We start from the raw sequence: 137,285 nt of genomic DNA, 5'->3' as shown, positions 1-137,285 counted from the left end.
ATTAAGGAATACAAATTTTAGATTCCTTTATAAAAACGTCCATTTATGTTTCATTTGTAAAGACATCCGTAAATTAAAATTCATCAATTGATGTTTAACCCTTAAGTGGATTATGGGGGCCGCTGCGGCCCTCCGCAAGTTTAAAATAATAATTTTTTAATATATATCAATGTAATTATTTGAAAATTTATGTAATCCTCCATTAGTTCATTGTTGTTTAAATGTTTTAAAGGAAAGTTAATTCCCATTTACCAATTTGATAAGAATCAACATTAAGTAAAATAATTTAGTTTAAATTGAGAGTCCAATTAAGGGTCAAACATTATGTTTCAATTGAAGTCTAGTTTTAGATTGAATCTAAAAATTTTATTTGCCCAACTCTGGTACCACTTAAATGCTCATAAACAGTTATAGCAATTCGCAAACCAGGGTATTTTTCATATTCGATATCTTACATATCTTGTATCTACTCGTACAAAATTAAATATTAAAATTGTTATATTAATTTCTGAAATATATTCCGGCTGTAGTCAAGTTCTGATACTTTATACAGTAAAGTATGCTATAAAGACTCATCTCAAAGAATTGCACGAGGAATTAAAGCATATGTTTTAAATTGTAACCCTTTGCACGCTACAGTTTTGTGGCCATTGTGTTCAAATTTTAAACGTCTTTAAAAGTACTCCTGTGTTTTATAAAATAATTGGTCCAATAATTATTTTGCAAAAAAAATTGAAGCAGACGGTTTTGTAGTAGAATGAACTACTTCAATACAAGATTGCATAGTGTTTCTATGCATATGCTGATAGTAAGTAAAAAAGAATAGTCTATGTGGCATGTTAATTAGAAGAAAAAGTCTTTTCTAAGATTTTTTTAAATAATGAATTAAATTACACACAATAGTGCAAAGAGTTATGGCAATCGAATATCTATATTTTTAATATGTAAAAGTCTTTAACAATTATATTTTGCATAATTATTTCTTTATAAAATATATTAACAAGGCTACAATTTCCTCTGCCATTCAAGTGATATGAAATCCTATGTCAATCACAGAGCTGTGCATAGAAACGTAAAAGTTTGTACAGTGTTTCTGATGTGCAAACGTCTTCCACATTTAACTACAATTCCAAGACTCCAAACAAAGTTCCAGATTGGTAAATTTCAGACCTAAATTACCATCGTAACAATCTTTCCTCGAGGAAACAAAAATTACCGACATTGGTAAATAGATAATGGAGACCAGTCGGCGAAAGAGATGAGGATAAACTGAAAAGATGGCGGATAAGGGTTGATCTGGCGAGCCTAACATCTTGGTGCATTCGATTAACGATCGATCTTGATTCCTTTCGATTCCCCGGCCACTTTTCCAATAATTGCCGCAAAAAAACCGTGATTCGTGTCGACGGGAAGGGAATTAGTACGTGGAACAGCCTGTTTGGCCCTGGAATGGTACGTCACGAAAAAGCGTGTCGGCCAAGACGGTTTTCTCTCTCTCTCTCTCTCTCTCTCTCTCTCTCTCTCTCTCTCTCAGGCCCTCGTTACTTCAAAATACGTAATTATGCATGGGAAGAGACGGGCTGTATCAAACGGAGGAGCTCTGTAACGAGCATGTAACTCGTGTTTAATCTTCGATGAGTTCACGATGCAGTCAATGAGCTAATTACGCGACGGGCCAACCGAACGCTATTCGCGCCGCGTATATTCATAATGGCGGCTGGCCAGGCACTGCCTCTGCAAGTCGACGCAAAACGTTTTCTTTCGTATCGCGGTAGAAATAAATGAATCTGCCGTGATTAGCCTTTTTCGCAAACGATACAACTTCCGTTTCGAGTATAAGCACGAATTCCTCTGACGCACGCAACCACCAGGCCTGCAGTTAAATATTAATTACGCGAAACTAGCGATGGGACCTGGCGCAATTTCCAACCGTATCGATAGAATAGTATCGGTGACGTCGTTCGTCGATTGGATAAAGTCTAAATACACGTTGCTAATGATCGAGAAATTATTTATTTAGTCGAACGGGATAGCTTGCAACACTCTTTTACTTTACGTCGACTGAGAGTCTTTTCTTGTTCCTGGATTTTACAACCATGTAAAAGCATTTCATAATAATTTGTATTTTAATTCGGAATAAATTTTCCTATTTTTCTAACAAATTTCAACTCAAACGTTTGCATCTTGGGTGTCTTTTACTTCTGATATTATGATAAAAAATCGTATTTAGTTCCTATTTGTAATCTCCTCAAACGTTGACAAACTCGGTATTTTATTTCACCATTAATATGTTTTGGAGCTCGAAAGAATAACAGATCATTTTTTAAATTTTACATTCGTCTCCTGCCTATTTTATGTCTCTTAAACATTTCCACATAACGTCCAACGGTCTCAAATTGGAAGAAGGAGCTATAATCCCATTTAACGATAATTTTCCTTAGGTATTTTATATTCAGTGTGGCTTAGAATCACCACCATCATTGTTCACGTCTATCAAACATTTCCACACAAAGCCCAACGGTCACAAATTGCAAGAAGGGACTATAATCCCATTTTACAGTAGTTTTCCTTAGTTTTTTCAACCCATTTTGCAAAGATCGAATAAAAAATAACCGAATGAAGCGAATTTTGGAGAAAAATGCCACCTTTCAGTGTCTTTCGAGATTGTATCAAAGTGAGTCTAGGCGTCGTCGGTTTTAGCTGGACATTTATGTTTTATAGCTCGTTTCAGACGATCCAATCGATGACAACGCTTATCCGAATTGATCGTTTAATTGGTTGGCAACGATTCGTGAAATATGATCACCTTGCAATCTCACCAAACGCACACAACCTACACGTTTTAATGGATGCAAGCCAGCTTTTAGAGTTGCTTGACCGGGTTCATTCGCTCGTTTCCAAGTCCACCTCCGCTGAATATTGTTGACTGGTTCCATTTTTCATCACTGTTAATTAGACGATCCAAAAATGGATCTCTATTCGAACGGCTGAACAAAAAATTGCAACCTCATGCTCGATCCAGTTTATCCGTTTTGATCGTACACGCTCTGGTACTCGACAATCGAGCTTGGAATTATGGCCAAGATTCTTTAGTATGGCCGTGGAAATTTTTACGATACTCTCAACAATCTTTTCAGGCGACTATCAAACATTATATTATATTTGTGAACTGTTTCCAATACATTTCTCGTTGGATCGTCCATCATTTTCAATAAATATTTAACCTTCACGAGGCAGTCCAAACTAATCAATTTTACTTTGCAACGACAGCTATGATCGTTACTTTTTTAACAATTTTTAATATATATATACTTTTAATACTGTTGCCACATTAAGGACGTATCAAGACTTACGTAATCATCTAAAGACCCATCGAATCAAGCGATTTCATACCTATCAAGACGTACAATTGTATCTATAATCGATCATATCAAGTCTGAGATGTGTTTACAATTCGTAGAAGTAAACCAAGCATTAATGTTTGTTCAAATCAACTTTCTATTCGTTGCTAGCGAATTTTATTCAAATTATTATCTGGATAAATATATATTCAATGTTACTTTAATAATGTCAAACTATGATACTAGATCAGTTATTCGAAGTCTCGATGATACTGGGTGTCTAAATCTTATCAATGCTACAAGAAATTTCAACAAGTAAGATAAGTATAAAAGTAGTTGGCTATATTCAACCCAAGTTTCTATCGATTAATTATTAATTTTATCACGGATACTTTGTACAACTTTTTCTGGAAAATTATAACAAATTTTCAAAGATGTCAAATTTTTTTAAATGTAAATTTTATTCGAACGATGTGTATGTGAAATTTAATTTGGAATTGTTTATTGTTCCAATTCATTTGACACTTCAATAATTAGTCGTTGTTTAGTCATTAATGGGTTAAATATGTCTTTCCATTTTTATGGAATGTTCCTTAATATCTTACAAGACCAAAATTTGTCAAAATTTTTTTCCAAAACAACTACTATTTAACTTATCAAAAAAAGGTAAAAAATTAATTCTCAAGATTAGATGTTAAAAAAAGCAAATCTAGATAGAACTCTTGAGTTTTGACGAAACTATAAAAGTAAGTTGTATGACTAAAAATAAAGTTACAGTCTTGCGAACAATTTGAGAGGTTTGTTCTGGCAATGAACGTATAAAAAAAAAACTAAAAGAATTAATTCACAAGATTAGATGTTAAAAAAGGCAAATCTAGATAGAACTCTTGAGTTTTAACGAGACTATAAAAATAATTTCTATCACTAGAAACAAAGTTACAGTTTTGTGGACAATTAAAGTGATTTGGTGTGGCAGTGAACGTGTTAAGAGTTAACGAGTAGGTCGTTGAATTGGTCTCATCGCTAGTATAAACAACTGCCAGGTTATCGCGATAGTTTTCCCCGTTTCTAGCGTTATCCTCGTCGGTTCTGCCGTCCCCAAAATGATTTCTTCCCGTCGACACCCAGCGCGATCGTCCCTTCTGGCGACAAGGAACACCTTGTACATTATTCGACGAAAACCTGTCCTAATTAGCGCGGCGAGCGTTTCACGAGTAAGAGAAACAACGATAGTATTTTATCGCGGAGCAACGAGAAACGAGACAATACGTGACGAAGGGGTTGAAGCACACGGGTTGATGAGACTAATTCGACTAACAGCCACGGAGGGCTCCGTAGATAATAGCACCGACGATCGACGAAATTAGCCTTTTGCACTCGTACAATTTTTATTTAATCCTACGTGGCGGGAATGTTAACAGAAATTTCTAAAAGAAATAGCTCCTCGTCACTCATACGATAGAACTCCATTTACAGAAACGAAACTGTATTACATTGCATGAATGTAACTCCAGAAATTATTAAAAGAAATAGTTCCTCATCACTTATACGATGGAGCTCTATTTATAGGAACGACATTTTATATTTCACTCCTATATGATCTAATTCGCTCATCCGAATATGAGGATCATTCGAACGAGAAATCAATATGTAAATTCAGTGAACTCCTATTTTACAAAGAAATCCAGTTATTGGAACTGTTTGCTCCCAATAAATGGAGTTTCACTATTCAGAAATCGATGCTCCAAACAGATAATTAGAGGGGATATTCATTTGTAAATTCTACGGTGCCATATCTGGAAAGTGGACGTCCCTTTTGTCTCTCGCGAAAATTCATAAACGCTCCAGATTTAAATTTCGTGTAATTATTTTTAATCGACATCGCCATAATTGTAACTCCGGCCAATGGAGTGCAAAGGGTTAAAAAAAACGACGGTTAGAATAGAAGAAACGCGCGTTACGGATAAATGTTCTTCTCCTTTTTTCGAATTAAATTAATTAGCTGAATTTTGGCGACGATGTCCGGAAGTCGAATCGCGAGGACGTTCCTTTTAGGGTAGAGACGAAGAGTTCAAACGTTAAGTTCGAAATACGTGGAATACTTGCTGCGCATAGGCAAATTCGAAATTGAATTTTCCTAGAAAAAAGAAATTCCACGAACTCGATTTTAGACTGTTTACACGAGCCAGCAAGTATTTTCGATCCACGAGCCAGCAAATGAAAATCTCGAACGGAGAAACTATTGATAAATTCGTACGGTTCTTGTGGAAAGATCCAAAGTATTAAATTACTGAGAAGAGTATTACGCTGTTAGAGATATTTACTCGTAAAAATTAACGTTAAGGATAAATTGTAATTTGACTGTCAAAAAAAAAAAATTTGTAACACTATAAATAAGATTGATCGATAGACTTTTACGAAGATAATAGTTACTTATGCGCGAACGATGTGTTCATTTGTCGTAAGTCGAATCGAATATCGTCTGGCCCGTTAAAAATATTGCCAAGCGTTGCGTTTAGATTTTAAATTGAATTATTGCGTTCGACCGTTTCGGACCTGATTGGCGATTCTGAATAATTTATATTAGAGGTCTGTAATATTCGTTATGTTGCTGTTAAATCTAGGCAAAGTTTATTTTGAATAAGGTTTATTCAATTTTTTTTTATTAACTACACAAAGAGACTACTGGAAAAATTTTAGGATATTTCATTATTTTATAACAAGATTTCCTAATGTTAAAATCCAGGTCCGAATTTTCGAACGCCTAAAAATCTCGATCGAAAATTATTTATTGTTTACATTTGAGATTACAAAGGATTAGTGGTAATTAAAGATATGTTTAGGTAGAAACCTCGCAGCTTCGATAAACAAGAGGAGAAAGATATGGTATTTTCATAGATGAATCGAATATTTAGCGACGAAATGTATTGCGATTAATGTTCATCGTCTGGAGCCTCGCTCACTGATCTAGTTTACATTTTATACTTTCACAGAACGCCACGGATTTGTAAAGTATAGTAGGGGAACAGTCGTAAACGTCTCCCAAGAGGTTCTATCACGCGTCTCCTTGAATCTCGGATTAAGATTCTCGCGATATAAGAGGGAAAATGTCCGCCACGAATGATCTTTGACCTCGCTATGAATCTTTGTAGGAACGAACCTATTAATCTAGTAGTATATTTATTAAAGACTTATTTATTGTAAACAGTTGACTCCGTGTACATATGTCTACGATCATTAATTGTCAATCATGCGCATCGATCATGTGTTCTTCGTATGTTGTGTCTGTCCTTCGGGCGGTGCGGATTCGTCAAAAATAATCGGCGTACGATAAAGCAGTAGTCGAAAAAAAAGATAAAAGAGAAGCGTGGACAACGATAAAGGCGCGAAGCATCGAAGAAATTTGTAAATCGCGACCAACGAGAAAAACAGGATTACAATGACAGAAACTCGTTTAGCCGTACCAATTACGATGTCTCGAAGTACTGATGTAATTTAATGTTTAAATTGTAAAACTAATAATAATGCTGAAAAGTGACCAGTTAAATTATGATTATGATGTGGTAAAACAGTTCGTTTTTCTTTATTAACCCTCAACCGACAGAATAACAACTGGAATTAAACGCTACAGTAATTGCGTTTTAATATTTAACACTAAACCTACCGGCACTTCATGTATATCCATTCCTACCATGACTGGTCAAATGATCATCAATGGTCTTTCTTTTTATCTTTTACGAAGCAACGTACTTCCGATTCTTGCATATGTATAGAAAGTTGTGTTTTGATGTTTATTCATAAGATATCCTTCTGTTTTATGTTAAAAAATTTTTTACTTTTCATCGGATAGAAGATAAAACGCCCTTGAAAACGAATTTTGTTCCAAGTCGATACCGTAGTTAGATCCAGAGAAAACAACTATTTAAGAAAAAGTGCTGGCTAGTAATTACGCAAACATCCTGTATTTAAATTAATTTTCAATTAAATAAACGATTTATAGTCCAGTTTTACCGTGCACTAGTCGTACGATCAGTAGGAATTGCTGAAACTCCTTTGGGCATGCAACGTCAAAGTAAATTTCAAAATAAACATAGAAGATAGCAAAAATTACAGTAGGTGATATGATCGTTAGGTAGAGGATGAAATGCCCTTTAAAACGAGCGTTCGAACAATTCGATAGCATGATTAGTTCCGGAGATATAGTGATTTTAGTTTCAGGTCGATGCGATAGCTAGCTCGCGAGATAGAAGGGTCCGAAGCGTTTGTTTACGTTTCGTTGTTTACGTCGCGAGTTCATTGCTCCGCGCGCGCGTAAAAAGAGAGAAGCCCGACGCGACGCGCAAATTAAAAAAATTACCATTTATATAAATTACGATATCTCCAAAACGGAAAGTCGGATCGACAAAAACCAAAACCAAAAACCATTTTAAAGAGGAGGCTTTGCCGCTTCTAACAACGCTTCGATAATTAATAAAACACTAATAGTTTTGGAACTGCACGCGTCTAAACTTTTAGTATTTTTAATACGCATTGTTATAGACTGTTCTAAGACAGTGGAAACTGTAGATTTACTCCTTTCGTCTTTGCTATACATAATATGTATTTTCTATTTACATCGGAAGCTAACCAGAATTCGGTATCAAATTTTGTCCAGTTTTTTACAAATACATATAAATCGTTCAACCGGTCGTGGTAGGCAAGACAGACTATATATTTTTCTCAGAAAACAAACAATAAGAATAGAAGTAAATATTGTGAAATTCATTGCACGTATACTATAAGAAAAGTCGTGAAGTTAAATGGCGCTAAAATAATATTGTGTGTTAGAAATTCTAACCGAAATTTTAAAAATCGCGGTAAGTTTAGTATTAAACGCGTCTGCAATTACGTTAACCCGGATCAAATTTAATAAAATTGTTTCTTTCGTTTCTCATATCATGATTAAATAGAATTGAAGAAGTGAATGATGTATCAACGTACAGATCAGAAAAGATAAACATAATTTGGAAATACATACGTTAATCCTTAAATTCGTATAGGAATAAAATTGTGACTTTCTTTTTCACTGTTTCGATTAAAACAAAATCGAGGCACTGAGAAAAAGATTTGCGTAATTTAAATATTTTTTCTAATATAACAACTATATAAAATCTGCTCCAAAAGAGACGACAAAAATTAAGAAAATTTTAAAGTACAACCAAATCAAATTCTTTCAACAAACTTACATTTTTCACTACACAACTCACAAAACACCGACAGAAAATTGTTTAAATTTCAAAAAGAAATGTAAAAATTTTTAAAAATTTAAAAAGAAGAATAATCGAATGATTATAATAAAATTCTACCACTCTTTTCTTCCGTTTATTTAACCTCTGATATCTATCCAAACTATACTACTGAAAAATATGCAGTCTATTGTACAAAATAATAGAGAATACAAATATAAAAATGTAAAGTTCACAGTTGAAACACAGTCGAAAGCCTAAGGAGAAATATTTGTACGATATAATAAGTAGTAGTTCTTGAAAACAAATAAAAAAAATATAGTAAAAATGCATAAAATATAAATATAAATTCTCGTAAAATTATACTTCTCTTCCGTTATTTTTTCGTCGAAACAGACTCGAAGAATTAGGAGTAAGATTTTTGTAACGTATTTAGGCATTTAGTGGGGAATGAAAATTAGTCTGAAAATAGATATTCCACGTTTATCAGCGACGAGGCATTTTTCCCAAGCGTTACACCGTGGTTATGCAACCAAATAATAGTCGCTGGCAAACTCTGCTATTCCTTCCGCCGGAACTGAAATTGGACCGCTTTGCTCGCGACGAACAAAGCCACTTAAATTCCCATTTCCAGCTGATAGCATACATTTCGGTTACCCTAAAACATGCACGAGAAAATTTCTTATCCGGATAAACGCGTCGAGCAACGAATGAAAAGTAAAACAAAATTTTAATCGGTTAAAATTAGAATTACAAATACTAAACTGAAATTATATTTCGCATCGAACGAATAGAAGCTCTTGGTACGAACGTCGAGATTAATTGGCTCTATGATTATTACTTGCTATCTATTACTTGAATGTGTACAGTTTACCTCCGCTTTGAACCACGGGGACGTGAAGGGGATAAAAGACTTCCGTGATCCCACTTCCGCGTACGCGGGAACAGTTAATTTGTGGTCTTGATACGCTTCAATTAACCCCGCAAGCGGGACATAATTTTCTGTTACAAATTTGATCTAATTCGTTCTTTTGAAACTACTCGGAAACTTCCGTCTCGCTGTTCCCATTTCGTTCGACTTCGTTTCACTTTTTACTTTCGACTCTCCCTTCGAAAAATTTTAATGGATGATTCTAGAGGCCAAAATAAAACGAAAATCAAGAATATCAATTTCTTGACTGAGGCTTTGTTAAAAAGTTATTAAAAAATTTCAAATCATTCACGGAAAAATTACAATCATTTTTGGTGTATAGACATAACCCTGAATTCCTACTCACTTTCGAGTAAAAAATTTAAGAAGGTATGAAATTTTTCGACAAAATTAAAAAATTTTAAATCGTTCTAAAAAAATTATTTTTGGTTGCAGGGGTAAATTACAATCATTTTTGGTGAATAGACATACCCCCGAAGTCCTATGTACTTTCGACAACAAAATTCTTTACCGAAAATATACTGTGTGGCCGGAAATGTTTGTATAACTTTTTAACGAAGCCTCAATCAACAAATTAGTATCCTTGATTTTCGTCTTATTTTGGCTTCTAGAATCTCCCATTAAATTTTTTTCACAGTGGTAACCGAACATCCTGTATAGGACAAACAAAATGTCCCCGAGTGCCAAAATTACCATTATTTGTGCAACAAATCGCACAGCAACAGCCTATAAACGTCAGGAAAGTTCTCCTCGAGTACCGAAATCATTTGGAATTGATAGAATTCCAAAAATCATCAATATCCATCGACTTTCCATTCCGTTGTCCTGCTGCAGTTAGAAGATCGAGCATTCTGACGCAAGCAAGAACGTCGATATTTTTGGAGGAGTCTCGGAGCCGCCATGATTTGTAATAAAGTATGCGTGTTTTTGGCGAATGAGACAACAGTTCGTCGGGACTAGAGATAAAAAGACAATTCTTGTAACAAGACCAGAGATTGATAGAATTTTATTTTTATTTATTTGCTATATCATACGTTTCAATAAAAGCATTTTTAGCTGCAGACCTCTCATCACACACCTGTCTAAAATTTCCGTGAAATTTCTGTACACTATATTTGTATCTTCTACCTTTAACTGTGTGCAATAAAGGCATGATGGTAATAATAATAATAACAGTAATAATACTTTATAAGCACAAGAATAATTGAATTTACTCCAGTAGTATAGCTTTTAATTTGTTTCGGTCCTTTAAAAATTTCAACGATTCTTAAATACAATTTTTTGAAACACGGATTTCTTTTTCACGCTATTTCTACTCCTGTTTCACGCATACCTATAGCGATCAAAACTTTTCGTTGTAAACGACTATGAAGATAAATTTTACAAAATTAAAAAATTTCAAGTTAAAATTTTAAAAGATGTTTTTCGAAAGCTTTTGGTAAAAATAGAAAACTGTATTCTACATATTTTGACGCAATCTTTTGTTGGATAGCGCCTATGACAGGTAACAGATTTAAAAATATATATAATACTTCTACAGTTGTTAAGCTTCGATGATTAATTTATTAATAGTAAAAAGCAAGGATTGAACGAAACTGTTAAAATTTTCAATTAATTGTAATATTAAGAATTTACAAAAAAACAGTTAGAAAATGAAACGTTTCTTCAAAACAGTTTTAAATAAATGCGATTATTCACATATTTAATAACGTGTCCAATACCAACTATTATGTATTGATTATAGCTTGGCATCGCTCGAACATACTTTCCACGAGATTTTTAGCTTGAGAGATCAGAAAAAATCAGGATACCTGGTAAGTTAGACATATTAATTGTTTGTGTGCAATAGAGCATACATCGATGTTGCGGATCGTTATTCTCTCCAAGCACCCAATCTATACATTCATGGCCAAACCACTTTTCTGTGGAGGGCAACAGGCCTCTCTCATATAATTGAATTATGCGTGGCGTATTAAAAATGCCAGTAAACCCAAGTGTCGTGGTTGCGGGAATTGAAACAACCCCAAACATGAAATTTTATTGGGTGCTTAACCCTCAGACAACTACACTCGATCTATAAACACCAGCTTCATTATTTCGTTACTACATATTAATTTTAATGTTTCTTTTATTAATCGTACTATATTGTACTACTTTCTAATACCTGATTAGAAAGATTTAATAATTTTGAAAGTAAAAAGTGTATATAAATTGAGGTATAAGTAAATCAATTTTATTTTGCATCTCCACACGAATTTGGAACTGTTAGTAATTTTTAAAAATAATAAAAACTATTAAAAATATTAAATCGGATGTTAAAAAATAATACAATATAACACGATTAATAAAATAAAAAACAAACAAAAATTCCACGCGTTATGGGATTCGAACATGGGACAAAATATTACTAGTCTTTTTACTGGAATAAACCTGAATAAACGATTTTCTCAAACTTTACATTTATTTTTTTCATAACTAACACGTGAATTTACAAGCTTGTAAAAAAATATCATTAAAATCGGTGAGGATTAAATGTGACATTCTCTTTATAAAATTCGGTCAATAATCATATCGGTGACATCAATTACTCCCTTTTTAATAATAAAATTGATTAATAAGCGATTTTTTCAAACTTTACATTTATTTCTTTCATAACTAACAAGTAAATCTACAAGCTTGTGAAATATCATTAAAATCGTTGAGGATTAAATGTGACATTTCCTTTATAAAATTCGATTAATAATCGTATCGGTAACACCAATTACTCTCTTTACACGTTCAAGTAACCGCAAATAGACCGACCGAGGCGCAAATGCAATTAGAAACCTATTAAACCGTTGATTTACGATGGTCTAATATTAAAGAGCGAGCCTCGTGACAGAGCTAACGCGAGAAGCAAATTCATGAACATATCGTTAAACGGGAAAAAAAGTAAATTGAGAGGAAAGAGAGTGTGAGAGAGAGAGAGAGAGAGAGAGAGAAACAAGAGGACAAGACGCGGACAAGCGCTCGATCGGGGTAAACTATAAACGAAAACGTACAAATAGAGGCTGGTAATGACCGAGTGACGCAAAAAGCAACGGGCAGCTTAAAGATATGAAAAACCACGGGGATAAAAAGCTAAAATCGTTGATGCACCGGCGCGACCAACTTCACATCCGTCGTCCCTAAATGCATCAATGTTCTTCGTAGCGTTGCGATGAAGATATAAAACATAATTATGATTAGCGTCCGATCCTTTCATGGCAATGCCAATTTCGTTACAATGTTACCGAGTTCTGTTAACATCGCGAATTATAGGCAACAAATGTTGCTGGAATCCGCGATTTTTAACGGGTTTACGAGTCAGAATCGTACATTACCCATACGAAATACAGTGACTGTCACTTAAAAACGTACACCTAGCGGTTCAGCCGACATTTTGTCAATAAAACATGAAAATTTTACTAAATTATTGAAATTCGTATAGAGGCATATGTATACCTTCTTTTGTACACATCTAATGTTGGTTTGTCTCTTTCAAAAAGAGAAAGTTTTCTTTCATTTACAAAAACCATCGACGTGCGTGTTGCGTTTCATTTTTCAAGACACAAATCAGGAGGGTGCAGCCGTGACCCTTTCTTGGCTTATAATAGAATCGATTGGGTCTGTGGATATGTGACGAATTTTTCGTCACTGACCTTTCTTCATTCTGGCAGTTTATTCCGAACTGAACAAACATGCCCTTCCAAGTGTTTCAAATAATGACAAAGTTCAGTTTAAAAAGTATTTGAACGGTATGTTTTATTTTTATTCCACAACCTATTTCCAATATCTAATGATGAATAAAAGTGTAAAGACAAATTTTGTCCCCGACTGTACCTATTAAATCGAGGGAGGAGAAAATACAGCAGTGCAGCCATTATATCTGGCGAGAAAATTCGTTGCTTGAAAAGTTATCGATCGTCGGAGCCGAACCAGCAAGTGTGTTCCTGATCGTCGACGAAATCGAGTCATCCCGACTCCCGAGGGATAATCGTTTGCGCTCGGTTCTCGCGGCTAATTTGCGTCCGTGCGTGAGGCGGATCACCCTGTGGCTTTGCAATCCAATCACGTCATTAACAAGCGGACTAAATGACCAGACGGTGTCATTACTGTCAATATCGTTTTATCGTATTTTCTAAAATTCATCGGCACGGTATCGAGAGTGGCGTTATCAGGATTATTGGTGTCATCGTGACGGTCATTAAGGTGATCCTCCTCCTCCTTGGACGTGCACCTTCCTCCGCGATCGTCGCATCGAAGATGCAGAAGGATAGAAGCCGCCGGTTGACGCGATCGCACGCTCAGTTTCGAGATCGTCCGCTAGCCAGATCGGCTTCAATTATTCAAATAAGCGTAGATGAGAGAGTCGATAGCCTTGGCGGATGCCCGACTGGTAGCTGCCGTCTCGAGGAAGCACCGGTGCCGCGGGTGCAACCCATAATTCGTAGACGATCTTTCTTCGAGCCGCCTCGGATGCGCGGAGACAGGACTCGGTTACCAGCAGCTGCGGTACGGACTCAAATGAATTTTTCTCGGCCAAACCGGGCGACGGATAAGCAGCCCGGCCAGTCTTAACGACGCCGGGTTCCCCGCAAGAATGGGCTGTCTCAACAAAGTGTCGAGAGAATAATTACGTTCCTGCGTAAACGTGGATTAACGAGACGATTGTTCTGCGCAACCGCTTGGCGCAGACCGTGGTGGGGCTTCCCCGATTGACGTCGAGCCCTCTAAAGAATGTTCATCACGCTCCCAAGCGGCCCGCGGAGGTAATGACAAGTTTCTTTTTCCCCTCTCGGTTTCCAGCCGGGAGTCGTACGTGCGACAAGTCCGTCTCTTTTTTTATCTTCTACGAGCTACGAAGAATGCACGGGCGCAACCAACAACTCGGGGAATCCAGAGGTGTTTTATTCTTTTAGGATATCGGGTTGCGTGAGTGAGATAAACGGATGCTTCCAATTAGTAATCGACAGTTTACAAACTTTTTACGCGGCACGATGCATATTTTAATTTACACGCGACTCCTGGACAGCTCGTGCGATGATTATTCAACCTTATAACCGGGGGAGTTGCGCTTACCGAATGTATTATGACGAGTAAACTCGTCGTGTCCACAGTAAATACGAAAAGACACAATTTGCATTTTAAACGGTTATTAAACAGTAGGGATCTTGATACGTTGTACGCCGGGATCTCTTTACGTTGTAATGTTAAATTAAAGTATTTTTGAGGAATCAAACTATCACGTTACATGGAAGATACCTGTGTTTAATACGTTATTTAAAATGCAATATTTCGTTCAATATTAATACATTCTTATAAACTTTTTGGACAAATTATCTTTAATCATCCTAAATAGCAAACTGCTTTTTGTTCGAAACGTGTTCAGTAAATGGTTTAAAATTATTTGGAAAACCTTATTTTCTATATTTTTTTCAGAATGGAGTTAATTTACCTCGAAAAATTACTTATAAATAGGGGTAAGATATATCTGATTCTCGCGAGTGAACAATTTATCAATAAATCGCTGCAAATTACAAATGCGTGACTTGAATTTGCAATTTCACTCAGATGACCGAGGCTATGGCTATTATAAAATTATTATAAATTCTTCCCAACTACGCGTGATATATTACTCCATCACCGTTTGCGTATAAATAACATTCGTGTAACTAATATTAATTACAGACATTAATTACCACCGTTTTACGCGAAGCGTGTTAAGAGACTACATTATTATTATTATTATAGTCGATGAAATAAAACAACTGCCGCGGTAGAAGTGGAAAATTAAAATCGTTTATAAATTCGCTATACCTGGCGCATACGTTGCTCTTTCAGAATCGTGTTCAATGTCTTTTTATGAAGTAAGATCTAAATATGGGAGCTATATTTTATCAAGAACTTGTTAGAGTAAAGCCAAGGAATGTAAAAACCCACGAAAAATTTATTAAAATTCTATTTAAAGGATTATCGAATGTACCTCTTTGTACATTTGTTGCAAGCAGTATAGTATGCGTTAACAAATTTTAAAACGCACAATACATCATACACTATCAATAAAAAAAATACATAGTAAGCATAGTTTCTTATATATTTTATCTATAAACCGTATTGAAATATATATTAAATTTGAATATTCTGACAAATGATAATATAATTCTATCCATATTACACCCCATTACACATTCTATCCATATTAATAATTTGACTAAATGATTGTTTTATACGTTTCGTAAAACGTTAAAATATTGTATGCCTTGTTTAGCGATGAAATCAGATGAAGAAACTATTCTGTGAGCATTTTGAACAACATGTAACAAAGAAAATATAAAAACTAAACAAAAAGGATTTGATGAAAATGTATATTTGTTGAACAACAAATAATTATGAACTATAACTCAAGCAGAAAAGTAGCCAACAATGGATTCTTTTTCAAACAATTCTAAAGAAGTTTAGATCGAAATGTTGTAACCTATGATGGGTTACATAGCAGATTTCGAAATGCAAGAAAATACAAACGAACATAGAGGAACAAACGATCTTGAAATAGATTTACGAGCCAGTTTCGTTCCATTGTGTGTATCCATGACGCGAGAGCAACAATAAACGAACTTCATCGTTCACGCACGAAGTTGCTAACTCAATCGATGAGGTTTAGCCGAGGCCAGTCGTACTGAAGTTAGAATTCACTATCGGCAGAATAATTACGAGTCGCACCGTGTATTTTCAGTTGGAAATAGTAAGGAGAGATTTATCTGTGCAGGATTGCGCTGGCCGGTTGTTCAAGCAGCAGGGTGCATTTATAAATAATACAACCACGAAGAAGAAAGCAGGTAGTCCCGGTTAATAAACGTCAAACCGTAGTTACTGGGGTAACCGGTAGCAAGAGTGTTACCCCAGTGCGTACATTAGCCCGCATAATTTTAGCACTTGCACCGCTTGAACGGAACTCTTTCAGCGTTGCGTCACAACATATCGTGGGTGAAGATGGCACCGTTTCGTTACATAACGCCCTTCGAACCGAGTCTTTGCTTTATGCGCAATCCTATTTTCATCGTACAAATTTCAAGCCGCACCGCGACGACTGTTTCCCTCCATGCGCCTTACTATTTTTGATAGAGACGATCATTGAACTATCCTCCGCGATTCAACGCGCCACGGTTCCATGGGCAAACGAGCATGCTTATTTCCAATCCGTGCAACTATGCATTCACGACTCGAGGCGAAAGTTTCGAAACTAAAAACGACAAACAGAAACTTCAAAGTTTGATCATCGACAAAATGTATGTGTTGAAATTATTGATGGTTCTTAATCTGGGATCCAAGAAAGTCGTAGATAGATTTTTTGGGATCTTAGATAAACAAGGCTGACTTAGGCTAAACTCGATGATCTTAGAATTAAACATTTGCTATAATTGAAGATTAACTCAAAAGTCATGGAAGATTCTGATGTACCTACAAAATACTTTCAATTGATTTTAAAGAATGTTATTCTGAAGACGTATCCATGACAAAAAAAGTTAAGAACCTCTAGTGTCACTCTGAAGTCGTATACCCATTATCTACGTTTTTTATTTAACCTGTCAATTTGGTATGGACTATAAAGAACCAGTAAACGACACTATTTTAAAATCTTGATTCACCATAGAATCAAGGACCTAAAAGTTATTTTATTGCAGCAGAACTTGCATGTTTCTGCACACCACGTGCACTTCTATCGTGTTACTTCGTAACCACAACGATTGATTCAACAATGTCATAAACTTACGAAGGGGCACGCGATGTTAATGATCCTAACAAATCTGAAACTTGTAAACTCAGTTTCTCTACAACCATCTGAATAGTACACAGGAAGGCCCATAGTCGTACACATATTTGTCTATTTCGCCGTGCGATCGAATAATTTATTATCTGCTATTTTAAAAGTGTTTTTTCTAGACTTTACGGTTTTCACTGCGAGTGACTGTACCTGTACACGCAGTAAAAAAATACAAAATTACAGAATTTTGTATTGAAATTCGAATAAAGTGAATATAAAAAGACGAGCATGTATTTTTAAATAAATGAAAATATTAATGAGACTTTTGACATTGCATCGACTTAATAATTTTTTCAAAATCGGAATTATATGAAAAAATGAATAATTTGATGGTATGATGATTGTATCATCTACATGACAAAACGACTATTGTACCGGTTACAATAGTTAAATACTATAAAAACCAAAAAACATACCGCCACCAACTAATTGAACAAGCCTCGCATATATGGTCAAATCGATAGCAAGGCAACGTAATTATTCATGCAATGCTTTATTAGTATCTGTAATGCTCTATTTAATAGCTATACACAAGATAGATGTCTTTACATATTACTCGTACTTATATTAATATTAATGATATGTTTATTGTTTTAGTCTCTGGCTATCGTCCACCTAGCTGCCCATTAACAACAACTTCAGACGCTTTAAAGACTCTCTGCACGATGCCTCTTATTACGTGGGTGGTTTAATATTTATGAGCGATTAAAGTCGATTATGACAATATTCATAATCTTCAAATTCAATATTAAACGATTACTGTCTTTTATTCAATTGATTTCCGAAGAAACTCGAGTTACTGATACAAGGTGGTCCAGCAGAAAATCGTATTTATACTTTAAAGATCAATATAGTAACATATGATAATAATATATCACATCAAAAAATACTTAAAGAGTATACATTTGAAAAATTACATGTAATTAAATCATACGTTAATATCCTCACTATCGAATAAGATTTAATTTGAGAAAACCCGATGTAAAATATGAGCAGTAACCTGATTCTGTTAAAAACAAATAATCTGAAAATGTAATGTTGCAATTATATGTTTCTTCTAAAAAAGGAATCAATTCCTCCACAAGATAACTAGAACCGCCATTAACTGACTTGCATGATTCTACTATCTGTTAAAATGTGAGTTCTTCCTGTGGGAAAATATGAAAAGGATCAGAGTACTTTTAAAAATATTAAAACATTACTATGTGCAAACGATACTCTAATTACTACGAACAGCGTATCATCTAATTTATCGAGCACCATAGAACGTATCGCGTAGAAGGAACTTGCCGGCAGCATCGCGACGCATGCGCAACGATAATAGCGTGTGTGTTAAACATGGCGACCGTAGCAAGGTTTTCACGGCAAGCATCTTCGTTCTCCCGTCAATTTCGCGGTGTCACCCGTTTTTACAGCTCGTGGCGCGGTGACAGTGATGTGAAAAAATGGCGAACCAGTGTTGGATACATCGCCGCGGCTTCTATAGCACTTCTTGTCGGATACTCAAGACCTAACGTGGTGCACGCCTTAAAATCTCGAAAGGTAAATACAGATTTTTGTTTCTCTGTCTCGCTGCATCTGTCGTATAATTAATATACGCCTACTTGTCTGTTAAAGACAGATCGACATATGCAAGGTTAAACAGCAACACTGTCTTGATTTTAGATAAAGGTTATGATCAGTGTGTTTTTGTACATCATATTGTAAATTTATTACTGTTTTCTAATTGCTTTTAATCAATTTGAATGCATCTTGATTAGACAACCATGTTATGAATATGTCTTTTTATCAGATGAAACGTTTTACAATGGGACATTTGTAAGACATGACTATGGATTATAGGTTAGGATTCTAGTTTTTTAGAAAGTTCGATGTAAACAAGGTCAAATGACACATAGTTTGAACGAAACGGGAATTACTTACACGAATAAGGATGTAATGGTTGTTCCAAAATCATTTGTGAATGATTCTCAGCCTGAATACTGCAATTTTTATTATTAACAAACCCATTGCGTCGGAAATGAACTTCATACCTGATTTTCTTGTGAAATTCGGGATCCGTTTCAAGTTTTTGTGATATACAATCACTGAATCGATTGGTTGCGCATCAAATGATCATTTGGCTTGAGTTCTTGGGTCAGTACGATCTTTTAAGCACGTGTACCAAGATACTTTCGCAGAATTCGTTTCATCGTCGATCGAAAAAAACCCAGTTGCTGAGAACGTCGCGAAATTGATAAATTTCGATCCATCCGACACTCTCACAACATAATAGTAATAAATAATAAAAACAAGTACGTACATTATAATGTAAATGGATATTCTAACACTTTCTTTGCCAATGTAAATCGAAAACGTAATTTTAATTTAGCGAAAATTCCTCGAAACAAGGATTCTAATTTATTGAATCGTGTAACGTTTTAATTATTAATATTACCAGTTCAAACGAGTTTGATTTACGTCGTGTTTGGGTTCATTTTAATTGAAGCTTAGCATAGCTATCGGTACTATTTTTAAAAATTAAGAAAAGTAACGATATCTCTTTAAAGTGCTGGGTCTACATCTATCTCGCTTCCTCTCTGTTCGAGTCCACTTCTGTAAAAAATACATTGTATATTGCCAAGGATATCAAATTGATGAAATTCAACTGTGTTTTACAGTATGTAGAAGGGAAAAATTCGTGCAACAAAGGATTAAACGCTATCAAGTGAACGTCAGTTCGAATTATAATTCTCTCTAAGGAGTGTGGTCCTAAATCTTGCGAAATGCGATACACTCCCTAATACCAAACCACGATTCTCCCAACACCGACTTGCTTCACGCCCCACGGGAATCGCACGCCGTTAACGCGAACGTTTAACACGTCCCGTGACGTGTTCTCGCGTGGATACGGGTCGTCTGCGACTCTAGCACAAGTGCAGGATCCTCCCGATCCTCTCTCAGACGACCACAAATCACACGGAGCCAGCATCTGCAGCCACGCTACGGAACTGGCAGCCGTTATCGCATTCGAGATTCGACCGCATCGTTTATCCTCAATCCTCGTCGTGGTCGTTTCACCATTGCGATACAACGATCGAAGGATACGCTATCCGGAGATAACGTCGAACATGGCTCCAGGGATACGGAAAAACAACACGCGAATCGAATCATCCGACCGAATGATAATAGGACACTAGAGCAGCTCATCGCGGTACCGTTAGCGGCTTACTCTGTTTACTAGACATATTTACATATGGAGTCCTTCGGGGACTGGCCGAGTTATTCAAACGTAAGCGACATCTACTGGCTGAACGAAATTAACCTGTAATACACTATTACGTTGGCGTATATGAAACGTTGAATATTGTCTATCGAAGAAGATTCAGGTAAAAATTATTATGGGACTTGATGTTGCACAAACTAAAATTCCGCCGGTACTGATATTTTTTTCTAAAACGTGGGTAGGATTTCGGGGGTAGGTCTATTCACCAAAAATTATTGTAATTGACCCCCGCAACCGAAAATAATTTTTCCAAAAAATTTCACACCTTCTCGAATTTTTTTCTCGAAAATGGATAGGATTTCGGGATACGTCTATTCACCAAAAATGCTTGTAATTTACCCTTGTAAGTAAATATAATTTTTTTTAGTATGATGTGAAATTTTTTAATTTCGTCTAAAAATTTCAGTACCTACTCGAATTTTTTTCTCGAAAATGGGTAGGATTTCAGGGGTATGTGTATTCACCAAAAATGATTGTAATTGAGCCTCGTAACCAAAAATAATTTTTTCAGAATGATTTGAAATTTTTTAATAAAGCCTTAGTCAAGAAATTGATATTCTTGATTTTCGTCTTATTTTGAATAGAATTCCCATTAAAATTTTACCCAGGGATGGCCGAACACCCTGTATATGTATAGGAATAGGTGGACGGTCAAGTACTTGTGAGAGACCGTATCCCTCTGCTGGCGAGTACGGGAGGTGTCACCAGAAAACTATTTTAAATTCGCAGTCATTAGCTCAGATGCATTTAACACTGTTGAAACTAAGTATGAAGCGAAGAATCTTGTTGTTGGATGTATCTTCGCAACACGGTGTTCTTGCTCATACTTGCATCTAAAAAGAAACTTTTTAATACCACACGCTCTAATCACATAATTATCTCAGAATTCTTAGAAATCGATCTTTTTTCGAGATCTTTGTAATCCTTATTTACCTCATTTTTGCAGAAACGAAAAAAAGGCTGATTATTAACTTTTGTATATTATTGATAAATACCTGTTGAAAAGGATCGCTCATGTTATCGGAAGAAATACTTCCAAAAATGTGTGGACAAATGTTCTATACGCACGATGGAAGTTAATTACGTAGCTATTTGATTAATCAGACCCCGGTCCTTTAGATTTCTCTATTCAGAGGTATCTCAAGCAGATTGTTTATCAGAAACCAGTTACTAATTAACAAGATCTCTGTGGCTGCTTTGTAAGAGATTGTTGAATGATCCAGAGTACGCCAAGAACGTGTTCTACAATCAGAAAGACAACTTGGGGCATAGCATTTAAAGTTACAAGCATTATTCAATCTGAACATTCCATTTTTATAAAATTAAACATGCATTGGCTTTATGAAAATGTCTTATACATATTTAGTAGTGGGTTTCTTAAAAGCTAAAAGAAGTCTATTCCTACATGTTCTATTTTAAGCCAGTATGTAACACTTGACCACATAGGAAAGTTGGAAAAAATAAAAGTTAAACAAACTTGTTGCTGCTGTTAACTTGTCTATCTTCATGGTTGGTCGATGTTTATTGCCAATGTGACGGTCTAATGTAGAAATGCAATAATTTGACACGGTATCTTAAACTTGCATGACAAGCGAATATGATGTTAAGGCTCTTAAACTTAAACTTGTTCTACAAGTGGATAAAATGTGAAGAGTAATCTACGCGATGAGACCAGCTAATTACTCTGAAGCATTACATAGGGAATGGCTAAAGGTAGTATCGATACGTGATGTTTTAGCGGCCAGATTTGTAATAACGCTGGTTTTAAATTAAAAATAATAGTTGAAAGGAAGGCTTAAACGAAGTTTAGAGGATGATTTTACGAGAATATTGAAAACGCTAAAAATAATTAAGGAACGATCTGGTTACAGGTTATAAACTTCGAAGTATCAAGATAATGCATCCGATATGCAGAATTTATGAGAAAAGCGACGCCCAATGAATATCACCCCTCTTAACATATTAAGTAGCAAATTGTTGGTCGCGGGCACTACTAGGATGGGTGACCGCTTGGGAAAATATTGGGATTTTTATACCGTTTGTATTATTTTTACCTCTTTAGCTGCTCTATACTTGAGCATTACTTGCTCGTTAATACTATAAAAAAAATCCGTAATATGTATTAATTAGATTTCTAATTTAAGTACATTCTACTAAGATTAGATTTAACATGAACATTACGTGATCAGATTATTTAAACATATCAAAATATCGTCGTTTAAATCGCAATTATCAATAAACATTACTTACTAAAATATTATGTCCGTTTCTAGCTAAAACTGGTGTACCATTTTAAGCAACTCTATAATAGTAATTAATACATAGTTTTATCTCTGAAAATCTAGAAACACGTGAAGTACAGTAGCCGTAGAACCGGTCCTTATCACCGAAGAAAATGTTATTCTATTCGAATACAACCGAGTAAATGTAACTGCTAAAATAGTAAATTTGGTATAACTAGTATTATCTAAATGATTCGGTAACTTCATTTAAAACGTTGCTCCACTAATGACGTAAACTACTGTAGAAATAGACCAGATGTTGGAAGTAGAAGCTGTGCCAGATCGAATCGAACGAATGAACGTCGTAGACACGCTATCTACCAGTTCTTTGTTGAACAAGTGTAACATCTGATACCAGAGAACAGTCATAAATAGAGACACGAACCCTATAAAGTGAAATTCCGCGAGATTCGCACGGGAATGCAGGACCGTAGATGTCGTGTAATTGGAACCCGTTTATCAGATAAACCATTACAATCCGATGTAATGGATAACCTAGTGTTTGCTTGCTAAGGCAAACCTGACTTTCTCGCAAGTTCGCGTCGCCGTAATCTCTCAATTCTGTTATCTACCCAATTTCGTGACTGATATCACTCTTCAAATTAACCCTTTTGCCAATTATATTCAAATTTTAATTCGGTCTAATACGAACTCGTAAAATTAAAAAATTCTTCCTTTTTTAATATCCCACCATAATGAAAAATATTTCAACTTTTTTCTCTAATTTAAACAATTTTTTTTATGCCCAATGTTTATATCGTTAACTTCTTTACGGTCCTTGTTAATATCTTTTTTATTTAAAATATTTTCACCTCTGTAATAATTTTGTAAAAATTCTGTAGTAAATTCATTATATAAATTTGCTTGTTCAAGACCGACAACTATAGTTTTGTTACTCGACCACCATTGCATTTGATTTATATTTTCTTAACGAACGAACTCGTGAAATGGATTTTGTATCAATAACAATAATTACCATTAGTGACTTGTGAAACAGGGATTAAGCCTGAAGAGCCTTCGAAACGCATCTTTGTGATCGATCAAACAGGCTTAACTCTTCGTGAAACTAATGCTTAGAGAACCCGACTGACTTTATGTACCTATAAATCTAACTTCATTAGTTTACTAACCGTGAACCATTAACCCGCGAACTTTTTTACGAGACATCGGGTACTGATCGAAGATTTCTTTTAGATCCTTTTACACTGACGCTTCTACAAAATTAATCGTATATCAAATTGCCCTTCGGCCGATACTTGGGATAGCGCAATAAGTTACGGTAATACAGACTAATTTTACAGACTGTGCTTGATTGTAACTCCTCTAATCGTAAGTAAAGTTGGAAGAAATGATCAAAAAAGGGTATACCGATTTATACTTTTGCTAATTTCTTTGAATATATTTGGCTTGAAACGATTGCCACTTAAGTATGCAAACACGTAAAGTGTTTACTAGAATATTTATTATTGAGAATTGTTAGAAATGAGTAAACAAGTTTATATTTACGCGGTAAGTGTTTGTATTTGGCGCGTATCCCGTTAGTACCAAAAACGGCCACTGAGAATTCTCCAGTAACAAGATGTGTAGTTTTTAAATTATCATCTCACTTATCACCAGTTACACAAAAATGAAACAACTAGAATAAATTGTGCGTTACATTTCTTGTTCTCTCTAACCACGTGTATATGAATTTATTTCTGTATAATCACTTATTCATATCCATCAAAAATCATAAATAGTTAACAAAGTTTTGTTTAAATTCGAGTCTATAAATAAATGACCATTGTGTTGAAACTGCTTTATTTTAATAAAGATCGAAAGGGCGCTTTAAACTTTTGAGCAGGAGTATACATTTTCACGTTGGTAAAAAAGAACTGATATCGATAATCGTATGTTCGAGGTATCGATTTCCTCTATAAATTAGGTAATCGATATTCCAGAGAAATTGTTTCCCAAAGGAAGAAAAAGTAACGTCTCTCGAGGCTAAACGCATAAAATTCGGCAATCAAATTTTCATACCCAAATATCCCTATGCAAATACCACCGCATAGAAGGTACTTTTTCGATGTAGGCCTGTTATCTGATTTCAATTCCTTGCCGCAATCTCGACGCCACCGTGCTCCGTAATCACTAGCGATGGAATCAAGCATATCGCAAGCAACGTCGAAACTAAAACAAATAATTGAAACTGGATTAGAAGAACAAACTTGCAAGGAAATCATCAGAAGTGAATTACGTCGATTTTAATGAAATTTGGCAGGATAATAGATTTAAATCTAGAATAAACATAACTGAAATTTTAGCCGCAGATGATCGGCCAATTTTGAGAAAAATAGATATACACATTTGAAAAAACCTTACCTGTATTTAATAAGTTGTTACAATTTATAAGTTTAGTTCTCTTTTGTTTTATTAAATTCTATCTTTTTCTAGTGTTTGATAAGCGTACATTTATTTAAATTTGCCATTGCAATATGCTATTTATGTACTATCCTTAACACATGTACATACAAGTTTTGTTATAAAGTTCTATCAAGTATTAAACTAGTCTTTATCTTTTACAATCCTTTTAAAAGTATATTCAATCCTAATAAATTGAAGCTCCACTTGAATCAGCTTAAATCGTAACAATTGTTAATAATAAGTAGACTGCAAATCCTTTTGCAGATTCATATTTTTATTAATTGAATTAATGAAATGGGACTTTTGTCTCAACACCTAAATATAATAATTCGTATCTTTAAGTATTTCTTATATTTTTGCATGTTAAGTGCATTTTGTAGTTTTTTTAGAATTAAAATTTTCTATAAATGCATAAACATCTGCAGTCTAGTAATAAGACAATCTCTTGTCAAAGTATGAATAAATAAACTTAAACAATTTGTAATAAATGTATAAGTTTTAGTAGTTTACAAGTTTAGTAGTTGCTTTCGTAGAAGCAGAAAGAATTATTTATTCTTGTTTTTTTTTTCAAAATTCACTCTGCCAAATTTCATTAAAATCCCCTTATGAGAAATACAAAAAATAGTAAAATATTAAATTGTATAAAGAGAGAAAAATAATTGGAAGGAAGCGTTCCAAAGTGCAGTATACAATAACAGAATTTAGAGCAACCGATAATAATGACGATAAGACACGTAATGACACGTAAAGTAATTATTGGAAGGACAAGTGATAAAAAAAAACTGGTCTGAGAAGTTTCATAAATTAACGTTTGCTTCATAAAAATTGATCGATATTCGAAACTCGATCCCATCGCTGGTAATCATTATTGTATAATACGAACTACGCGTATTAGCGTACCGATAGTACGGCAGGTGTTTTGGGGTGGTTTTCATGTGATCAATTACCTTTAATTTACACAAACTCACGTAAACATTTCACCGTGCTTCCGACGTATAGATAATTATTGCCTATTTCGATGGACTGCAGAAAAGGAACACGGCAAAATTTACGTATAATCGAGCGTTTTCCAAAAATTGGCGTGCCTGGGTATACGCTGTGATTTCGTTGCGCAAACGAGGGTGAGAACAGCCATACAAATTGCACCGGAACAAGGGAACCGCCGTTACTTTACTTTTTATTTGTTACAATTCAAAAATAAAAGATCCACCGGCCCGATTGATTCGGATAGCAATTTTTAACCGATTAGATACAGAGACTGTCAACCTCTATGCAAGTTCAAAAAATCTATTTTCTTTACTCTTGTTTTACTATGTAGTTTCCCCAGAATAACATTAAAACATATAAAACACTTCTGGATCCTCAATCTTGTTAATAACAAAGAGTCGAAGCAAATAATGAAAGATTCCAATTAAAAAAATTTTTTTGTGTGCTCTAAATATGTCTCTTTATACTACAACGAATTTTAGGCCAGCATCGACGATAATTTTCTCAAGAAAAATTCATACGGATCGCTTACTTTTAGGCTCGTTACTCGAGAATCCACCCTTAAGTCCAGCTCCGTGCTCCGAATCGAATAATTGCACTTCGTCGCTTTAAGCACCGGCTATATTTTAAACCTACAACAAACCAGTTGCATTTTTACTGTTGAAATAAACCAGTTACGTATTTGCACTTCGAGTCGATGGCAGTTACGCTTTAACGCGAACCGAACATTCATACGATATAAACAGAAACGATTTATTACGCATGCTGGGATCATCTCAAGAAATTCGATAGATAAATATAATCTTTTCGGTGGCTTTTTACTATTTTCCAAAGGGTTTACGTTCATTTTCTTTCGTAAGTTTAAATTTCGAAATAGTTTATTGTATGTTCGTGGCTACCAGACCCAGGATTCATCGAGTTGACGTTTTGTTCTTTCAGTTCCTTCATCTTCAGGGCAAAAGCGGTTCCTCTGTTATCTGAAATTTACAATATCTTCGTTATTTTATGATATTTCTAAGGACGGAGTTTCAAGATTACCGACTTTACGAATATGGAAGAGAAAAGGTGACAATCCAGGATGTACTCTTAACTATCGACATTAACTAAGCCCTGACGGGAGGAAGCAAGAACCACTGTTTAGAGTGTAGGGCACGCAACATACTTAGAGAGCCCGTTCTGACGGGGGAACAAAATAATGGGAGTAAAGAACAAAATGAAAATCGTGTACGCGTAACTAGAAGGCTCGTTAAAAGTCACCCGCGGGACAGGTCTGGCGTACCGTGTCCTTAAAACATCGAACTTCTATCGACGATCGGTCCCAGATACGATCGTCTCTCGCAGTTATCAATTTAAGGGGCGATTTCCATTAGGAACAGAAAAAAATCATTTTTTTCTCTAAGTTAAATTTACTCAAAGTATTTTTAAAAATATATCCTATGTATTTCAAGCCACTAATTTAATTGTTAACGCATTCAAACGTGTCATCGTAATAAAAAAGCAAAGAAACTATTATAAGGAAAAGTTATGCTGAGAATCCAAAGGATTAAAAAAATGTACTCTTGCTCAGAGGACAAAGTAAGTGGACAGATAGTGAAAGTAGTTGTCAATTAATTAAAATGGATTATTTTATAAAAAATTGAAATAAATATTTTTATTTTTATTTTTGTGTTGTTACCTCTATTAATTTTCAAGACATTCAAAGAGTCTTCCACTTCTAAATATGACCATCTTCTGCACATAAAAAAAAATACGTGTCTAATATTTTGCAATGCTCCATCAGTATACGAAGTTTGATCAAAATCGAAGTGGGTCACTTGTATTTATTTTACAATAGTCCCTCAATAATGTTCGCTACTTTTTCCCTCGATACTGTTCGCCGAAGTCATCCCCACCAATTCTTAGAACTGTTGCGACGCCATCTTTCCTATAACTAACAATTAAAATGAATCATCGAAAGAACAAAAATAACATTTTTAAATTTTCCAATGTATAACTGTGAAATGATTTTAATCACATTGTTCAGCTTTCGCCAATGAAAATGATACCAAACAAGGCTCTCACAGATAATAATTAGAAAAGGAATGCAAAATAAATGATATACTTTTTATGATAGTAATACAAATAAAGTGAGAAATACATACCAATAAAACTAACAGAAGACGTACTATCATGCAATTATAAAAAAATTATTCTATACAAAAGATGCATAACATTATTTTTGATAATGAAATCTATTAAAACCTTAAAAGAAACTTAAAAGTACAGGAAATAAAAGGGGGAATTGAAATGAAAAAATTAAAGAAATAATGTAGATAACAGAATAGAATCAAGGAAAGAGTTAAGAGGTATAACGTTATTAAAAAATAAGTCTTCCTATTTTAAACTTGAGATACAATAAGAAAGTCATATAATTTCTAAAAAAAGAACTACATACTTTGATTTCGGAATGATTTTAGAACCTATAGTATAAACAAACGTTGAATATTTTTCTCTGTTTCACTCAATCTTGATGTTTCTCACTTTCTCCTGTAACAGATACGATCGACAATTTTCAAAATAGTATATATTAAGACGAGTCATAAGTAACTTCCGATGCAGCTAAGTAGAATCTATTGTTCGTATCTACAACGACAACAAATTTTTGTTTTCACTATATGGACGAGGCTTCGGTTAGTCTTTTGTCAACTGTTTTGTGTGATACACGTTACGTTAAACTGTTTTTTTTAACCTTGGAAATGGAGAGTCAAAAAGTACATATTCGTCATATAATGCTTTGGGAATTTAAACAAGGCAATAGTGCTAAGATGACAGCTGAAAAAATATGCAGTGTATATGGTGAAGGTCTAATAACTGATCGGGCAGTTAGAAATTGGTTTATAAAATTCCGTTCCTGGAGATACGACCTTAAAAGACGAACCGAGGGCGGAACGTCCTTCCGACTTTGACGACAACCTTTTAAACGCAATATTGGAGCAAAATCCACGTCAATCAACAAGAGGTATAGCAGAAAGGTTGAATACATCACAAACAAAACTGTTAACCGCCACCTGGAGAAATTAAGGAAAGGTAACAAGTTAAGAGTATGGGTAACTCTTGTGGTCAATCGCCACAAGTCTGCTTTCACGGGTAAAAATTGAGCTTTTTTTAAACAGGATTGTAACAGACGATGAAAAATGGGTTACCTATGACAATATAATCCGCAAAAGACAGTAGCTTGATCAACCACCCCTACCAGATCCGAAAGCAAACATCCATTTTATTGTGTGTATGGTGTGATTGTCAAGGAATAATTCACCACGAGTTGTTGAAGTCAAATTTAACGATTACTGCGGATGAATACGTTCAGCAGTTGCAAAGAGTGCAAGAGAAACTCCATGAAAAGCGTCCTGCACTCGTCAATCGCAAAAACGTTATTCTTTTACACGACAATGCGCGATCACATACAGCAAGAGTGACTCAAGAAAAAATTCTTCAGCTTGGATGGTCTGTTTTACCAAATCCACCTTACTCTCCGGATCTTGCCCCGACAGACGACCACCACCTTTTCTGTTCCTTACAAAACTTTTTGAATGAAAAAACCTTCAATTCTGAAGAGCAAGTTAGGCAGGCTGTCGAAAACTTCTTCCAGTCCAAACCAACCACAATTTACAAGGCAGAAATTGATAAACTGCCAGGAAGATGGGAGAAGGTTATAGATAATAGTGGTGAATACATAATAAATTAATATAATTTTGTTATTTAATGACAGCAAAATAAATGTCTAATAAAAAAACGGAAGTTATTTATGACTCGACCTAATAGTACACCTCCCTCGATAACGTTCGTGTCGCGGAACCGATCCAGCGAACGTTAGAGAGGGATCACTATATTCCGTTATCCTTTCGAATACCATCATTTGTTTTTGCATTTTTCAGAACATATTATAAGAAGAAATCCATTATTTTTCACTTAGATAGCTGTAGTGATATACAAAATTTGAATGGGAGAATCTAGAGGCCAAAATAAGGCGACAATTAAGAATAGCAATTTGTTGATTGAGGCTTCGTTAGAACGTTATTAACGTTTAAAGTTCTATACCGACCGGCAAATTTTTTGGCGGAATTACAAAATTTCAAATCGTTCTGGAAAAATTATTTTCGGTTGCCGGGGTCATTTACAATCATTTTTGGCGAAGAGACATACCCCCGAAATCTCACGCACTTTCGAGAAAAAAATTCGTGTAGGCGGACAAATTTTATTAATAATTTTTGAGAATAATTTTTTTAATAACTTTTTAACAATGTCTCAATCAACAAATTGGTATTCTTGATTTTCGTCTTATTTTGGCCTCTAGAATCTCCCATTAAAATTTTTCCCAAGGGTGGCCGAACACTCTGTACATCTCGTAAAGTATTGACCAAACAAATTGAGACTTGTTGTCGTTGGAAAAGTGGCATTCCGTACTAAAAAAAATTCTTTTACAGTTTTTTGGTTGGTCAATTCAGCTATTAGTTACATGATGTAAAAATGAAAGTTAACAAAGAGAAAATTCAATGTATTTTGTTGAAAAATATCAGGTCCTCTTACATAGGAACTGATTGAATAACTATATATAGACTATATGTAAGTGTTAAATACAACCACTTTAATTATTCTTTAGGTATACTTAGTTGAATATAAATAATTGCAATAATTGCGATACCGACCATGCGGCTCGAAAAAAACGACTCGACTCGACTCGACTCGACTCCAACAAAAGCCACGGGAATCCCCGCACGATCTTTCAACCTTATTGTTGGAGATGTGAACATTTTGTAATTCGCGCGCGTCTTTGGAGATAAAAACAAAGTATGATCGTCGTTTGTTGAGTGAATAAAAGAAAACGAAGAAGCCGTATGTTGTTCCGTTCTTTTAATAAAGAAAAGCCCATAACTCTAACACTTATTATAGGTGTCGCCATTTGGCCGCGTGCTTATTGCTGCGAGATTATGAACGACTCAACATATTTTACAATTTTGCTTTGATGAAGGCGAAAATGCAAGCTAGAAGGCTGAAATTGTGAATGGTGTTTATGGTCCCGATACTGTCACAGCCAATGTCGAAAATGTCGATAAAATCATGAACATGATCGAAGTAGACCGACTTGTTAGCAGTCGTTGCAGTGCTCAGGAGCTAAAGATCGACCAAAAAACAATTTAAAACCACTTGCATAAAGCTGGATTCAAAAAGAAGCTTGATGTTTGAGTGCCACACGAATTTCTATCCGCGAAGCCTTAGCCAAACGAAACGAAATCGAATGGCAACAGATTTATAAAACAAAACGGTACATGTTTCACCCAAGTTGGACAATCGGAACCATGTTAAATAAAGTCTTGAAAAAAACGTGAAAATAATGGATTTCTTTTTCCCCAACCTAATATAATGCTTCGTCGAAGCAGTTCTAGAACCCGGTGTGAACGACTCCAGCGAACGATATCGAGGGGAAGAGCAGCGAACGTTAGCGAGGGCCTATCGTAGTTTGGCAACGCGTTAACCGAAAAAGAAAAAGATTCCGTAGAAAATGGTTCCGGGGCGCGCGGAGGTTCGTCGCGTGCTTCTTTATTGAAAACTATAACAACCGACTTAGGAGATTGGCGGAGAGGTCAGGCGGGGTGGCGAGGGGCCGTGCGGTTCGAGCGCTTACGGTTGCAGATGAAACGGGCCTTAATCACCGTAGTGGTGCACGGAGATATCGAAAGGAAAAAGAAAGAAGAGGCCGAGGCCGTTGAGAGAAAAAGAACTCTGATGCCTCCGCACTTAGCATAATGTTCACCGCGCCTGTCATTACCCTGGACCGCTAACATGCCAACCTAACACCACACACGCACACAGATACGCCCCCTTTGGACACGGAATCCCAGCAGACACGCGAGGATGTGCCAACAGACGTTAGTTAACTCGGCATCACGCAGCTACGAAGGTACGAACGAACTTGCCCGGAATATTGATCGAAGGAGCGTGATCCTGCTTAAATTAACACCGTCTTATTCTACCCAGGACCCGTCAGCGTAATCATCGCCGAAGAAGACGGGAAGACGGGAAGACATTATCCGGGAAAATGCAATAAACGAGTCGCGTTGGTGAAAAATTGGGGTAATGACGGTGGTAGTAGCCGATGTGTGCATAGCTGATTCGGTGTTATCACGGCTCGAGTCGATTTCGTTTAACGAAAGACGTTGTTAGTTTATACCTGGGTACGAAGACTGGCTCGTTAGGGCAGGAACTATGTTACAGAAATGTTTCGCAAATAACAGTGTGCTTTGGCTATGTGTTTGCTTTTAGTAAGTTGATGGGATTAATTCACGCAGGTTCTGGTACTCCGGCGCTGGTGTGCGTTAGGATGGGGTTGCAAATGCACGAGCCGGTTATAGCTTATTATTGCTTGTTGCTTTCGCGCTACGGAGTTTAATTTTCAAACAGACAGTGATATAAACTGGAGTTTCGGGTTAACGATTATTTATGTATCATTCACTAGTGAACCATAATTAACTCTTACGGGGAGGGTGGAATATTAGATTCCAAACACAACGATACGTATAAATCTCGTCCCTGAGTGTCCTCGTTTTTTTCGCAGGTCCCTTATTTTTAATACAATTCCTTCATATTGTGGCTATTTATCATTACTCCCATTCAGTCTACGTCACTTTACTAAATTTATTCTCGTAATACTGTTTTATTAAATCTGATTACGAGTTCATCAATCTTTTCATGAAATTTGCAAACTTCTTTTATATTTTTTATAAAAACTCCTCGGTTTGCAAAAATTATGATGTTAAAATACATATTTCGTCTGATTTTAAACAGGGATCGCCTATCTTCGTTGTTTATGGTCGTATGGAAAATCTCCTCAGGGTAAAGTTGCACTATTTCAAGAGGTCTGTGTGACCATAGAAGAAATTTCTTCTCAAGATCAGTTTCTCGTAAAAAATCGTTGGCGTAAAGATAGTCCTTCATTATAAGTAAATAAACATCACAAGTCAAGTATTTCGTGTTGCGTATAATTTACTTGTATAATGTCGCTACGCTTGCGTCTATAATTTCCCTAACTATATAGATAACCAAACATCCTAATTATCGAACAAGTATACATATACGTAAATACAGGGTATAGGCTTAACAAGGGCGACTCTCTTCACCAGCTCATTGGTACCACAAAAACAATGAACTAAAATAATTTTTTTAGAACGATTTGAAATTTTCTAATTTAATTTTTTAATAACTTTTTAACGAAGCCTCAATCAACAAATTAGTATCCATGATTTTCGTCTTATTTTGGCCTCTAGAATCTCTCATTAAAATTTTTACCAGCGGTGGTAGAATACCCTGTATAAAACTAACCAGACTTCCTCGTAAACGATAAAAACGTAGTTCAAAAATGAGAAAGGAGAAATGCATTAGAAACCCCTTAAAAAGATGCGAAGTAATTAGAAATTAAAAATTAACTTTCTTATTTTAAACTTGAGCTGGAATCATGTAATTTCGAGAAGAAAAAATTATGCATTTTGACTTCTGAATGATTCTAAAATCTGTGGTATAAACAAATCTCAGTATTTCTTTCGTCTGCAATGCGATTGAGCTAATCAGAGATAACAACAATGGTGGAACTCCCTCTCTAACGTCCGCGTTGCGTAAATCTAGCGAATGTTACAGAGGGATCGCTGTATTTCCACCCCTACGGCTACCCCGCTCCAGTAGCAAGCGTTACAATGCATAATTTCGTGAGCTATACCTTTTAATATTCAAAAATATAAGAAATACTTCAAGATACTAAATTATAATATCTAGGGGTTGAAACAACCCTCTACAAAGCTCCCATTTCCTTAATTCTATTAATAAAAATATGAATTTGCATAAAGATTCATAATCTAATAATAAGACAACAGAGATGTAATTTATTACATAGAAATTAAAAATAAACCTACGTTACTATGTAGATTGTACGAGTAATAGTTTTTTGTTCAAAAAAATTTTAATTTATGGCTTTGTATAGTAAACAGCTATTTTTTCCACACATCACTCCATGTAAATAATTCTAAACTTAACTGGCGCAGATAAAATCTTAAAAACTATACGTTCGATTGCTTTGAAATTTTTACGCGTTGTTCCACATGCTAATAGTTCTCGCTCGTACCAAAATAAAATTGTTATAATGAGTTTATCATATTTTTTTTAATAAAAAGTTGTGAAAGAAACGACGAAATTTTGCAATTTTCAATTCAAGCTTTCCCCATTTTTCCAATGTTCAACATAAATTAATTATTTAGCTACGTGCGATAACAGGAAACCTACCGAATAAAAATCTTTTTGATTTTGTCAACCTTGAGTGCTGCAATCACCTACGCCACATGTCACTTAAACACATGTTTACTAGCTTTAGATGTAACACTTAGTTAAAAAAAATTAATAAAGATGGTTAAATTTTGCAACGTACACATAAGTCGGCCCCCTTAAATCAAGGGACAAAGAATTTCGTCTATCTGTCCGGTGTTTGGAGGTTCAATTTCCACGAGTACGAGGGGCCTCACGGTGGTCCCTGGGGCTCGAATTCACCCGGTAGCAATTTGTACAAAGGCACCGGCACCTTCGGTGCTCTTTCGACTCTCTAACGAGAAGATTAGACCTAACGGCGTTTGGTATCCCATAAATCGTCGGGCGCCGCGCATTAACTACGGAAAGAAACGAAGCGATTTATGGTCGTACCACGGCGTAAATTCGTTCTCGCGGAAATATCTTTCCCCCACGAGACGGCCGGCTCTGTCACTGATGTATTTCTGAATGAGGAATCGTGAGATCGTGTCCTGGATACGGCGGAACGAAGGTGATTTCGTAAGAGCCTTCGGTCGTACCGACTGCCATCGTTTTCCCATCGTTGACCTTGACCAGAGTTTAACACGCTTCACAGTGTGCCCAGCAATGGACAAAAGTTAAAAAACTAAAGTCCATGTTTTATAAATTCTTATATCCCAAAATGTTAATAAAGGAACGTAGATTTTAACACTATCCATAACTTTTACTGAATTTACCAATTTGTTGTGGATTTGCTTTGGATTTTTTTCGGAATTAAGTATCCCATCTCTTTATATCTCGTTTAGAGAAACGAAGAAATTGAGTTCAAGTAACAATAGCTTCTTCAATAATTGAGTAGATATTTGGAAGAATATTTGCTAAAATTCTATTTTGAGGTATTTGAATTTGAAACTTTTCTTTGTTTGTACCGCTGGGATGTCGATAACAAATCTGTACAGTTGATATTGTAAAAACATTGTTCTTAATATAAAACCATAGACAAGGTATACGTGTAGACCTTACACCTTATGGATATTCGTAGCCCAATCTAACTGCCATACCGACCTGGAAATTCGAATGTGACTTTAGCGTCCTTTTCTCATGCATGGAAGTCAATTGAGAAACTATTCACTGAATTAGTATTGATGGACAGACAGGTGTAGTGTGTGCGTAAATACATATGAGTTCACTATGGGAGGGATTGAAAAAGGCAATCCAGGCCCCTCCACTTACACACACTAATGCATAGCCACATTGTATATGAGTTCTGACGCTTCGTATAGCTTTAGAGATTCGAGGAAGAATAATTAATTCTAATGGACTCCCAGAATAGTGAATGTATTTCATTCAAATTTATTTATGAAATAGAACTCATGCATACCTACGAAAAGTATTAAACAACATTTCTGTAGAGCGTCAAATAAATGTATTAAAAATCAAAATCAAAATTTTAAGAAAAATCGACACGACAGGTGGAGAAATTACTCGGCGAAATTAAAAAATTCCAAATCGTTTTAAAAAAATTATTTTTGATTGTGGGAGTCAATTACGATCATTTATAGTGAATTGACATACCCCAGAAATTCTACAGACTTTCAAAAAAAAATTCATTACCGAAAATATAATATGTGGCCAGAAATGTTGCTCTGAAATTTCATGCGTTAATTTAAAACATCATAACTTCTGAACGGATTGGAGGATTCTAATGTTTCAAAAGGCAAACAACGCGTATTTTAGTAAAGAATATTTAGGAATTCTAAGAATGCTCGAAAAGCTGTTCCTTAACCCCATAAAACGGGAAAAACTCCATAAAAATGGTCCAATTTTTTTCATTTGATACCTACAAAAAAGTATTAGACATTTCCGTACAGCGTCAAACAAATTTATTAAAAATCAAAAACGAATTTTTAAGAAAAATCGACAGGGGGTAGGTGCAGAAAATTGGAGAAATTAAACATTTCAAATCATTCTGAAAAAATTATTTTTGGTTACGGAGGTCAATTACAATTATTTTTTGTAAAAACACATACCCCCGGAATCCTATGATGGCAGAAAATTCTGTTTATAGTATATTATAAATGTATGAAGAAATATTAAAGATAAATGCGACATTTTTTAATTATACTATGTGGGGTACTATCGTTACAGTACAGAAGAATTTCATAATATTTGCTACGTGATTAATGACTGCATAGGGAGCTACCGGTAATAAAATTAATAATTAGTTTTTAAATAATATCGATTGGCCAAGTCTCACTAAGCGGAGATTACTGTGTATGGAAACTTGCCCTAATCATGTACAGGGTGTTCGGCCACCCCTGGGAAAAATTTGAATCAGAGATTCTAAAGGCCAAAATAAGACAAAAATCAAGAATACCAATTTGTTGATTGGAGCTTCGTTAAAAAGTTATTAACAAAACTATTGTTAAAAATTATTAATAAAATTTGTCTACCTACACGAATTTTTTTCTCGAAAGTACTTAGGATTTCGCGGATATGTCTATTCACCAAAAATGATTGTAATTGACCACCACAACCAAAAATAACTTTTTAGAAATTTGAAATGTTTTAATTTTGTCGAAAAATTTCTCCAATTACTGAATTTTTTTCTCGAAACTGCGTAGAATTTCGTGGGTATGCCTGTTCACCAAAAATGATTGTAACTGTCCCCCGCAAATGAAAATAATTTTTTTAGAACGATCTGAAATTTTTTTTTTGTCAAAACATTTCAGCATCCCCTGTCGATTTTTCCTAAAAATTCGTTTTTGATTTTTAGTAATTTTGTTTGACGACCTACAGAAAAGTTGTCTAATACTTTTTTGTAAGCATCCATGAGCTCTACTTCAAAAATCAATTTCAAGAAAATCCATTGACTATTGTAGGAGTTATGGTTGCTTGAAAATTGGACCATTTTCATGGGGGTTTTCTCACCTGAGGGGTTCAAAATTTTTGAAATTTCTACATATTCTTTATGAAAATACGTGTTTTAACGATTCGCATGACGGGGAAGCATTTCTGGCCAGAAATTATATTTTCGGAAAAGAATTTTTATCTCGAAACTACGTAGGATTTCGGGGGTATGTCTATTCACTCAAAATGATTGTAATTGATTCCTGCAGCCAAAAATATTTTTTCCAGAACGATTTGAAATTTTTTTTTTTCGTCGAAAAATTTTCCGGTCGGTATGAAACTTTAAACGTTAATAACTTTTTAACAAAGCCTCAATCAATAAATTGGTGTTCTTGATTTTCGTTTTATTTTGGCCTCTAGAATCTCCCATTCATATTTTTCCTAGAGGTGATCGAACACCCTGTATGTATATTATAGCCGCCTTCTCTTTATACAGAATTTTAAAATGTTTTGCCTCCGCCCTTTTAACATGTGTTTGCTAAGCAATTAAGATTCGATCGTTTTCAGAAGAACCTGCTTGGAAGAAGAAATCCGTAAGAGAACTTAAGGTCTAACACTGACACCATATACATATTTCTCATTAAATAATTAGAAACGTGCACGTACGAACTCTGCTCGCATAAATGCTAATTGCTTCTATCTTAACGAGTACACGTATTAAATTTAATCGTTTTTGTATAAACGAGCGCGATCGTAATCCTAATTTACGCTTTTCTTACTAAAATTTAGTACACTTCGTAAATACGCATATACTGTTTAACAAAATTTTCGAAATCGTCAAAAACGATATTCTAAATCATATCGAAACTTTTATAACATTTCTTTTAATTACTTTTAACGCTTAAATAGTTATTTATTAGATACTGCAGTGTTAGTTTCTTTTTTCTTGCAAACTACTAAAAATATTAAATAGAATTTTCACTCTGAAGGCACTCTCGTGTCTTGGATTTATTTTAATAAGTTCCGTGCTTGGAACGTCGAAACAAGTTGTTGGAAAAATTAAGTAACGTTTCGTTTAGGTTTAAGACTCTCAGCAAACGTTACTTTAGACGCAACTGTGGCCATTTTGAAAGACATTAATATGCCACTAGTGACTCTGAGGCAAGGTTGTTGCGTCTAAGGCAAGGTTTGCTGTTTTAACGAGTACGTCTGCAGAACCTAGACGAGACGCCATTTTATTTTTCTAACTATTTGTTTCCACGTTCCAAACTAAAAACTCATCGACGCCAAGACACAACAAGAACGAGCTACGAAAAGTGAGGTTGTCCGCCATTTTAGTTTTAGATCTCTGAGGTCTCCCCTTCTCTTTTTTTAAAGGTCCGTTTATACATATACGTGCGTGTCCGAATCGAAACCCGAGCAGTAAATGTACCATATACAACCGGACAACGTCCGTGATGTGATCGAAAAAGTGAATTAGTTTGAAATCAGACATTGTAGTGGATACAGCAAAAATGCCGTTTTCAATTGAGCATTTGACTTTAATGGCAATACTTCTCGACGAAGAAGAAGAAAATAATGTAAAACAACGAAGGAAGAAAAGACGTTTTAGCGTACATTCCTTATGGCGAAACCGTGAAACAAAAGGGGAATTTAATATTTATGAGCAATTAGTAGATCACGAAGAAAAATTTCACCAATATTTTAGGATGACAGAGCATACATTTAATGTTATGCTTGATAAAATTAAACAACAGATATCCAAACAGTATACAAATTGGAAAAGACCTATTTCTGCAAGAGAGCGACTGGCTATTTGTTTACGGTAAGTACAGTTGAGCAGTTTTTTTTCAATAAACTGTATTTTTATAATATGGATTCATCATATATGTATATTTATTTTGCAAAAATTAAAATTTTGTATAATTTGAAACATTTTTTAAAAACGGCGGGCTGAATGTATTATTATGTTCTGTAAGTGGTACATATGGTGTAGGAGTTGATGATGAATAAGCAGATGCAGTTAGATACGATGTATTTTCGTGTTCCAGTTCTTGAAATTCCAGTTCCTGAACTATTGAAAATATTCTACTTCTCGCAACATGTTGAATGTAGCGAGACAAATTTGTCAGTACTGGAGCTATTCCCGATAAGAATATTATCGCTTTTTCTTTACTTAGAATGTACTCCATCAACTTTGAAGCAGCTGTCTCCTTTTCCACATTCGTATTTGTTGGTGGTTCACGTATTTTCTTTCTTTTCACTTGATTTGACGCTGATGGTGTATTTTCATTTGTTTCAATATGTGTACTTTCAACATCAACCTCTACATTTTCAGAAGAATTTTCATTCTCATTGCTGATCTCAGGAGCAGAATTAATATTAGATATGGTCTCTCTTTCTATTAAATCAGTTTGGCATTTTTTAAACTGATCTCTAATGTTTTGCCATCTGGTTTACACAATGAATCTAAAACGTAAAAGTAATTTTTTTTAACAGCCTAATATTTATTTTTGTAGGTATTTAGTAACGGTATTCAGCTATCATGTAGGAATAGCAGCAGTGCACCAGATAGTCAAAGAAACGTGCAGGGCAATAGTAAATGAATTAACTAATGAAGTAATGTCTGTTCCAGATATTAACACGTGGAAAAATATAACAGAACAATTTTGGAATCGATGTACATTCCCGAACTGTGTAGGAGCGTTAGATGGAAAGCACGTTATAATTCAAGCTCCACCAAAGAGTGGTTCGAATTATTTTAATTATAAGAAGACATTTTCGATTGTACTTTTGGCCATAGTTGATGCAAATTACAATTTTATTATGATCGATATCGGCTCTTATGGAAAAAACAGTGATGGTGGAATTTTATTACATTCAAATTTTAGGAAAGCTCTCGCTAACGGAACATTGCAGTTGCTCCCAGATCAAATATTGTCTAATTCAACACAACTAGCACCGTGTGTTATTGTAGGTGACGAGGCTGGTTGTCAAGCAGAGAATCCGGCCAACAGAAATTTTAATTTTAGATTATCTTTAGCACGACGAATTGTCGAAAATACATTTGGCATGTTAGTGCAAAAATTTAGAATTTATAATAGAAGAATACAGGTAATTCCTGAAAATGTTGATTATATTATAATGGCGACCTGTATTCTTCATAATTTCATTCATAAGTACGATGGTTTTGCAACTTCTATTGAAGAAACATCGACTACGATATCTGCATTTCAAAATTTAGTGTTTCAAGGAGGAAATGCAGCTCGCGATGCTTTTAATACTAGAGAGCTATTTAAGAATTATTATCTATCACCAGCTGATGCTTATAATGTAACAGATTAAGATAAATTTTATTTGTCATTCTTATACTGAAAATAATGTTACTGTAACTTTATATGGTAATCTGGTTGTTCTAGTATTTCTCCTATTTCCTTCCACATTCTTGCTTCAAATTTCGTATCCATATATTTTTCGTGAGATAAATCATATAACATACTGTATTTCTTTACACATTCTATGAGTTTCTCGTCATCCATTTTTAGGTTTGTCAGTGGCTTGTTTGCTATGGTAACGGGCGGAACACGTCTAAACTCATTTATACAAAACCGAGCGATTTCCATGGCCTTCCGTGATCAGACCGTGAAGCAAAAAATATCGGAGATCATCAATTGCTGACGTTACCCGTCTGAGTCCCGGTCGGTAACAAACACGGCATCGACGATGTATAAACTGTTTCATGTGGAACTACGGAACCGTTTCGTGTCCGGGAATTGGCCGGAACACGGACCGGACACGACACGGATGTGTATAAACGGACCTTAATTCTGTTATCGCGTACGACTTTAATTATTTAATTAATTTCATCGATGAACCACGAGCACGATATAAACGCAGCAAAGAATTTTACAAACTTCGCGAAGTTAAACGCGCGATTATTAATTTCAAGCGTTTGCGAACAGTGGCGTAATTGACCTCTCTTAAGCTAGCAGGACCAAAGCAGCAGAATTACATCGGACTTAGTGGAATATTTAGTACTTATTTTGTACTAATTTGTACCACAAATAATAATTTTGTACCTCCTGCCGTTTTCAAAATAATCGTGGCGCTGCTAGCTTAATATTAAGCTGGCAGGACCAAAAGTTAAAATTAATAAAAATGAATAAATCAAAGTGGATACATTTATTGCTGACAAACTATTGTAGACAAATAAAGTGAAAAAATTAAAGAAAACCGCAGAGTTTTTATGGCTATATGTCTTTATACCTGCCACGAAAAAAGGTTTCGTTGTTGCAAACTAATAAATGACGGGTGAAGGTCTTATCACTAAATAAAAAATAAGAAAAGTACACAATATGTACAGAGAAAAATTTATAACAGGCCTAAACAATATTAAAGAAAAGAATATTCGCGCTAATCTGTAACCGAAGTTCGTCGGAACTCTTGCGCTGTTCAATTGTTACGTTGTTCAACCGTTCTTTTTGGTACAGATCGACGGAGTTCGATCTTTAGTCTTCATCAGAATTCATTCCGAGTTAGCAGTGAAATACATTTGTATCATGGTTCCAATACGTGGTAGACCGGGAAAAGTTAATCCCAAAAAAATAAACGAAACAATATTGAAATATAAGGATATCATAAAAAACGATACTAATATTGTTTCAAAAACACATGATGTGTGGCGTGTTATCGCGCAAGATCTTGAACATAAAGTGACTACAAACAATTTATATGTATTCACCATGTGCAATCGGTACAATGTTACGGATATTATTTTTAATAAAGTGTGCAATGAGGGAAATGTTTCCATATTTGAAAGTGTAACGAGTGACACAAATTGGAAAGAAAGTTCTATAAATATTTCATCGGATAAAGACCCTATGGAGAATTTTTATGTCATTTCCATTTTGAGAGAGGAATTTATAAACCTCTTGACGGAAAAAGTATATAAACGTAGAATAAATAATAGAAGAAAGACATATTATCGCTTGCGCAAAGTTTTACAACCTGGCAATTGGCAAGTCTTAATAACAAATAAATTTTGGGAGGCCACGCACTTAAAATGTGGATTTCAATTTACCAGGTACAAAATTTATTTTTGATAGTACAAATTAGTACAAATTCAGCACTAAATGTATCCGCTTTGATTTATTCATTTTCATTAATTTTAACATTTTCACCATCTAGTTTAACGTAAAACTCGCATCGTTCCGATTTCCTTGACAACGGTACCAGGTACAAAATTTCTTTTGATGGTACAAATTAGTACAAATTCAGCACTAAATGTAGCCGCTTTGATTTATTCATTTTCATTAATTTTAACTTTTGGTCCTGCCAGCATAACGTTAAACTCGCATCGTTCCGATTTCCTTGACAACGGTAAGAGGTACAAAATTTCTTTTGGTGGTACAAATTAGTACAAATTCAGCACTAAATGTATCCACTTTGATTTATTCATTTTCATTAATTTTAACTTTTGGTCCTGCCAGCTTAATATTAAGCTAGCAGCGCCACGATTTTGTTGAAAACGGCAGGAGATACAAAATTATTATTTGTGGTACAAATTAGTACAAAATAAGTACTAAATATTCCACTAGGTCCGTGGTGATTCTGCTGCTTTGGTCCTGCTAGCTTAAGAGAGGTGCGTAATTGATGACAGCAATTTTATTTCTACAATTTCACGCTTAATAGTGATACTTTAAGGAAAAAAAAAAAAAAAATACTAGCCTTCCTGTTCTCGTATCTACACGATACTGTAAGTCAGTGGTGAGTTAATCTTGATCAGTAACAGGAAACAGCTGTTACAAGTGCAAACCATTGTGAAAACGATTTATCGCGAAAAAAGAAAAGTTTGATTTACGGTCGGAAGGAGATTCGCGAAAGACTCCGTATCCGATTACGGGTGGCGCTTATGGAAATACGTCGAACAATAAGACCACGACAGATCCTTAAGGTGATTTTGCACGCCTATACGTTTTTGTACGCGCCACTCGAGCCAAGGTGAATGGGCTTTCGTGCAATGGATTGATACGGATAATGATGATTGTATGATGTAATAACATTGTTGATACGAACGATAATTCTGTGCTCTTGCTCCAATTTAAACCGGCCACTAAACCGACGTGTCACGAATAAAGAATCCGAATCCCTGCTTCAGCTAAAGCTGATGGATGCGTTATGTTCGTTTAACAGTGGCCCTCTTATCGCTGACAATGATTGAACGCAATTTTCGTTGGTCGATTTTACCTCTATTTCGATACGTTACTATTTGATAGATTTATAAGATGGAGTTGTACCACAATTATTTGCAATTACTTAATTTGTTGCTATCAATCTTCAATTTTTTTTTTAATAGATTAAAGGGACAGCAATTGAAGTTTTGGAGCTATAGAAATATTCAAAATTTGTTATAACCCACTATTACAGAGGAAAATGTTAAAGAAAAAAGAAAACTAGAAGTTATTTTTATAAGATTAATAGAATTATTTTTTAAAATAAAAATACAACTTTATTTTCAATATCACATAAAAATTGCAAAGGGTATAGCCGAATAAGGGGGTCAAATGTGCCCCCAAACCGAATGGAACGAGCCACGGGTCATGCGACAGCAAAAAAAAAAAAACCCTGTGTGCAAATTTTTAACTTGAAATCTCGACCGTGGGGGTAGTAATGGGGTGAAAACGAAAATCATGTTTTTGTACAATTTCTCTTGACCTATTGAGTAAAAAAATGTAAAAAAATTCAGAGACATTTCGGGTACCGGGGCACATACTTTGGGAGATTTTCAGATTTTTTTATTGAAGAACCAGGTAGTGAAAAATAAAAAACAGCAAAAAAATGCCGAAAAATGCCGATTACGTATTGAAGGAGGCCCGGAACTACTTTTATACTTTTACAGTAAACAGGTATTACTATTACTATTATTCTCAATTTTTTCAGATTTTTCATTTTGGTGCGCCGCAGTGAAAAAAAGTAAAAACCGAGTTTTTCCACATTTTCTGCGTGTTAGAGTAACTTACACGTTGAATTTTTATGCATCCTTCAATATATAAGTGTTTTGTAGACTTTTTAATGTTTCTACACTAAGCAGAATTACATAACAATTGAAACAAATAAAATAAAGCCAACCGTTGAGCGCAATATATCCTAGAAAATCAACGATATTTTCAACGACGTCGATGGCGCAGCGTTAGAGTGTCCGACTGCTGAACCGCTGGAAGTTTTTTTACTGTAGGTTCGAGTCTCTCTTCTGGACTTAGTATTATGCATAAAAATTCAACGTGTAAGTTACTCTAACACGCAGAAAATGAGGAAAAACTCGGTTTTTATTTTTTTTCACTGCGGCGCACCAAAATGAAAAATCTGAAAAAAATTGAGAATAATAGTAATAGTAATACCTGTTTACTGTAAAAGTATAAAAGTAGTTCCGAGCCTCCTTCAATACGTAATCGGCATTTTTCGGCATTTTTTGCTGTTTTTTATTTTTCACTACCTGGTTCTTCAATCAAAAAATCTGAAAATCTCCCAAAGTATGTGCCCCGGTACCCGAAATGTCTCTGAATTTTTTTACATTTTTTTACTCAATAGGTCAAGAGAAATTGTACAAAAACATGATTTTCGTTTTTACCCCATTACTACCCCCACGGTCGAAATTTCAAGTTAAAAATTTGCACACAGGGTTTTTTTTTTTGCTATCGAATGACCCGTGGCTCGTTCCATTCGGTTTGGGGGCACATTTGACCCCCTTATTCGGCTATACCCTTTCAGAGACAAGTAATGTAGGTTGGAGGGTAAAAATTGTTCAATTAAACAGGTGCAAGTAAATTGCAGAGGGCAAAATTTCTTCCCGAGGCTTTCAACGTCCACCGTGTCGCATTATTTAAGCATTCGCGCTCCATTCCCCGGGCATAACGGAAAGAAACAGGGAACTGTGTGGTCGAGTATATGACAATAACTCATAATCAATTCTTCTGAAACGTAGCCCTCGGGCGCGGGAGTCGCGCGTTCCAGCAATTTCGCGTCCCCAGAATGAACGATTCAATCTGCACCGGTGAGATCGCAAATTCATGTCGTTACATGACTCTTGTGTACATATATTTAAGGGCTTAACTACGGCTTACGTCGCGAAATACGCGAAACGTGTATCGCATCGGTGTAGGTGAGCGGGTAAGTAAGTGGGAGGAGAGTAATCGAGCACAAAGTGGGCGTTACAGGCTCCCACGAAGGAAGTTAACAAAAGAGCCTCACCCATCGAAAAATTCGACAATTTTTCATAGTCGCGTTCCTCCTGTGCATCGGTAGTTTCTTAACCTTTCGTTGCTCTCATCAACCAATCGACTCGTCAAGGAACATTCTATGGCTCGATCAACCAAATAAACAGATTTTTTATCAAATAATCTATGTATCGTACAAATAAGTAATCAAGTTTTATAACAATAGCTACTGTTTTGATTAATCTCCATTGATACTTTTCACTACCTGTCCCCAACAAAATATATCGAATTCTATTTATTTAATTTATTCTGATAACAAAGTAGATAAAATGCCACTTTCCACTGTTTTACAATACCATAAATAAAAAGCTTCGCTTTTTAACACCACTACATCCTCCATTTTGATCGACTCCATTTTAGTCAATCAAAATGGAAGATACAGTGGTATTTTTATGAAACGTACCTTTATTTATTAAATTAAGTCTTGCACCACTGCATCCTCCATTAATCAAAATTCCTAGACATAGAAAAAATTAAAATATTTAATAATATTGACCTAAAAACAATATTAAATATTTTACTTTTTCAGTGCTTAGGAATAATACGAAAACATTGGGAACTGGAAACGACATCTTTATTTGCACTTGTTCAACAGGTGTTTATGAATAAAAGATATATTTCAAGTTGATGTACTGTTTACTTTTTGTTTTCTCTTTTCTTGTATTCCCAAAACAACAGATATAGAAAGTGTAGCTGTAAGCTATCTGCATTCGAAATATATCAACCGAGTATCGTAGATTGAAAGATTGCAATGGTTGTAGAAAGTTGCTTCTGCAACGTATCTGTTTGCGTGAAATCAATTATATTTTGGGTCTGCTCTATGGAACGAATAGTGCCGGTGAAATATCATCAAAGAACACTATTCTAACGCTTGGTTTTATTGTTATGAAATGCTATGTATTATAAAAAGTTACGATCAAAAGATATATGTAAAAAGACACACTGTATATTTCTAACTTTGTTGTGCAGCGCGACGATGAGACACAAAAGGCAGTAAAGCTAACGAGGAGAGAAAGAAGGTTTATAAAATTTGCATCGGTGGAATACGATGGGCAGCTTTACATGACGCCCCAGGACTTCCTTGACAGTGTTGTTGAACCCGAACCCAGACGTAAGTATTAAATAAATTTGCACCGAGTGCGATAAACACTGTCAGCTTACGATAATAACTCGCTTTGTCTTGACAACGAATACCCTCGTAATTTGTGGCAACATATATTAATGAATCGCATTACCGTGCAACATCGAAAAGCTCGCGTGAGACGCTCGAAGGATAAATCATAATTCATGATCCCTGTCTTATCGATAACGTTGCAATTCTAGCAAAGTAGAAAATCTTTCTCTTTCAATTGGCATTTCGTAATAAATAATCGTTCTCTAATATTCTGATGACATTCTATTTCGATGCATCGGTCGCATCGTTCCGCGTACAAAATAAATGTTTTAAATAAACTGGTTCGTGGAACTATTTTTCGGCCCTTTGACGCGCACCCCGTGCAAACTGACATTGACGACGCAGTGAAATCACGGTGTCCCTTGATGAACCCCGGTGCCTAAATAACGTAAACAACTATAAATTTCGGTGATATTTTAGCTAGACTGAAGAGACGCGTGTTAGCTGACAAGGAGCTGGAAGTGATGAGAAATAGCGTTCCTTCGTTGCGTCAAGGAAGTCCGCATATGTTCAGAAATCTTCGGGATAAAGGTGAGCGATCGAGAAATACACGCCCCGAGCTTCTGACTTCCAAACGCTTGAAAGAAATCTTAACGACGTACGGTATACATACAAAGCTGCTACTTTTAAACTAAAAACACTCTTAAAATACGAACGTTCCCCTCTGCGTAACGAAACGACAACGACCATAACCGAATCCATTTTAGCTTTTTATACAATTTTTCAAATGGCATCAAATTTAAAAAATAATTATAACTCACGTAATATAAAAGAAAATATATTTGCAGTTTTTAAATGGATTTTGCTAAATAAGAAGAACTATTTTCGTTCAGAAAAAATTATTTTCATAGTTTGCAACATTCGAATACAGTAAAAAGTCCAACTAAATCTACGATTAAACTTTTTTTTTATACAGTTTTTCTCGCCAACTTTTGTTATTTATTATAGCTTCAAATATTATCAAATGGTATTAGAATTCGTATAAGCAGCTTTGATTGCTTAAAAAGATTTGATTTGGTTGCATTTTGTTCGCGTTTCGGACATAGCAATTAATTCCATCGCCCCTGTGATGATCAAAATAATAGGGTTCCGTTGTTAACGAGTCGCGGGCCCCTTCCTGGCTTTTTGCGCGTTCGCCGCACGTTTGTCGCGCTAATGGAAATGCAAATAATCGCGCGCGAAGCCAGTTTCACACTTCCCTCTAATAAACGAGCACCACCGTCCTCTCCGTATCCCACTTTCTCTTTTTCTTCCGTGCACGTGAGCCCGCGAACCAGAATTTCACGGTCGAATATACGAGCCTAACTTGATCCACTCAGCTTTGAGAACATTCGTTACGATTATAGAACGCTCGCGTAAAGCACCGTTGGGCCGCGTACGAAACAAGCCTCTTGTTACAAATATCGATTCTTCTGCTATACGTACATCATAACTATACGAAATACTTCCTTATTGCGCATGTACCAAGTGTTGTACTGTTAAAGTCGGACAAATTTTATTCCCGAATGACGAATGAACATTGTAGATTCGTTCGCAAATAAGCTTTTGCCCGTAACACCGATCGTCTAAATTATGATTTAAAAATTGATACATTACGGTAGTGATTCTTCAAATGATTCTTAACACCATGCGTGATTCGTAAGTTGAACACTTCTGTATCTCCTAAGTAGGGATTACACATTTACCGACGTTTTTATCTATCGGTAAGTCGATAAAAGTGTCGATCAAAACTCTTTGCCGATAATTTACCGACATTTTTTAAGATATAGAAAATATAAAAATAAATATAGAAAACAAAAACAGAAATATACAGGGTGATCGGCCACAACTGGGAAAAATTTTAATGGGAGATTATCGAGAATATCAATTTGTTGATTGAGGCTTCGTTAAAAAGTTATTATAAAATTTCAAATCATTCACGAAAAAATTATTTTCGGTTGCGGGGCTCAATTACAATCATGAATAGGCATACCCCCCAAAATTCGAGTAGGTGCAGAAATTTTTTGGCGAAATTAAAAAATTTCAAATCGTTCTAAAAAAAAACTATTTTTAGTTATAGGCATCAATTACAATCATTTTTGGTGAATAAACATACCCCTGAAATCCTATGTACTTTCGAGAAAAAAATTCTTTACCGAAAATATACTGTGTAGCCGGAAATGTTTCTCTAACTTTTTAACGAAGTCTCAATCAACAAATTAGTATCCTTGATTTTCGTCTTATTTTGGCCTCTAGAATGTCCCATTCAAATTTTTCCCAGGGGTGACCGAACACCCTGTATATTAAAAATAGTTATTGATACAATCGCGCGCGAAAATTTAAATATCCAGTTGTACGGAATAAATGAATGAACCGTTGCGAATGAAGATTTCTTAAAAATGTTAATTGTTTACAATATGAACTTCGAAGGAAATTCTCATAAGCGTCGCACAATATAGAGAAGCAAATTAAGAAACTTTACGAATGAAATTCAAGGGACTCGAAATGCGTACTTACAGTGTAATGGTACGAGTCATAAAATTTAATGAATGAAATTTCTCGTATAAATTCTCCACCTACGATTCGGCTTTCAATGGGATTCTCATACATCTATACGATATAACGTAGCAAAATAAGACGTATAATTCTGTGAATGAAACCTTTGCACAAAATGAGATTAAATTACCGTAAAATTTTTAAATATTTTAACCACGGTTGCAACGATTGAATGTTTGCTGAGAAACTTGCAAATTTATGTTTTACATTTCTCAACAGATTGAAAACTATTAAAATTCAACAACAAATGTAATTGATTAACAGTTAATTCTCTTTAATTTGCTGTGTTATAAATGGAATAACATTACTAGTGTTTTAGATACTTTGTCGCTCCAAATATGGCGCATTTCCTCTATGTAACAATAAGTTAATATTGTTGAATAATATCGATTAAAATATTGTATAAGCTACGAAAAGTCGCCTCGAATATTTCTAATGTTCGCCAACCTTGCCCGCCATATAACTTCATCTGTGGGGTTTAAATAAAAAATGATCGTCCAACGGAGAGAAATATGTACATCGACGGCGGAGCTTTCACGGCGCAGTTTCCTTCCATCCCCGGTCGCTTTCTTCGTGTTTCCGCTTCGTAAACTTTCTTCGCGCCCAATGCCGTGAAAGCGTTTTATAGAGTGGTTATAGTGCAATAAAATCGATTTTATGTCTGCTACAAAGCTGAAGCACGCGGAAGGGTGTGTTCCGTGAATGAAAATTTAGGTAACGCGACGATCATTCACTGGACGCCGTTAAGACTCCAAGTTATTAGGCGTTTCTTGAGCCGCGAGAAAAAGGGGATGCCCGACAGAAATGCCTAGGACGCTATGAGGCGTATCTAATGTCCCATTCGTGACTACTTTCTAGGCGTCTTCCGTTGTAACTTGTTACGGTTAGATACGAGTTAACGTGATTATCGGGAAAATTAGTGGGGAACTTTGTCACGATGTCGTCGTAAACAAAACAGGGGTGCCCCCTACGAAACGACATATCATTTTCATACAAATGGATCTAATGTCCTTAGGGGGGTTTCCTACTCGAGAATCCTACAGAACAGGCATCTATTTCTCAATTTATTACAGTGTGATTCACAACCAAAATCGTACACCACGTATCAGAAAATTTTACTAACTTGACGATTTATTAAACGTGTGAAATATCTCACAAAATATTGATTTTTTAAACACAATGTCCTAATGATTTTTTACGCGGTATTATCCGAGGAATCGATTTGAGTAAATAAAAATATGCAATTCGATTAAAAAAAAATATGCAACTGCATTTTTTTGGTGCATCGTTGCAGTTATGAACAAAATAAAGTAAAATTTTATTTTTTATATCAAATAATATTTTTATTTTTTATTTTTTTTTTAAGTTAGTTTAAGATTAATATTTTTAATAATTATTTATTGAGGAATAGGAGAAATACGAACTTTGAAAAATAGATACTATTATACCATTTAACCTTTCCCTCTACAGTTTGTTTCTATCTGTTATCCAATGTTAAAAAATTCAAACAGAATTATTATTTAAATTGAATTATTGTTTACACTGTGAATTTCTAAAGACCAGTATAACGCTTCGTTAGTTTTGTATAGACAGTATGAAACGTACACAGATAAATTAATTGTTTGGCAGTTGACAATCAGAAGCAGATGAAGTTTGAAATATTTAAAATAATGAAAAAAATGTTTCATAAACAACACTCTTGAATAATATGAAACACTTTTTTCTTTCATAAAATGTATAATATACATATTATAATGATTTTATCAGTAACAATAATCTTTTTTCTTTTCTCATTATTTTTAGGAATTGTTTCCTATACGGAGTATTTGTTTCTTTTGTCCATTCTAATCAGTAAGTATTCGCTATTTTCGTAAATTCGACCGACAATATGTGTTCGGTCACTCCTGGGAAAAATTTTAATGGGTGATTCGAACGGCCAAAATAAGACGAAAATCAAGAATATCAATTTCTATACAAAGGGTTCGCTAAAAAGTTATTAAAAAATTAAATTAAAAGATTTTAAATCATTCTGAAAAAATTATTTTTGGTTCCAGGTGACAATTACAATAATTTTTGGTGATTAGACCTACCCCCGAAATTCTACCCACTTCCTAGGAAAAAATTCAGTACGGACGGAACTTTAAACGTTAATAACTTTTTAACGAAGCCTCCATCAACAAATTCGTATTCTTGATTTTCGTCCTATTTTGACCTCTAGAATCTCCTATTAAAATTTCCCCCAGGGATGGCCGAACACCCTGTATATCTGCACAAACATGATTACTGCACGATTCAAAATAACGAGAAATTTGATTTCAGAACCTAAAACAGGTTTTCATATCGCGTTTAACATGTTCGACACTGATGGAAACGAACGTGTGGACAAAACTGAATTTCTTGTGGTAAGACAACTGTTCTTTTACATTTTTGCACGTATGAATACAATTTTCCTTTTTTTTTTATACACATTCCAATTCTGCATGTACATTGTTGGAATGCAAAAACATAATTCGACGTTTCCAAAATATTTATTTTAAGACACAAGTTCGATAGCGATATCGACATTAAAAATCACATAATCGATAGAATCACGATACCGGATGCAAATATTTATTCCGATCACGCTTCTCTGGTAATTTGAATAGCGATACCAAACGTAGAAATTAAACCGAACTTTTATTTCACTAAACAGAATTGCACCATCGATTATAAAATTTATTCTGATCACGCTTCTTAAATAAGTTAAGTTAATTTGCTGCACCGACTGCAATTACATTGCGCGCACGGAATACATTATCGGCTTTTAATGGATAAATATAAGTCACATGCATGAGCAATAATTTATCCCTTTGAGGTTTTACAGTGATTTTAATTTATGCAACAAACACAGTATATTTTAAAACAATTACATTAAGTAGAATGCCACTTATAGTATCAAGAAGAAATAAGAAAATGATTTCGTTGCTTCTATTTCTGTTTATAAAAATTAAGGAAAAATAATACAATGGCTTAATCCTTTGCACTCCTTAATTTTTTTGTTATATCTTCCAACAATTACTTAATTAATTTACAAAATACATTTAAAAAAGGATGTCTCAATAAAATATATTGCAAGAGTGCAAAGTGCATAACAAATATATTTTTTATTTAAATTATTTTAGAAATTGCATTGTATAATGTCTAGCTCAATTTTAGAGTTGGTGTTAGAAATATGATGTCGAGCCACACTCGACACAGGAGTGGTAAGGATTAAAGAATGTGATAATTTGCAAGTTTATTTCGATCTACGATTTTCTTAATTAGCAACGAATATTAACACCTTGTTGTGCAATGACAAATCTAACTTGTAACTTATTTAAGTCTCATATGAAAGTCATTGAATGCTTTCTTCTGCGATACAAAAAAGATGAAAAGACTGATTGCTTAAATCTATTAATCCCCAAAGGGTTGAAACAATGTTTGTAATCTTCTAATCAGGAAGTTATAGGCTTCCAGTTTTGGAACTCCCAGACATTAGGACGCAGAACTACAATCAGCATTTGTATTTTGCTTTTCTAGTTTCCAGTTATGGTTAAATGCAAGGGAAAGTTGAGTAAAACAAGAAACTGATAAGAGAACCCTCGTAACCGATACACGACAATTTTTATAAAACTTTACAGAAATGTTTATTAGACATACCTAAGAACTTAACCGCAATTATTTCCTACACATTTTCACTTTTGGGGCGAAATTGGCCATTTTATCCGAGTAACCTCTTTTATTTAAGCAATTGTAAATCGTGAATGACAGCAGATATGTTAGGGTAATGGGTCTATTCCAAATGAACACTCGAATTCACGAACATTTAGTATTGTATTTACAGACGGTAATATACATTAGTTTGTAATTATACTACAACACGACGCGTGTAAATACATTTTATACATTGCACATGGTTTCGAGACGCGCATCGTACGGACAACGTAGGAAGAAACGCGTAATTGGTTCGCACGTAACCAATAGAAACACAGCACCAAAACCGCGAGTTTTAAACTCTATGTAACAAAATGATAAATAATGTAAATTAAAGTTATACCCTTTTCGCAGCCAAATTGTGCGATAAACTTTAAAAAGGACTTTATAAATACGTTGCTATCAGTGCACGAAAATATTCGTACTGACAGTTACAAACACTTGGTGAAGAAATTATTAGACTCTAGTTTGTAGTAATTTCTAATTGTAATAAACCGTATTATTCTTCAAAACTACTAACAAAATTTGTCGAAATCGTCAACTATGATGAAATATAAAAAAGCAAGAAATTAATTAAATTACATTACTTTTAGGTAAGGTAGACGAGTGTAAAAAATTGATTTTTCCATGCTAGCCAAATTCGTCGAATTATTGTGTTCTGTTAATATACTTTATTTTGTTCTATTTTATTTTTTTTTATGAAAGCACAGATAACAGAGATTTTAGGAAAATGACATTTGTCGATGTTCTGTCACCAGAAAGGGAGAAAAGAAATCGTGTGACACGAAACGCCGAAGGTCGTTCGACGTAACGCAGTAGGGTTTTCCAATTTGCACGAATACGTTTGTAATTTTCACAGATTCGAGAACTGCTCGGCGGCAACATGAAGAAGCGGAATCTCGACGACGAAACGAAACGTCTAGTGAGTTTTAGCATATTCGTGAAAATGTGAGTCGAGTTCGAGCGTAGCCTCGATTATTGCCGCGTGATTCATTCTACTCGCTTGCTGCCGTAATCAGCCCATGACGGCTGTGCCTTTGACTACTAACGAACTTGCTTGACAGTGTGATCAATTCACACTTTCCTCGACGTCTAATATATTCTTCTAAATAAACCATTCTTGAAGATTAACGTCCCTTTACTTTTAAATATATAAAATCGAACGTCCAAACGCAATACTAATGTTTCCAATTAACGAACCGTACTATCAGATTTCGAAATAACAAACAACAAACCTATCCTTTCAAATTATTATCAAGCTTGTTTAATTTTACTTTATTCGGACGCTAGTATCAATGTAACTTTTTTCTAATTTTTAAACTTTCAATTTCGAAGTTTATTCAATTCAAAATTAATTTTTTTCCTCCATCTTTTGTCTCTTTCGTTTTCGTATTATATTCGTTTCGATGCTTATAGTTGTCTTGTTTGTTTCAATTTTGTTGTTAGTTGCACTTTCATTGGCACCTTTGCTTTATCGTTTCAGGTGTCATAAAAGCTTACGTTTGTGTGTCGTACATATAGTGGACTTTGTATTTAGTTTGCTCTTTTTTACGTAATAATCATTCATGTTTTATTTTATTTATTTTCACACATTAGTTGAATTCCTTAATCGACCCGAAACGAGAAATCATTAAAAAACCGAAACTTCGTAACAACCAACTGGGAAACAAGAACACAGAGATTCGTTCTAATTCTTACGTAAGTTATCCATAGGTAAAAATGTGTGATATGTAATTGTTTTATTTCTTTTAAAGAGTGAATTTGGATTTTAATGTTGACTTTAAACTACGATTTCAATTACTACGATTTTTGTATTTTTCGAACTTTACCATCGAACCATTCAAAATTATATCATTATTTATTATTTCTATGCACAAATGAAAATATTATTTATCAAATATATTTACTATATATTAAATACAACTGTGTATAAATTTTATTTAAAAATATTTCGATTGATAATTCAAAATTGTAATAATTAAAATCGCAGAATAATGTTTGTCTTAACTATAAATAATTATTAAACCACTGTGACGTTATACCACAAAATACACACATTAACTATACGTGTCACACAGAGTGTATCAAAATTTATTGTATTCGTCCATCTTGTTTTTTGAGAGTTTATTTTTGTTTATAATATTTTGCGATAACGAAATAACATTTAAACAATTATTTAAAATTTAAATATGCCTTTTCATCGCCCTTAATTTTTAACGCCTTCGATTATACGATCAACCCTAATTAATCAATCCGATGAAATTGTAACACTACAGATGTGTGTAGATTCCGATTACGTACGAGAACGATTCGCGTCGCTCGATATTAACGTAGGATAACAATCTGCTATACTAACTCTTTTGCCATTTATTTCAGACACATTAGCGCTGGATGCTGAAATCTTAGCTGCCATTTTGCCCCTCTATTATGCAAATCCATCTGTATGTTTGTCTTATAAAGGATAATATATATAATCGAAAGACCGAAAGTTCTAACAACTTTTTCTACCTCGGTTCGCGTAGATGGAGAAGGTTTTTAGTCACGCTTGGAGAGGCCGTCATGGAACCGAAACTAAAGAAAATTTGGAGCATTTAACTGAAAGACAAACAACCCCGGAAGAAATTCAAGTTCAATATATCGACGACGATCAGGTTAGTTTTAAAACAATTAAATGTAAAATATATTTTCTTGTTTTTTGAAAAACTACACACACTATATAAATTAAATGTTTGATAAATATCCTATACAAATTATATTAATTATATGAATTTTCTTAACATTGTAAATATCTGACTTCAATTAAATGATGATAAATAAATTTATTTTTCTGGTCAATCATTTCGATAGGAATTTTAAATAAGAAATGATCCATTTAATTCGTACACAATATTTAAAACTAATTTTATTATTAATATATTTATCGTTTTTTCGAGGATATATTTACCTTAAAAAAAGTATAATAATACGTATGAAAGACTCTTATATTATTTATATAAATTATAAATTATTCTTCACAGGGTTTGCAACGCCGACATGCTGTCGACACAACTTTAATGGTACACTTCTTTGGAAAGGATGGTGCCAATGAGCTGAAGTACGAAGATTTCAAGGGATTCATGGAGAATTTGCAGCAGGAAGTTTTAGAACTTGAATTTCACGAATTTAGTAAAGGGCGCGACACTATTTCAGAGCTGGATTTTGCTAAAATATTATTGCGATACACCTATCTCGACACCGACGAGTGAGCGCTCTTTCTCCAGTTATTTTATTTCATAATATATTTTACTAAATGACCCTCAGTTCTTAGTGACTACTAAGATGCTGAATGTTTTAAAACTTTTTATTGAAAAGCACCGACATACACAATTTAGTTTACTGCTTAACATAATTATGGAATCCTATTTCTTAACAATTCTAGAAAATAAGTTAAATATAAGAGATGAAAAAAGTACTATGTGTACAGGGTGTTCGGCCACCCCTGGGAAAAATTTTAATGAGAGATTCTAGAGACCAAAATAAGACGAAAATCAAGGATACTAGATTTCGTTAAAAAGTTATAGAAACATTTCCGGTCACACAGTATATTTTCTGTAAAGAATTTTTTTCTCGAAAGTACGTAGGATTTCGGGGGTATGTATATTCACTAAAAATGATTGTAATAAACCCCCGCAAACAAGAATAATTTTTCCAGAACGATTTGAAATTTTTTCATTTAATTTTTTAATAACTTTTTGACGAAGCCTCAGTCAACAAATTGATATTTTTGATTTTCATCTTATTTTGACTTCTAGAATTTCCCATTAAAATTTATCCCAGAGGTGGCCGAACACCCTGTATACTCCAATAATATTTTAACTAACTTATACATATAAAGTCTTAATCTATTTGGTCAAACTTTGCTATTTACGAGCTATAATTAAATTTATATACTATTATAAGCCTGCAAATACTATCATTTCAAGTTACTAAGATTTAAAGTCCTATATTAGTTTGCTCAGGCTAATAAAAATTTTGAATACTTTGCTGAACAATAATATAATTTTCAGTATTTGATTCTTTAATTATTTTGAACAATGTATGAACAAAACACTTAAACATTTTCGTTATTGTACAAAAAATAGAATTTGAAAGCTTCTATAAAATAAGGGACAAAAGTAAGCTTTTAAAAACTATTTTTATTTTAAATAATTAAAGTTCTTCTATATATTATAACATTATAGATCTTTTAACAGAAGTTCGACAACTTACTTTTGAATTTTTTGTTTACAGATACGACAAGTATTTGGACAGGATATTTCAAAACTCGGAACTTCAAATTGGCATTACGTTCGAGGAGTTCCGACGTTTTTATCAGTTCTTAAATAATATCGATGATTTCTCAATAGCTATGCAAATGTACACCTTAGCAGACCATCCAATATCAAAAGGTTTGAAAAATTGTTTTTTGTTCGAGCAATGCACATAGTTAAGAAAGACGATTATAAGATCTGAATAATAAATTTGTTCCCTTTTCAGACGAGTTCCAGCGCGCTGTGAAAATATGTACAGGAAGCTTACTCTCAAATCACATGATCGACACTGTTTTCGTATTGTTTGACGAAGATGGCGATGGTCAATTATCTTACAAGGAGTTCATTGCGATAATGAAAGATCGACTTAAAAGAGGATTCAAGGTACAACTTGATGAAGTAGATTATTTCTGTTTCCAGTGTATCATAAATAATACTAGATACCCCCGCTATACTGCAACCGATTCAGGTCTATTTCAGTGCATAGATGGTTATCATTGTCCAGGAATCTTCGTTACAAAGATGGACAAAGTTCTTATCTAAATACAAATTTTGAATAACAAATACAATTCTTAGACTTTAAATTACAAAATGGAATTATATTTGACGGATAAAAACTCATCCAAGTAATGGTACAATCAAATAACTGGTCATTTATTATACCTATGAGTAAAATTTTGCCCATCTCTGATCAATTATTATCTACATAGCTTTTATTTAGAAATTTGTGAATTGATTGAAATTAAAATGCTTTCAAAAGTAGAAAAGCATAGTTGTATCATAGAAACAACAATACTTGGTGTTTGTAAACAAAAGTAAAATAGTTATTGCAATAAGAAATCCATCGACTCTTTAGACATACAAGTAGATCCACATTGCAGACCCAAAAAATAATGAATTAATTGTTGATTCGTTGTCCTAAACATGATTTGATAGTCGCTATTTTAATAACTATCTGTAACTATTAATGGGAATCTCTAATTAATGCTATTGTACGTTTCTGTGTATATGTTTTACAGTCGCAACAGCGACGAGAAAACTGGCAGGCCTTTACCTATTGCGTGAAGCAAGAAATGAAGTCTCGTTAATTGACAATAGAAGAGTGAGAAGAATTTAGGAGGAAATGCAAGTATAACGCATCGAAGAATATAAAGTGCCATTGGGACGCTAGTCCTCTTTCATGTCCTAGTCTCTTTGCATTACTTCCATCGTGATACCAACCGTTACCATTATTTATGACTCGTGGTTCTAGTTCTACACCTATATTTAATGTTTGTTCGTTATTACGTTTATTATATTAATATTTGTATAATTCCTAACAAACTAGTCTCGATAATAGACTATAACAAATACTAATATGGACACCGAGGAGCTTACAAATTAAGTATTATTGCAAAAACAAATGTTTGTTAAATGTTATATACAATGTATTTTTCTTCCTTGAAATGAAAATTATGAAAATAAAAGATCTCACGTACTTAATTCGACCAATTATTTCATAGGGAAATAAAGTGATAGATGTATTAAAAATTGCTAAACAGTCAGGATTTTATATATTACAACAGACTAATTCAAGTAATTATTGTCTATCACGTAAATATAATTATAATATAATATAATTCCCTAAACTAGTCCATTTGTCATAGTATATAAAATCCTGTAGTATGTTAATAGTATATGAAAGAAAATTCAGAATATTAATTTTGTGCTTCGCGAATTGTTATAAATGAATGGCAACCTCAAAAGACCTTTCTAAATGTTTGAAAAACGATATAGTTATATGTACATATGTACAATACCGGCAGATTGATATAATGAATGCTGCTCATACTAAAAAGGAGAAAAACAGGGAATAAGAGTTAACTGTTGTTTGACTTATTTTATCACATTAGTCTATAAGGCTACATCAATGTAAGGACATATCTCTAAAAAATTTTTCTTAAGCAACTCATTGAGATCCACAATTTCAGGCTCGTAGGCAAATTTAATTTCTACATCTGCTTTTCTCCTTGTAAGAATGTAATTTCCCTATTCTTCCTGGAGCGTAAAGTCGGTAGAAACAATTACGAACAGCACTATGTCTACAAATACAGCAGCATGCATGTGAATACAGTAGCTTAATAACGACAATCAAGCTGCATTTTCACTCTCAAGTTACAAAGTACCGTTCGTCCCACGTGCGCCGTCAATGGCCCAGTTCTCTCTTTTTGCCGCAGACTGCACGTAGTAATTGTTGTTTGTTATCACTCATCACACTGATTGCCGTCTGGTGGTCTCATGAATTGAGCGGGCGAAAAGAGACGTGTCATTACTTGTCCTTACGGCTTGACATCAAACGAACTTCGTTGCGGACAATGATTCCACAAAAAGCTTCCTAGTTCCAGAATAACGAGCATCGTCTAGGAATGCAATTTCCAAACGAGTTTAACCGACGTAGTTAAAAGCTGGAGTTGCCAGATTAATTGCTCGGTTGGTTCTAACGGTAGTGTTTATAAATATGTATATCACTAGTGAACGAAAGTCTCACTGATATTTCTTTTGCAATACTTACTTTAAATTTTATTATACATTAATCTTCGTCGACGCTTTTCGCTCTGTCTTGCATTATTTTATTCAATTGTATTGAAATGTATCAACAGATTTGGGAATAAAGGAACTATGTACCATATCTTGATTTATTTATACCTACTTATGTAATATAGTGCAATGTATTGTTTACAGTTCTATTTGTAAATTTGATTAGAATATATCACTAAAATTAGGGAAAGAAAAACTCCTTGTTGGTCTTAAAAACAAGACAATTTTTAACGTTGCTCTTATGATCCACAAATTTTACTCGTTAAAAGCTTTATCCTTAATCTTGATATATTCAAGTTTACAAACAATATTTTTTTGTAGGGATCAATGTATTATATGTTGTTTTCTTGAAAAAGAAATAGACCAAGATAAAGTATATTGTTTGCGACAAGTAGAATTTAAGAGAGTAAAATTTCAATGCAAAAGAAATGGTAATTAGTAAATCCGCTTATCGCGATCACGCTAAATATTTCCATTGATAAAGAATACATATACATATAGGGTATTCCAAGCAACTGGGACAAATTGTATCTTAAAAGTTATTGAAGATGAATAATATTGTAGAGTATGTAAATATCATTAAAAAGCAAATAAATAAACATGCCGTGGGAATTGTTGGTAATTTTCCAGAAAAGATGATACTAAATGGTAATGAAATAAAATTATTATACAGAGATGTACAATGAATTTTATGAAAGTATTGTATGAAAATTCAGATTAATAGGGTGTCTTGTCCTTTTGTCCTCGATTGTAGCTAGAGACTAACGATAGATAAAGACGTGGTTAAGCTAAGTAAAGTCGAAAGTTGTTGTCAAACTTGAACGCACCATAACTGCGTCAGAGTTTACCATCGAGGCTCGTTTCAGAAGTCGACTCGTTTGATGCGACATTGCACGTTCCTTCGCGCACTATGTTAACAACAAGTTAAATTCCCATGCTCGTGTTAATAATGAATGCGAAAGTTGTAAATTGAACAAAATCAGATTATTTTAACGAGAGTTCAATTTTATCATTACAACGATCACCAATTAAGATCACAGATAAGTGCGACACGGTGTGATACGTCTATACGCGACACGAGACATCTTCAAAGTGAAGCCTATCATTGGACTTTAATATTGACGAATTGATATTTAATGAACAGCAGAAACACGTGACAGTAAGAAAGAATGATCACAAAAATGATGGATGTGGCAGACGTGTACATTGGGTAAGCTTTATTATTTATATAAATTGTTAGGTTTACGGAAACGTTATTACAGACGTTGCCTTGCTTAACTACATTTTATTATATTAAGTAGATAACTAAAAAGATATGATTTTATAAAAAGAGACTATATTTCACGATAAAATTTTTCATAAACACGTACATACGTTATGTAAAGTATTGGAAGGAAGAAAATCGAACATAGATAAAAGAAAATGTATGTCTTATTTAAAAGAATGGAACAAGTGAAAAAACTAGCTGAACAAAAGTTTAATGAATATTTCTTCGATTACACTTTCTATATTTAGTAAACGTATTATTTTCATATTTCATATGTCCTTTACTATCTATCGCGTCTTGTAGCCTCTTTAATACATTATTAACTAAATTTTTTCTATGGTTTAACAAGTTTTTTTCATTAAAACGAGAACTTTTTTTTAGTCTTTATCAAATTTTATGTTTTGTAAAGCAATTTAATTTTTTGCAATTTTACAATATATTTTTAAACATTGTTCTCTAATAGGCCATAATCTATAGAATCAATATAACGATTATCTACAGAAAAAAAAAAATTGTACACAATTGTGAAGCTCAAAAAAGTTTTCATAAATAATTTAGACTCTATTTTATTTTTAAAAACTACTGTGATCATCTTCTGTAAAACTTTATCCTTCTCAAGAACGATATCAACAACTAATAATTCAACGACCTCGTGCGAAAAGATACACCACCACACCATTACAAATCGGCCATCGCATTTTATGATTGGTTGTGTTTGGATTTAATTTTACTTTCCATTTCTTCCGTAGTTTCGCTCTTCCCACATTATCGTAGTTATTAATTTGGTTCTCATCAGTAAAAGTAATATTATTCCATCACTTAATTTCCTATATGTATATGTATGTACGTATATGTATATTCTAATGGAAATAGAAGCATGTTTGCTGTATTATAAGGTTGATGCATAATTATCCGGCGTTTATATCGGCTCGTTTTTTATCAGTGAAAAGTAGCGTTTTGTTTATTATTTTTGTATGAAAATAATCTTCTGTAATGTTTTAGAAAAATGCGTGTCGAAAACCATATTAATATTCGCCATATTATGCTCTACCACTTCGAGAAAGGATGAAAAGCAGCACAGTCGTTTCGCGATCTCAACGAACTTTTTGGCGAAGGAACAATCAGCGAAAGTCAGTGTAGGGAGTGGTTTGCCCGTTTCAAATCAGGTGATACCACCGACCGAAACACCTACGGACTATCACGTCAACCGCTCTTTGAAAAACTGGCAAATGAATAAGATTTACGACGATTTGGATGACTTGGTGGCCGATGTCAAAGCGTGGATCGTCTCTAAGAATCGTGTCTTCGTCGCTCGTGGAATCGACCGTCTGCCAAACAAATGGGAAGCTGTAATTGAAGTAGACGGTGACTACGCTCCCGAATAATCGTGTAAACAAGTTTTTGTCAAACATTGTTATTAATTTTGTTAAATAAAATTTGTTGAGAAAACGCCGGATAATTATGCATCAACCCTATAATATATGGCTTTATTCTGGCTATCTAGTTCTAGAAATATGTTGACAACATTGATAAAAACAAATATTTAAATATTTCAAAATGGAAAACAGAATTAATTTTTACTAGGACAACGATCGAATCATCAAAGCACAAATTGTAAAAGAATTTCTGTTATATTAATACACACATGTGAGGTGGACCGAAATATGAAAAAAATTGCAAAATAGAGTGAGTATAGATCGTGTGAAATTAAACCGTGCACTATTTTATCATCGATAGTATCGATATCGCTGCCATCGCTAAGTTCAACTACCAATCGCGAATAGCGAACACTATTGTCTCGTTTATTGCACCAACCTGCGTTACAGATACTTGCAACAGAGTCTACACCAAAGGTGACGAACTTCGACGTGAGCCACAACAGTCTCACTACCAGCCAACCACTTCTTCCATCATCACGTTCCACGCTAATTACATGCCCATCGAACCTTCGTTCCAACTGTGCAGACTAGGCGTAGTGGGGGTGGGGTAGGGAGCAGTTCTTCTACGCTTGTACAAAACAGAAAAGTAAGAGAAGGAGCCTCAACCGACTCTCCAGTTTGTCACCCCTGGTTTCATCATAGCAAAATGTAATTGAAAATGCCTTTTGGAAAGTTTTCCTTATTTTACCATATTCTAGAAAATCCCTAGTTAATGAACTTTTAACGATATTAAAAATTTGTTGTACGTATGGTGGTGGTGGTGGGGCACAAATTCGAATAGAATTTTCCTATAAATAGTCAACACTTCAGATGTAAAGTTATCAAACTAGAGAATGAGTACAAGATTATATACTTTATTTAAAAGGGAAGGACTTCGTTTCATATTTTTAAGAAACACTTGTTTCTTCAAATAAACAATATTGTCAAGAAAATTTATACATACAGGGTGATTCGCTAGTCAGATACCACGTCGTTATTTTTTCCTACCTTTCATACTAACAGAAATAAGTTAAATTTAAAAATAGTAATCAATTCTGCAACTCTAAGTGTTGCAAAATAAATTAGAGTATACCCCAAACAATTCAATACCCAGTTACCTACCACTATATTTCCTATAATTGGGTCTTCCTATGTACGATACACAAATATAATAAATAAAGTTTATCTGTCCACTTACTTTTGTACCCGGCTGCATCATTGTGTATTGGTAAAATGTTTATTAATTTCGAGCAGTCGATATTGTTACGCGTGTAATGACGAGGGCATGTACCTTATTGACATCCGTTTGTCCTTGATCGTATGTCGAAGGAACGGGGCGCAAGGACGCGGAATATTCTACCAGGACATCGGTAGTGGGGCAGCGATCGTTCAGCGGACAGGATTCGTAGCGAGTGCCAGGCGGCCGAGTGGTCGCGTTGTCAGAAGTGTCGGAAGGAAGTGTCGTGGCAGCACAGCCGCCTGTCAGATCGCCGTCAGTCGCGAAAAGGAAGCGAATTGGCACGATTCGCGCTCGTCGGTTGGAAAACACACGCTCGCACTAGTTATCAACGTCGTGGTGCTTACCTGTCAATTCGCAAAAACTTATCTAAGAGCGGTCTGCAGATGCGCCACGTGCGCGATGGGCATTATGGGAATGCTGAAGTGGCTTAAAAAGTAAGTGTTTATTGCTTTCATTTTTTCGTTATGTTTTTGACCGTTACAAGACGTCGTAGAAGCAGGCCCTCGATTTACGCGTTAGATTGGTCTCTGAAGTTCTGCGAAACTTTGGTAATTCGATCGGTACAAAAATACTGTATTTGAATAAAAATCTGTTATTGTTTTGAACTTGGCGCTGTATTACCCTTCGGTATAAGACACTTCTATGAAGTGAAAACTTCTAGAAATTAAAGGAGAATTTCTTGGAGGCAACGGAGAGAAAGATACCCATTTAATGCAAGTGTTAATTCAACAAAAATAAAAGAACGTATCGTTTGAATCTGAAACGTGAAAATTAATGTAATTTTACCATTATTTTTCTTATCTGTTTCGTTAGTATTTGTAAACAACAATTGTTTCCTATTTTATACACTTGTCCCGAACGTTTATAGATTTCTCATTCATGTACCATGTTTTTTGTTTATCTTTACCACGAGTATTTCATGTGAATTTATATACTAGAAAGAGTGGACCTGGTTCCAAGAAGCCATTGTTTATTTCTCAATACGAAACGAACGATACACTTTTATATTCATGGCAAATAATTTTCGTTTAAATATCCGCATGTTTGGTTGACATTGAGAGCAATAGTTTCGACATTCTGACCTTAATGGTAAATCTTCTTCAGAAAATTACGAAACGATTCTATCAATAAATAAAGAATGCATATTGTAAAGACGAGACAATATCAATAAACAGCATATACATTAAATAGGCATATTTAGAAAACTAATTATTTTATAATTTTTTGAACAGATAGTATGAAAACAATTTGTGACTCGCTTTCGTTACTATAATAACATCTTGGATTCCAATTTCTTTTTCTAATTCGTTCATCTAAAACGTTGGTGTCCTTGATGAAAATACGTTTTAAAATAATCTGTTAAACTGAAATCCTATCGTTTAATACATTTGTTTGATTGTGTTTAACCAAAATTGTGGAATTTAATTTACCACATAAATTAGGTGTACATCGAAGAGTTTCTCTTGTTTTAGTTCGTTTGGCGCCGACAATGATAAAAGTTTTCAAAGTAGACAAGTTTGAAAAGTTTTATTAGTTATGATTAACCGTTCGTTCAGTGCCTGTTTATCAAATAACGTATTAATTCGTTGAATTTATAAACATTTGTCTAACCTAAACGTATACTTCTATTCGTAACATTTTCAAAAAGTCCTCTATCGTGTGTTTCGATACTTCATCCGTTACTGTTTGAGTGGGCAACTGAAAACACGGCACAAACATAAACAAAACTCAGTAAATCAACTTCGTTGTTTCTATAATACAAATGAAATACTGTGATTTAAATTGACATTCGTCATTGCTATTCGTGAGGAAATCTGGTAAATATCTAATTAAAAGTGCATTTTAATGTGATTGTAACTGTAATAAGTGGCTCCGTTTTAAAAAGTGAAGGTGATTTTTTTCTATAATCGAATAAAAAATTAATTTTAAATTTGTAACACGATGAACTGAGTATTTTTGGCACTCGACAAGATTTTAAAAAATGTAATAATACCGATATAAAATTATTAAACATCTTTTTTCACGAAATTAATTTTTCTTATTACAAGTTCGATGTTGCAAGAATGTTGATACGTGAAATAGTTTATACTTTATTAACAACAGGAATTATTTACAATATACCGTTTTAGAGGTGGCTAAGACGTGTTTATGAACACATTTGTAACTTTCACAATATGCTAGTACATCAAAGCATCGAATATTAATTAGGATAATAAGTGGAATACGAAATGAGATTTGTTCATGACAATGAGAACTAATTAGCTACTAGAGTATCAAGGCTAAGATTGACAAAATTGCAATAAAAATAACGATTAAAATAAGTGACAGAATTATTCCTCTTTGATAATGATTACAAAAAGCATCAGAGAATAATTAAGATATTATAAGTGTCCTATTATTTAGACGCTTAATGGAATAGTAGAATGATCAGTGGAATTTATGAGAAATATTAAAACCAATAACATATGTTATCAATAAAATATTATCAAACGTAGAAAAATAATGTTATGTAACTTCACGACAGAACGATTAACCGAATTTAACGTTTGCATGAAAAGTAGAATACGTAAACATATAAAATACCAACTGTCGGATTGTTAATGTCGCAGTTGTTACTACAGCGCAGTCTTGTGTATTTACGAAAGCTTGTTTTAATTGCTGTACAACTCTCGCTACCGTATGTAGGTGCTATGACCTCTATAATTATCTGCGATAAGAGTGATACAACGCAAAAGATATATCTTTTTCAGAAGAGAAATTTAAATAATTCGCACACGAGTTGTTGAGATTGAACAGTTATATAGTTTACGAAGAATTAATCACTCGATTCAGAGAAAATTAGAAAATTTCTTCTGTTGCGACTCTCCATTATCAAATGAGCAATACAATGAGTATACAATTTCTAAACATATTTATTAGATTAGTGCATAGGTATTTTTAAAATCTAAATTTGGGAATAATGATTATTTTTAAATGAAAACCTATAGTTTTATTTGTAAGAACCGAAGCGTGAAAAGTTTGTGAAATCTAACGATTTTAGCATACGAATATAATAGAAAGAGCTATATAGTTAGTTTGCATTTCGCATCGTACGGCCAAGCAGCGACTAGCACCCATTAACCATGCAAATGTTAGTACTTTCACAAGGAATCTTTGGAATTGATACCTTCGATAAAAATGAATTCTAGTGGAATAACTTTATGCAATCTCCCGGTCAGCTTAGTGTTCTACGATCGATAATCGTACCAGGAAATCGAATGAAAAAGAAAGGAAAACTGGGAAACACGGAATTCATTGGCAACTAGTTTTGTTTATTACAGACTGCAATCCAGAACATTGTAGTTAAAATACTGGTAATAATATTGTAGTGATTAGAATAATTCAGATCTTATCAAATAACTCTAGTATGTATGAAGATATTTTATATGGTATGGAAACCAAAAGAAGATTGTTTATGTTTAAAATAAATTTTAAATAATAATCTATTAATATGATAAAAGGAACAATTATAACAAAATTAATACCTATACCTTTGATATTTATACTTTGGAAAACACTAATATAGGTACACAGTATGCAAAACTCGTCTATTGCATTATGATGGTAAGATGGTCACTTATTGATAAGTGTTATGTCTTTTGTTTAAGACAAAAGCATAGGTAATAAAGTCATATTGTGTAACTAGAGTTTCGTCTTATTGGGTTGGTTACTTTGATAATTGTACGAATTTTGAATTGTACAATTATCGAGATTGTAATTTTATTTTTAATTGTTTGTATATTTAGAAAAGGTATTCAAATGGTCTTTGAGACTAATATGTAATTGTTTTACAAACACAATTCATATTTTTTCAAATAGTTTTATAAATAATAAATGAAAAATATAATAATGGCTCGTAACTGAGAGCAAAATTGAATGAAATTATTTCTTATAACTGACACACAGTTAATCTGCCCTAAGAAGGGTAAATAAAATGGAGTTTTATAAATTTTTGTATTAATTCCGAGTATTTTTTTTTATCGTAACTCTCATTTGTAATCTTCGAAAATTAAAATAGATTCAAACTTCCAAACATCATTCTCGTAAGTTCAGTCATTCAAAAGTTACGTTATAATAGGTCGATAAGTTCATCGTGATATTAACTGTAGTACTGTACAAACACATATGTACAATCTACAGAAGTAAGAGCATTGCTAATATCTCCCAAAATTATAATTTATACTTGACAATTTGTTGGGGTTCGATCTACATGAACGCATAAAAATTATTAATACTTTTATCAAATGCCTCTATCGTTCATATTTAAGAGTACAATTGTAGTCACAAAAGAATAATTAGCAAAAAAGCTAGACACAGCAAGAGGCTCAAAGGCAAAGTTTCAACCTAATCTTAAATCATAATATCTGCTTCTTGGAAGAAAAATTTAACAAAGAGAACTTAACACTATTTGTACAACGGTTTTATGCATACCTATTTCGATCAAAAGGTGTCCTTTGGCATAAAAAATAATTGCAAGTTAAAATTTCAAAAAATAGTGTTGAAGTAGTCGAGTTAAATGGGACACACTGTACCACATACATACTTGTATCCCTAAACGATCCGGATTGAAGTAGTTTTACTCTACATTTTGTTGAAAGTCCGACATTTCGCGTCAGGTTTTCTCACGATTACTACATATACGTAAATGCTTGTGGTGTAGCCAAACAAAAAACTTGGTACACGAGGGAAATCTCAACATTTCGACTATAGTTTTCAAACATCAAAAATCTACGAAAGACACATTTTTATTATTTTCTTATTATGTCAATCGTTCTTTTTACTTATTTCATTCTAAATCGTTATCAAATTTTTCTTTTAGAGATTTTTATACATACCGAAGAGAATAAAAAATTCTGGTTCAAATTTTGTATTTAAATACTTTAGAATAACAAATAAATAATAAGGAACCATCATTTGAAATTTGAAGTACGGAATTAAATATTTCAAAATGGACAAATATAAATTTATCTGTTCAATTTTTCATTTAAAATTCAGAGTCTAAACGTTCAAATTTCTTATACTAATATATTTATGCTTGTGCAGATTGTATAACAAATTTCGAGCACACGTTTTAACTCGGTTTTCGGTGTTATTTATCAGCCGCCACGATCTCGATAACCTTCACCTATAACGTAACTCGTCAACTGAATTATGCTTTATCATAGACGTCGCTGCAACCGGTCTCCCCGCTCCAAAACAGCGACACAATTTGCGATAAAATAATATTCGGTTACGCTAGTTTGTCTGGTGCAACAGTGAACGTGTGCATCGCGTTACCGCGCTTTTGATAGAATTTAATAGCTCGAATTCGGTCCCGTGTGTTAACTTTCTTTTTATCAGTCGGTATTTCAAAGCGTTTCGCACGAAACGTTCACAATACCAGATTCTAAGAAGTTGAAATTTCCACGGAGTTTATTTACTCTTTGAAGTAAAAGCGCGCTGAAGTTGATGACTTTTAAAATCGAAAGTCACTTTGAAACATTCGTGATACTTAAAACTTAAATCTGGAAAATTAACAGTCGTTAAAAATGAAAAAGTAGAAGTTGCATGTGATCTATTATATATTATATAGATTAACAAAGAGCATTTTAATATGACTACAAGATAATAAAAAGGATTTGTTCGATAAAGCAGAATTCAGAAATTTTCATTGAACCTTGTATGTAGCCTTGTTTATTTGCTGTGAAAATGTTCCAAAAAAGTGCAAGCGTATCGAAGACACGGGTTAATTACTCTCGAAAAGAACGAGATCTTCTGCTGTTTGAAGGTGAGCACGCTAGAATCAACAACTCTGATGTCATCTAATGTTCATTGTTAAATTCTTAATTAACTATGCTTTAAAGAAAAGAAAAATAATGTTATTATCTACTCTATTTGACTTTAATATTCCGGGTTTTACCGATGTTGCTATTTTAGACACTAAAGATAGAAGAAAAGTAAAATTGTTTGAAAGTATACGCGATATTTTTGTTACTATAGGGTTTCGCGATACTTCTACCGATTGCTATGATAAATTCGCGGATCGTTTTATTTTGTAGTATATAATGTGCACTACATACAGTCTATGTGTAATTGCTGTTAATGAAACTGTGACGACGGAGATCTGAGAATAGTGGCAGGTCAGTTGTTGCTCCACGAGTCCATAATAAAGGCATCTCGAGCATACTAATGCGCTATACATATATGTACCTTCTCTGTTAATAGTTATGTCTCGTTCAGAATCAGTATAAGAGAGCAAAATCAGTTGTAGACTGTTAGCCTCTATGCAAAGCATTTTCTTTCTTACACAATGATTATCGTAATAAATTATATTAAAAAACTAGTAAACGAAATAAAACTTATCCTTATTCGTTCTACGTCTGACTACAAAACTTCTGTACTAGAAATCTAAACATTATAATATATGTAAATATGTAATTATTCTAACGGGTATTCCATTCAAGGACTACCGTTTCATTTCTGCCATGCAAAATGAACTTGAATAATATTGTTGCAAAATCGGTTCCCTACTTTCAACCTTACAGTAGAATTAAAAATAAAATTTTTATCAAAATATTTGTTTAGTTTGGCTCGTCTTTCTACTTGAGTTAATTCAGTTAGTGAAAATCAAAATTTATGCACTCCAATTACATTATTATGCCGTGAATTACTTTATACAAAAAAAAAGAAAAATATAATTTACTAACTTATTCTTAAGAAACTCTTGAATTCTTTCATTTACTTTAAATAAAAAATGTATCAAATATTACGTTTTCTTTAAAAACCGATTAAGTAGTTACGAATTAAATAGATAAGAGCACGGTCATAATTTTATCGAATGATAGAGGATACACCTCTAATATTTCAGATATGACGAAGATAATAAAGTTGAATAATAATTGAAGAAATTAAATATGATAAGAATCGCCAACATCGGAAGTTGCCTTCAAAGAAGAATTTATGTCGCAGGATAAATATAGATATCAGCTATTAGAGAAAATTGAAAATTACAAAAATATTAAATCTTGACATATTCCTTCTTATTTCATCGATACACAGTCACGTTAATAGAAAACTGGTTATAGGTATTTGCATAAAAATTAATCTAACCTGTTATTTTATTTTCTAGCACAAATATGAAACGCGGTCATAGGATGTGCAGCATTAATATGCAATTTTCTTATTACGTTTTCGATAATCTGAAACGCATTAACAAAATACTCGACATCCAATATACAGGATGATTCACTTAATGTGGCAGTTTTAATTACATTAAAATTTTGTTAAAATATCCACAGAAAACTTTATACAGGGTGTTCGGCCACCCCTGGGAAAAATTTTAATGGGAGATTCTAGAGGCCAAAATAAGACGAAAATCAGGAATATCAAATTGTTGATTGAGGCTTTGTTAAAAAGTTATTAAAAAATTACATTAAAAAATTTCAAATCGTTCTGGAAAAATTATTTTTGGTTGCGGGGGTCAATTAGTAATTTTTGGCGAATAGACACACCTCCGAAATCCTACGCACTTTCGAGAAAAAAATTCGAGTAGGTGCTGAAATTTTTCGGCGAAATTAAAAAATTTCAAATCATTTTAAAAAAATTATTTTTGGTTACAGGGGTCAATTACAATCATTTTTGGTCAATACACATACTCTCGAAATCCTACACACTTTCGAGAAAAAAGTTCTTTACCGAAAATATACTGTGTGGTCGGAAATGTTTCTATAACTTTTTAAGGAAACCTCAATCAACAAATTAGTATCCTTTAACTTCCATTAAAATTTTTCCCAGGGGTAGCCGAACACTCTGTATATTATATAAATATATTACATTAGCCTAATTAATTAAGCGAATCGCGTAAGATTAAGTTGATAACTAATAAATTATAAATGAAAAGTATAATTATAGTAATTATTATTCGGTTGAATAAAAATTATAATAATTACAGAGAACATTGGGAAACTAAGAAAACCCAGTACTGTTAGGATCAATTCCACCCACTCAGTTTAACAATTGAGCAGAGTTTAATGGATTGTTCTGGTAATCGGTTGCTAGGATTTCCTAACCGAACTCTGCTTAATGTTTAAATTCAATTGAAGAAAGTGCCTCTTACTTGCATGATTTCGCCAATCGTAAGTCTATTTTCGTACGTTCAGTCTAATAGATACAAGCAACATATCTTAACGCGAAACGTTGTATAATATACGATTTCCTGTAAAACATTCTGTAATTCTATATTATCAAAACGATTAAAAATACTAACAAGAAAGAACCTAAAATTGAATATTTTCAATGACTCACCTATGCATGTTCCTGTTTGAAAAAAGGATTCAAAGAAAGTACAATTCCGTGGAACTAACAAATTTCGCAAGAATCGAGAGACGAACGTCATCATCTAATCGCTTTTTAAAGTGCTTCAATTATTCTCAGAGTGATAGAATTGTTTAAAAAATCGTAAAAAGTGAATATTCGAAAAAATATGGTTCAATTCATATAATTAAAACAGAATCCAATACAGAGCAACACAGACATCATAAATAAAGACACATAACGGAAACGTGTTTTTTTTGTTGTTTTAGGGATGTCATACAAAGAGAACGAAATGGATGGAATTTAGCACAGAAGCAGTGTGACTTGAACAAGTAAGAAAATACGATTTTATAATGAATCATAACATTTCTAATTTTCGTGTATGTTATTTGCCATCGTAATATTAACTTTGTGTTGCTACGCTATGAATGCACATTTTTACAGTTGCATGTTATTTATTCGTAGATAATATGCAGTAAATGTATTACTTACATGTTCTAAGATAATATAAGCACGTGGCACCTGTAAATCAACTTCAACGTTCAACAGAATAAATGAAATGTACTCACATGTTACACGTACGAGTTTCACAGGCGCGTAACACTTGTATTTTTCCCTTCAAAAGTTCAATGTTAGGTTGGGTTCCGGTTCATTGTAATAATGTCAAACCTCGTTGAACACGAAGAAATAGCGATCATTATCACCACACCTTCCGCGGGAAATTGTTCACGTATTACAAGCGTCTATCGGTGTCCATAAAATTGTCTCGTATATTGGTTAGGGCTTCTAGTTAACCGTATATCGAAGCTACTGTTTCGAAGTTTAATATCTATGTACATAAAAGTTTGTCGTATTCACTTACACATTGTTTATTTGCGTTCGAAGGCACTCGTTTATCTCGAATATCAAAATACACGAAAAAGTTTCTACAATATATCATTACAATCAGGTAAAGTGACACTCTGCACTATAAACGGATCAGCCGGCAACTAACGACTTGATTTTTACGACGTGCCAATCACAGTTCGAGAAATTCGGCGGTGACCAATAGCGCAGCTTGATTAGCATCTTCAGCGATATACAATCGATAATTCGATATAATTTACGTGATACCAACAGTATTAAATTATCCTGCAAATGGTTAGAGGGATAATTTTTCGATTCGAAGCGGAAGTCGACACTTTTCATCTGAAAAATGACAGACAACGAAACAAAGCGACGGGAAAAGAAATGCGAACGAGCTGTCTCGTAAGTGTTACATTTTACGAACGAAAGCGATGAACGTCTTAACCTATTTGGTCGCGTGTAATGCAAAGAATAATTCAAACTGACAATGCCCACTGTGGTTCTTCTAATCGAGGCCGCATCATGCTTTATTCTTCCCTTAGTTACAATGTTTATTCGGTTCTGTAGGTGACCAATACCTCTATAATTTCATTCCTGTGTAGAATATTTAAATTAAATAGTTGTTTTTAAATAGTGTATTATTTAGTGTTTCACGAAAACAATGTCTGTCTTTTGTTTTGTCTTGTGTAGTTTTGTTGCATTGTCATAACAAATTGTAATTTTAAAGTGACTCTCAACCTTCCAGTTTAGGCAAGTATCAATAAATATCATTTCAATGATATTATTGTGCAATGTTTTTCATAAATTGTGTTACAAGTTTTATAATGAATTATGGAGGTTAAAGATGTTGACAAATACATATTTACTAAATTGGACAAGTTAAATATTACACTAATATCAACTTTGTCAAATGAAAGACAGTGTTTCTCAAATATAATTTATTCTACTGATGTTTTGAAATAATTTGAAAATAATTCAAACGATGGTAAATATTTTCGATAATACCTATTAAATACGTACCATTTTTTATGCAATAGGTAATTAACTTATTACTATTTTTTAATAATATTATATAATTTATAAGTTACTCAATAATATGTTTATTCTGGAATAAAAACAAATACAATTGAATGAGTGTTTATTTTGAAAATTCCAAAAAGATATAAATATAACAATGTTTTTTTATAACTATAATTTATAATTTTTTATAATTGTTTATCCTAAAGTATATCAATAAATTCCCTGCAACAGTATATATATAGCGTATTTGCTCTAATTATATTTTTTTCAAGGCCATGGTTATCGAAATGTCGTTTATTATACTGTTTTAAATTGAAGTTACGTGTATTAGATCAGCGGTTCTCAACCATTTCTCCCTACCAGCGAAGCAATATACAGGGTGTCCCACATTTTTCCGTACACACTTCAGCAGTGTGTTCTACAAACAAAAATAAGACTAAAGTGTGACAAAATAATGAAATGTGATGGTTTTTATTTACTAAAATTTTGTTTAAAGAGAGCAACTGATAATCGAGGCACGAAAAAATTTTTATCTTGGGTGCTGAAGTATTCTTTTTTCGATAACTTTTTGTTGTCATAAAATTTTGAACTATGGTTCAAGTTTATGTTCAGTAAATTACAAAGAAACTCACGATATCGAATGCTTACAAAAGATTAAATTTATTATATTATACATTTTTTTTCTGACTTTAATGTCCTGAATCTCAACCGAGTTTCACAGTTCATATTTTTGTTATAACTTCTTAACAAAGCATTTATGAATTTTTTATTATATAACATTTTAGTCTTAGTTTTACTTGTAGAACAAACTACTGAAGTGTGTATGGAAAAATGGGGAACACCCTGTACAATAATGTTATACATATATGTACTACTTTTTAGATAGTGTCTATTTGAATCTATTTTTCGATTAAAGATATGTTATTTATATCGCACCCTCAGAATAGAATTCAATTATTGCATGTGTAATAAATTTTATAAGCGTATTTATTGTTTAAAAATTGAAATGAAAAATGATGTAATCTTAAATAAATATATTTATTATTCATTTTACATTACATTCTATAAACATTTTTGTGTATACACTTGCATAAATAAATAATTAATGTAAACTGGATTATTTATCGAATAGAAATAGTAATAAATAAATTATAAATACACTTCATACACTGACTAGCATAGATTTTCTGTTGGTGTAGATTATATTATTAAATCATAAATAATTATTTACTAGTATTCAATATCGTTTACAATTTTATATTATTTTTAACAGAAGCAAAATGAAACATGACAATGATGATGAAACTATATAAATAATTGAATAAACTTAAATTTCTTTCGAGCGGTTTTTGTAATATAATACTAAGGAAAGATTTTTTTAATTTTTATTCTGTTATACAGGTTGTTCGGTCACCCCTGGGAAAAATTTTAATGGGAGATTCTAGAGGCCAAAATAAAACGAAAATTAAGAATACTAATTTGTTGATTGAGGCTTCGTTAAAAAGTTATTAACGTTTAAAGTTCCGCCTGTAGAACGGCAATCTGCGAGTAGATCTTACATCCAATGTATTTTTTCGGCCCATTTTCTGGGGGCTCTAGAGCTCCGTTAATAAGCATTGTTTGAATTTTGAGTCATTAAAATTCTTCAATCCGTCCAGAAGTTATGATTTTTTAAACATACGCATGAAATTTCGGGGAAACACTTCCGGCCACACAATAAATTTTGGGGTAGCATTTCTGGCCAGATTTATATTTTCGGTATAGAATTTTTTTCTCGAAAGTGCGTAGGATTTCGAGAGCATGTGTATTGACCAAAAATGATTGTAATTGACCCCTGCAACCAAAAATAATTTTTTTAGAACGATTTGAAATTTTTTAATTTCGTTGAAAAATTTCAGCACCTACTCGAATATTTTTCTCGAAAGTGCATAGGATTTCGGAGGTATATCTATTCACCAAAACTTATTATAATTGACCTCCGCAACCGAAAATAATTTTTCTAGAATGATTTGAAATGTTTGAATTTAATTTTTTTGTAACTTTTTAAAGAAGCCTCAATCAACAAATTGATATTCTTGATTTTCGTCTTATTTTGGCCTCTAGAATCTCCCATTAAAATTTTTTCCAGAGGTTTCCGAACACCCTGCATAAGATGCGTTATTTTCATCTGAAAATTCACTGACCACCACCAGCAAATTATAGTAGAAAAGACGCTTTTACAGTTAGAAATTGACGTCTTATATGTATATTATATGTATAGTATAAGATAGAAGTAAATTTGAATCATTTTGTATACTACGTCGATACTTTGAAATGAAAATAAATAATGATTAATTATTTATCAATCATTCTGTTTCTAGCGAATCTTATCGTAATGCTTTGCAAGCTTTCATAGACCGCAGACGATACTCGGACGACGTGGAAACAGACTCACTGTGCAGTCCTGATAAAACAAGACGCGACTTTTTGGTAAAAACAAACAACAACAAATGCGACAATGAACTCAAAGCTCAAGAATCAAAACCGATCGTACCCGGAGTACCACACATACTAGCCTCGGAGATTTTCGAAATCGGTTGGGTACCTGGCACGGAAGACCGATACCTGGAGTTAATTTTTGCTGAATGGCAAAATACCAGAGTTTCTCTGAAGAGGCACACGCATCCGGATTGCAAAGATGCCGTGAAAGCTGACTTGGATGTACTTTCGTACGTATCAATCAATATAAGAAAAATGCATTGTTATTGCCTCTGTATATGCAGTATTTATTGCAGTAGTTATTACCTCAGTAAATTAAATTTTATTTCATTTTTATTCATTTAACAATTCCGTTCGGCATAACGAAGAGAATGGTATAGAGGAAACGCAGCAGAAAATAAAAACAAATGAAATAATTTCACTTGCGATGCATAATAATATTTCATTATTTTCGTTCCTCGTTTTCTGTATTAATAATACAATTTGTAATTTAATTACGAATATGCAACGTATGCAACAGGGAAATTCGACATCCAAACGTGCTACTGTTGATGGCCACCACGCACACAGACGACCATGGTTTAGTTTCCATTTTCGAATCCGTTGATTGCACCCTCTACCACTATATACACGATCAGGGTGAACGAATATCGATACAAGGCATTGCTAAATGCGGAGGAAGACTGTCCGATGCCTTAAGACATACACACATGCGCGGGTATGTGCACAGTGCCATCAGCTCCCATTGCGTCTATCTGACTTCCAGTGGCAATGTAAAACTTGGTGGGTGGGAACTGGCCATGCAAATTGGAAGAGTAAGTAAATAAACTTACTATCTTTGAACATTGAGCTTTAATTTCTAATCTATTGGGTTGTTCAGAAAGTAGTTTCGTTTTCTTATCAACAGAGACGTTAATTGTATCTTTAACCAGCCAACTTTATTCCAATCCGTATTTTCATTATATATTTTCACAGCTGACACTTCAAGGCTTGTTTGTAAAAAATTTTGTTTGTTTTTGTACAATTGTGTTACTTAGTGTCCCGTCAAATATGGAAAATCAGAAGCTGCATTTTCGGCATAGTTTGCTTTTTTTATTATCGAAAAGGTAATAACGCTGTTAACAGAATGGTAGTGCCAAAACTCGTTCGCAAAATTTCGTTCCTGCAATTTTGATATCGAAGGTGGCCCACGTTCAAGAGGGTCAGTTAAAGTCGACGAAATCAAAAAAGAATTTACTTGAAAGTGCAAAAAATGCGTGGGCTTGTATCATAGATTTAATCTCGTTGTTCAAGTTTGTCATAAACAGCATGAATAAGTTACGCGGTGGCATACATTAAACTAGAAGTTTTTAATGACGTAATAGGTTTTAAGTATATGTATATGTATACATACATATAGACCCTAATAAATTCCTATGATCATGCTTTGAAAAAACTACTTTACTGTTATGCAAATGTACCTGGATTCTAAATACATACGCGTTATTCAGAATTATTAACGGATCATCACCTACTTAAGAAGGTAGTCTATTTTTAGTAGTTTTTTTTTATAGTCTGGAAGAGGAAAATGTAGGTGATATTTGGAATTTTATGAAAGAAAAACTATTTAAAATATCAGTTTCACGCTTTGCACCATTATTTACATATATCTTGCCAAATTACATGAATTTTTTTATAAAGAAACACATTTATTTAAAAATAATAAATAATAAAAAAAACATAAGTTCGAAGCACTGGTTATTGGTAACTCTCCTATTAATTTTATACAAGTTCAAAGTTCACTTAATATTCTACGGAGTACATTCCGCGTTTTCTAGAATTCGGTATTTAGTTTGTTCTCCAGACGCGAGATCCTCTAATTATTTTATGCGATCTGCAAGCAGCTGAAATTGTGTGGATATAACGTCATATCCGTCTTTTCACTGGCGCGCCCAACGGTACTTCGCAACAGGAAATTGTCAGCGTTGTTTCTCACAAAATGTTCATTTTTGAATAAATTCACTCCACCGTGACGTTCTTAATTACGTTCACCGGCTAAGCCATGGAAATACGCTCTAATCATAAACAGTGCACAGTATTTAACTAAGTCTGGACAGACGAATAAATTTAAATGCCTCTCGATTGTTAACATAGACAAGCAGCATGTAACAAAACAGAAAAAATGTCAACACTATTATTTTACCAAGTACATAATATTCGTGAAACACAAGAAAGTATGTAATGAACAAACAGTGAGAAATAATTTGTCTGGCGCACGTATAAAGGTTCGAGAATGAATTCTGTGTACCTTACACAATCTTCAATAGACTTTCACACCCGGTTCGCACAATTTTATTTTCATAGATACAATTTTCATTGCAATATACGCGTGCCAACATACTGACGTTATTATTTTAGTGAACATATTCAATATCCAATTTTTAATGTAATGTGAATAAATAAAAGTTACAATAACTTTTGCACAATCGTGAAGAAAATCTTCAGAGTCTATTTTAGTATATTTTCCATATTGTTGTTGGTCCTAATAATTTTATAAATCATTTATAAGTCACTGTAAAAGTTTACTTATCTTTCTTCCATTAATGTTTTATTTGTTTATTAATTTATTTTATGATTTCGTCACAGCCTAAACCGGATAGGGAACACAAGGAACGTTTAAGGACCGAGATCTTCCGTTGGCAAGCACCGGAACTTTTTCACAGTTGTGAACCACGCAAAGAGAGCGATGTTTACGGGCTTACCTTGTTGATTTGGGAAATGTGTACAAGTAAGTGTAAAGTTTTATTATTTCCAGAATTCCTCGCAGCTGCTTTAACCCACTAAACGACGGATCATCCTGATAACCAAACGCATATACATATTTAATATAAACCAGAAATCGTAACAGTTATAATCAAAATGAGAAAAAATTGAAATATAACTATATTATATTTTTCGTATAAAATGATTTTGGTTATTAATTAATGATTACAAGCTATTAAAATGGCTTTTGTTTACAAATAACAATTTACCGAATCCATCCCCGAAGTTATGACATATTATGTTACTTTGTTTATAAGTAAATGAAGATGGAATATATGTGATAATATAACAATTGGATGGAGGATATTAATTTTTTTTAAATTATCGTAAATTTTTCTTCCTTTTAACTAATATCTAAATCATAACAGGAAATTAAATTATGTGTATACGAAGTAAACGTTTTTATGATACTAAATCCAAAATAAACATAAATTACCAAAGATGAATCACTTTGTGAATTATTTTTGTAATTTACATGTAACGTACCAATCGAAAAATTAAATACAAATAAAATGCCTGTTGCTACTATAACGTTTGCTAATTAATTCGTTTGATATCTTACATAACACCTGTACTTTGTTATCATTGCATAAGAGAATCGCTCGAAGAGAGCTATAGACGTAGAGTTATCAAGCTGTTACAAAGTGATTATTATAAATATATAAAATCGCATACGATACATCGTGAAATATCTGTCTGAAGGTAATTATTACAAAAGCTATGGTATTTTTGTTAAACTACATATCATACATAATCTTGAGCTCCACCATTATTATTTTCTATGCATATCACTAGTTGCAGTAAAAACTGGATATAATCTTTCATTTTATGATTACAAATAACTGATTTCAATTTACAAATTACAAGTACAGTTTACGATTATCGACTAATTTTTGTGACGATTGACTGATCAGTGTATATTAAGTAATTAATTACGCGAAATAATAATAATTTTGTAATCTTTCTTTGTAAGTTTTATCGTTAATTATTTTCTCATTTACCACTAATAAAAACGCAAATTACAGATAACATTTCCAGTATAATAAGCAAAATGAAGGTTCCGTAGGTTCTAAACATCTGTGTTTAATATGTCTACTGAACAAGACAAGCGTGGCTTGAAATTGTTTAACGATCTCTAATAAAGTTCAAACATTCGAGGAATCTGTGATATAGATTTCTTCGGCTGAACCTGAACCATTAAGATATTACCTTTTAAATTAGAAACTCCGCTAGAATCTTAGTATAAAAATGAAACAGGTTTGGAGCTGATGAGGAAATGAAATTACGTTCGCTGAGATTTATATGAATTAATTTAACAAAAGATCAATTTTCCTGGGCATTCGATTTTTTTTTGTACACGATATACAAAATTTCGTAATCACTGTGATCACTTAAAAGCTTACAATATTTTTCAGAAATTTAAATTAAATTGTTGCTTGAAATGTTGTGTGCCTATATTTAATCATTACAAATAAATTCAAATACTTTCCCTTTTTTAAATCCATAATTTAACAGATTCTAATTAAAAATGATAAATTTGTTATAATAAAAATTATAACAAGTACAACATTTTAGTTCGTTCAGTTAGTAATCTTTTCTTGTTTCATTTTCTGCTCAAAAGCAACGGTAAACTTTCAGTTTCCGTTTAAAAATTATGCAGTATTTTTTACGTAATAAATAAGAATTATAAAAATGATGTCTCATTGATGAATAGCGCACGTACCATGGAGCGGATACAGCAAAATAGATGTGGACAGACAGTACGCACACTGGAAACGTGGTGTCATTATGGATTTATACGATTTCCCGCCTTTGCTTAATAATTTATTAGAAGCTGGACTGCAACTGGATGTCAATAAAAGAACACTGGATATGAATCGAATGCGTAGATTCCTTCAAAGATTAGAGGTGACTAACAATGAATTAACTCATTTAGAAAAATATCAATTTAATCTTCTAACGATTGTAATATGAACATAAAATAATTGAAAGATACTCTAGAAACAGTCATTAGGCAACTCCTGCTATATTTAAAATGTACTATACAAGGTCCAACGTATTATCTCTAGATGCAATACGAAGACGAAGAGTCTGTGTACATCGACCAATACACAAACAACAATAACGAAAACGGAAAAACGTTCATTTTGACAACAACGAAACCTCTCGTAGCAGCGCCTAAAACCAAGAGTTCAAGGCTAGCCAAAAGCGCTTCGGCCAAACAATTGTCATTCTCCGCGATAAACTCCGAATCACCGACGAAACAGTATTTATGTTCAAAAAAATCGACGCCCAAGCAAAATATAAACTTAAAAGCGGTGACGCTCAACGAACAAGTAAACTTCTGCGCCGAGGACGTGAAACGCGTCGCCAAAGACGACTTTAAAAAAGACACGAACTTATATTGCAGCGTGCAGAAAAATTATAGGAAAGACAGTCGCTCCAGTTGCAATTTAGAAGCATCGGACGGCATTCGAAATGAAGAAAATTTCGAAAATAACTCTGAAGTAGCTTTGCAACCGTGGAACTACGAGTACAAAAAGGTGAGGGCACCGCAAGAAGACATGGAATCCAAAAGCACTTTGTATTCCTCTTCCATCTTAGAATCCACCGACGACGAGTCCTTCAAAGATGCGAGATCCAACTTGAAACAGTTGAAGGAAACATTGGCGAACAAACGAGAGCATTTCTTTTACGGGAACGACTCGTCACCCAATTTTGAAAATACAAGTATGTACCATAACGACGCACAGTGGCGATTAATTGCATATTTGTTCCCAATACTCGTAACCCTTGAATAGAATTCGACCACTTTATTCTTAATGATTTTTAGTCAAGTTTAATTACCGTATTTTTTTAAATATTGTATCAGGTCCAAAGACTAAGAACATAATAATGACTGAAATAAAGAGCAAAGACTATGAACCGCATAAACCGGCTAGTCATAAAACTAGCTTAGAGCCGAAATTCAATAAATCTCCTGGTCAATATGATCCGTCTTGTATGAAATCGTCGTTCCAACAATGTCGGAAGGTATGCTTTTTTTAGAAATATATGTATAGAGAATACACCTAAATGAATGCATTTAAATACCTCTACTGCTATTAATCCTTTGCTGTACAATAACAGACAACAACATTAATGACTCAATTCATTAATTTACATTAAAGATACCTTACTTACACACACCGGAGAGTATTAAGGGCGCGATCATTCAACCACAAGTATTAAATTCCGACCCAGAAAGCTTTTTCGAAACTTCTTTATGGAGAAAGGAAAAGTTAATTTGTTTGTCGAAAATGAGAAAAACGTATGATGATGAACTGGTACGAACTCGCTTCTTTAATACTAACTTTATAACATTAACAAAAAATAGTGTAAATAGTAAGATGAAAATGTAGTGAAACGAATTAAAAATAATTGTCATTTTAAATTATTCTATAACAGATAAACTACAGTGTACAGGATACAAATGATAATGATACGGTTTCTACTAATACCTTTAGCAAGATTGAAACTACAGACACAAACTCTACAAAAAGCGACAATACATACATTTTAAATAGACGAGAACAAGGTAATAGATTAGGATTTATTTCCGTTCATTCTTGCTATAATTAAATGATACTATTATTATTTAACTGTTTTAGACACATTATTAGATTATAATACTTCCATATTTTAATGCCTTCTTGTTTTTAACGTAATTCAAAATTCTAATTATAATAACATAATTAACTGCAGAAACAGAAGCCAGCCAAGAAGGCTCAGTCTCTGAGCATAGGAGTGATTCAACGGAAACTGTTAGTAGTCCCCAAAGCAAACCAATGCAGATTTTGAAAGACGCTTTAGATCGTGCTACGAAAATTGTACGCCCTGGCACGCCAAACTCCGATGAAATGCGTTCGTCTCCTCTATTTGAAAAATACGAAGACTTCGAAGTTACGCCAGGCGATAGTCCAGGCTCCAAAAACATTTTCGAAAACATGTACAATTTGGGAGCGAACGATAACGGCGAGGAAATAAAAAGTATCGAAAGGTCGACGAAGAGAGACAAAATATTTTTGTATAGTAAGAATAACATAGTGGATAAAACGACAAATGATAACAAACTCCAAAACAAATTCGAAAATGACAACATCAATTTTAATAATTATGATAATCCATCTCATTCATTCGAGACGACATACAGCAGAAATTTCGTATGCGAATCTATCGCTGAAGTATCGAGCGAATGCATTAATAGTTCCTATAATGACACAAACTTAGAAAAGAAGATTGAAGAATTGTTTAGTAATCAAGGAAGCACTGCTGAGGAAGAAGTGAAACCTTTGGAAAACATACAACGTTTTAACACGACCGACAAGCAAAGTAATACCGAGAGTCAGGTAAAAATTAAAGAGGACGAAAACCATCCCCAATCGACGAACTTTAATTTAATGTTTCTAAATGACTCATCCAAAGTTAAAAATTGTAAATCGTGTCATTCATGTGCTTTACCAAGGCGACGTTCTTTACCAGCAGCATTGAGCCAGTTAAGACTGGCTAATAACTCAGCGTTGGGGAAGCTACCTATACGGAGAGGGGTAAGCGTACCATTATACGTGGGCTATTTAATATTTCTTTTTAGATACATTTATAATTTTTATGTTTTAGATAAATAACGATAAAGTTTATTACATTTGTCATACTACGACTATGTATTATTATTAGTGGTGTGCCCGAATCCAAATTTCGGGTAAACCGCACATTCCTAATTGTTATATTTGTTACAGGATATTCCAGACAGCACTGTTGAAGACTTATACATAGATGATGAATTCGGCGACAGTTTGAACGTTAATATGGTTTTGTTAGATAAAGATTTATCATTTGACGAGGATTTCTTATCCGATTTATCAGAAATTTAGGGTACTATACAAAAATTAAATATCGTTTCCTTTATTCAATATTATGGTTAATTTATTAAATTTTACTTTTAAAAAATACATTAAATATTACATGATCATCAAGTTCCAATACGCTTGGAATACTCAGTACTGAAGAATAAGCACCTACAAGTATTTTATGTTCATTTCCAAAAATATTCATATATTTTGTAACTTGACATATGTCAATTAGTACACAAGTATGTATTTTTATGTTGTGTAAAATATATGATCAATTACTGCAGAGTACTATAAGATTTAAAACACCATAACATACTTCATGTAAAACTTAAATGTACATAATAAATAACACCATTTATATGAAAAATATAAAAAAAGTAACAAAAATAAACGTTTTTAATATAAATTTTTAGTTAAAATAAGTTTATGTACATACAAATAAAATGGACTAATTAGTATACGTAATATTAGTGTTCCACATGCACTGTATTTGCAATATAAAATGATACATAATTGTTGAAAAGGAAAGTACTATTGCTCGATACAAATTTCAATATTTATGCATCTTGAATGCTACAGTTTATGCAAGATAATGAAAAGAATCCTAGTATTTTTCTCTAATTTTTATCACAAACTTTGTAAATACAAAGATCAATTAAATTGCTAGACCAAATACAGAAACAATACAGTACATTGTCTTATTTTCCCAACGTACTGTACAACTACCATCGGTAGCATTGTCCCAAAAGCAGGAACTTGCAGTATGAAGTCCAGCCCCGTTCTTTTGCATAATGACACAAGTAACTGAAAATAACTTTTGTTAATGGTCAAATCAAATAGTACAACAAAAACAAAAAATAATTTTCTATGTAAATTGATGAAGCGTACAAGTTCTCATGTAATCTTATAAAAACTCACCTATATATTTATATGGCTTTTGTAATTTTGTAAGATTTCCCAAACATGCTTCAACAACATTTGATGTCCATTGACTTACTTTATTATGTAGATAAGCATTACCACCAATAGACACTTCGATTGCTTCCTTAATAATCTTGCTTACATCATCAACCACAAATTGGGTCTAAAATGATATACAAATGAAATTATATTCATGTATTAGCTTTTTAGCTAAAGATAAATTATAAAATACAACGTCAGCATGCTATGAATAAATTAAATTAACGGAATAAAAATTATATATAACGAATAAATAAACGAATGTCTAAAATATAAATTATACACATTTTGTAATGTTTTGACAGTTCGGTAATAGTAAACAAACTTCGAGAAAGATGCATACTAACCTCTTCTTGCATATCTTCCATCATCTTGTCGAATTTTTAGTAAATTCCACGCTGGCGAATATTTACGCAAATCCAAAAATCATAAATCCCTTTAATGAAAAAATAAGTAATATGCAGGCATTATTAATACCGCATGTTATGTCATTCTTAACAATAGTATATTGTTAGAAAATAAAAACGACAAAAATTTGTAACTGCATATTTTACTAATATCTATTTCTTCGTACCTTACGTATTCTGGAACATGAAAATACCGGTACAAATAAATTATACTGTTACGCTATCACGTGAACGTAAGTTTAATGCACATAGCGCCACAACGGGAATTAACTGTAACCCGATTATTCACCGTCGAGTCCAGAATCATGTAACTGCGTTTAGTTAAGAGCGAATTTCAAACGGACCAACGTATTATAATAAACAATACGATCGTATATTTTTCAACGTGGGCGATCAAGCTGGGGAAGGTAGAGAGAAAGGAAGGCACTTCTTTTCAGACACTTGGTTTATTTTCTAAAGGCCGCGTCGATGTCGAGATTCCATCGTTCCTTTAGTTTATTGTTTAGTCATTACGGACCGTGACCGTTTAGCTATTTCCGATAAGAGTTTCAATGGTCTTGACACGCAGCAGGGCCTCGCGACACTTCACTTCGAGTTTCGTTTACTCTCACGAGGGTCATAAATTTTCTTAAGGGTTGCTTAGGCCGCTAGCCTCATTTTCTCTCTCGACTCCCACGCTCTCTCTCACGCGCGCCGCTCCAACATGGCCGCGAAACCTCCACCTCCACTCGGCTCGGGGGTGGATCATCGATCGAAGACGATCCGGATGGAGGGAGCAAAGCACGAACCCCGATTGGACCAGGACAATCCAGAGGGAGGATCAAGGAATATTCCAGAGAAGGGATGAACACCGAGGACGACGAGAAGATTTCCGCGGAGGAGCAGATCGATTTTGAGAGTCAACAGAATTGTATCTTTAACCAAGCTTAAGACGAATAAACTTTGATCAATCTTTTCGAGCAATCAATAGTAGTTTGATTTTTGCGCGCCTCGCCGAGCAGAGCGGTTCAGCGCTCCACGGGCACCAACCCACCGTCCTTTCTCCCCAGACCGCTATCTCGGGACGTAACAATACGAATACGATGTTCTTCATGTCAACACTCAGGGGTAGAGCCAGTGATGCCAGCAGAGATGCCAGAAAAGCACCGTCGGGTGCACACGCACACATGCCAGATACGCGTACGTGAGCTCGTGGAGTTTCGGAAAGTCGACAAAGGCAAACTGACGCATGCCCTCTTTCTCGATTCTCCGAAGCTGCCCGAAGTAATTTCGGATCGCTCGTGGGAGTCGAGAGAGAAAGGCTCACATTTGCCTTCTCGCTCTAAACAACTGAAATCCGACCTCCCGTCAACGGCATACGATTTGGATTCTCGAGCCGAGATTCTCGACTGCCCAGGCATTTTTACTTTCCGACCTATGTAGGCGCACATAAGCAAAGTACCCATAATGAAAAAAAAATTTTGTAAAATTTATTTTACGGAAATACACGTTTTAAGACCTCCTGATCATATTTTAATTATTGAAAAAAAAGAAATTTTTTTTTATTCCCATGTATGAGCACACATATGTATATTATTAATACGATTTTTGAAAATCAAAATACTTTAAGATTGAAAATTAATAAATTAAAATGAGATTCCACTCTTTACCAGTATTGTGCACGCTGTGGTATTTTTCAATAAGAAGAGTTCTTACTTTTATAACATAAACAAAACAGTAGAATTAATAATTGCAGAAATTAATTAATAATGATTTTCCTCGATTGTTTTGAGATAACCGTATTTGAGATAACCAATTTGTTATGACGAACTAAATAGAACTAACTAGAAACAAAGGAAAAATGATCCCGTTTGCCAGTTTAATACAAAGTATGGGTTGGATCTTAAATTTTAAAAGGACATAGTCGAATATTTTTAAAGGTACAAAACATAGCGTTTCATTGTAGAACAGTAACATAAGTTAGCAGGTAATGTCATAAAACTGTTTTTCCCAGCTATATCCCTTTTTACCTGAAGTATAAGGTAAAAAGTACGAGCTACAAGGTACGACTATCCGAAAATCGTTCATATTTTATCAATGTAAATGAAGCGGCCTTTCTGTGAAAACAGAACTTTCATTAGATGTAGGTGGTGCTTGAAATTGTTATGTTTTCACTGTTTTTACGAAAAGTACCATCCAGATTCATGTACTTCGTACATTGAAAATAACATATGTTAAATGTATGTAATTGGTTAAATTCAACTTTAAAAAAAAAAATATTCGAAGGTGAGACAAAAATATAATGTCACATTTAGTGTACGATTAAAATATGATTGAAAAAATAAAAAAAAAGGATTTGTTTTGGCAGGGTTTGAACCTGCAGAGCAGAAGAAGCTCGGAACTTGCAGGCAAATATGTACCTTTTAACATACGTTTATTAAAGCCTTATGATATATATACAAACAGATACAACAAATTTAACAACGAATCCTTAAACGTATAGAAATAGGAAAAACGTGGCTTAAAGAACATTAATTCTTACAGACTAAAGACTCTAATTGAGTACGCGTCGTCTTCGGTGTGGATTACATGTATTGCACTTAATGCCGTTTAATAACCTTAACTAAAGTGAGTCGAGGAACTTAATCTATTACGCCTAAGTTTAGTATAGAAAAGGCATAGTAAAAACTATACTAGCGTGAAAAGAGGGGAGAGTTATTGGGTTAATGTTAATGGGTAGAAGGTAAGGTGGGTGAAAGGGGAATAGATACTGGTGCAATTAATTTAACCACCAGTATTTGCGTACATTTTTTCGATGCTTATCTTTTAAGTCTATGGATGAGAGTCTATAGCTGAATTTGAGGTTTTCGTCGTTTACATTGATGTCTTTATCATATAGCAGTTTCTTATTTGACGTTTTTCTATTAATGTGGTAGATCAGGGGAACGTTATTTTCATTTTGGATGAGGCTCTTTTCGTCCATGCAGATAAACGATTCTGGTGGCGCGTAGCCTGTATGTCTGGTTTTTGTGAAATATTGTGGGTTGGGATAGAGTGTATGTGATATTAGTGAGTTGGATGTGATTCTGTTTATTTTTGACCAGTGATCTCTAATTATTTTTAAAATAAATAAGTCTATTCGGACTATTTTTGCCTCCTTATAGAGTTTGTGGTTGCTGATGTATTTTATGTAGTCCGATTCGGCTGATCTGTGTCAGGCAAATACCTTGTCATTCACGCCACGCTGGTTGTTGAATATATTTCTATTTCTGAAGATAAGTATCTGTAATAACTTTAATAATATCTCAAAGTAAAACCTAACCCAAAATCGGGTACCATTCCAACTTTTCCTTGTTAGAACCGAGTTTTCAATTTGTCTTAGCGAAAATCGTGTTAGAAACGTAGAAATCAAGGAATGCTTAAAACAGGCCATGTGCTTCTCCTTAGCGCGCCTCCCCCTCTTAAAGGAGGATCGGCCAGAATGTTTAGACAAAGAAGGACCGTACTGTCAAGGGTGCCCTCACGACCCTGGTTTTCTGTCAGGGTACAGAACTGTATTGGCTTTTGCCGTGAGCAGATATATTCTACAGTTTAAGAAGCAAGTCGTGTCGATTTATTTAAAACGCCCGACCGCTATCCAGATCCTGATAACAAACTATTCTTACATATCAGAAGCGGGATTTACCGTGAGTGCAGTGCACATTTGGAGAGGATACTCGCGTATTGTGTGTACGGACTATTCGAGTGTCCTTGAACAATAAAGTGTGCAGTTAGAGTAAGACTATTTTTAGTGATAAGACGTAGTGTTAATTGTGTATATACTTTTTGTTCGTTGTGTTGAATTTTGTGAACGGATTTTGACCGTTCGAACGATGGATCGTGCATCGTGCAGTCGATACAGCGACGCGGCGGACCAGCGACCGAGTGTTGTTGAATCGCGGCTTGAGAAGCTGGAAAACATGATGGAGGAGTTTTTGCGGCAATCGCGCGCGCGATCGCATGCGTCCCGACGGCGGGATTCGCGTTCGCGGTCACGTTCACGTTCGCGTAGCCCGGCAAGGCGAACTCCGCGTGGACGATCACGCAGTCCGCGAAGAAGCGAGTCGGAGTCGCGGAATACCCGTCTCGATCGCGTGGAACGGGAAAGTTTAGAAACGCGAAGTTCCGCGCCGCGTGCGAAATCACCCGGTTACGCACGCCCAGGGGACGAAAATTTAATCCCCATATACGACCCATCGAAGGAAGACCTGTCAATAGAGAATTGGGTTCGACACGTGAACGACTTGGCAGCTCGATTCGCATGGGACGACATTAGCGTCATGCGCTTGATCGCGACGAGATTGCGAGCCCGCCAGTGGTATGATACCCGGATGCGAGTCGCGACCACGTGGGCCGAAACGAAGGTCCTCCTCGTGGCGCAATTCCGGCGAACGATGCCATTTTCTAAGTTGCTGAGGGAAGCAGACTTATATGAAGCAAAACCCGGACAGGCCCTGGGAGATTATTGCTTCCAGAAAATAAATTTGATCAGACGGCTGGACATCGACCTGAGCGACGAAAAGATTGTCGACATGGTCATATTCGGCGTACCGGACGAGACAATTGCCAGGACAATCAGGTCGGCGAAGCACACCGATCCCAATGATCTGTATGCGTCGATGTGCACCATGGGCAGCATGCCTGGAAAGGAGGAACGATTGCGGAACAACCGGCAGGTCGTACTTCGTCCACCCTCCGCAACGAAGACGAGCGACGGCCCGAAGAGCAAAACGGCGATCACCTGCTTCAATTGTGGGAGAGTAGGACACCGGGCACGAGAATGCCGAAAGCCGAAGGCAGAGTGCAACAGCTGCAAGAAGCTAGGACACCGACAAGAGAGTTGTCCGGAGAAAGAGATAACTATGGTACAAGATATTAAGAACCGTATTAATATGTATAAGATTTACGTTCGCGTCAACGGTCACAAAGTAGAAAGCTTGATAGACACCGGAAGCGCATGTACTATCGTTTATTCGTCGATAACGAAGAAATTCTGCATCAACACGAAAACCGTGGAAGATACGATACTTAAAGGATTCGCCAATCAATCCGTAGTTATTAATAGAATCGCGCCGATTACGATAAAGATCCAGAATGTAACAGCGCGCGTAGATTCCTATATTATTCCGGACGAATATACGGCTCATAACTTGATCCTTGGAAGAGATTTCCTACAGCAAGAGCATGTTATAATGTTGAAACGGGGAAACCAACTCATCTTTAACGATTTGAGAGATTCAAGAGAACCGCGAATAATTTCGGCGATGGACATTTATATCATCGAAGCAAACCCTAAGTTGGATTTGGGAAACATCGGGAAGAAGGAACGAGAATTATGCGTCGCGTTAATTGAAGAATTCCGTGATTGCGTATCGTCGTCAATGCGAGATCTTGGAAGAACAAACACGGCATCGATAGAAATCCGATTGCTCAGCGATGAACCGATTGCGTATCACCCTTACCGTCTCGCGGAACCGGATAAAAGGGTCGTTCGCGAAATAATTACGGAATTATTGGACAATACGATAATTAGAGAATCAGATTCACCGTATGCGAGCCCGATTACGTTCGTGAAGAAGAAAACAGGGGACGTGAGGATGTGCGTAGATTATCGTAAGTTAAACGCCATAACTGTAAAGGACAAATATCCTCTGCCGCTGATCGACGATCAAATCGATAAGCTGGGAGGCAATCGGTATTTCACGGGTCTTGATTTAGCGTCAGGATATTACCAAGTACCCGTCGCTGAAGATGCGATTGCGAAGACAGCCTTTGTTACACCGGAAGGACATTACGAATTCCTTCGAATGCCGTTTGGGTTAACCAACGCGCCTGCTGTTTTCCAACGGTTGATGAATAAGGTTCTTGGAAATTTGAAGGACACCGTTGCATTTCCGTATTTGGACGATGTTATTATACCGTCGAAAACGGTAGAAGAGGGTATCGTGAAGCTACGGAAAGTTTTAGAGACCTTCCGAACACATGGCCTGACCCTTAAACTCGAGAAATGTTCGTTCTTTAAGAAAACTATCGAATACTTGGGTCGTGAAATAAGCGAACAAGGGGTAAGGCCAGGCCAACGAAAAATAGATGCCGTGGAAGAAATGCCACTTCCGACAACGGTCAAGCAGGTACGGCAATTCCTGGGATTGGCCAGTTATTTCAGGAAATTCATCAGGAATTTTGCAACGCTCGTGGAACCCCTAACGCGTCTCACACGCAAGGATGTACCGTGGAAATGGGGGGAACAACAGGAAAACGCTGTTTGGCAGGTACAAGACAAACTAACGTCGCGACCGATATTATGCATTTTCGATCCAGCTCGACCCACTGAACTACACACGGATGCAAGTTCTTTACGCGTTGGAGCCATACTGTTACAACAACAGGAAGACGGAAATATGGCAGTGGTTGCCTATTTCAGCAGGCAAACGACGGCGGATCAACGATGCTATCATTCGTATGAATTGGAGACGATGGCAGTTGTGTTCGCGCTACGCTATTTCCGAGTCTACTTACTGGGAATAGAATTCAAGGTGGTGACAGATTGCAACGCGTTGAGGACGACCTTTTCGAAAAAGGATTTATTGCCACGCATAGACCGATGGTGGTTGGAAGTGCAGGAGTACACTTTCGAAATCCTGTATCGACCGGGGACGAAGATGGCTCATGTGGATGCACTTAGCCGAAATCCTCAGCCGGTCGCTCTCGAGGTCGCCTACGTTGACATTACGGAGGCTGAATGGATAACGTCAGCACAAATGCAGGACGAGCAATTGTTACGGGTTCGAACAATTCTCGCCAACAAGGAAAAGTCACCCAAAACGAAGCACTATTTCCAGGAGTACGTGTTGAAGAAGGACAAGCTATACCGACGGCTAGCAGGTAACAAAACGGTTTGGGTCGTTCCGAAGAACGCAAGGCTACAAATATGCCGATTATGTCACGACGACGCTGGACACCTGAGTTCGGAAAAAACAATGGAACGGATTCAACGGAATTATTGGTTGCGAATATGCGACGATTCGTAACGAAGTACGTAAACGCATGTTTGAGTTGTGCATACTACAAACACACTTCGGGCAAGAAGCAGTGTAAGTTGAACACCATCGAGAAGGTGCCGACACCGTTCCATACGTTGCACATCGATCACGTGGGACCATTCGAAACGAGCAGAAAAGGGAACAAGTATCTACTCGTGATGGTAGACGCGTTTACAAAATTTATGATCGCGGAACCAGTAAAAAGCCAGAAGACTCGTCACACTGAAAAGGTATTATTGAATTTGATGTACTTATTCGGTGTGCCGACGAGGATAATAAGCGATCGTGGAACAAGTTTCACGTCGCAACGGTTCGCTATTCTATGTCGAACGTATGGCATCAAACACGTGCTTAACGCGGTAGCCACACCAAGAGCGAACGGACAATGCGAACGATACAATAAAACTATCGTTGACGCGCTAGCGACAAGTTCGGCAGGCCTGGATCCACGAGACTGGGACATTCAGGTAAAAAGGGTGCAAAGCGCAATAAACACCACGTGCAACAAGGGTATCGGTACGACGCCGACCAAAGCATTGATCGGATGCGACACGAGAACAGTAGCTGAAGGCACACTACTGAGTGTTGTACAGGAAGAAACGGATCGGTTGGATTTGGCTGCCCTGCGAGGAAGCATCAACCAGCACATATCCGAAGATCAACGGAAACAAAAGGAGCGGTATGACCGTACGCGAAAAGAAGCACGTACGTATACCGTTGACGAGCTGGTATTGGTACGAATTACCAGTGAACCTGCAACGGGGAGCAGCCGAAAGTTGCTGCCGAAGTACAAAGGACCATTCAAGGTTCGAGCGGTGCTACCGAATGACCGCTATGACGTAGAAGATCTACGGGAAGGGGCGAAACGGCTACGAACAGTCGTTGCAGCCGACAAGATGAAACCGTGGATTACGATCCAAGGGGACGACCACAATGATGAACAATAATCATCGATATATCCTTTTTTTTGTTGAATTCAAGTATCGTTGATTTTAGTACGGATAGTCGTTCGTTAACGATCGACTGTCATATAAGTTCGAATGCAATCTCACATTTATTTGAGTTTGGTTACAGAAACGTCAGGGTGGATCGAAGGCGTGAGGCTTCGATAAGCGCCAGGATGGACTTTGCCCGGCGACCAGGCAAAATCCGGCAAGCGAGGGCAACAGCCTAAGCACCTGACGAGGGAGGAGGACAAATAGGGGTCACTCAACACCGGTCCAACGGGACGGACCCAAGAAAGTTATCCTTCGCGGATACGACGGTATCTTAGCGAGGAAGGGCGTTGAGCCAAACGGACACATACGGTGTCAAAGTTGCTGAGCATAGGTACGCAGGTACCTTAGGCAAATATCCTTCGCGGGTACAACGGTATCTTAGCGAAGAAGGGCGTGAGCCAGACGGACACGACGGTGTCAAAGTTGCTGAGCATAGATACGCAGGTACCTTAGGCAAATATCCTCCGCAGATACAACGGTATCTTGGCGGGGAAGGACACCGAACCAGACGGACACGAAGGCGTGTCTCAGGCAGGGTGGTTGTCAGTAAGGGATACAACGGTATCCATAGTTGATCGTGAGTGGTGCAACGGTATCACGTCACGACGACAACCTTGTTATTTTCAGCCAAATCAAAGGACTAATTTTATTGTAAAGTCTGAGGGCAGACTTGAATGTCAGTATGGCCGAATGTTAGAAACGTAGAAATCAAGGAATGCTTGAAGCAGGCCATGTGCTTCTCCTTAGCGCGCCTCCCCCTCTTAAAGGAGGATCGGCCAGAATGTTTAGACAAAGAAGGACCGTACTGTCAAGGGTGCCCTCACGACCCTGGTTTTCTGTCAGGGTACAGAACTGTATTGGCTTTTGCCGTGAGCAGATATATTCTACAGTTTAAGAAGCAAGTCGTGTCGATTTATTTAAAACGCTCGACCGCTATCCAGATCCTGATAACAAACTATTCTTACAATCGTAATCACATTTTGCACATTATTCTAAAACATTTGTGGTATTCGTTTTTAATGCGATTTAAGTAAGCATGTAATGTATAAGATTTCATTTAATTTTTTCTTTTCTAGAGAAGATAGAGAAAAAGTTTAAATAATTTTTTTTATACATATGTAAGGCGTCGGGAAAAGGCGAGGCCCAAGCCGAGGCGCTGACAAGGGACCGCGTCTGGCCTTTGTCCGTCAACACTCCCACCCCTACCGATGGGGGAGAAGGCTGACGACAAAGGCGAGGGTCTAGGCCCAGGACGGGCTCATTTGTTTTTCCGACGCTGAAAGAACGGGAATAAAGCATGTATACGAATACCCTGCGTATTTCTTAATTCCTAATTCCACTCTACGCGTCTGTATAACATATATAAAATTTAATTCGTCCTAAGATTTATATGAAACATTTAAAAGATTTTTTATACATTATGCCTATACATATATCGGAACAACTATGAAACAAGAGGTATAATCATTATTATCCATGGACTGAGTATAGTCAAAGTCTAACCGGACTTTGAAATGAGAACATAAAACTTACATGTAAAGTTTCATTTAAATTCATTTAGCTATTTATACTCAATCGTAATAATAATATACATATGTGTGCTCATACATGGGAATAAAAAAAAATTTCTTTTTTTTCAATAATTAAAATATGATCAGGAGGTCTTAAAACGTGTATTTCCGTAAAATAAATTTTACAAAATTTTTTTTTCATTATGGGTACTTTGCTTATGTGCGCCTACATAAGTCGGAAAGTAAAAATGCCTGGGCAGTCGAGAATCTCGGCTCGAGAATCCAAATCGTATGCCGTTGACGGGAGGTCGGATTTCAGTTGTTTAGAGCGAGAAGGCAAATGTGAGCCTTTCTCTCTCGACTCCCACGAAGCGGTCCGAAATTACTTCGGGCAGCTTCGGAGAATCGAGAAAGAGGGCATGCGTCAGTTTGCCTTTGTCGTCTTTCCGAAACTCCACGAGCTCACGTACGCGTATCTGGCATGTGTGCGTGTGCACCCGACGGTGCTTTTCTGGCATCACTGCTCCCACATAAAAGTTGGGTCACACGGCGTAGACTCACATCTTCGTTCCGAGGCAGTTCGTTAATGGCGCTAATGTAGTTTTTTTGTCACCTACCATACAGCATCGTGTGTAGTTTGTGACGTAGTTGCTTAGCAACGGCTAAACATATATAATCTTTGTAATTATACATTTTTATTCCAGGTCAATTAAGTAGTATTTTAATCTACAATTACAATTTTATATTTTATTTTTGTATGTTTAAATGTAATATTTTGTCTAAATAACAATGCAAAAACAATTTCTCCGATTGGTTAATGCAAAGTGGATTGCAATCTATGTGATGATATACTTTATGTTCATAGCCTGTTCTCGTTGTGTGAAATCTATGTTGCCAGGACTGGCAAAGTTGCAAAAATTTTGAGACGTTCCAGGTAGAACGTAGAACGACTACATTTCCGTTTGATACAATTACGGTCAGTTACACCATATATCTCATTTTACGTTGCTTTCGTAAAGTTTTATAACAAGTGTAAAAATTCGTATAATATTATAGTTATTGTTACAAAGAAAGTTTACATTGTTGCATTACTGACATACGTGTCACATTTGTAAATGGTAACTGTGATATCGATCATTCGTGTTTTGTCGTTACCATATCTTCAATTTTATGCAACTAGTAAATAGTGGTGTACCACGTGATTGTCATTTATAAATGACCGTTATAATGAGTTATTGTATTCGATATTATGAAAATATTAATGATGTATGATGCACGATAATCTCGTTTCTTGCAAACTTTTCAAAACGCAGACGTCGTTTCGCGCCGGACGCTTGAAAATTGATTTTACAAAACATATTACGTGAAACATGGCGTCCTAAATTAGGTTATATGTAAAATTTGTCTCATTGTGTTTTCGTGAATTTGTAATCTTTACATCTGTTTTGAATTGTATTAAACGTATGAATGTAAGTTTTCATGTTAACATTAATAAATGTTAAAAATGAATAAATTAAGTTAAAAACCATTTTTTAATTTTTTAAAACTTTATACATGGGAAATGCATAATTCGGTCAGTTATTTGATTAAACGTATGACAGTTAAGCTTGTTTTGATTCGTCGTGTGCAATAATTTGTAAATGTTAATATCTATATAATGAATACTAGTAAATAAAAATTTAGTCTCTAATTATTTCAACGCAATTTTAAATAATATTTGTGACTGTTTGAAATTATGTTTATAGTTCAAGAGCTTGTTGTAAATATAAGCATGGACGAGCGTGTGACCGTGAAATATAAATTTATTAATATGCGACAAATATGAAAATATGAGGAGTAGCTGTAAAAAGGAAGACACTAAAGAAAAAGAAAGGACACTAAAGAAGGAAGACACAAGGAAAAAATATGTTTTTTTTTCTGATCCAGATATTATTGTTCAACGTGCTGAAACATCAGCAGCAGTAAGTAATTTTAGCTATTCTTGCTTTCCGTTCCTTTTTTTTTCTATCGCAATTTCAATATCATTAAGCTTATGAAACATAATTTCAGACAGCCCAAGTTAAACAAGATCTTGAATTTCAACAACAGCAGAATTATATTGTCAAGCAAATATCTGAAGATAAACCCAATTCACCAACTGAATTTGACTTAAAGGCCTTAGAAAACTTATTATCGTATCATCCCATCCAACCATATCCATTTACATTTATAAGTGCTGTAAAACGAAAACTTGGTTTAGATGATAATTCTAAAGTCTGGGGAAAAGTACAAGATCCAAATAATAAAAATGCATTTGATCTGTCTGCTACGGTATTAAAGTCCAGTAGTTCTCAGAATTTGCATGAGATTATACAAAAGATGGATTTTGTAAGACCATTAAAAGTTCCAGACTTGAAAATTTCTGCAAAAAAATTAGACTTTGCTACTAGAGAAAATTCTACATCAAAAGAATTAATATCTCCAAAATTTGATACACCTTCAATGGACCTTATTCACGAAAAAACAAGTAAGCCAACAAAGAGTTTTGAGCGAGTTCAAAGACGGTTAGATTTTTCAACATCGGACGTATCATCGATAATAACCAGTGAAATAGAGCCACTGAAGGTGCCAAATATTTCTATATCATCAAATTTGTCAAAGAAAAAAGAATATGTTCGAGAAAACTCTAGGGAGAAAGAAAATAGATCCAAGAGAGTGAGAAAAGATGATTCTTTGTTTGCGAAGCAGGATGAAGTAGGGCAAGATTTCTTCAAAAGATCTCGAAGCCCAAGACGTGTTTCTAGAAAAGACTTTTCTGATAATATAAATGAAACTGCATCAGCTATAAAATTAAAAAATGACAGGTTGCCATTTTATATGTCGAAAGACACTGATTTTGTTTTAACAAAACCAAAAACAAAAAATTTTGCTACATCTACTGCCAAAAAAGATACAGATAAAAGGCATAGATCTACTAATGCAAGATTTCTAAAGTCAAGAGATGCTTCTTTAGAATCTAAGAATAGAACTTGCAGTAATGAATCGCTTTCTGAACGTTCCTCAAAATTGCCAGATAAAATCACAGTCAGAGAATCTAGAAACATGTTTGAGAATTTGGATTACAGGTATAAGGACGATTTGCATACATTGAAACAAGGGGATGATCAGAAACATGTATCTTCATTGGAAAATAGGCAACTAAAACAGCATAAGGTAGCATGTCAGCTTCAAGGAAAATTAGGAAATGTATCTTTTAAAGAGCAAACCAAGAGGATATCTGAAAAAATAAAACCCTCTACGAGTAAAATAGAAGGCAAAACGTATGTTATGAACTCCAAGGAGTTTGAAGATAAGGAAAGTGTAACAGATTCAAACTCGAGTATAAGAACTCGAAGTCCGAATACCATTTCCACACAACAAATGAAAAACAAAGATTTAGAAAAAGTCGTACAAAATATTAATGTGCTTAAATCAAATAAAACTATCAACGATTCAAAATATACAAATAATACGTTACCACAATGCACTAGTACAAATACAAAAAAAGAAGAAGAATCGTTTACACAAAGCATTGCTACTACAATCAAGCAATCAAGTAACAGTAATGAATCTAATTTGAACGATAGTGTATTATCAGATACGTTATTTGATCCAAGAAGAATTTCATTCAGAGATGAAAATCGAATACAGCAAGAAGAATTTTGCGATTTAGTAACGCCAGAAGTAAATCTACCGCGATCTAAACGGAAAAGACAGTTTATACAAAATAGTAATATAGATGCTGATTCTAAGTGTTTGAAGTATAATACAGGTAAAACAGAAACGGAGCAGGAAGATATTCCATTGGTAAGTACATACACCTAACACAATATGTATGTTCTTTTCATTTACTTTATAAATATACTGTAAAAGTAACTACACACTTTTAGTTACATCCAACTGCTTTACATATGCAGTTTCAAGCCGAGTTACATCTTCTTGATTCCTTTAACGAGTCATTGAGGCAGGTTATGGACGTTGAAAAGTGTTTATATAATGTTAAACAGGACCAAGAAAAAGAGTTACCATTGCAGCATAGTCAAACAAACGACCAAGGAAAATCATATATCTCTAAACCGACAAGTGAAAGGAAAGCTGATGTTATGGAGCATTGTGATGAAATTAATAAATTACACAAACATGTTACAACCAATAAAGGTATGGAATCAATATATCGTTTGTTATGAAAATTATTAAGTATTAAAAACAATTATTATTATTGAAATATTGTTTTCAAATAATACAGTGCATTATACTACAAGTCAGACTATGGTAAATGAGATTGATAATCTGCATAAAATTAAGCCAGTAGTAAAAGCAGTAGAAGTACAAACTCAAACAGTAAACGACATGGCAACACAAACAGATATACGTTCAACTCGACGAAATGTACAAAGTAGATGTTCAGAGATTTGTGGTGTCTTATATGAACGAGGATTTGCTGGAGATAGCGAAGTTCCTCAGCTTTGTTTAGATTCAGCAGAACAATTTGAAGATTTGGATCAAATAGAAGAAATATCGTTACCTAGTAAATTAAGAACAATGTCAGAAATAAGTTTACATGAAACTACGTCATCTATACGGACAGAAACTGGAACCGAGATTAGCATCTCTACGCGAGATATAACTTGTTCTTTTAATAAATACTTAGATCTAGAAGTGAGTATAATTAGTCAATTAAGATTCCTATATCGGACAAGAACATATATTCAGTATTTTATCTATTTACAGATTGCACAATTAATAAAGGATGAAAAACAGAGGTATGATAAATTCGAGATGTTGTTTAAATCTCGCGAGAAAACATTAAATGATCGAACTAAAAAGTTAGTAAAATTAGAAGAAAGAAAACGCGCATTAAAAGATACCGGTCAAGATAGTCGTGTTAGCTCTGTAAAAAAGAAGCAAAGAGCTTTACTTTTAAAATTGCAGCAAGAAAAGGATGAGATGAGCAGGTATGTAATTCTTCAGAGAAATAGTATGTATCATGTGTCAAATGTGGTGCCGCGTCGGTTTGCGAATCGCGGGCTTAGAATACGACGAGAGGTCGGTTTGGTGTGATTCCGATTGATTCTCAGTGATTCTGACACGGACGATCGACAGCCCTGCCCTTATACAGGGTGTTCGGCCACTTTAGGAAAAAATTTTAATGGGAGATTCTAGGGGCCAAAATAAGACGAAAATCAAGAATACTAATTTGTTGATTGAGGCTTCGTTTAAAAGTTATTAACGTTTACTATCACGTGCACGCAGCTGTTCGCAGATTGCCGCTCAACAGGCGGAACTTTAAACGTTAATAACTTCTTAACGGAGCCTCAATCAACAAATTGGTATTCTTGATTTTCGTTTTATTTTGGCCTCTAGAATCTCCCATTAAATTCTTTCCCAGGGGTAGCCGAACACCCTGTATACGCTCTTCCGATCGTCTTTTAGATTTTCTTTGGGCTGGGTGCAAACGTTCCCGGCACGCGCCACAGAGTACTCCCAATAGTTCTTGATCCTTCGAGAACTGTGTCCATGACACGTGTCTTCTATCGATTTTGGCACCTGGTTCGCCAATTTCGAAAATAGTTTGAATTTAAACCAATGATTACACCATATAAATAAATATAGCATAAAAAAATATAATTTATTAAATGTCTCAACCAATGATTAAGGTTCTTTGAACAATTAAGACTTATAAGTGGATAAAGTTTGAAGACAATAAAGATTTTCAAAACTATAAAATTATTATTATACAACTATCAATATGCAACAAAAATTTAACATAAATTTCAGGTTGAAAGAGCTTCACAAAATTGCAAGTCAAGAACGTAAACTTATGTTACAAAAACAAAGGAATATGTTCAATCCTCAAATGTCTACTAAAAATATTTTAACTAAATTAAAAAGAAGCGCGGATAGTCAATCTCCAAGAAGATTATCTGGCCCAATGAAAGGTTATGATATAAGAAGTAATAGTTCTATGAGTTCTTTAGTTGATTCTGATAAGTCACAGCATGAACGATCTCAGACAGATGCACGCATGCAAATGTCGGAAAATGAGTTACATTTTGCTAAACTGGACCTACCAAAAAGTAATAAATTTACAAATTTTGTTGAGGAACCTGATGCATTGTTTTCTAGATTTAATAAATCTAACGAAGCTATTCAAGGCAATGTATCTCAAGAAAAGTGTCCTTATAAATCGCAGAAAGATGGAAACAAATCAAAGTATGAAATAAAGCCGAGAAAGTTTGAAGAAAAAATGCCTAGAGCGGATAACTTGAGATTGAAGTCGCATCAACATTCTGTCGATCCAAAATTGATATCGGGTCGTTCTATGAGCATATCTGGGAAATATTATTTTGAGAAAGAAAAATCTCCCGACGTTTCAGAATTGTTGCAACAGAATTTAAACAACTCTGTATCTGAACATGCTAAATCGGAATCTGATACTCTAGTAGAAGAGCTATCTAAAAAATCGAAGTCTTCTCATATAATTGATAATCATTTTCAAAGTATGGTTTCTCAGAGAGAAAGAGAATCTTTATTAAAAGCGGCAACCACGAACAGTGAGACTGTTCCAGAAGAAATAAGTTCTGTTAGCCAAGATACTGTATCAAAGACATCAAAATCATCCCAAGTCTCCGAAGATATTTTACAGACACATTCAAAGAGTTCTAAAAGAAGTAATAAATCAATTCCAACCGATATGTCTAAAAAAGCACAATCCAGTTCTGAATCTAAATCAAATGTTAAGCGCAGGACCTCAAAGTGTCAAAAAAGCAAATCATCGTCTAGCATACTTACGGAAAACATATTACGATCCAAATCCAATTCTCAAATGTCAGAGGAGTTTATCAAGCATCACAATAAACGAACAAGGATGGAAAAAGAATTTATTCAATCTGATAAAACTGATGAGAACACAATTTTAGATAGCATAGATCACAACGAGAGTCAAAGTTTTCTGCAAACTTTAACTAGGCATTCCAAACCTACAAAAGATAAGAATTTTAAATTATTGACTGATAGAATAGATGATTATGAAAGTAAAGAGAATATATTATGTCAAAAAATATTTGACAAAAGCGTAGAAGCCTATGAGAATTCCTTTCATAGTCAAGACAAGAGTGCACACAATTTGGATAATATGTCTACAAGATCCCAAGTCAGTAATTTTGCTGTTTCTCATCATAGTTCCGGAGAGAGTGACAGAAATTATTCAAAATCTGTAGTTGTCAGATCGCAAGGTCATAATTTGAAAACTTCAAAGAAACTTGAACAGTAAGTAGATAAATAGTTTTTTGTTCGTTTATGTTCTATCTATATTTTTTATTGTTATGATTTTACAAACCGTTTTTTTATATATTTTAACACTAAATTAATAATATTGCGCATCGCTGCAGACGTGTGTAAGAAATCTAATAATAAACTGTATTCACACCATGAAGTGAAGTATTGTAAAAATAGACTCTGCACCGGCGATCTGCATTCCACTGTTATTGCGATATTCTACTGTAGTAAAGAGTATCTGGTTTTACTATTGCAATTAAGCGATTTTTTCAAATAATTTTAAGTGTATGCCACGATAATTTATTTACAATTATTTAAATATTATGGAAAGTGTACTTGTTTTATCGGACGTGATTTCGGTGTTTAGTATTTTGAATGCACGCGAAGCCGCACTTACATCGCGGAAGAACTGTGTGGAAGAGTGGATGGCTTGGCATGCAAAATTAAGAACAGAAGAAGATCGTGTTGCACGAATGGAACAAGCTGCTCTTAAACTAGTAACTACAACATCAAATGTTTTTTCTCAACAAGGTAAGTTTTTATGTTATCTACTCTGTGTATCAATTACAGCTTAATTGTAACAAGGTTTTGTTTTAAACGAATATGTATTTTCTTTAACTCTGATATCTATCAGAGAGAAGTATGTGTCCCTTTATAGATACTACTGTCTCGTCCGATACAAGTGATATCGAAGGAAGAATAGAATTACTTACTGAAAAATTAGCAGAACGACGATTAGAAATGTCACGTTTGAAGAGAGAAGCTAGGAAGCAGACAAAACAAAAGCTTCGCGCTTTAGAAGCTAATTTGTTAAATCAAATTAAAGTAAGTAAACGAGTTACCTCTTAATAATATTTTTGATGTATTGTGTGTTAAATGAATTATTATTTGCAAATAGAAATATGATACAACCATTCATGAGATGCGTAGAAAACTGGAATCGAAAAAGGGATCAAGTAAAGACAATGATAAGTTGGCAATAGAATCAAAATCATTGGCAGATTTTAAAGTACCTGAAATTCCTCTGAAAAGAATTCAAGATATATTTAAAAACAGCGATTTGTTAAGGTCTAGATCGGAGTCTGATTTGTTGTCTACAAAAAGGCCAACAAAAGATTCTATGAAAAGTGTTAATTTATTACGAAATGAAAACATTGAAATTGAATATGATAAAAGTTATTTGGAAAAAGTATCCAACTCTTACAAAAATGTAAGAACTTCGGAACAATTAAACTCGGCGAAAATGGATACTATTAGTCAAAGTATTGAAACTATTCTTGATGAGAGCATACCAGAACAAATTGAATCTGATAAACTTGGTTCGATATCATCGGTTGTTTCCGATGATGTTGAATCCGATAAACATGTTTCTTATAATAGTAAAGTATATCTAGATGAAATGCAAAACAGACAAATTGTAACTGAAGAAAAAGGGTCTAGCATTTCGGAAGATGTTAAGACTGAAATTAGTGCAGCGAAATCTGAAGAAGATATACTTACACAATCGGAAACAAAACTTTCAAAAAATGAAACCACTATTCAATCTGATTTAAAAGAATATAGATCAGATTTTGAGACGGCTTCTGAGCAATCTCGAGCCAAAAGTATCTCGTTACAATCTGATGCTGATAAAGTACAAGATTTAGAGTATTCTGGTATTTCTTCGAAAAAATCTAACGTTGAAGGTTCTAAGACGGAAATTAACACTGAAACCGACAATGAAATGCTTGGTGTCTCCCGAAAGTTAGACTTTTTACGTTTGAATAATAAGAACTTGTACGAAGACATAAGTTCTCTTGAAAATGAACTCAAAATACTTTCGGAAATGATGTCACGTTTCAGTAAAAAATCAACCGAAGAAGAATCGAAGAACAATGAAGATAAAAGCACTTCGAAAGATATATCGGAAATTCTTTTGAAATCTGACGATAACAATGAAATTCATAAAATAACAACTGTAAAACAGAATAAAATGGAAGATATAGAATTAGAACAAAAGGAGACTGATCCTGATATTTCACAGTACTTGACCAGTGGTTCAACATTAAAATCAGTTAGTCATTTTAATGACAGCAAAAGTATAGTAGAAGAAGTTGATAATGTCATGTCTGTTATAATTCCACAAGACGATACGTCTCTTTCAAAATCAAATCAAGAAATTGATTATAAAGCAAGGAGTAAAGAGATTTTAAATGAGATTGAAAAATCGATAATGTTAGAGCATATTAAAGCCACTGAGAATAATTCAAATCGTTCAAATATATTAATTGAGAACAACAAAACAAGTACACACGAAAGAAATGAAAAAATGTTAAATGATTTTTCTACTGAGATTTGTAGGAAATCTTTATCTGAAATTAATTCGGAAACGACACAGGATAAAGAAAGCATAAATATAGCAGAGAATGCATCCGAAATAACATATACTTCTCAAGAAGACATAAATATTGAAGAAAGTTTAGTTGGCTCGCATAACTTAGAATGTCATCAATTTTTAGAATCAAATAAAAACTCTTCAACTTCAGAAAAGAGCAATTTACTTGGAAGGGATAAGTCATTAAATTTATATATAGATATCGATCATAGTTCAATAATAAATAATGCAATTAGTGTGCAAAGTCAATCAGAGCATAAGAGTGACGTAATTTCTCAAAAACTTCCACAGAATGTCACAAATCAGACGACAGTCGTAGAACCTGTTATTACCGAGGAGTTATCAAAGGAACAAATTTTACCACAATCTTCGAGTTCGACTGAAAAAACTGATGAAATTAAAGAAGTAATAGATTATATGAAAGATAATGATAAACATAAAATAGAATTTAGCAATAACAATCAGAAGGAAAGTACTTCTTTTATGCAAGATGAAGATACAGTATGTAAAGAAACTTCTTTAAAATCTGTTCAAACATCTAAGCAGGATACATCAGGATTAGATCACACTGCAAATTGTATTGGGAAAGAAATTAATAAAGATGAAAGTCAGTTGAGAGAAATTTCTGTGGATAAAACTTCGTTTGATAAAGATGATTGGACTATATCTAATTCGTTTAGCATTCAGCAGGATGTTACCAATTCTGAATTAGAAACATCACAAAATCAGAATTTGAAATTATCTAATGACGATTCAAACAAATTTTTAGGTACAGAGAATATATCTCAGTCAATTGATAACCCTAAAAATCAAGATCTTGAAGAGAATTTAAGTAGTGATATAGACAATGTGTCTTTGTTTCTTCCAAAATGTGAATCTACAAATATTGATATATATGGTATTAAATTTGACGAAACAGTACCAGATTATAATATTGAAATGACCAATGATAAAATTAATTATATATTGAGTATAATGACTGCAGACAACAACAAAGAGCAAAATCAAGAAGAAACTGTGCACACTATAGAAACTGATGATTTTCAAAAGACCATTTATGATTCTGTAACTAAAATATTGGATAAAGTTGAAAAAAGTATTGATAATAACTCAATAAAAGAAAAAATAGAAAGTCATTCGGAAATTAGAGAAAATAAAAATGAAATTAAGACAATAGTAAATAAGGAGTGTAAATCAATTTTAGATAGTTTTTACTTAAAAGACAATGTAAAGACAAAGAGTGAAACAGAACTTGATGGAAATCGAGAAACCATTTCTTTGGATACTAATAATGATAGGAATATTAATGAAGACATTATGACTACTAAAGTTCATACTGAACCTGTTGTAAATGTTAGCTTACATGTTGAAATTGAAAATGACGATGACACGATACATCAGATTGAAACTAAATCACAGGAAGTTGTAATAACAGAATTGGAACCTGGAAGTATAGAAGATGACATTTTGTCTGAAGTTGAAATTGACGCTAAAGTAGAATTTGCAGAAGAGGAACCTGAAGAAACGATTACATTCGAAGACAGTACGGAAACAGACGTACAAATTGTACAAGAAGAACTATTATTAGGACCCATAGTAGAACAAGATAGCTCAGATGGTGAACAACTTGATAATTTAATAGAAGTAGCTGAAAGTGGATTGGATACTATAGAGAAACAGATTTCCATCACTGAATCAGAATTAATCGTACATGATAAGACAGATACTCAAACTATTGGTATTTCAAACAGTAAAATTAAGACTCAGAAGAGTGCAAACACTTGTGAATCTGAAGATAATCTCGAAACAGTAGGAAATTCTGAAGTAATTATATTTAGTGCACCTACCGATGTGATAAATAAAACATTTAACATTTTGAAAGATCCAGATTATGAAGATATCTCGGAAGAAAGTCTTGAAGTGTCTGAAATTTTTGATAAAAGTGAAGTTCAAAAGACTATTTCTGTACAAAAGACATCATCTATACCAGAAAGATATGAAGCAGTACAAAAATCAGAGGAGGTATTGAGAATACTGGATGAAATTACACAGAAATCTTCAACAAGTTCTGATCATGACAGAGAGCAATTTCAAAGTAATAAACAAATTTCTGAGTACAGTGAACAACCATCAGAAGAGATTTCGAACAAAGATGATATTATACTTTCAAGAGTTGATGGTAAGTCTATGGAAAATATTCACAAGAAAAATGAGCAATCATTGGAAAATAATTTAGAAAGTCAAACGTCTAAGACAATAGCAACAGAAGAGGAAAATCGATCTATGGAATTAATTGTTTGCTTAAATGATACAGAAGACAAAGAAAAGTTGGAGCAAGAGATATTGTCTGAGTCGAGCGAAGACAGGGATACGCCGAAAAGTGTGTCGGAAATTGAGATGGATTCGCCCAGAGATTCTAATGATTCAAAATTAGACATTGATGCGTTAAATGATGACATATTGAATAACACTAACGCGGAAAGTCAAAATATTGATTCAAAGAATACATATCATGCTACGCCTATTGTTGCTACATCTGAGAAAGATATAGAAGTCATGATAGACAAATTAAAAGGTACATTTTTTATTCCTGTACAATATCAACTTTTACTTAACTATAAAATTAAGGGTAAACAATACGCAGTTTTGATACAGTTAAATTTGAATTTTATTAAGATACATTTTTAAATATCTATTTCATTTTATGAATATTCTTTTAATTTTTTAAACTCTTTGTGTTTAATGTGTACACATAAATTTAGAAACAATTAGGTCATTCAATTTTAAATAATGCTGTTGAATAGATATTTAAAAGCATACATCTTATTAAATGCAACTGATTAAATTTCACTTAATTTTATTCTACATTAGTTATGTAGTGTTGAGTATTGATGACTACACTATATGTACATATATATTACATACATTACAGAGACACGTTCTGATTTTTATAATGGCTGTATATTCTTGTGCAAAGCATTGCCTCGTATAGCCATGTATTGTTTATTTTCAGAATAGCAAAGTCGAGATAATAATTACTTAAAGGTAATACAACACGAAACTTTGAATGAAATGAACATTGACTTTTATATTTTTTTTTTTTTGTGGTAAAAATCAATGTCGCATGAGTGCTTGATTTTTAATTAGTAATTTCTGTATGCATAAGGAAAGCCTGTAAATATTGTGCAACACAACACAAACGTAAAATATTTTATCTTTTGTTTACTTTAAATATTTTTGGAAAGGAATTATCATCATCTACAAATTTTTACTTGGAATGTCCAACTTCATCACAGCTTTATAATATTTTATTAATGCATTGAAAAAATTTTGTTATCTATATTTGGACTTTTTATTTTAATTCTCGAAGCACCTAATCAAAGTAATATGCGAATTTATAGTGTAATGTAAAGATTCGTGTTGCTTTTCCTGGACTAATTATTTGTAAAGTCTCTTCTGCAGATCCATATTATTTCACATTTTTCTTTACACAGCATCGTTGGAACAACCTGGTTTGGAAGTCGCAGAATTGGAAGCGAAACTGCTTCGTATTGAACAACTTCAAATCGAACTAGAGGTAATAATGAATTTTTTAATTATTTCTTCTAATGTAAAAGTTGCTTTATAATATGCACATTATTCCTTAATAGATTAAAAAATTGGAAGCAGAAGAAGTATCTTATTATGTTAGAGAAATACCTAATAAACCCCCACCCCCCTACACACCACCCGGCGGTGGTGGACGAATTTCAGTGTCACTTGGGTCACCATCACCTCCACCAGCTGTGATTCCCTCAAACATAGAAGAATTAACAGCATTCACGGAGAAAGCCACGACACTCATATTCAGAGCTAGGGAGGCTGGAGAAGATATCATGAATTTAGAAGCTCCTCCTGAGATCTGCGAGTTAACCAAAGAGAACGATGAGAGTGTAAAGAAGGATAGAAGAATTTACAATACATTCCTCTTCGATCTGTGTAAAGAAACGATCGCTGAGGTTTATCAAGCCGAGTATGAAAAACCAGGACCAAGTTGGACGAAACCAAATGTAAAAACAAAACCTACGATGAAACTCCCGAAAACTGTAGAAGAACTTAACGAATATGTTAACAAGGAGGTAGCTACGTTGTTCGGTTTCAAAACGAAACTACAACGGGAAAATATGGTAATGCGTTGGAGTAGAAAACGAAGAGACAGAGTTGACGAATTACTGGCTAGGGAGGCTCAAGCTGAAGAGGACGAATGGACCAAATTTCATCACGATGAACTTGCTGTAAAAAATGGTCTTACTGTAGCTATATTGGATACCCTACTAATGGAAACTGTGAATGTAGTTAAAGTGGCATATGCGAAGAAAAGAAAAGTAATGGTTTAGTTTTATTACAAAGCTATCGTGATTGAGTTACCGTTACATGAATTTCGTCAAAACACAATTATTTGTCATGAAAAACGATAGGTATTAGGACCTTGATAATTGTAGAGAAGGGGGTTTAAACATTCCTAGAAGTATTGAAATTCGTACCTATACTTTTATTTCTTTTGGATCTGTTTTTGTCTCAAACGAAAGACAGTACTTGTTGCTAAGTGGTCACACCTTTTGTTTACTAATACAATATAGCAACGAAGTTCGCATAGAAGTATCAAGGTTCTACTATATATTATTTCGAAATTTTGTAAATTGGCCTCAATTGCCATATTTTTAATGAATTACCAAGTAATTCATTTTTATCTATTTGTGCCCTGTATATGACCCCTGTATATAGGCTGGTTCCTATTTATTCTTTTGACAAATTGTTTGCTTTTAAAGGATGAAGGTATGAATGATAATTTCACTGTAATAAAATTCAAGAGGTGTACGAGGTCCATTTTGCAAATTATAGAATCGTAGAAAATAGTTGTATTTAGTAGTCACGAATTGTGTAGAGAATTTAATAATCAAATACCCTAAATTCGTTTCGAATTTTTGTTAAAACTAAGATTATTGTTAGAATATATGGTATAATTACATTACAATTTATAGTTATATATATTGAGATGTAGTAACATACTTAATATAAGAATCCCATTGATATTTACTTGTAGAAGAAATGTAATTATCGATTCGATTATTCCGAGCGTTTTGTTCGAGTAGTTTATTAAGTATTATTATTTACACAGCGTATTGCTCAGATATTTGGTTAAACTTTATCAGCATATTCTGTTCATTGTGCCAATGAAAAAATGTCATACAAATAGTATATAATAGTGCTTTCAATAATTTTCTTCAAATTAAAGTTACATATATTATTGTTGCCTTTTAAAGATGCACTTTAAAGATTACTGACATTTTCTATTAAAAAGATTTTAAAACAGTACTATCACTTTTACGGTTATTTAGTATCTGTGATTGTTTACATTTCGCTGTATTATCCGAATAATGACAAATAATGAAATTTATTAATGTCACATTATTATTATTGTTGTTGTATGCACATCTTCACCAGTGCAATTAATAACAATACTGATCAAACTTAACTAAATATTTTAGGAATACATTGTATAGCATTTAATACGTCCCTTGTGTGATTCTTTTTATGTTCTATTAGATGCGTATAGATTTTAAGTTTATTTTGATAGTAATACTTTTACTGTACATGGTATTAACACCTAAAGCTTAAATAACATTTTAATCGGGAACTACGAGACGTCACTGGAGAAAAGTATTTCATGCATCCGAACAAAGTGCTCCTTCGGTTATTGCGTGTAATAATACTATTTGCGTTGTAGAAGTCGGCTGTGGAACGTGGAGGGATATGTTCTTATCATAATCGGGACAAAGGATTTTAATCGCTTAAAGTTACTTCCCCAATAAGCACGAACTTTATTTCTGCCGTCACGTTCCTGCTTCAACTGTGTGAATATGTATACATCATAGATATCCGGTATCCTTGGACAGCTTCTCTTCTATTCCTTTGAGGTTGGAATGAAATAAAATAAAATGTTAAGATAATTGATCGATGGAACGAGAGGTGGCTTCGAGCAGCCTAAATCCTTTGCCCCGACTATAGGCCGAGTTAAACTTTGTGGAGTTATGCTCAACTATTTCTAATAAAATTAACAAAATTTTGACTAAAAGACTGATACTGTAGGGCCATTTCGATTTAAATTGCAAACATTTTAAAGAGAAACGTAAATTCGTGGTAACCTGTAGTAAAAGTCGGTTACGAATTGGTGTTGAAAAAGCCTCTCAATGTTGATTGTTCGCAACGGAGAGATAGCTTCATGTTTTACATGTTTTAGTACTTCTATTATACAAGGTGTTCGGCCATCCCTGCGGAAAATTTTAATGGGAGATTCTAGGAGCCAAAATAAGACGAAAATCAAGAATACCAATTTGTTGATGGAGGCTTCGTTAAAAAGTTATTAACATTTAAAGTTCTGAGTGAGAACCACTATCGCGCACACGCAGCTGTTCACAGATTGCCGTCTCAAAGGCGGAACTTTAAACGTTAATAACTTTTGAACGAAGCCTTAATCAACAAATTGGAATTCTTGATTTTCGTTTTATTTTGGCCTCTAGAATCTACCATTAAAATTTTTCCCAGAGGTGGCCGAACACCCTGTATAAGAAATGATATACGCATGTATAAGCATTACATTCGAGTCATCAATTGATAAGCGTTAAAACTGTTTCGATCAGCGGATATTTCGATTTGGTTCCGTTGAACGTCAACTTTTAAGTTTGCGGTTGTGATATCAATCTAAAGCCCATGAAATGGTAGGAGTGATGTTGATTATTGTATGAATGTACAGGAACGAGCGAATGATACTTTAGTTTTAAATTTATTTGATTGAGCTTTCACACGACTTTTCCAACCGCTGTGAATGCTCGTCTTTTTAACGTGTGACCTCCAAACTTTTGTGTGATTAAGAAATGTACATACATACGATGTCGCTCAAACTTTAGTGTGCACATGCTTTCTCGTTGCAGAAAGTTTAGCTGATCTATAGTTATCGACCTTAATGATTTAAGTCTTTCGTCCGTTACGAAAAAAGTGCGATTTTGATTTCCATTGTTGTTTGATCCTTTTTGTTTGCGATCAGCGCGAAAGGCGGACTGATTGCATTTGTAGTTGTTATAGATAGATATTGTTCACGTACGTAGAATTGAATATGTACTTAACTAAACTATATTTTATAATAAATTTTTTGAAAAACTTATAAAGATTTACTTTAGAAAAGATAATTGAATAATATGGAATCTCTAATTTATAACGTGTCTTATAATATACAGTGAGTCACAGCTATTATAAAATCGTACACCACATACGAAAATATGTTTCATTCGAAAAAAGAAGTTTAGGAATGATTTGGAAAAAAATTAGGCAGAGTGAGCTCACTACTTGCTAGCTAGCTGGCCCACTTTTTGCTAGCTAGCTAGCTCAATTTTTTCTTTTTTTTTTGTACGTGGGGAAATCCTCATGGACACCCCGAGGCCCCAAGGCTCGGGTTAGTGCCGGACTCTTACCGGTTAAAACCCCACGGTGATCGTACTCCGGCGTTGCGGCGGGGGACCGGGAACTTTAATGAGATATCACAGAGTGTCCCGCCTTGCCTTGCCTGTCGAGGCTCATTCCGGGGGGAAGGACTACATATCCCTCCCCCCTGATTTCTCCGCCGCGAACGCCAGGTTACCCGACTCCCGTGGCCCCGGGGCCGCCTTCGTTGCTAGGGCCACTCGCACCAAGCACCTGCAGCTCCCAGGGGCAGCCCGCCAATCCCCCAGCCACCGACGTGGTAGCCGGGGGTGGGTGCTGATGGGCCGCCCAACTCTGTAGGTCCATCCGGACCTCAAAGTCGCTGAAGGAGGCCAGGAGGCGACCCCTCTCCGCCGCCCGAAAGGTGGCGGAATCCGGGAGGGTATTGGTGGGGTGGGTTTCGGCGCGAGTGGAGATACTCGCGCCGCGGCCCACTCCAGTGTCACCGCTGCCTCGAGCTGGGGCACGTGAGGCAGTGGTGCACCTCGCCGGTGGACCGCAGCGGTCAGTGTTACCGCTGCGGGGCGAATGACCACCGCGCGAGCCAGTGTTCGGCGGCCCCCCACTGCCCGCTATGTGCGGACATGGGGAGGCCAGCCGATCACAGGGTGGGGAGCAAAAAGTGCTCTCCCCCCTCCCGGAAGGGGAAGAAGAAGGGGCCCGCCCCGGTTCAGGCACCGCGGTCGCTGGCAGCGTCCACAATGCAGGTGGACGGTGCCACGGGGACGGACAGCCGGGAGGAGGCTGGGACGGCCGTTAAATAACGGCGCCCCGCCTCCTCCTCCAGGCCAATCTCAACCACTGCCGCGCGGCACAGGACATGATGTCCCAAGTCCTCGCGGAGTGGGGGGTTGGCCTGGCGGTCGCCGCCGAGCCGTACCGCGTGCCGGATCACCCACATTGGGTGGGCGACGCGGACGGTTTGGTGGCGACGGTATGGGGAGGTGGCGACGGGTCCCCGCCGTTCTCCATTCTGGAGCGCGGTCGGGGTTTCGTCGCCGTGGACTGGGGGGGAGTCGCCGTAGTGGGGTGCTACATCTCGCCCCGCAGCGGTCACGCCGCGTTCGAGCTGTACTTGGCCGAGGTCGCGGCATGCGTGCAGCGCTGCGCGGCCCGGCCGGTGCTAGTCCTGGGGGACTTTAACGCCAAGTCGGTGGCTTGGGGATCCCCTAGGACCACCGTTCGCGGCGGGATCCTGGGCGACTGGGCGGCGGGGCTCGACCTTCGGTTACTGAACCGGGGGTCGGAGCACACGTGCGTGCGGCGATATGGGGGGTCTATCGTGGATGTTGGATTCGCGACCCCCAACGCCGTGCGCATGGTGTCGGGTTGGCAGGTGGCCCCGGAGGCAGAGACACTCTCCGATCACCGGTATATCCGGATGGAGGTCTCTGCCGCCGGGGCTGCGTCCCGGCACCGCCGCCCGGATGGCACCCCACCGCGCCGCTGGGCGCTTCGGCGCCTGGACAAGGACGCCCTGATGGCAGCTGCCCTCGCTGCAACTTGGCCGCAGGTGGCGGCCGAGTTGCCAAGCATGGAGGAGGAGGCTGCCCGGCTCGGGGTACTAGTCGCAACCATTTGCGACGCGTCGATGCCCCGGGTCGGGCGAGCTTCTCCTCGCCGGGCGGTGTACTGGTGGTCGGCCGCGATCGCGGAATTGCGGGTCGCGAGTGTCCGCGCCCGACGCCAGTACGCCCGCGCGCGCCGTCGTCTACGACCGGACGATGGCGTGGCGCGAGCGAGGGCAGATGACCTGTATGAGGCATACCGGATGGCGCGGGTTGCTCTGCAGGTCGCCATCAAACGGGCCAAGGCCCAGGCATGGAAGGATCTCCTCCAGACACTCGATGACGATCCTTGGGGGCGCCCGTACAGGGTGGTGCTGAAGAAGCTCCGCCCGTGGGCGCCCCCCGTCACCGAGGGTCTTGACCCCCGGCTGCTGGAGGACGTGGTCAATACTCTTTTCCCAATTCGGGTGAGGGGACCACGTCCTCCGGCGGAGGCGGCAGTCCCAAGGGAGTGGGCGGCCGAACTGGGGGTCACTCAGGGGGAGCTGGCCGCGGCCATCAGACGGCTCGGGGCGCGTAACACGGCCCCGGGTCCGGATGGTGTGCCCGGCCGGGTTTGGGTCTTGACCCAGGGCGTCCTTGGGGCTGACCTCAGGCGGTTGTTCGACCGATGCCTGAGGGACGGGCGATTCCCCCCCAGTTGGAAGGTGGCGAGGATGGTCCTCCTCCGGAAGGAGGGTCGGCCCGCGGAGTCTCCCTCCGCATACCGGCCCATCTGTCTCCTCGACGAGGTGGGCAAGCTCTTCGAGCGGGTGATTGCTGCCCGCCTCGTCGAGCACCTGGCGCGGGGTGCCCCCGGCCTGGCCGACTGCCAGTACGGTTTCCGGGAGGGTCGATCGACCATCGACGCGATAGGTCGTGTCAGGGCCCTCTCGGAGTCGGCCGTCTCCCGGGGAGGGGTGGCTTTGGCAATATCCTTGGATATTGCCAACGCCTTTAACACCCTGCCCTGGGAGGAGATAAGGAGGGGGCTCGAATATCATCGGGTCCCCCCTTGTCTCGGGGCGGTCATCGGGGATTATCTCCGCGGCAGGTGGATCGAGTATCCGAGCCGGGATGGGCATATGCGGAGGGAGGTGTACTGCGGTGTTCCGCAGGGGTCGGTCCTCGGGCCACTCCTGTGGAACATCGCGTACGACGCAGTGTTGCGGGCCGACCTTCCCGACGGCGTCAGCGCCGTGTGTTATGCAGATGACACACTGGTGCTGGCCGTCGGGGCGCACTGGGGGAGGGCCAAGCGTCTCGCGGAGGAGGGGGCGCAACGCGTCGTCGACCGGATCAGAGGGATGGGGATGACGGTGGCGGTCCATAAGACCGAGGTGATAGCGTTCCATTCACCTCGGCAGGATCCGCCACCCCCTCTGATCCGCGTGGGTGAGGCTAATATCGAGGTGAAGCCCCAGATGAGGTATCTGGGGCTGATCCTCGATAGCCACTGGCGCTTCGAGGAGCATTTCCGCTGCCTGGTCCCCCGGCTGGAGAGGATGGTCGGGGCTTTGGGCCGGATTCTGCCCAACCTGGGGGGCCCGGCGGGCCGAGTTCGCCGCCTCTATGTGGCAATGGTTCAGTCGGTGGTCCTATACGGGGCCCCCGTCTGGGCGGACGACCTGGCGGCCTCCCGGCGCGGCATGACTATGCTGCGTCGGGTGCAGAGGCGGATGGCTCTAAGGGTCGTCCGCGGGTACCGGACCGTGTCACATGAGGCGGCGACGGTTCTTGCGGGGATGCCGCCCATGGATCTCCTCGCGCGGTCGCACGCGATGATGTATCGTCACCGCGTCGACCGTCGCGCGGGGGTGGGGGCGGTCCCGGGTGTGCAGGAACCTGCTTGGGGCGAGTTGAAGCGCCAGGCCCGGCAGTCCGTGGTGCACGCGTGGCAAGAGCGGTTGGCTCTGCCTACCGCGGGGCACCGGACAGTCGGGGCTGTTCGGCCACTCCTATGTGAGTGGCTGGACAGAGGCCATGGAAGCCTCACTTACAGGATGGCACAGGTGTTCTCGGGGCATGGCAGCTTCGGGAGATACCTGTGCCGGATAGGGAAGGAGCCGACGGCGCGTTGCTGCCATTGTGACGCTGAGCAGGACACGGCGGAACATACCCTCGAGGTATGCGCTGCATGGGAGGGTGAACGCCGTGTCCTGATCGGCGTCATCGGGCGGGATGTCTCGCTGCCGGGCATGGTGCGCGCCATGCTCGGCAGCGAGGAGAAGTGGAGGGCCGTGGCCTCCTTCTGCGAAATCGTAATGTTGCAGAAGGAGACCGCGGGAAGGGAGCGCGAGCGTCAGCGGCGTGCTGAGGCTCGCGCTCGTTTGGTGGCGAGAGAGCGTCGCCTGGGCGTCAGGCGACGCGGGCGGCCCCCTCGGCGTGGCGCATGACCCAGGCTGGGAGGGGGGTCCTGATAGGAGCCCCCTCCCGCCAGGCGGCGTAGGGTCGGACCGGATGGGGTGGCAGTGCCTCCTGTCCGGGTCCGGCGCACGGAGCGGCACCCTCGGTGGCCTGGTGCGGCCATGAGCTGCCGGCCTCCGAGGGGTAGAAAAGGGGTCGCGGCGGTTGCGAGTTGGGGCTCGCAGCCGCCACTAGACGCGGCCCCGGGACGGATGGCGGCAGGACGATGTGGCCTCGTCCTGCCGCTATGAGACAGGGCGATTACCGGGGGGACCGTTTGTCCCCCCGCGGGTGGGCGCAAAGCGCGGGCACGGGGAGGATACCGGAAGTATACTTCGAGCGATTCCCGGTATCCTCCCAAATCGTGCGGAAGGGTCACCGTGGGGTTTTTAGTGGGTAGGTCCCGCGCCCGTTATAATGGGCGCGGGGAATCCCACACACCCCTCCCGCCTCTCCCCAAAGAGGTGGGAGGGAGTCTTTCGAAGATTTTCCCCACGAAAAGTCGGGCATCGCCCCACCTCCCCCGTGTCGCTTCCCTCATCCTCTGGGCCGCTCCCCCTACGCTACCCCGCGTTTTCTGCCCCTTTAGAGAGCAGGCTGCGGCACCTTCTCGACCCGCCTCAGGGACGAGGAGATCCTCTCGGATATCTCCTCGGTTACCTCGTCCCTGAGGCAACTCACCATCACGACCGGGTTCATCGCCCGGTCCACTCCGTCGACGGCCTGCCCCGTCCGCTTCCTCTTGGAGCCTATGTGGCTCCTCGTGGAGGAGAAGGACGAGACTGACGCAGTCTCGTCGTCCTCCTCCACCTTCCACGAAGCCGGGCCAGGCGCTGAGTGAGGCGCGAGCGCCGTCACCCTAGCCCCAACACCGTCATCGTCCTTCCCCTCCAATATAACCCGTCCCATCCCCGTTTTATTTTGAAAATCCATGTATGAATCCCACGAGTAGGTCGGAAATAAAGGTCCACCCGGGCAGAGCCGCCTTACCCGGGTAAGCCTAATACTCCGGGGGTTCGGCAGGTGCCCCGGAGGTGGTCGCTTGGGATTGGGCCTTCTCCCCCAACCATGCATCCCATCGCCGCGCACCATAGCTTAGGATTGGAGGGCGATTTTATAGAGTCGCCATACTCTTGGCCCAGGCGGTTAAGCCAAGGCCCCCGTTTCTCCTGCCGTCATGTATCATTCACAAAACCAAAAAAGGAATTGTGTATGGGTCGCCGCGACGACCAACAGGAGGCTTACGGTGTGATTAGCTTCAGGTACCTCGGGGTCGCTACGCCCCGTACTGCGGCCGACGATTGCCGGACACAGCCCCTGAGGGGACAGAAAAGGACTAGGAGACAAACCAAAAACCACGCGACAGTGTCTAAGAACCACTGTCCTTCCGTCCACCTGCCACAGAAATCGAAGAAAGTCTCTGTCTTCTCTCTGTACTACGATTTGTAAAAACGCGCCCTTAATGTCCGAAACAACACCTATCCTTCTTTCGCGAAATCTATTTAACGATGACGGCACAAGTTCTATAAGATTAGGTCCTTTCTCAAGGCATTGGTTAAGCGACGGTGTTCGCGCCCGGATTGTTGTAGGTCGGATTGGAGTGAATGCGATGTCGTCGTGTTGGAGAGTTTTCAAATGGTTTATTTTTAATAATAACAAAGTGGACTGTATGAATGTTTTCAAGCGCGTTGAACTGTGGGAGGAACTGTTTCCCCCGCGCTTACTTTAACAAAATGCGTTCAACTCAAGTAAAACTGCTGTACTGTTACAGACTTGTTAGTTAGACTTGTGAGACTTAGTCGGTTAACGACTGAACCGAGAATTGAAACTGGTTTGTCGGTTGACGACTGAAACTAGAATGCAAAATGTGTCCGGAGTCCGTTTCCTCCTCAGCTTAGATCCCCTCCAAGAGGTACACTTGGGGGTGTTTTGCAAATTCCTCTGTGGAATCGTGAGTCGATTGATTGGCCATCGACTTGGGAGAGGAGGACCCATTTTCCTGCCCCAGTTTGGCAGCAAGCTCCTCCTTCACCTCGGTGGTGGAGGAAAGTCCCAGGCCACGCTGGCGAGGGTGGCCGAGGTTTCCTCCCCAAGTCGACGGCCGCGTTAATTTATCGAGGAAGAAACGGAACTCCGGATTATCCACGCAACAAAGGGTTCCGTCTGGTCTACGTCTGTTTTTATGGCTATATTGTTCCGCGTGTCGGCGATGGCCGTTGTCGTCGGTGCCTACATTTGGCCTCGACGACCGTACCACCCGCGGAACAATATAGCCCTTCACTGGTCAACTCGAGTGTCGCGTTTCTTTCGTTTTCCAAAATGCTATTCTTGTACATTGACATTTGCCAGATGCGAGAGACTCGAAGACGTTTGCAACGTAGTACCGATCCCGCATCTGGCAACATAAAGGACCGGAAACAACTCGAGTTGGCCAGCGGAATGAGCGAGCTTTCGTTTACCGAATAGACGGATACCCTTTTCTATTGGCCGAAGCGTCGAGTACTAGTCTAATCTTCGTCGTACTGTTTAACTTTACAACCGGTCGATGCGGCAGATAATGACACGCGTTTCCTACCTGTTTCTCGGAAACCCTTTCGATTATAGTTTCCGCGAGCCAATTCTTAAAAACGTCGTCATAGGCGGAAAAGAGATTTTGTCTGTTTAATTTGTCGATCGTCGTTGTCAACCTATGCTCTACGATATCCCGATTCTCCGACAAAAACGAATGATCCTGTTTCCACGGAAGTCGAACCATATACCGACCGTTGTCTTTCTTATAAAGCTCGCGTGCTATCATTTCTAGCCGTTTCACTTACCTTTTTTATTGGATCATTGATACCTAGAATGTCCAAGCGCCACAATTCTGATACGTCCGCCTGCTGTACAAACATTGACGTAAACATCGCAGCTATATCGCGTTTCTCTCTCGACTGCTTGTTTAATTTCCCTATAACCGTCCATCCGAGAAGTGTTTCCATCGCGACGAGACCGTTACCCATGTCATACTTTTCTCCAGTAAATAATTTTCTGGCAACGTCCGCGCCTATAAGGACCTGTATCGAGTTTTGCTGACTGCCTATATCGGATAAAATAATTTTCTTCTCGCGTAATTTATCTACCCACGTGTCTCCGGAAATACACGGAATCGTTTCACAAATCGTATCTCCGCTTATTACGGAGAAGTTACACGCGCAGGATTCATCCAAACTTCTCATTCGAATCAGGAAAACATTGTCCTTCTTTGTCTTTGACCTGATACCGCCGAACAGTGAATGTGTCACTTCGATGTCCCCCGCGGTACATAACCCATCTCTGTCGCAATGTCCGCGCGAATATACGAACGCTGCGAAGCCGTATCTATAATCGCCCTTACTGTTATTTCTCGTGAATCGAAATACAGCCTGACGCGCAACATCTGCAGACAGACTTCGGGTATCTCGCAAATCGCCGCCAAACTATTCTCTAGTTTTTTTCGCATTTCCGTCAGGCTTATCCGGCGCCCTGTTTCCCCTCGCAACGAAGTTCGGACAGAAAAGCAAAACATGTCGCCGGCTACACCAAGCGCACTTTACCCTAACCCAACATCTTTTTGAAACGTGACCGCGATTTAGACAACTGAAACACGCGTTTTCTTTCTGGGCGCACTCTTTTCTCTTGTTAAAAGTCATCTTTCTCGCGACTTCGCACTCCTGGCTTTCGTGCCTACCTTTGCAAAATACACATACTGTCTGTTTCTCCTCTTTCGAGGTCAGCAGTGCGCTCGCGCTGGCAGGCTCCTTGAACGGCTCCTTGATCGGCTCCGGCTTGTTCTTCGGTCTCCTGCGTCCTTCTCCTGCCGTGGAAATTTGGAAGCCCTGTAGAGCCATGTCTATGCGTTCTTCGTTCTCCACCTCGCACTGCAGGAAACTCAGCATTCTCGTTAACCGGTCCTTTGTTTCTCCTTCCTCGTTCGCGTTCGTCGCTTCTCGCGGTCCGTTGCGTTGCCATGCCCGTAACACCTCTTCCGGGAGAGATGACTCTACCAACGGGTACAGCATCGCCGCATACACTGTTCAACACAAATTTTGTTTTTCCGTACCCACTAGGTTATTCTTGTAGAGCTCTGTTTCTTAAACAAGAATGTGAAAATGGAATTGCTGTATCACCCTCAGTTTTTGAAAAACACGAGTTTTTGTGAAAACGTTCAATTTTGGGCAAAAACGAGGTATTACGCGAAAATTAAAAACATCAGACAGTTCCACTTAATCTTAAAAGATAGAGGAGAGATTCCTGAATATGCTAACATCGATAGTTATAATATTTTGTGCTTTTGAACGGTTGTAAATGATCGCCAAAGTTTGAAAAAGTGTCAAAGTACGTACTTTATACACAATACTTTTGCATATTTACGAAAAGATCTTTACCTGACACGAAATTTATACACAGGATCTGATTCTGCAGACATTTCTGAGGAAGAAACTGTCCAACAGAAGTGTAGAAGCCGTTCTCAATTGTCACAGGTCGAAAAAATGTGTGTTGGCAACGCGTACACGACGTTTGACCGCCACGCGGCCATCGCTTGCCTATCTCGGCGCGGCAGTGCCGTAGCTACCTACAAGCGAAACTGGTATAATGATGCAATAGGGTATGCACTCTGTATACAGGGTGTTCAGCCACCCTTGGGAAAAATTTTAGTGGGGGATACTAGAGGCCAAAATAAGACGAAAATTAAGAATATTAATTTGTTGATGGAGGCTTTGTTAAAAAGTTATTAACAATTAAATTCAAAAATTTCAAATCGTTCTGGAAAAATTATTTTAGGTTGCGGGGTCAATTATAATCATTTTTGGTGAATAGACATACCCTCGAAATCCTACCCACTTTCTAGAAAAAAATTCGAGAAGGTGTGAAATTTCTCGACGTAAAATAATAATTTCAAATCGTTCTGGAAAAATTATTTTCGATTGCGGGGGTCAATTAAAATCATTTTTGGTGAATAGACATACCCCCGAAATCCTGTGCATTTTTTGAGAAAAAAATTCAGTACAGGCGGAACTTTAAACGTTAATAACTTTTTAACTAAGCCTCCATCAACAAATTGGTGTTCTTGATTTTCGTTTTATTTTGGCCTCTAGAATCTCCCATTAAAATTTTCCCCAGAGGTGGCCGAACACCCTGTATAGTATGTTTGATTTTTTTTGTAACTTTTATAGCTTAATATATTTGTATACTCTAGGATACTAGTCACTGAATAATATTTTCAAAATCCATGCAAACTTATCAATGGAATCACTCGAACATGTACGCTTTTCTTAGAAAGATCTGGAGTAAATCCTTGCTATTCACACTTCGCTCTTAGGAATATTATTCCTATTCTGTGAGGCAACCCAACAATAAAATGTTGTTTATTTTTTACGACTTTATATTTAAAAAACTATTCATATATATACAATGAACATCGAAATTGTTTAGAAATGGAAATGATCGAGAAATGTTTTGTACAAATCCACAAACAGATTAAAAAATCAAAAATGATAAACATATACAGGAATTGGGAGCCTAAGATATTATCGGTGTCCCATCCATTATGCGTAGCTACGGCACTGCCGCGCCGAGGTAGGCTAGCGATGGCCGCGTGGCGGTAAAACGCCGTGCACGTGTTGCCAATACACATTTTCTTGACCTGTGACAATTGAGAATGGCTTCTACATTTCTGTTGGACAATCTCTTCTTCAGAAATGTCTGCAGAATCAGATCCTGTGTATAGATTTCGTGTCAGGTAAAGAACTTTCCGTAAGTATACAAAAGTGTTGTGTATAAAGTACGTACTTCGACACTTTTTCAAACTTTGGCGATCATTTACAACCGTTCAAAAGCACAAAATATTATAACTATCGATGTTAGCATATTCAGGAATCTCTCCTCTATCTTTTAAGATTAAGTGGAACTGTCTGATGTTTTTAATTTTCGCGTAATACCTCGTTTTTGCCCAAAATTGAACGTTTTCACAAAAACTCGTGTTTTTCGAAAACTGAGGGTGATACAGCAATTCCGTTTCCAGATTCGTGTTTAGGGTACGAAGCTCTATAAGAATTACCCAGTGGATATTGAAAAAACAGAAAACAAAATTTAATTTGTAGAACAGTGATATTTGTCCGTCGCGACCCCTAGCGTCTCAAGCGCACGAATATAAGATTCTAACTTATCATAGAGGCTTGCGAGCGATGGCCTCTTGTTCGCCTTCAATCGTCTAATTGTCGTGGATTTTCTTGAATTGGCTCCAAAAAGGGAGCCATTCCTTTACACTGCCGTTAAACTTGGGCAGTTCTATCCTCGGGAGTTTCATTATTTTCTTCTCGGTCCCGGCGAGGACCCTACGGTGCCGCTCTGATGTTTCCAAAAGATCGTCCATCTTTAATTCGGCCTTTAAAAAATTTGTTTTGTATATATCATCCGTTTCCAACTCTTTTGAAATGGCCTCGTCGTCAAGGTCGGACTGTAACAGTGCGTTATTAAACGCCACGTGCGCCTCATTCAGTTCCGCCATATTGGCCTCCAAGAGTTGGAACGCAACGATCCTTTCTTCTCGTGTAGACGTGTCTTCCTGCATTGTTGCTACGAAAGCATTATGCACCTTCGTGAAGGACATTCTGTTAGCTCGTCTCTGTCTCTTAACGGCCTCCATCTTTTCAACACTTTTTTCCACACACCGGTCACACGATGACGCACCTTCCGAGATTTTCTAACCTCACTGTTCACTACCTTTATATACCACTGAACTCACTTTCTGTGTCGATTACCTGGTCCTGTCACGGTCGCCACAATGTTAGAAACAGGAATAATGACCAGGCAAAATAATGTAAAACAGTGATACTTTTCTTTATTATAACGCTTGGACGCGAGACGCCTTTACAATGTCCTTTCCTCCAGACTCGCCGTTCCTTTTTTTTCTTTTCCTTCGCTGCCGCGCTCATAGATGGCGCTGACCCCCCTCCATCCGTACCAATCCACAACAAGTAATATGTAATATGTATATATATGTACTTATAGAGTTATAGTTTTAATTTTCATGTATTAACAATAAAATTAGTATGTATTAAAAATATATATAAAATAAATATGATGTGTAAAAAATGTAACAAAATATAGAACTAGGGTAAATGTTCTTATTATTATCTCCTTAAGTATACTAAAACCATACTTTTTGGGAAGTCATCACGAGGGAATTTAACATGAATTTTTTTTTGAAGCATCATAATTTTTTTCGATCCATTCTGATTGTACCTAAAATCTTGTTCTATGATTGAACAAAGTTTATTACTTCTTTCTGCAATATATTTTAGAAAACACGTTGCCATTATTGTAATACATACTCTCCATTTTCTTATCGGCAGACTGTACAATGTATGAAGCAGGCAGTCAAAGAAGTGGATACACGCATGTAGAATTAAATGCTGACATTAAGTGCTGCCTCATCTTCAGTTTTGTGAATGATTTCCTTTAGACAATTCATTTTAAAAATAGTTGTTTTACATGTATTACATGGCATATTTGAAAAATTTGATAATGCATTAGCACTCTAAAAAAATATATTAATAATTAACCATCAAAAATAGAACCATCTATACATTCTAAAACTCAGAGTACTTCTTATTTTGTCATCGATCATTAATAGCTTAACGTTCAAACTTATTTTGCACTAATTTCTAATGAACGATATCTGACAAGATATCTGATCCTCTAAAATTACGTTTTCTTTTCGTGAAATGTCTGTCATTCGTCTCCTTGACCTGCTGCATTCTTATCAACAGGCAAAATCGTCTCGGATTTTCTTATAATAATTCTCTTGTTTTAAAATTTTCAAGTTGCAATAGTACAAAATTTAAGCTTTCTTCCGAATACAATTGTTTATAATTTAATTATTAATGAAAGATCTCCTTCGACCGTATATTGTTGAGTGACTTATACTTTTCTGTTTTTTCCGCGCATTCAAAACCTCTAATAAACGTTTGGGAGAATTGCTTACCATTCCAATAAGCAGTTTATCTCATACAGTATCTTAAAAATGAAAAATACACTGTCATCTTATTATCAAAACGTAGAAGTATCATTTTTATTTAAAAAAATGCTTCAAAGGGTAAGGATTAATGAAAATATTAACAAGTTATCTTTATACGTTACGTAAAAATCCAACTAAAACAATGATTCAACATTTTTTTATATAGTTTTTCTCTCTAACTTCTGTTATTTATTATAAATTGAAGTACTATCAAATGGTACTACAACTCATATAAGCAGTTTTTATTATTTTAAAAAATACGATTTAATTGCATTTTGGACATTTTTGCATATTGTGCGACGTGAGGTCGTTGAACTTTGGGCAGATACGAAAATTCGCGAAAATCGTCAAATTGGTAATAGTAACGTTACATGGTGCAGGTTGACAGTAAACGAGATTTATAACCACGATACATAGCACTGTTCGAACCAATTTATGAGTATAGTAATAAAAATACATTTCGATAAACGGTGTTCAATTTATTTACGTCACTTCCATTACTAGACTAGTATTTATAATAAAGTGGAGTTTAATACATCTTCTCGTTAACCCTACATACATAATTGGGCTTATAAACACCTTCTACGATTTTCACAGATTTTTAATTTCGTTTGCCAATTTTAATTATTTATTGGTGTTTATTGTATAAGTGTTCCAATAGATTTCGTAAATTATAACGATAATACTAGTAATTATTATTATCTTATATTTGTTATTCTTTACAAACTCAGAAAACAAAAATAATCGTAGAACACTTATATTACAAAAAGCAGCAATGTTTACTCATGTTACCTATTCAACGATAAAAAATCTGTAACATTTGAATCACAAGATTTCATTATATACATTTTCTGTTTCTCCAACTATGTGATATATACAGGGTGTTCTGCATTTTTCCGTACACATTTCAGCAGAGTGTTCTACAAATAAAGCTAAGACTAAAATGTGATACCTATAACAAAAAATTCATAAATGCTTTGTTAAGAAGTTGTAACAAAAATACTAACTGTGAAACTCAGTTGAGATTCAGAACATTGAAATAAGAAAAAAATTTATAATAAAATATTATATAATCAATCTTTTGCAAGCATTCGATATCGTGAATTTCTTTGTAATTTACTGAACATAAACTTGAACAATAGTTCAAAATTTTATGACAACAAATAGTTATCATCGAAGAAAGAATATTTCAGTATCCAAAATAAACGATGGAAACTAAACTCTGATAAAGAAATGTTTACGTTATCCACATAATTCTACGTTAAAAATATTTTGTCGTGCCTCAACTAGCAGTTGCTCCCTTTAAACAAAATTTTAGTAAATTTGTTTAGTTAATAAAAAAACCATCACATTTCATATTTTTGTCATAACTTCTTAACAAAATATTTATGAATTTTTTGTTATATGACACTTCAGTCTTATTTTTACTTGTAGAACACACTGTTGAAGTGTGTACAGGAAAATGTGGAACACCCTATACAGAGTGTTCGGCTACCTATGGCAAAAATTTTAATGAGCGATAGTAGAGGCCAAAATAAGACGAAAATCAAGAATACTAATTTGTTGATGGAGGCTTCGTTGCAAAGTTATTAACATTTAAAGTTCCGCCTGTAGAATGACAATCCGCTAAACAGCTGCGTTCGCGCGTACGGTTGCGGCAGGCCAGTGCTAGTGGTTCTCACGCAGCATGAAAAATTCTGCTTACCGACATTATCGACAGCCTTAGATTTTTGTCCACTTATGGGAATGCGAACACCTTACGTTGAATAAGATTCAACCTATCTTATGAAAATCCAGAAGGGCATATCAAAACTCGCCCGACGAGATTTTCACAGAGAAAGGGTGAATGCCAGTTCCAATACACAATGTTGTGAACAAAAATCACCCACATGCGATTATACACGCCCCACGATTGTCCACAGTGTCCACAAGTATCCACAAATAATCCTTTCAGGCACTAACCACTATGCAATTAAATAAACACGTACCGCGATTATGTTATTCGTGAATGTCTACGTGTACGTGTATCACGATTCTTCCGAGTTACTTACGAATAAAACTGTTATTAATTTTTCAAATACACTTCAATTTAAAAATGTAAAAAGGAATCGCAGGATAAATGAAATTTTCGCATCGATTTACGTTCACGGCGAAGAATGTAACAATACTAGCAGCTGACTGTGCCATCGATCGACGAGGTTCAGAGAAACATATGCCGAACAGGCCCCGATTCTACGTCACTCGCCTCGCTTATCTCTCTCACACACAGCGGAGACAAAGGGCAGCATCGGCACGTGTTCGGCCAGCTAGTCAGTCGTAAAACAGAATCAGTCAAGCTAGTTCATGCGACACATTTTAGACATATTTGATTCAGTTATGTAATAAGTAGCATGTAAGAAATACAGTGATATAAACAATCAGCGAATACTTATTAAATTCCTGTTTACGTTTTTAAATTGAAGTGTATTTGAAAAATTAATAACAGTTTTATTCGTAAGTAACTCGGAAGAATCGTGATACACGTACACGTAGACATTCACGAATAACATAATCGCGGTACGTGTTTATTTAATTGCATAGTGGTTAGTGCCTGAAAGGATTATTTGTGGATACTTGTGGACACTGTGGACAATCGTGGGGCGTGTATAATCGCATGTGGGTGATTTTTGTTCACAACATTGTGTATTGGAACTGGCATTCACCCTTTCTCTGTGAAAATCTCGTCGGGCGAGTTTTGATATGCCCTTCTGGATTTTCATAAGACAGGTTGAATCTTATTTGTTAGGGGGAGTAGGTTTGAAAAAACCTCGCCTAACGGTGGTCCGGATCGTGAGGGAAGGAACGTCGGGAAAAGAATACAGATTTTCAATTTAATTTTCGCTTAGTCGAATGACTCAACTAAGCCGTTTATTCATAGTAACTTATGGAAACAAAATCTTAGATAAGAGTTGTCTGCCCGGCCAGACGCCGCTGCAGTTAATCCTGTTTGGTAAACCTGTAACAGAAAGAGACACGAATAGGCGTTAAATACCTGTGAACGTGAGTCACGCTGTGTGTCTTACTTTCTTCCGCGCTCGTCTGGTCTGTGCTTGTCGCACCCAGGATCGGGGATCTCAGCCGCCGCGATGCGCAGCTAAGCTAGTGGACTGTATGTGTGAGCGTTCCCGTTAAATCGGGAATCGCTTGCTTATTATTGTCGTGTACGAGATTTTGTGCTCGTCTAATTTCACGACTGCAATTTATGACTGCAATTTATGACTGTCGCAGGAGAAGGTGATCGGAGGGAGGTTGTAAGGCTCCAACCTTTCAGCCGGTCCCCGGCCCTTCACCGCCTTCGTAAGTGCGTACGGGCACTGTGTGGTGCAGGCTTGTCAACGGCGCACTTAGGGCGACTTACGGTTGGGCCTGAGACCACGTTGCTTGTCGGAGTCTCCGTCCTACGCGCAGGGACCGTACTCCCTGGCGATTTTGGGTCGTGTCCTAGCTTTCGCCGATAGCTGGGGTTTAAAAATGTGTCCCGCTTCGACTAGAAGACGGCAAATCCACCCAGGGCACTCTTCCCCCTGTATGGTGGGTTCGAAGCCGTTTTTGACAGTCAATTGGAGGAAGGAGTTTGAACCTCGATCCTCTAGGGCACGATGATTCCACTCAGGGTTTCTTCCCGTACCTGGATTGTGGAGTCGTGCCCTAAGAAAAGCACGAAGAACCTCGCACCTATAAATTGGGATGAGTTTAACCCTCTATCCGTGGGGAAACGATTGATCCACTCAGGGTTTCTTCCCACACCTGGATTATGGGATCGTTTCCCCGGAAGCACTCGAAGAACCTCGAGTCTATTCCAAATTAAATTAATTTTGATTACCGAGCTCGGTCGTGTACCGACTGGCTCGATACGATAACTCGCGAATAATTCCTTTGGAACTCCGAGAGTAGTCGAATAACACGACTCGGGTCGGATTGCTCGAATTATTCTTTTATGCAACTGCTGAGCGTGTTCGTGTACCGAAGTGCTCGTGGCAGTGGTTTGATAGCGAGTGACGGACGAGCACGAGCTGCCAAAAGTGAGCGCGTGAGGGGGGAGAGTCTTCCGTCACGCGGCGCTGTCGCCGTGTCTCTCGTCCGTCTCTGTCTATTATAGAATTTTCGTACCTTCTCTAAACTCGGGCGTTTAAACCGCTTGTTTCAAAATCGAACGTTAATTAATCGTTCGCGTGACTTTACAGAAAACCTCGAGAACCGTGTTTTTCTGTCCTCTAATGTTTCGAATAGCGGACGCGTCGACCTAGAATCTTCCTGGTCGGTCGCGTAACCGAAAACAAACCGGGTAACGAATTGTTTCGGATTTAAATTAAATTTCGAATTTTTACTCGATATTTAAACATAAGGTACAACGTAAGGTGTTCGCATTCCCATAAGTGGACAAAAATCTAAGGCTGTCGATAATGTCGGTAAGCAGAATTTTTCATGCTGCGTGAGAACCACTAGCACTCGCCTGCCGCAACCGTCCGCGCGAACGCAGCTGTTTAACGGATTGTCATTCTACAGGCGGAACTTTAAATGTTAATAACTTTGCAACGAAGCCTCCATCAACAAATTAGTATTCTTGATTTTCGTCTTATTTTGGCCTCTACTATCGCTCATTAAAATTTTTGCTAGAGGTAGCCGAACACCCTGTATATAAGTCGCTTTCATACTAGGTCACTATGGAATTCCCAAACTTGGAAAAGAAAAGCTATCATAAAATACCAATATTATGAAATACAACGTTACAACAGTAACCCATTCAGTGGCAATAAACTCTAACCTTTAAACCACAAGTTTTCATTGGATCGTAAATCGTGTCAAACATTTCAAGAGTCTGAAAAGGATTTCTTAGATGCAATCGCCGCGTCGTCTCGAACGGAAGCGAAGCACGGAGAGCATAAAAGAATTCTTCAAAACTCTACGAGACGTCAGAAGCCGCTCATGAAAGTTCGACCCCTGTACCTGGAGAACTAGTTAAAAAAAAAAAGGAAAGAAAAATCACAGTTCAATGAAAAAGGCATGGTAGGAAACAATTGTATCTCGTAAAGGAAGCATCCGTCGATCAACCGACAGCCGGGGAAACAGCATGGGGACGGAGTCGTTTCCCTTCTCGATGCAATCACGGGCTCTTATCCGTCTGGCTTCGCCATTGGGGCTTAAAATTTCACTAAAGCTGAAATCCCGTAACGATCGTAGACGCCCGGCCAAGACTTAAGAGCGGCTTAACTCGATGGCTTCGACGGAGAACTCGAGCTGGTTAGTCGAAGCGGGACGAGATCTTCCAAGGGAAAGGAAAAGGAAAGGACGAACCGTTGTAAAGTCGCGTTTGAAGTTCCGTTTTAGCGGAACTAATGAAACGGTTGGTCAGGAATGCTGCGCAAACAGCGATATGGAGGGATTTCAGAACTTTATGTGGACAGAGAAACGCTGCTAGCGGTATTTAGACAGGTGATGTGTAGATTTATTTGCGCAGGAAAGTACAGCGAGAATGTATTTTCCTAGCAATTTCATAAAGGGTGAACGGTAAAAAATTAAAAGATGGTAGGAGACATTATTTTTTTCAATTTTTGACTAATGCATTTATCTGAAAATGTATCTACTTTTACAATAGGTACACTGCCGCCCATAAATATAAGGACATTTGATCGAAACGTCAATATTTAGGCTAATATAACTTTATGTAAAGAAATCTTGCAATAATTGTCTCTGCTTCATTTACACATTATTAAGGGGCCTTTCTACTTTGTGGGATAAAAAAAGTCGAATTGTTTTTTGCGTTTTCTTTTAGTATGTAATCTCGAAAATACATATACTAACTAAATATTAAATTGAAATTTGGAAAACTAATGAAGTTATAATAAGTTAAAACCAAACCAAGTTAAAACTAACAGTTAAGCTGTTTTCTCGAAACTACATTTTTCGACGCTGCGTAGACAATAACATGAAAACTATTCAAGATATCAACATCAAATTTATGCAATACTTTTTCTTTTATTAACAAAAAAGCAACCGAATATATGAAAATATTCAGTATCTTTTCGTAAAATAACTACCATTGTACCATTTTTCGTTTTTTTGAAAAGATCTTAGTTTATGCGATAACCAAACTTATCTATATTAAGAATATCTTTGGTTTTTGGATTAGGGATAACTCGTTCGCAAAATATTACCTACGCAGTTGGGTGCTGTACGTAAAAACTGTTGTTCGTTGGTCAACAAAAACTGTGTAATCAATAGATATTATGCATTGCAAAAATGCATAAATATAGTTAAATATATAATAAATATGTCCACAAAACTCGGAATTAATCGCTCTTTAATAAGCCGCAAAAGACCACAAAGAAACATCTTTTTTTCTTGCCTACAAGATAGAATGGTCTCTTACGTTCAATTTCTTTGAAGATTCATTTACACTAAAAAGCAAGTAACAAAATGAAGATGGTATTATAATACAAAATTCTTCAAATTTAAACGGTTACAAAAAGTTTAAAAACTTGCTTGCTCATTCGAGATTACCAATAGTTTGAAGATTAAAGTAAAGTTGTAAAATCTCTTCTTCACAATGACTTCTACAAACGTGGATGTACAATTTACTTTCTTCATTTTATTTCACTGGTAATGAGAAGCATGCCGTTAGTATTGGAATACGCATAAGACACTTTATAAGGAATAATGGCGGAACAACGATGAAAATTTATTATAGAATTTTAATTAAGTTTATTGAGTATTTTATGTTAGAAAGCACGCATGATTTAGAATTGAATTCTCATTTTGTACGAATATGATAAATGAGTTCTAATACTTATTTATGATCGTTCAGTATTGTAATGCTGGCGGCACGCACCACATTCAAAGTGGAATAAAATGGCAGACAAAAATTGTACATCAATTTCTGAAAAAGACGTTTTAAAGAATGTATTGTAATTTTAGATGGGTAAAAAGTTTCTTAAAATTATGAAGGTTTAAACTTAGAACATTTTTAGAGCAAAATCGTCTTTACTTTCTTACTCGCCTCCTATTGTAAAAGAATCTTCAAGAAAATTCAAATTAAGAATGTGAAAGTAGAAGGTTCAACTTTTAATCACACCCGAAAAATTATTGGATAATTCCTTTTCTTGGAGCTATAAAAGTCCAAAATTTAACAATGTTTTGACCAAAAGTTCTCATATTGATGAGGGACGGTGTAGATGAATTGAGTCATAGAGTACCTTAATTATTTGAACTTTTTGACGATGACTTCAAGGCATTTTTGATGACAGGATACAGTACCTCTCATTTCTATGAGAGAACGTCAAAAAGTTTGTAGAATATAGAGGAAGAAGGTGAAACTAATGTATTATTTTTCTTTAACAACATATTCTTTCTTAATCATACTCCATTTATCAGATCTCTGAATTAATTTACATGTTTTCTTATGCGAATATTTTTTTTCCTTTATCTTAATAAGTTTCTAAGAATCGACTGCCATTATGCAACGCAAGGTGGAGTTATCTTGATAAAAGCAATATCCAAATCGATAAAATAGCTTTTTCGCTTTCTAAGTACAATAAAATAGATTCTTTTTTATTAAATTTTCTTTGTTGGTATGTCGATGCGAATGCTGACTCCGACGTTCTATCTTTAAGTTGTGAGTTTACATCTGCTTCTACAATTTTCATTTTACGAGTTCGGTTATAATGGGAACTTATAAACTGTCTAGAGACATTACCATTGGTTTACGTTCGTGTGGTAAACGAGCAAAAATAATTACAACTAGTAGTTCATCATTGACAGATTTCCCTATATCCGATAGGTTTTGGGGAATTGAAAGGGCCTTAGTAACATATTTATTTATATTCTCGGAGTTATTGTAATTTAGTTTAAATAGAGTTTTCATTAAAGATAACGTTCATCAAAGACCTAACCCAAACGACCTCAACATAAGATGACGCGAATGGGGAGACAGAACATACAGGGTGTTCAGTCACCCCCGGGAAAAATTTTAATGGGAGATTCTAGAGGCTAAAATAAGACGAAAATGAAGAAGATCAATTTCTTGATTGAGGCTTCGTTAAAAAGTTATTAAAAAATTAAATTAAAAAATTTCAAACCAATCTGAAAAAATTATTTTTGGTTGCGGTGGTCAGTTACAATCATTTTTGGTGAATAGACATATCCCTGAAATCCTATGTACTTTTGAGAAAAATATTCTGTGTGGCCAGAAATGTTTCCCCAAAATTTAATGCGTATGTTTAAAAAATGATAACTTCTGGACGGATTGAAGGATTTTAACGATTCAAAATTCAAACAATGAAAAAATACATTGGATGTAAGGTCTACATACTTGTTTACCTCGTCTATGGTAAGAACTATTATCGCGCGTACGTAGCTGTTCGTAAATTGCCGTTCTACAGGCGGGTCTTTAAACGTTAATAACTTTTTAACGAAGCCTCAATCAACAAAATTGGTATTTTTGATTTTCGTCTTATTTTGGCCCCTAGAATTTCCCATTAAAATTTTTCCCAGGGGTGGCCGAACACTCTGTATAATGAAAGAAACAAATACATAACTCAATAGGAACTGGATAGTACCTTTAGATTTAAAATAAAATTCTAACCACCCTGTTTTAGCTTACGGCGATCGGAAGATCTTCAAGCTTTGTACGTTTGCACGTCATTTATCGACGTTGTCTCGTAGGACTAGTTTACACGTACTTACATATGTGCTGTCAAAGTTGCACATTATGTGCCGTCCAGATGCACGTGATGTGCGGTCGAAGTTGTAAGTGCATTGCACGTGATGTATTACCAAAGTGAAATGAACAAGGTTGATGTTTCGAAAGACAATTCGTATCTGCCAGTACCTGCTCAATTATAAACTTTTGGTATTATCATGTAACCAATATTACTGATATTACTGAACACATTCAAAATGGTAACTTAGTCGATATTGCTTTATTAGATCTATAAAAACCCTTTTCTTACTTGGAATAGCACTTCCATTCAAATAATATATTTAATATAAGTGAAGATTTACATTTTTGTGTAATTGTTGAGAGCTCGTGCAATGTGTTGCATATCGAGAGCTCTTCTTGCACGTCTGTTGATATGCAAGGCGTTGGTTTGTGTAGTGGACTGTATTTCTGTTGGACGTGGACTCTCTCTCGTTCGTACGGCGGTGTGTGATGTTATTCGACGTTTTGTAATTTGTGTCTCGTTTGTATGCTAAATGTCGCGCCTTATATCCTAATGCAAGAACCTTTTTCGTTCTGGATTGGTGCGCTGGTACTTCTTGCATTTCGCGTTCGCGAGGGGGGACCGCGCGTCCCAGCTATCGGGAAAAACTGGCCCAACGGTCAGGACCATATCGCGAGGTCGCTGGAGCGGGCCCTTTATGGCGGTTATTATGTAATTTAGTTTACATTGACACTGTGGCGGCCAAGGCACCACATACGCCTTAGCCGTTCGAAGCCGCTACAATGTATGGTTGCACACGAGACGATGGTTGCACACGAGACGACCAGAGCCGCGTGAGCCGAAAAGCCGTTGTCGTCGTCTCTGACCGTCTTTTGTTTTTGAAGGCCTCTTGGTACGGTGGCGATGATCGTACCAGAGAGTCGAGCGTAACCCGCACCACGAGTCACGTCGTTGTACGACAGCAACAATAAAATTGTGCGGAACGGAACAGAGCGGAGTCATTATCTTCCCGATCCCACATTGGTGACCCCGACGTGATCTCGCCGCGCAAGTAAAGTTTTTTTAAGAAAATTTGGACATTTTTTGTATACGGACAATATTAGTTAGTGTAGAGAAATAAGTGTATAGTGTTAAGGACATAAGAAAAGGACACGGTCTGACAAATAGTAAGCGCGGTGTGTGTGTGCGGTGAAACTATTTTTTTTTGTGACTAAGACTGGTAAAATGACTGACCCTAACGTTAACGCAGGGACATCCGCGGGTGTGCCGTTGGCAGTTGATCGCGTCGCTGTACGAATACCCGAGTTTTGTCCGGGAGACCCGGAGATGTGGTTTTCGATGGTAGAGAGAAGTTTTGAGGTATCCAATGTAACGTCGGAGACCACGAAATTCGGGTACATTCTCGGCGCGTTAAGTGCGCGACACGCCGCGGAAGTAAGAGACATTATCATGAATCCTCCGGCCACGGATCCGTACACGACGCTCAAAAATGAGTTTATTCGCCGGCTTAGTGCTTCGCAGGAACAGAAAACGCGACGGTTATTGGAACACGAGGAAATCGGGGACAGAAAACCGTCCCAATTTCTTCGTCACCTGCGCGGATTGGCCGGTACGGCTTTTTCGGACGGTGTATTGCGGACGCTTTGGATGGGCCGGCTACCTGCTAATATGCAGGTGATTTTATCCACGCAGCGGGACACCCCGCTGGATAAGGTAGCAGAGTTGGCAGACGCTGTCGCGGATACGATGACACCGCGGGTACACGTCACGGAGGCCGCGACTACGGGCGTATCTGCATCCTGCCAAATACCCCCGCCGGGCCCGAGCATCGAGGCCATGTTAAACATTAAGATGTCGCAATTGGCTCTTTCCTTGAGGCAGGGAATTTCTGCCATCCGTGAATCCTTGGTGGACCAGGGGCAATCTTCCCGTCGCAGGTGGACCCACCGAAATCATCCAAACTCGCGCTACCGCAGACGATCTCTATCGCGATCGCGAGAGCGGCCCGCGGGAGGACAAATGGACCATCAAGGGAAATGCTGGTACCATTGGCGGTTCGGTCCGGCCGCGCAGAGGTGCGTTGCACCGTGCAATTGGAACGCCACGGATCAGGGAAACGACCTGGGGAGTCGTTGATGGCGGCCAGCGACACAAATCCAGCATCACGCCGCCTCTTCATCTTAGACAACAGCTCGAAGACGGAATTTTTAGTGGATACCGGGGCCGATTTGTGCGTTTTTCCGCGCCGCCTGCTAGGCGGATTGCGAGAAAGATCGGAGTACCAGCTGGCGGCGGCGAATGGGAGTGTAATTAACACCTACGGGACAGTGTCGTTAAACCTGCACCTCGGCCTACGACGGGATTTCGTGTGGCGATTCGTGGTTGCGGATGTTACAAAACCCATAATCGGGGTAGACTTTCTCGATCACTTCGATCTTATGGTGGACATCCGCAATCGTCGCCTCGTCGATCGGACCACGTCGTTAACGGTCCGCGGAACACGAGCCGAGGATGAAACGCCGTCGGTGAAGACAGTAGCAGGGACTACCGTTTACCACCAGCTCCTGATGCAGATGCCGGAACTTACACGGCCTAGCGGCACCCCGATGAGGACTACGCACCAAACGGTGCATTACATCGAGACAACCCCTGGACCACCCGTTTCCAGCAAGCCGCGGCGGCTTGCACCGGACCGGCTCAGGGCTGCCCAGAAGGAGTTCGACGCGATGGTGAAGATGGGCATCGCTTGTCCTTCGAAGAGCGCGTGGTCAGCACCCCTTCATATGGTTCCGAAGAAGGGCGAAGAAGCTTGGAGGCCTTGCGGTGACTATAGAGCGTTAAACGCACGGACAATTCCCGACCGATACCCCGTGCGTCACATTGAGGATTTTGCGCAACAACTGAGTGGCAAAAAGGTATTTTCCACAATAGATCTCGTCCGAGCTTATAATCAGATTCCGGTTGCGTCGGAAGACGTCGGAAAAACGGCCATTACAACGCCGTTCGGGCTTTTTGAATTCCCGTACATGTCGTTCGGGTTACGAAATGCCGCGCAAACATTTCAGCGCTTTATCGACGAAATTTTACGCGGTTTCGATTTTTGTTACGCGTATATAGACGACATTTTGGTCGCCTCAGAATCCCAAGCCGATCACCTGCGCCATTTAGAATTATTATTTAAACGATTAAAAGATTATGGCATTGTTGTTAATCCGAATAAATGCACGTTCGGACAGGAAGAAGTTAAATTTCTAGGCTATCGGGTAAATGAAAGCGGCACTCAACCTTTGCCCGGCAAGGTACAAGCCATAAAGTCATTTCCCCTTCCGAAAAACGCGAAGGATTTGAGGCAGTACTTGGGAATGCTTAATTTTTACCGCCGTTTTATCCCAGATGCCGCTCGCTTTCAAGCACCCTTGAACGACCTTCTAGCCGGCAATTTAAAGGGCAAGACCCCGATAGCCTGGACTTCGGAAGCGCGTCAGGCTTTCGAAAATACCAAAAATAGTTTAGCAAACGCAACCCTGCTTTCTCATCCTGCGGTCAACGCTCCATTGTCGGTTACCTGCGATGCTTCTGATTACACCGTAGGAGCTGTTTTACATCAGTACGTCGGCAACGAACGACAACCATTAGCATTCTTTTCTAAGAAATTAGGATCTGCCGAAAAGAAGTATTCAGCTTACGACCGGGAACTACTTTCTATCTATTTAACAATAAAACATTTCAAACATATGCTCGAAGGCAGACATTTCACGATTTTTACAGACCATAAACCCATAACTTTCGCTTTCAAACAGAAATTAGATAAATGCTCTCCTCGACAATTCCGATACCTAGATTACATTGCGCAATTCTCTACAGATATTCAACATATTTCCGGTAAAGACAACGTCGTTGCCGATGCACTGTCCAGAGTGGAAACGGTTAACCACTCGATTAATTTCGAAGAATTGGCAAAATCGCAAGCCCAGGATGAGGAGTTGCAGCGGTTGTTGAATAGCGAATCTAGCCTGCGATTACGTAAAGTCTCGTTGCCTGGCACGTCTTCCGAAATTTTTTGCGATATTTCGACTAAGAATGTAAGACCTTATGTCACCCCTCCTTTCCGACGCGCAGTTTTTAATATGTTACATGTATTATCACATCCAGGTATTAACGCGACGAT

The 137,285-nt window shown here is 36.4% G+C and overlaps 4 protein-coding genes across 10 annotated transcripts; 3 read left to right on the top strand and 1 right to left on the bottom strand.

Annotated features, from left to right (window-relative positions):
- Positions 1 to 18,678: 18,678 nt before the first annotated feature.
- On the top strand, positions 18,679 to 58,798 carry LOC122400448 (calcium uptake protein 3, mitochondrial). Its single transcript, XM_043401926.1, has 12 exons — positions 18,679 to 18,882; positions 46,674 to 46,815; positions 47,299 to 47,409; positions 51,217 to 51,264; positions 51,733 to 51,815; positions 54,005 to 54,067; positions 54,742 to 54,843; positions 55,668 to 55,796; positions 56,163 to 56,386; positions 57,415 to 57,572; positions 57,661 to 57,818; positions 58,454 to 58,798. Exons 1-12 carry the CDS (start codon positions 18,679 to 18,681, stop codon positions 58,520 to 58,522), a joined length of 1,491 nt encoding a protein of 496 aa, XP_043257861.1. The 3' UTR covers positions 58,523 to 58,798.
- Positions 58,799 to 64,193: 5,395 nt separating this feature from the next.
- Positions 64,194 to 84,605, top strand: LOC122400539. 2 transcript variants are annotated; one of them, XM_043402065.1, is made up of 13 exons: positions 69,330 to 69,742; positions 72,537 to 72,599; positions 73,217 to 73,515; positions 76,494 to 76,841; positions 77,132 to 77,426; positions 79,237 to 79,378; positions 81,128 to 81,321; positions 81,483 to 82,143; positions 82,286 to 82,446; positions 82,584 to 82,739; positions 82,861 to 82,990; positions 83,158 to 83,999; positions 84,189 to 84,605. In XM_043402065.1, exons 3-13 carry the CDS (start codon positions 73,463 to 73,465, stop codon positions 84,321 to 84,323), a joined length of 3,117 nt encoding a protein of 1,038 aa, XP_043258000.1. In that variant the 5' UTR covers positions 69,330 to 69,742; positions 72,537 to 72,599; positions 73,217 to 73,462; the 3' UTR covers positions 84,324 to 84,605. The 2 variants fall into 2 exon arrangements, with proteins under 2 accessions (XP_043258001.1, XP_043258000.1); XM_043402066.1 differs by lacking the exons at positions 69,330 to 69,742; positions 73,217 to 73,515; positions 82,584 to 82,739 and adding an exon at positions 64,194 to 64,370.
- Positions 84,606 to 84,730: 125 nt separating this feature from the next.
- LOC122400538 (dynein light chain Tctex-type 1) lies at positions 84,731 to 85,882 on the bottom strand. 3 transcript variants are annotated; one of them, XM_043402064.1, is made up of 4 exons: positions 85,837 to 85,882; positions 85,610 to 85,681; positions 85,221 to 85,386; positions 84,731 to 85,106 (listed from the first exon to the last, which is right to left on the bottom strand). In XM_043402064.1, exons 2-4 carry the CDS (start codon positions 85,631 to 85,633, stop codon positions 84,958 to 84,960), a joined length of 339 nt encoding a protein of 112 aa, XP_043257999.1. In that variant the 5' UTR covers positions 85,634 to 85,681; positions 85,837 to 85,882; the 3' UTR covers positions 84,731 to 84,957. The 3 variants fall into 3 exon arrangements, with proteins under 3 accessions (XP_043257999.1, XP_043257998.1, XP_043257997.1); XM_043402063.1 differs by having other exon boundaries at positions 85,610 to 85,698; positions 85,837 to 85,864; XM_043402062.1 differs by lacking the exon at positions 85,837 to 85,882 and having other exon boundaries at positions 85,610 to 85,821.
- A 10,225-nt stretch (positions 85,883 to 96,107) lies between these two features.
- Positions 96,108 to 111,902, top strand: LOC122400427 (centrosome-associated protein 350-like). Of its 4 annotated transcripts, XM_043401895.1 has the most exons (13): positions 96,108 to 96,215; positions 96,985 to 97,200; positions 97,289 to 99,064; positions 99,148 to 99,415; positions 99,504 to 99,916; positions 99,989 to 100,212; positions 101,036 to 102,526; positions 102,903 to 103,066; positions 103,170 to 103,360; positions 103,434 to 107,088; positions 107,224 to 107,484; positions 108,404 to 108,486; positions 108,560 to 111,902. In XM_043401895.1, exons 2-13 carry the CDS (start codon positions 97,069 to 97,071, stop codon positions 109,283 to 109,285), a joined length of 9,384 nt encoding a protein of 3,127 aa, XP_043257830.1. In that variant the 5' UTR covers positions 96,108 to 96,215; positions 96,985 to 97,068; the 3' UTR covers positions 109,286 to 111,902. The 4 variants fall into 4 exon arrangements, with proteins under 4 accessions (XP_043257830.1, XP_043257827.1, XP_043257825.1 ...); XM_043401892.1 differs by having other exon boundaries at positions 103,194 to 103,360; positions 103,434 to 107,484; XM_043401890.1 differs by having other exon boundaries at positions 103,434 to 107,484.
- The last annotated feature ends 25,383 nt before the right edge of the window (positions 111,903 to 137,285 follow it).

Source organism: Colletes gigas, unplaced genomic scaffold (genome assembly GCF_013123115.1).
Source record: "Colletes gigas isolate AHSC1104 unplaced genomic scaffold, ASM1312311v1 Colletes_gigas_Sc00018, whole genome shotgun sequence".
Taxonomy (NCBI): Eukaryota; Metazoa; Arthropoda; class Insecta; order Hymenoptera; family Colletidae; genus Colletes; species Colletes gigas.
Note: the sequence above shows the minus strand (reverse complement) of the source record. Positions and strands in the feature narration are given on the sequence as shown.

Coding starts and splice junctions, on each gene's coding strand:
- LOC122400539 (XM_043402065.1), top strand. CDS start 73,463: ATGACAGACAACGAAACAAAGCGACGGGAAAAGAAATGCGAACGAGCT. Junction 76,842..77,131: donor GCTGACTTGGATGTACTTTC/GTACGTATCAAT, acceptor CGTATGCAACAG/GGAAATTCGACATCCAAACG. Junction 82,740..82,860: donor AAACGTATGATGATGAACTG/GTACGAACTCGC, acceptor ATTCTATAACAG/ATAAACTACAGTGTACAGGA.
- LOC122400448 (XM_043401926.1), top strand. CDS start 18,679: ATGGCGACCGTAGCAAGGTTTTCACGGCAAGCATCTTCGTTCTCCCGT. Junction 51,265..51,732: donor TCTTTTGTCCATTCTAATCA/GTAAGTATTCGC, acceptor ATTTGATTTCAG/AACCTAAAACAGGTTTTCAT. Junction 54,068..54,741: donor ACGACGAAACGAAACGTCTA/GTGAGTTTTAGC, acceptor TTCACACATTAG/TTGAATTCCTTAATCGACCC.
- LOC122400538 (XM_043402064.1), bottom strand. CDS start 85,633: ATGATGGAAGATATGCAAGAAGAG. Junction 85,387..85,609: donor TGGAAGATATGCAAGAAGAG/GTTAGTATGCAT, acceptor ATATCATTTTAG/ACCCAATTTGTGGTTGATGA. Junction 85,107..85,220: donor AAAGCCATATAAATATATAG/GTGAGTTTTTAT, acceptor AGTTATTTTCAG/TTACTTGTGTCATTATGCAA.
- LOC122400427 (XM_043401890.1), top strand. CDS start 97,069: ATGAGGAGTAGCTGTAAAAAGGAAGACACTAAAGAAAAAGAAAGGACA. Junction 99,917..99,988: donor ATAAATACTTAGATCTAGAA/GTGAGTATAATT, acceptor ATCTATTTACAG/ATTGCACAATTAATAAAGGA. Junction 107,485..108,403: donor CATGATAGACAAATTAAAAG/GTACATTTTTTA, acceptor TTCTTTACACAG/CATCGTTGGAACAACCTGGT.